At 43.1% G+C, this 143296-nt stretch overlaps 5 protein-coding genes, 2 non-coding genes and 1 pseudogene across 16 annotated transcripts in view; all 8 read right to left on the bottom strand.

The window, feature by feature from the left end:
- THEMIS2 (thymocyte selection associated family member 2) overlaps positions 1–11748 on the bottom strand; it is an 11781-nt gene extending 33 nt beyond the window's left edge. Inside the window, exons 1-7 of one of the 4 annotated variants that reach the window (XM_057747372.1) lie at positions 11655–11748; positions 9196–9336; positions 6559–6969; positions 4760–4913; positions 3841–4372; positions 1444–1597; positions 1–1014 (exon numbers count right to left, since the gene is read on the bottom strand). The exon at positions 1–1014 is cut by the window's left edge and continues 33 nt beyond it. In XM_057747372.1, the coding sequence (XP_057603355.1) occupies positions 962–1014; positions 1444–1597; positions 3841–4372; positions 4760–4913; positions 6559–6969; positions 9196–9336; positions 11655–11748 (1539 nt within the window). In that variant the 3' untranslated portion in view covers positions 1–961. Of the gene's footprint in view, positions 1015–1443; positions 1598–3840; positions 4914–6558; positions 6970–9195; positions 9337–11654 lie in introns of those variants that run through there. The other 3 variants (XM_057747364.1, XM_057747378.1, XM_057747388.1) reach the window with 3 other exon arrangements.
- Positions 11749–28760: 17012 nt separating this feature from the next.
- Positions 28761–29288, bottom strand: LOC130861709 (translationally-controlled tumor protein-like). The gene has a single exon (XM_057750839.1). It carries the CDS (start codon positions 29286–29288, stop codon positions 28770–28772), a length of 519 nt encoding a protein of 172 aa, XP_057606822.1. The 3' UTR covers positions 28761–28769.
- A 10029-nt stretch (positions 29289–39317) lies between these two features.
- Positions 39318–39424, bottom strand: LOC130842364 (U6 spliceosomal RNA). Its single transcript, XR_009050413.1, has one exon. It is a non-coding gene; the product is annotated as a U6 spliceosomal RNA (small nuclear RNA).
- A 2179-nt stretch (positions 39425–41603) lies between these two features.
- On the bottom strand, positions 41604–63146 carry PPP1R8 (protein phosphatase 1 regulatory subunit 8). Of its 4 annotated transcripts, none has more exons than XM_057702054.1 (7): positions 62987–63146; positions 61030–61090; positions 56278–56431; positions 54759–54979; positions 53013–53157; positions 44849–44913; positions 41604–43075 (listed from the first exon to the last, which is right to left on the bottom strand). In XM_057702054.1, exons 1-7 carry the CDS (start codon positions 63040–63042, stop codon positions 42722–42724), a joined length of 1056 nt encoding a protein of 351 aa, XP_057558037.1. In that variant the 5' UTR covers positions 63043–63146; the 3' UTR covers positions 41604–42721. The 4 variants fall into 4 exon arrangements, with proteins under 4 accessions (XP_057558037.1, XP_057558046.1, XP_057558055.1 ...); XM_057702063.1 differs by lacking the exon at positions 62987–63146 and adding an exon at positions 61945–62459; XM_057702072.1 differs by lacking the exons at positions 61030–61090; positions 62987–63146 and adding an exon at positions 55045–55520 and having other exon boundaries at positions 56278–56415.
- Positions 59361–59526, bottom strand: LOC130843410 (small Cajal body-specific RNA 1). Its single transcript, XR_009050939.1, has one exon. It is a non-coding gene; the product is annotated as a small Cajal body-specific RNA 1 (non-coding RNA).
- Positions 63147–68046: 4900 nt separating the features above from the next.
- Positions 68047–96466, bottom strand: STX12 (syntaxin 12). Of its 3 annotated transcripts, XM_057702102.1 has the most exons (10): positions 96228–96362; positions 95457–95520; positions 84214–84283; positions 82519–82618; positions 78266–78403; positions 76083–76126; positions 74683–74788; positions 71397–71469; positions 70603–70685; positions 68047–69284 (listed from the first exon to the last, which is right to left on the bottom strand). In XM_057702102.1, exons 2-10 carry the CDS (start codon positions 95500–95502, stop codon positions 69192–69194), a joined length of 753 nt encoding a protein of 250 aa, XP_057558085.1. In that variant the 5' UTR covers positions 95503–95520; positions 96228–96362; the 3' UTR covers positions 68047–69191. The 3 variants fall into 3 exon arrangements, with proteins under 3 accessions (XP_057558085.1, XP_057558075.1, XP_057558096.1); XM_057702092.1 differs by lacking the exon at positions 95457–95520 and having other exon boundaries at positions 96228–96466; XM_057702113.1 differs by lacking the exons at positions 70603–70685; positions 95457–95520 and having other exon boundaries at positions 96228–96448.
- Positions 96467–104886: 8420 nt separating this feature from the next.
- On the bottom strand, positions 104887–131442 carry FAM76A (family with sequence similarity 76 member A). Of its 2 annotated transcripts, XM_057702022.1 has the most exons (9): positions 131265–131442; positions 129886–129950; positions 127245–127299; positions 126356–126508; positions 121696–121853; positions 116904–116990; positions 110197–110332; positions 107686–107787; positions 104887–107171 (listed from the first exon to the last, which is right to left on the bottom strand). In XM_057702022.1, the coding sequence occupies exons 1-9, from the start codon at positions 131343–131345 to the stop codon at positions 107085–107087; spliced, it is 924 nt and encodes a 307-aa protein (XP_057558005.1). In that variant the 5' UTR covers positions 131346–131442; the 3' UTR covers positions 104887–107084. The 2 variants fall into 2 exon arrangements, with proteins under 2 accessions (XP_057558005.1, XP_057558014.1); XM_057702031.1 differs by lacking the exon at positions 116904–116990.
- LOC130832938 (40S ribosomal protein S6-like) lies at positions 117320–121683 on the bottom strand (annotated as a pseudogene).
- Positions 131443–143296: the final 11854 nt, after the last annotated feature.

Genomic DNA, 143296 nt, shown 5'->3' with positions numbered 1-143296 from the left:
TGAATGTTTATTATGTGCCAGGCACTCTGCTAAATGCCCTACAGATATTATCTCAGTCGATCATTAAAACAATCCTTTGAGGTAGATAACTTAGTTTCATTTTCCATGTGAAGAAACTGAAGCTTAGAGAGGTTAAAATCACTCAGGTGGTGAGCAGGGATCCTAACCCAGGCCCATGACCAGCCTGCCTGCTGAAGCATGCTAGACTAGCTTGTTGCCCCATCTTTAAAACCAGGCCATTGTCTACCTCAGAGAGTTCAGGATTTAGATAGAGTTGGTAAAGAGTCTGGCACACAGACAGAACTTAATAAGTGATCATCTCTTATCAGTTTTCCGGAAGCTCAGAATGTCATTTTTATTCTGTGGTTTTAAAGTGAAATAATCTTGGATAGTCACCTGCAACTACCATGTGCTGGGTGCTACAGAGATGAGGAAGGCAGTCCTGGTCCCTTGGGGGCTGAGAGCCTGGGTTGGGGAGGGGGAGCGGGAGGAGAGAGTAGAGCAGGGAGTGGCAAACATTAAAAAAGGCTCTCAGTGCAGTGTGTGATCAGGATTGAGTCCCCTTTACCAAGAGGCAGGAGGTACTGTGCCACCATCACCAAGGTGGGCAGTCTTTTGGATTCCTTTCTGCACTAACCAGTGGGACACCTGGTATTGGGGATGCAGGATTGAGTAGAACCCAGTTGGCTACTTGATACCAAAGCTCCGAGGCTGAGAGCGCCAAATGCAAGGTGCTGGATGCTGGGCCTAGAGAAGCCAGCCTTGGGTGGCAGGAACCTAGAACCGAGGGAAGCTGGTACAGAGTCCATCCTAGTTCCAGTCAGTCCCCACACAGCCATTCCTTGTCCACAGTCCGATTTCTGAGAGACCTTGTCCAAGGTCCTCTAAAGGCTCGTAACAGTTGGCTGGGGTCTCGGGCTCCCTGAGAAACAGCAGTTAGGAAGTGAGGTTCCTCCAGCACCTAGAGGGTTTTTGGAAACCGCTCAAGTACTTCTTCATAATCATGGTCGTCATCTGCAAAAGAATCCAAGTCAGTGAGGATCTCTGGCCTTAGGTTCCTTCCCCCCTGTAGAGCACTTTCCTCCCCTGAGCAGGGGAGGGCTTGGCCTGGATGCTCTAAGGTCCTTGCTAGCCCAGAAACCAGTTTGTTGTGTCTGAACATTTTCCAGACATTCTCCTGTGTGCTTTGGGGAGGGTAGTTGGGGGATGAACTCTCTTTTCTTGCCAGGGCCCTGGAGCCCCTGGGAGAAGGACAGGAGGGACCCTTCAGCCTAAGCCTGTCCCATATAGGACTGTCCATCCAACTGGGCCCACAGAAGGGTCTGCTCACGGGCAGAGCCCTGCTGAGGGATGCCCAGCAGCGTCAGAGGCAAAAGCAGCAGTAGAATAGAGTGGGGGAGGGGAGAAGCAAAGACAGGGGTGAACAGGGGCTGACGGACTCACATGCATCCTGAGTGATGGGCTTAGTGGACCTGAGGCCCTTGTAGCCAGGAATCCCACTGTATAAGTTGGAGCTGTCCTTGGTGACCTGTGGCAAGGTCTTCACCTTGCGTTTAGGCAGCAGAGATGGTTCCTGCAATTCTGAGACCTGAGAAGACTGGGAGAAAAAGCAGAAGTTAGCAGGGTCCCAAAAACTGGGGTAGCAGAGTCCGTGAAATGCAATTTCCTTCGTACGTCACTTCTCTGCTCCCCTCTGAACTTCCTTTTCAGGGTAGGGCTTTTCAGGACTCCAGGTGTTTTTGCTACTAGCACTTGAAATGTTCTTTGGCAGGGGAGAAAGGGGCCAGGGTGGGAGATGACAGGGTTGGGGGCTAAAGACAGGGTGTCTCTGTGTTTTTTCACAGGGATTTGGGCATTGTCCTACAAATCTGTTGCTGAAGGAGGGAAAAAAAGTAGTCACAAAGCCTCAGAACAAACAGTGCAAAGCTGAGAGGGGTCCCAGAAGGAAGAGGACTTTTATTGAACTCCTACCACGTGCCAGAAGCTGTATGCATATCGGTTCATTTCACCCTCACGTGACTCTGAAGAGCTGTTTGAGTTCCCAGTTTACATGTGAGGAACCAGGCTCAGAAAGTGTGCCACGTCAAGCCTCACACAGGGGATCCCTGGCTAGGCCAAGCTTCGGACCCAGAATCATGTCTGTGACCTCTAAAGCCACTGCTCTTTCCACCACACCATGCTTTTGAGAGCAGACAGCACGGCTCCCTGGTGAGCAGCGGAGAACTTACTGATGCCCAGGGAGGGAAAGTTGCTGGTTCTAGGGCGACAAGCAAGAACCAAGGCTGGGACGTAGGTCTCAACTCTTTGTACCACATTCTTTCTGTCACAAGGCCTGTGTTTCAGATGTCCCCGTCTTTCCTGGTTCTGTCAGAAAACGACTACCCTATCCCCTGCGCCATGAACGTGAGCCCCTTCCGGGGCTGAGATCGCTCAGGGTTCGTTCGTCTTTTTAACTTCCACTGCCATCCCATACCTCCCCACACAGTACAAAGTACAAGTCTCTACACATCCTGAAACAATACGCTTGTTACAGTTTACAGAGTGCTTTTTATATAGATCATTACCCCCCTATCCCCTCAACCCCCCCCCCCCCCCCATTCTTAGCAGAATGGCAATTTGGTGCTCAGGTCATGTGGTCAGACCCAGTTTCAACCCCTAGCCTGCCACTTGCTAGCTGTGTGATCTCAGGTAAACTGCTTTACCTCTCTGTGCCTCATTTTTTCCAACTGTAAAAAGAGCTATCAGTGCCCACCTCAGAGGGATGTCATGAGAGCTGGGGGGCGGGGGCAGTACATATAAGGTACTGCCCCAGAGTAAGCGCCCCACGAGGAGAGGCTAACACGACAGCACTGAGAGTTAGTGATGTTATCCCAGGCTCACTGGTGAGGAAACACGCCCAGAGGAGTACAGGTCACAGAGTGAGGAAACCAGGATGCGAACCTAGCGTTTCTGACTCGTTCTTTCCCGTCGTCATGATTCAGTTTGGTTCAGTTCTCACTCACTGGCGCTTTCTCTGCCTGCCTTGGAGTGGGAGGTCCCTGCCCCACAGAACTCTTGTTCTAGCCAGAGAGACCAAGTACGACTCATTAAAACTACATGGCCCTCTACCCACAAGCTATGTGCAGCGTGCAGTGTGAATACAGAAGAGGGAGAACTATCACTGCCTTGGAGGAAACCTGAGCTGAGCTTTGCGCATGAGCCGGAAAGAAGGAAGAATGTTCCTGGCAAAAGGATTGGCGGGAATCCTGGCCAATGGTTGAAAGCTGTGAGCGGTGGTGGGAGATGGGCCTGGGAAGGTGAGACTGAAGTCAGCTATAAAGGACCCTGGATACCACATTAAGGGGTTTGCATTACCTCCAGCAATGGGAAGCCAGGGAAGGTTTCAGAAGATGGGGCTGAGGCCCCTTGGTGACCAGGGAAGGATGTGGGGGGCCATTCTGACAGCTGTGGGGAGGGGTTGAAGAGGCTGCTGAAAGAGTTTAGGTGAAAAATGCTGTAGCTTGAACTAGGGAGTGACAGAAGGGGGAGCAGAGCAAGGTAAAGCACCTTGAACTTGGAGTCACAAAACTTCTGCTCCAGTTCAGGCCCCCATTTATTAACTGTGTCTTTGGGTGAGTCTTAAGAGTCTCTGAGACCTCATTTTCTCAACTGTAAAATATGGATAATGAAGCCAGTGTCGGGATGGTCAGGATCGAATAATAGGTACAAAGTGCGCACGTTTATAAACTACAGTTTCCGTACGACTGTAAGAGAAGCGTGATGCCAGGCAGACAAGAAACGGCAGGACCCCAGTGAGCCCGACAGGTGGCCCCTCCCTGCCCGCTTGGGTTCTGTTGATACCTTGATGCCTTTCTCCTTGCTGATCTGCTTCTGCCCACTGAGGCCCTTACTTTTCGGAGGCCTGGGCGGGGGAGCTTGACTCTCAAAGGCTGGTAACTTTCGAAGGCGATAGTAAAAGGCCTCCGTCAGCTCCTCCACTGTGGCTACGGTGAGGGACCCAGCCGGCTGGCTTGGCGGCGGCTCCTTGGCCTCCACGACAGTCAGGTCCAGCCACCGGGGAGGGATCTCGAAGCACATCCCAGGGTTGGAGTCCAGGCTGATCACCAAGAAGGGTTCTGTGATCTTTTCTTCCAGCCTCAGGCCCGGGAAGGAGGGCAGAGGGTCAGCAGGGTGGCTGGTATCCTTGGCCACCACCTTGACCTCACAAGGCAGTGAGAACTGGTCAGTCAGATCCTGCAGGCTGTAGCGCCGGCCGTCACTCAACTCCTCTACGAAGCCACCAGAGAAGTAGAGGGGCAGCAGAATCTGTTCTTGGTCCTCCACCTCTTCATTCTCTTCTTCCTCGTCCTCCCCAGTCTGGTCACTCAACCTCCGACACACCAAGACATCTATGTCCCTGTCTTGAGCCCCAAGGGCCTGGCCAGACTGCAACACCTCCAGCCTGTCACCCATCGCCAGCGAGGTGAACCCGGGGTTCTCCAATCCATCGCCCTCACAGTCCTTCATGGCCACTACCCGGAGTGGCTGGCCTGGCTGGAGCGCACCCAGGAGGTCGTAGGCCGTGGGGAACTCTCTCGGCCGCCTCCGCAGCTTGCCCTGGTAGGCCCCGGAGATCATGAAGTGTCTGGGCACCTTCCGGCCCTTGGTTGAGGCCAGGAACCGCCAGCGTGGCGAGGCCAGGCCGTAGATGTAGAGCCTCTGGCCCTTCTGTAAGGAGCTCAGCCACGGGCTGAGGAAGATGGGGGGCCCCTCCGGAACTTCCAGGATCTCCGTGGACAGGGGGAAGGGGCCTCCTCGGGCCAGGGCCTCGCTCAGCAGCAGCGGCTGTATGAAGTGAATGTGCTGAGAGGAGGCGGTGACATCCTCCACGTCCACCTCCAGGGTGGAGGGGATCTTGACGATGGTCCTGCGCACTGCCGAGGGGAGAGGTCAGTTCAGAGGCGCGCCCTCCCCCCCTCCGAGGTCCATGCCTGCTGACCTCGTTCCTGTCTTCATCTTTTCTTTCCTACCAGTGTTTTCCTATTGCACCAGATTCCTTACCCGCTCTTTCCTGCAACCTCTTTTTAAAGTTATTATAAAACGTTTTTAAAATATTTATAAAGGTAGAATAGTATAGTGAACCCCTATGTACCTGTCACCCAGCTTCGAAATTTAACCCATGGCCCGTCTTCTTTCATTTACACCCCGTTCTATCCATTCCCCCTCCACTGGGTTATTTCGAATCAGAATAATCACATCTTGCCATCTGTGAGTATTTCAGTGGGTACCGCGAAAAGGGAGAATTAAAATTTCAAAAGTAATAATAACCACTAGGCTATGATCACAGTGAAATAATAATAATTCGATGCTTCCTTAGCATCACTGAATCAGTTCACTTTTAAAATCTTAATTGAATCTTCAATGTAATCTTACAAGCTGTCTTTCCAAAACCTTTCTGGGTTTAAATAGATAAAATCAAATCAAGAAAAACACCGACTCCGTGACTCTGGACAGCTTCCTGTCCTGGCAGTGAGAGCGAGCGCCTGGTGCACAAGCTCTGTAAGAGTGGGAGGAAAGCTGGCCAACCCCCTGTGTTGTCTGAGCTGCACCACACGGAAGACAGAGCAAGGAATGTTCTCCCCGTTTTGCAGATGAGAACACAGGCTCCGAGGAGTGGTGGTGACTTCCCTCAGACCCCGTGGTTGGGATTTTGGCCCTGTGCCAGATGAGGTGATACGTGGTTCAGGCTGGGATATGGGTGCATGTGGGTTCATTATACTGTGGGTTTTTTCCTTCAGGATGCTTTATAGGTCACCTGAGCTGCCTCATTCTCCAGGGCAGCCAACTTGCTATCTTTAAAAAACCAGCACACAAAGCATAGGTTGTTTCTTAGGACAGTCCTGTCAGGCTGCAGGCAGCATGCAGAGCAGGGTTGGTGGCGCAGAGGCAGAACCTGGCCAGTCAGAGGCCAAGCCTGAGTGGAGCTAGGAGAATGCGGGTGCCCCGGGGCCCCCCTATAAGAATACATTATTCTTCTCCCTCTGCTCCAGCATGGCCTCCAACCCGCCAGACCTGGCCAGGTTCTGCTTCTGCCTCTGCCTCACCCTCTGGGTGTGGCCACCAGCTTCTCCTAAGCAGTAACCTGTGAAAGAGCTGGGGGATTCTGCCCGAAGGTGCCCTCCTGGACGGGAGGCCCTTCATAAACAACCCTGCCCTCCCCAGAAGCAGGAAAATGTATTTCTCCTGAGCAAAAGGTCAAGGCTTCACTTTGTAACACTATGTGTCTTTGTCCTAGCTGCAGGCAAGCTCACAACCCAACTTTTGCCCCATTTTTTTTTTTTGACCAATTTTATAAAGTACGTGGGACCTCCCTCAAGTTATCCCGTTTCCCTATCTCCTTTTGCACTTAACTTCCACTATTGGGGAATCCTTACTCTGTTACATTGTATACACCAGGTAAACCACCTGGAATCCCTGGACTACTCAGCGGGATAGGGGGCATCTTCCATCCGAGCAGCTCCCCAGGGCCCCCTCTGTCCCTCCCGCCCCCGCCCCCACCCACCTGCCTGGGCAACTCACTGTGCATGATGGCTTCGACCTCGTACTGAGGCATCAGGGTCAGGGGGCACCAGGGGAGGTCAGGGCAGGTGAGGAGGGTGTCCCTCAGAGCTGGGTGCTGCAGCACCTGGAGCAGAGTCTGAGGGGGCCCAGGTTCCAGCTCCCAGAAGGGCCCCTTCTGGGACAGAGGCAGGTGCAGAAGGACACGCTGGGCCCCGGCATACAGGACGCAGCGGGCACAGTGGGTCCCGTGGTGCATTTCCACAGCCTCGAGCTTCAGGGGCTGCTCCTCAGGCACCACACTGGCCGTGGTGGTGATTCTGTGGGTCGACATGAAGCAGATGGGCAGCTGCTTGGAGCTCTGGGTTGCAGCAGAGAGCAGCTCCTCCAGGGTTTCATAGCTCTGGGAGCTGGTGAAGGAGCTGAAGCGGCCTGTGGGGCACAGCAGGGGGTGTCAGGGTGGGGCAGGCCTTTGCTGGGCCCAGGGCTGCACGTCCCATGCCCAGGTCTGGCTGCAGGGGTGAGGCGGCAAGTGACCATTGCAAATGGACAGTGAGGGCAGGGATGGGGGCAGTTGCGTCTCACAGGAGGAACTGTCACCAGAGACAGAACAGAACAGACACACTGACTGCCACATTTTCCTCCCTCCTGACCCCACCTGCCTCTAACTTTGCCATCTTTGCCTCCAGATACCTCACCACTGCTCCATTCCCATAGAGTAGCGCCTGTCACCCCATTCTGGGTGGGTGAGTGCCATCCTCCCTCCCACACTAGAAACCCAGGAGCTATCAGCCAAATGACCTCTGACCACCCACTTACCCTCCCCTCATCCTGTCCGTTCTCCTGCCACCAGACTGGCCTAAAATACCGCATGTCGGGACAGAATATCGCTTCCGGGGTTTTCCTGCCCAAAACCCTCAACGCAAAGCTATACGAGGAAACACCACACAAACTCGGTCTGAGGGACATTCTGCAAAAGTACTGATCTGGACTCTTCAAAAATGTTGCTCTCATGGATACAGATAATCATTAGCGCTAAGTGGGGAGGGGCTTGAGATTCATCCACAGCTGGTCATGGTCTTCATAAATACTTCTCCATTTAAGAAAAAACAAAAATTGTTGCTCTCAAGACAAAGGAAGGCTGAGGAACTATTCCAGTCTGAAGGGGACTAAAGGAGGCCAACTGGATGTCGTGTGCGATCTGGGACTGGATTCTGGATGAAGGCAAACACTGGGTCATCAAGGACATTATTAGGGCTGCTGGTGAAATCTGAATACAGATTGTGGGTTAGACAGTAGTATCGTAATATTAAATTTCCTGAATTTAATCACTGAATTACAGTTTTGTGAGTGAATGTCCTTGTTTTTTAGGAGATACAATGAATATTAGGAGTAATATTTAGATGTAATGGCATCATGTCTGTAACTTTCAAATGGTTCAGAAAAAGATACACACACACATACATATATATGTGTGTGTGTGTGTGTACAGTATGCAGAGAGAGAGAAAGCAAATGTAACAAAATGTTTAATGACTGGTGAATCTGGATAAACAGTATACAGGAGTACTAGCAAGTCTTCTGTAAATTTGAAATTATTTCAAATTAAAAAAAAACAACCCTCAAAGTACAAAACAAAACACGTCACTTTGGCTGCTTAATGCCTTCAAAATAAAGAATAAAGACTAAAATGTGTCCGCGCCCCACACAAGCGCCCCCCACCCCCCGCCCCGCGGTCTGGCTCCCGTTTACCTCCCACCATGAGCCCCTCACCTGGACCCCGTGCCCTCACCAGTTCCCTTTGGTGATCACAGGAAACCATACTGAGAACAAGCGCTCAGAGGGCACCTGCTCGGAGCCCAGCCCTGTTCTGAGTGCGTCATACGTGGCAACTCATTGAATCCTCACATCAAGCCTGACTGCGCCATTATAGAAGAGGAAGCTGAGGCACAGAGAAGTCACAGGAACTCACCACGACCACAGCGAATAGCCGGCAGAGCTGGGATTCCCATCCAGGCTGCTGGCTTCAGCGTCCAGGCCCACGGTCCACCACACTACACGCCTCTCCTGCAGTGACTGTGCTACTAGGGGTTCCTGGAGCACCGGATGTGCACGTGCTACTCCCTCTAGCTGGGATCCTTCCTCCAGCTCAGGCGCCACCTCCTCCAGGAAGCCCGCACAGACCCCTGAGGCAGGCCGTTCCTGCCCAGAGCCCTCTCCATACTGATGCCTACTCCTACCGTTCTCCTCACTGCCATCCTGGAAGCTCCCCGCTGGAGAGGGCTGCATCTGGTTCACCCTGAGCCCCACACCCCCAGCCCCCAGCACAAGGCTTGGCACACACAACAAGTGTCAATAAATGTTTGGTGGGTGAATGTGGAAGCGAATACGAAGACAGGCGTGTGCACAAAGACATGAAACAAAAACGACCCAGCCAAGAGGCAGGTGTAATCAGAGAGGGACACGGAGAGAATGCAGCCACTCCAGCTCAGGGCACGGTCAGAGCACTCAGAGGACATCTGGGCTTGGGGCTGGGTAGTGGCGGATGTGAGAGCCATGTGTGCCAACCCAGAGGGGTGGGAGTTTGTGCTGGGGTCAATGTGTCTGAGGGTGTGCCTGGACGGTTCCAGGGAAATAGGGGTTTCCCCTGCAAACTTACCCTGGAAGCTGGCAGTGAGATCAATGGTTTGGCCTGTCCCCGGGTTCTCACAGACCACCTTCTGGAGGCGAACGTGGGTGACCTTGACCAGGTCCCCTGTGGAGAGGCAGCACTCATTCCCAGAGATCTCATAGATGGAGCCTGCAGAGACACAGTTTCGCCCGTTCAGCAAAGACCAAGCGCCGGATGGCCTGTGCCGTGTTCCCCCACCGGTGCCGCTCTGCCACACCTTTGCACACGCTGTTCCGCTGCCTGCAGTGCCCTTCCCTGTCTTCCCCGCCCATCAGCCACTGGCTCAGCTGTCCTCAGGCAGCATAAATGCTGCTCTGCCTTCTTTCAGCACTGACTCTACCCTCCGTGGTCACATTCCCCTGCCTCCTGAACTCAGCTCACAGGGCAGGACTGATCCATCTCAGCCAGCACAGGCCCAGCCTCCAAGTGTGTGTTTAAATCATGAGTGAGTGAACAACCCAGTAAATCCCAATTCCCTTAGACAGCCACAAAATCAGGCCCAGAGAGGTTCAGTGACTGCCCCGAAATCACAGAGAGCCAAACACCCACACTGGAGCTTTCTTCTTCAGATGACTTGTTCAGGGAAGCACAGGAGAGAATGGCAGGCCACTGACAGGGTGGGCCCAGTAGGCAGAGTTCTGGGCCCCCACTTTCAAGCACAGCAGCCCCACTTTCCTGGTTTAAAGTGCTTAAAGCAGCATCCAGAACATGGGAGATGCTCGATAAAGATCTCTCACACGTGGACGGTGCACAGGCCCCCCATCCTGCTAACGAGGGACAGACAGTGCAGGTGGGCACCTGACTCTACCCCACCCCCAGGGCAGCCCCAGCAGGGCCCTTCGCAACAGCCCTGAGAAACTGATGAAAATCCCACCCTTATCCCCAGGAAAATACACACAGGCTCACAAAACACACAGTTCTGTCTACAGACCCTCGGGGCTGGTAAGAGCAGCAGCCCTGGTGCTGAGCACTTACTATATGCCCGGCGCTGTGCTCAGTACTGCAGATGTGTCCCTGCACCTAAGACCCATGACTGCCCCTGAAAGGAAGGACAGTTTTTTTCTCTCCTAAGTAAGGACACTGAGCCTTGACAAGGGTGAATGGGCAGCCCAAGATTATCAGGTAATAGGAGGCAGAATTGGGACTCAGCCCAGGACATTTGCCTCCAAACTGCGGCTCCTAACTACGCAGGGACCACAGCTATCTGCCCACCCGTATCACCGTCTGCCCGCCTCCAACTCACCCCCACCCCCACACTCTCACCCTGTCAGGTTCTTCTCTTACCCTCATTTCCGCCACTTCCCACCACTTCCCACCCCCCTCACCCCACCCTCGGGGAAGGCAGAATGAGGAAATGCAAGTATTGTGACACACAATACTGAGATGGGTGGGGATGCTGCGAGGAGGGCAAACAGAGCACAGATGTCTTCAGGAAGCCCCCAGAGAGAGCGGAATTTGAACCCAGATCCCTGATTCCCAAGTGGGCCTGGCAAGACCCCACAGTGTGGTGGCCCGTCCTGCCCCCGTGGGGCCCTCCATGTGTCTCACCCTTGATCTAGGACCCCACTTGGGGCCTGGGAACACTTTAGTGCAAGCTGCTGTGGCAGAGCAAGGGAGCCGATGGAGGGAAGAGGACAGGGCAGGGCACTGGTGCATAGTTTGCTCTCTAAGGAAGGAGCCTCCCCCACCCTACCCAGACTCGCGCTTCGCCCTCTCCTCCACCTCGTCCTTTCCCACTCAGTTGCCTGCAACTCCTTCCTCACCCTCAGAGCAGCCTCTCCCTTCACTGCCAGTCAATCCCCCCCACCTCGCTCTTTCAGGCAATGACTACTGACTAAGCCCCAGGTGTGTACCACCCCTGTGAACCAGGCAGGCTGCGGCCAGGTGGGCAGATGTACGGGTATGCAAGGAGCCAGGAAGTCTTCCCGGAGGAGGAGTCATTTTACCTGAGAACTGAACAGTTGATCGGATCAAGTACTGCCCAATGCCAAGCAAAGGCAGGATGGAGGGACTGAAGGAAGGACATGTAGATAGGTGTCAAGGGGGAGGAGTGGGAGGGCACACGGACGGGAGGGCTGACCTGACGCTTCAGAATCAAGCAACAGATCGGCGTCGCGAGGGCCCGAATGCCGCGACCCCGCACAGTCGGACCTCAGGCAATGCGCACCTCGGTTCCACCCCAGCTTGGCACGGTTCCACCCAAATGAGTATCTGAGCTCAGTGACTTCCCATCACTGCACTGCGGGGCAATCAGCGATCCCGCATTCCACGGATGCAAAAGCCGTGGCCCGGAGAAGTTGGAGTGTGGCCCCAAATCCCACAGCCTGAGCGGCGGCAGCGCTGGGATTCGCACCCAGGGCGCAGTGTCCCAGGTTTCTAACGCCCTGGCAGGGAGAACCTGTCCGCCGCGGGGCCGGGGGTCGCAGGGGCCTCGGCCCTTCACTCACCCTGGAAGTAGACCCCCGAGCAGACCCGCAGCACACGCGGGAGGGAGGCGGGGTTCAGGGCGCACACGAAGTCCTGCAGCGACACGGGATCCATGGTCCGCGCAGCTCGCTGGGAGCGGACTGAATGGCGCGCCCGCCGCCGAGCCCCGCAGCCCCGCCCGGGCCGGCCCAGCGGGGCGGGGTTGGCTGGAGCGCCCCTCCCAGGGGCGTGGGGATGCGACCCTGCTTTCTGGGAAGCTCCACCTCCCTCTCCCGGCCTCAGTTCCCTTGTCTCTACGAGGGTTGCAGCACCCACCTCTCATGTTGGTGGCACGATTTGGCAAGTCAAGACCAGGACCTGACACCCGGGAGGCTCTGAGTAAATAAAAGCTGGTCCCTACGTGCCCAGTCATCAGTGATGTACCCAACAGTGGAGGGAGGACGAGGCTGAAGATCAAGGAGAAACCTCCGACTCCCACCCACCCCTGGTCATCCCCATCCCCCTACCGTCCTCTCAGAACGAGGAAACGCGGCCCTCCTGGTGCAGTTCTGAGTCTCACAGGAGGGACACAGCCCAGCCCAGCCCTTTGGGTCTGAGGAGGAAGATAGAGCATCAGGTCTCCTGAATCCCTCTCCGGGACACTCCACGGTCCTCTACCGACGGAGGACTCATTACCTTTCCAGCATGCTCATACCCTCTGGACAATTCTACTTAAAAGTTCTTCCTTGGGCTAAAGAGAAATCTGCTTAGGAGAGAGACCAACCACTTCTCCTGACTCCAGAGGGATAGATAAGGCTTTTCCAGCTCCCTGTCCTTCACGAGTCAGACCGACTGAGGTTCAAATCTCAGCTCCTCCTCTTGCTTGTTATATAATTTTAGGCAAATCACTTCTATTTTGACTTTTAACTTCCTCATCTATAAAATGGAAGAAACTTTTCTGAGCTGGTTGTGAGGATTATGTGAGATATTGTGCAAAATGCTTTATTTCATTTTTTGTCGCTATAAAAGTAACAGAAGACTTCTAGTCAGAAATAACAAAAGTTTAAAATAAAAAGAATAAACCCTAATTAAAGACCCTTGACAAATAAAAAGGACATTCTTTTCTCACCACCCAAATATAACTAACATTTTGCTGTTTCTTTCTACTCTTTATTTCTGCCTGGGTGTGTGTGTGGTGGTTTGTTTTTTAATTGTTTTTAACTTTATTTTTTAGCTGCATTTGGGTCGTCATAGCTGCGTGCAGGCTTTCTCTAGTTGCAGAGAGTGGGGGCTGCTTTTCCTTATGGTGCCCAGGCTTCTCATTGCAGTGGCTTCTCTTGTTGCGGAGCACAGACTCTAGGCATGCGGGCTTCAGTAGTTACAGCACAAAGGCTCAGTAGTTGTGGCACATGGGCTTAGTTGCTCTGCAGCATGTGGGATCTTCCCAGACCAGGGCTCAAACCCATGTCCCCTGCATTGGCAGACAGATTCTTAACCACCGCACCCCCAAGGAAGTCCCTTTAATTTTTGATTTACACTAAAGTTGAAAAGTAGTAGAGAGTTCCCATACATCCCTCAGCTAGTTTCAAATTCCCCTGTCACATTACCAGGGTGAATTTTTTCAAAACTAAGAAATCAGCATTGCTGCACTGCTGTTAACTGAACTGCAGACTTTATTTGGATTTTGTCTGTTTTTTTCACTTATGTCTTTTTCTGGTCCAGGATCTCAACCAGGATTCCATGGTACTTTTAGTCATAATGTCTCCTGGCTGTGACACTTTCTCAGTCTTTCCTTGACCTCATTCTTATAACCTTGATCATCTTGGAGGGTACTGGTCAGGTATTTTGCAGAATGTCCTTCAGTTTGTTGTTGTTGTTGTTTTCTGATGTCTTCCTCATGACTAGACTGGGGTTATGAATTTTAGGGGAGGATACTACCAAGGTGAGGTGCCCTTCTCATCACACCCTCTCGGGGACACATGACATATTCACATGACTTCTCACTGTGATGTTAACCTTGACCACTTGGTTAAGGTGGTGTTTCCAGGTTTCACCACAGTAAAGTTGCTTTTTTTCCCTCTCCATACTCTGTTCTTTGGAAAGAACCCTCAGGGGGAACTCAGCCCCAACTTCCTGGAGTGGGCAGCATCCAAATAAATTATTTGGAATTCTTCTATAAGAAAGATTTGTCTCTTCTCCCCCATTTATTTATTCAATTATTTATGTCAATATGGACTCATATATATTTATTTTATACTTTTGACTATAATCTAATACTACATTATTTATTTTGTTTCTCAAATTGTTCCAGCTTTTGGAGTTCCCCCAGTCTGGCTCCTGGAACCCTTTGCCACACACCCCCTTGTTCCCTTCTCTGAGCACTTCCTTACTGTCTGGTGCTATCAGATGCTCCAGGTCATCTTGTCTTTTCCCTGCCCTTACCCTACAATCAGCCATTTCTCCCAGAAGCCCTGGTTCCTTTTATGGAGAATGGTATTTAGAAACCATGCTCTGGTTGCTGAGGGTGCTCCTTGACACTGTGTTGCCTGTTCTTTTTGTCTTTTTCTTTCCTTGCATAGACATTTACAGACACCACTGCCTGTCCCATGACCCAGATGAAATCAGGTCTAGCCCTGACCTTCAAGAAGAAGCTCCTGTGATATAAACTTTCACTTGCAAAATAAAAGAGTCACTGGTAAGAAACATACAGTGTCAGGAATATAGTCAATAATTATGTAATATCTTAGTGTGGTGACGTCATAGATGGACTCATCATGGTGTTCATTTTGAAATGTATAGAAATACTGAATCACTGTGCTGTGTAACAGGAACTAACATAGTGTTGTAGGTCAGTTATACTTCAAAAGACAAACAAACTCATGGGAAAAGAGATCAGATTTGCCGTTACCAGAGGTAGGTGTAGGGGGGTGGGAAATCGAATGAAGACAGGCAAAAGGTACAAACTTCCTTATAAGAGAAAGAAGTACTTGGGATATAATGTAGAACATAATAAGTACTGTTAACACTGCTGTATGTTACGTATGAAAGTTAAGAGCAAATCATGAGTTCATCACAAGGAAAAACTTTTTTTCTACTTATTTACTTTTGTATCTATATGAGCTGATGGATGTTCACGAATCTTCATGATGTATGTAAGTCAAATCATTATGCTGACACAAATTTATACTGTGCTGAATGTCAATTATATCTCAAGAAAACTGGAAGGTAAATAAATCGGTAGATAAATAAATAGATAAGTAAATAAAAAATACAGCTTTGCAAGAAGAAGAGGAAGAGGGAACAAAAGTTGTTGTTCCTGGGTGATAACCCTCAACAGAAAACTTCATATCCTCCCCTTTCACTTGGCCTTTATCTTGTGAGCATTTTCCCAGATTCCTGGGCACAGAAGTGGACTTACCAAAATAAGTAGGCAAAAGCCTACTACAACCAACATATTGAAACCATTTCCTTGCTGTTACAATTTGCAGTTGTATATTTATCTGTGTAATTATTTGCTTAATTGCTCCTCAGCAATTAGACAGGTGGTTTCTGAGGGGGCAGAGACCAGGGTGCCAGTCTACTTTGCCCCCCACTCTACCCCTAGCATATTGCATAGAGCCTGGCATACAGTAGGTGATCAATGACCAGCATCATTGTTGATGACTCACTGGAGGAATGGTGGAAAGACTTCCTTGTGATAGATTCCTGAGGTGGAATTTCTGGGTCAAATGGTGTGCTTATTTTCATAGCCTCTAAGGGTGTATTTCAGTCCTGAGGACAGACTGCTGAGCCACTCTGCTGGATGAAGTAAGATAAGGAAGGAGAGAGCCTTTGCAAGGGCCGAGAGGAGCAGGACACAGAGGCACATAAGGGGCCCCAGACCCAGGAGGAGGGTCTGCTAAGCAGAGGAGATGGGATGGAGGGTACATTTCCAAATGTTTCCAGGAACATCATCAAGGGTAATTCTCCAAGCACCTACTCCAAGCAGGCCCTACACAACTATTCACTTGGTTAATCCTCCCTATGGGTAGGCAGGGCAAACGTCATTCCCACTTTGCAGATGAGGAAACTGAGACTCAGAAAAGTGTAGAGACTTGCCTAAGTTTGGGCAATGAGAAAGTGGAGATGCTTGGTTCCTAACCCAGCTCTGCTGCTCCTTCAGCAGGCCAGAGAAGGTGGCAGTTCTTCATCTCTCCCCCATGTGTTTCAGGGGACCACATGAGTCTGACAGATTTCTGCACAGCCCAATTTTGCCTAGAGTTACAGTAGAGGACAAAGAATAAAAAGACGGGCTTTGGAGACAGAACTGGGCTTGAACCCTAGCTCCATCACTTCGCTGTGTGACCTTGGGCAAGCTCCTTAACCTGTCTGAGTCTCAGTCCCCTCTGCACCATGGGGACTGGTGAGAGTGGGCTGTTGGTCAAAATGAGAGTGTAACACAGGCATCTAGGCATATGCCAAGTGCTCAACATCTGTTATCACTATTATTTAAAGGGCCTCCTGTGCCTCCGACATTTCTCAGAGATTTCAGCTCTCATTTCCTTCTCCTAGCACCTTGCTTTCTATTTTAGGAAAATGAGAGTCTGAGTGGGAAACTTCTTTGCTGTTACACAGTATGCAAATGGAGGAAATGGAATTGGAAGCCAGACCTGTGGTTACCATCACCATCCAAGCCCTTTCCACCCCCAGGCTGGAAACACCAGTCTGGGCCTCCCCTGGTTCCTTAAGAGCTGAGTGGGGTGTGGAGAGGGAAGCCTGGGCTCACAGAGAGGCTGGAGAGGTGCGTGGGAAGGAGCCGGGAGGAGGGCTGGAGTTTCCTCCACAGTCTCTGTCGGGTTTTTGGAGTCTGAAGGTGACTGGCTTGGGCCTGCGTGAGCAGCTGATGGGCAGGGCGACTCAGTGACTGGGCCGTTGCCGCTGCGTTGGCACCATCTGCTCTTGTACATGCGGTCATGTGGCCTGGGGTTTTCAGGCAACATCCAAGGGAGGGATGGACCTTTCCAGCATTAGTTCCTTTCCAGCACTAATGCTGGTGCAGTGCTGGACATGGTTGTTACAGTGTCCTTCTGTCCACTTCAATGTCCACCAGTGTGGCGTGTTGGCCCAAGGTGATGGAAAACACAGCAGCAGTCAGGAAGGTCAAGGTCAAGGAAGAGGATGCCTCTACTCAGGGGTGAGCGAGCCGGCAGAGGCTGGAAGCCCTCTGCACACTGGTTGCTAGGTTACAAGACTTCTGTCCCACAGCCTGGAGCCTTCCCCGGGCTCCTGTGGACTTCTTCTGCTGGCAGCAGCCCTGATGGCTGTGAGAAGTGTGCCCTTTCACAAGTCGAACCACAGTCCGCCATGTGATGATACCTCTGGGCATCAAGGGCGCCCCACCAGAGCAGACACACATCGAGTTGCCCATCTTGTGCAGAAAACTCACAGGAGACCAGTAATCTTCCCAGAACTGGGAACCATGGGGGCTTGAAGGGTGATCTGTTGTCTTTGCCTGTTTGCTAGATTTTCTGTAGTTTGGTTTATGAATATGAATGGCTCCCTGCCCAGGGTTCCCTGAGACAGCTGTGGAGACTGTCCTGGAGAGATGCCCCCTCGCTGGTAGATTTTCACTGGGGGAAACATCCCTTCTGGAAAAAGATATTCGGTATCTGCAGCTCCTCAAGGAGGAGTCATGTCTGGTTGTGAAGCCTCGAAGGACTGACTCTGCTCTCTCCTGCGTGGTAGAAAGTTAGCTGCAAGTCCTTTTCAAGCCCCCGGACCTCAGGGAAGACACAGGGGATGCTGGCCCTGGGGGCGGGGGTAGTGGGGGTCCCAAGACAGCTTGCAGGGGCACAGATCAGTAGGCGTGGCGGCCGAGGCAGGGTGGACAGGAGCTGCTCAGGCCTGGGAACAGGCGAGGTCCCAAGGAGGGGAGCTGGAGGCAGAGCAGAGCGGGAACACAGAAAGTCGAACCCTGGGGCTTGGGCCTGGGTGTGAGCCCAAAGAGCTTTTTGCCCCGGAACCTCCTCACTGGGACTGGATAGAAGCCGAAACTCCCTGCTCTCTGCGTCAGGTGGCTTCTCTCCAAGCAGGGACTGCAGCACCTGCATGGCTGGCGAGCAGAGGGAAGGAAGTGGGCTCAGTTCTGGGAACAGGAGTCAGGCTTTGGGCTCCAGACACTACAAAAACCTCTATGTAGTTTCTGGGCTTGGGGGGAAACTCTGGGTCTGCTATCTCCTTTCAATAGAGGTTAAAAGAAATTATCTCTTCCTTAAAAATAGAGTTATCATGGGATCAGCAATGCCATTTCTATGTATATACCCAAAAGAATTGAAAGCAGGGGCTCAAACAGATATTCGTACACCCACATGTTCATAGCAGTGTTCTTCGCAATACCCAGGAGGTGGAAGGAACCCAAGTGTTCATCAATAGATGAATGGATAAACAGAATGTGGTATATATTACATAAAATTGAATGCTATTCAGCCTCAACAAGGAAGGAAATCCTGACACAGGCTACAACATGGATGAACCTTGAGGACATTACGCTCAGTGAAATAAGCCAGTGACAAAAGGACAAATATTGTATGATTCCCCTTATGTAAAGTATCTAGAGTAGTCAAAATCATAGAGATGGAAAGTAGAAGGGCGGTTGCCAGGGCCTGGAGGGAGGGAAGTGGGGAGTTGTTACTTAACAGGGATCAAGTTTCAGTTTCATAAGATGAAAAAATTTCTGGAGGTTGATTGTACAACAATGTGAATATACTTAACACTCCTGAACCATGCACCTGAAGGCAAATTTTATGTTACGTGTGTTTTATCATGATCTTTTTTTCTTTTAAGATTTATTTTTATTTATATATTTTGGCTGCACTGGGTCTTAGTTGCGGCATGAGGTAGCTTCATTTGTGGCATGTGGGATCTTTTAGTTGCAGCATGTGGACTTCTTAGTTGTGGCATTGGTCTCTTAGTTGTGGCATGCATGCAAGATCTAGTTCCCCGACCAGGGATTGAACCCAGGCCTCCTACATACATTGGGAGCACAGAGTCTTACCCACTGGACCACGAGGGAAGTCCCTATCATGACCTTTAAAAACAAGTTCTCTCAGACTGTTTCTAAGCCTAAATCTAATGTATAGCGTTGTTTATTCTTCAACAATGATCTGGCTGGTGTTGAGGTCCAGGTTGTAAGCAATATTCCCCCAAACTTGGAACCTGGCTCCATAGTCTTGGAGTAACATGTTTACTGCTGGAAGTTCAATGTCATTCTCATCCCAGACGCCTTGTGTGTGAAGGTTGGAAGGGAGCCTTGTCACTTGTCCCTGGTGCTCTGGTTTTTCACATGCTCAGCCCTCTGCAGGTCTTTCATTCTTGCTTCTGGGCACTTGTGAGTCTTTTTAATATGGAGACTCACACCCTCAGTTCTAGAAACTTTCTTGTTTTGGTTTTTGTTGTTGTTGTTTGTTTGTTTGTTGTTTTTCCTCCCTTTGGAGAGCCCCTTTTAGTTGTATGTTTTGTCTTCTGGACCAATTCTTCATATCCTTGAGCTTCTGTTCTACTTTCCAGGAGATTCCATAGACTTCATCTTCTAACTGTTCCATCACTTTTTAAATTTTTCTGCTTTTATATTTTTAATTTCCAAAAACTTCTGTAACCAAGCAGGACCCTATGGTGCCTTCCCAGGACAGACCCTCCCCCCCCCACCCCCAAGTCCTCCACCTGCCTCTTGCTTGTGGAAAAACTTTAGCCTCCTAGGCCTTCCCCTAGTCCCAAAGGATAAATTTAGTCAGAGAAGTGAGCAAATGCAGAAACAAAGGAAAATAGTCAAACAAGACAAAATAATAGGACTTCCCTGGTGGTCCAGTGGGTAAGACTCCACGCTCCCAATGCAGGGGACCCAGGTTTGATCCTTGGTCAGGGAACTAGATCACACGGGCTGCAACTAAGACCCCCAGCACAGCCAAATAAATAAATAAATACTTTTTAAAAAAAAGCAAAACAAAAGACAAAATAATAATAGTTTTTAAAAAGTCAAGGACCTTTAGTTTCTCCTTAAGGGCTAGAGATAATATGCTGAGCCATATCCGTTGAGCTGTTTTGCAGATACTGAAACCCCCACCAGATGGAAGAAGTTAACTATATGCCGCCCACAAGAATGTAGACTCTGGATCAGTTGGAACCAAGAGGTTGATGATGTTGACTCCTGATTTTCTCACCACCAACCAATCAGAAGAATGTCCATGAGCTAATCATGCAACCTCACAACCCCCTTCCCTCAACCTGTCTTTAAAAACCTTTCCCTGAAAGCCATCAGGGAGTTTGGGCTTTTTGAGCTCTAGCCACCTGGACTCCTTGCTTGGTGCCTGCAATAAATGCTGCACTGTCCTTCACCATAACCCAGTGTCAGTAGATTGGCTTTACTGGGCAAGGGCAAGTGGACCCAAGTTTGGTTTGGTAATAGTTCTTTAAAACTCTACTTTTAATTCATCCTGTTCTTATTTCATGGGGAGAGAGGGAGTGGCCAAAAGTTATCTTCTGGTTTGATTCACTCTTCCAGAGAAAAAAAAACCTTAGAAGTAATTAAGAGATGACTGATGGAAGATGGAGGTAATGAAAAGTGCTCACCAAACTGAGAAGGTATCTGGAGACTGAAAATTGAGGCAGGCAGGTCCATGTACTCAATGGATCAGTTTATTATAGGGTAACTTACTCACCAGGTAGGATCCGGTAGACAATGATTCGGAAGCATTTGCAGCTGCACTCTGTACTGCTGAGGGGCCATCGGACAATTTTTTAGTTAACTTAGGGTATGGGGTACGTGCTTGGAAACAGGAAGTGCATTCCCAAATCAAGATTTATGAATGAGCAGCTAGACTGGTGGACACTGGGAGTACGTCATCGAAGGTCTTCATCATTGTTTGGAGACTAACAGAGTATAGAGGCTACCTGGTCCTAAGGATCATTAAACAGTATCTATTAACTGCAAAGCCCTTGACCACAGAGAAGTCATTTACTGCACAGTACAGTCCTGGGTAGGGTCAGTGGAAGAAGACAGAAGGAGCTGAATGGGCCCAAGATGGCGTCAGTTATGCCAACAGCCGTACACTCCACCCTTGACATCGTGATGGCCATACAATCTTATCCATCATTCTTCCACAGAGACACTAGGGACAGATCTTGGGAGATGACTTGCATTCTTCATTGTCAGCAACAGTATAAGAAGCAGCAAGAACAAAGGATTCCTACTAAACATAAAAGAATACTAAGAACTATGGTTCCCCATTTACCCAGGAGAGAAGTAAGCCAGTGAATAAAAACATCATATATGTTTTCATATGGGCAAGTAAATCAGTTATGTTGGATTTGGATGAAGGTATATAAATGCACAGCACTCCTGCCCAATAAAGGCACAAGCTCCTCCCTGCATGGCTGTCAACATGTCTAAAACCATATGGTTTGCAGCACCACCTTTCTCTTTTGAGCAGTTTCCTGGTTTAATGCTTTCAAGGGAGTCATTCAAAGCTTACATGGTGAACTGTGCTAACACCTGGATTTCCAGAATGGCACTTACACCTGTGTACTGGGGAAGGAAAATAGATATTGGCCATTCCCACCATGATATACTGTGATGGACTTGCCACCTGGACTTAATAGCAGGAAGGTTATGGGGAACTTCCAGTAAGAACATATATATACACATATATATATGTGCGTGTGTGTGTGTGAGTATATATGTGTGTGTATATATATGTGTGTGTGTATGTGTGTATATATATACGTGTGTGTGTTATATGGCCCAAGACGGGGGGAAACCCCAAGGTGCGTTGGCCCATCCACCCATAGGGCAGATAAGGCACAAATAGTCTCCACATATCCAGATCCCTTATCTGCGCATCATAAAGGAGGCTACTGTAGGAAGCTGCTTCTCTTCCTATTCATTCAGTATTTAATAACTTGTGAGTTACTTGGCAGACTTCATAGGGAAGTCACCCAATATGTCTATGATTTGTTTGGATATGGGTGGTCCTTTCTATGCAGGTTGGGGCTACTGACCTCAAGACTCTGTGTTCAGCTCCCAACTACCCTAAGCCATCCCAAATATGATAGGCCATGGGACTCTGGGAGTCATTTGAGCAGTTTTGCACCAGGGAAAAAAACACATTGTTTAGAGTCACTATAATCAAACATAGACTTTTTTAATTAATTAATTTATTTATTTATTTTTTTCGGGGGTACACCAGGTTCAATCATCTGTTTTTATACACATATCCCCGCATTCCCTCCCCTCCCTGGCTCCCCCCCCCGAGTCAAACATAGACTTTTAATCAGTAGGAGTCAGATCACCAAGGGGATTTTTGGTCACCAATCCATGCCATTGTTCCCATTTGGTGCGGCTGAACAGGTGAACTGTCCACCGCATCCCTGGACACTGGAGATAGGCAATGGGCTGCAAACCCAGCAGTCAAAATGACTGTGGGATGTTGGGAGACAGGGCTGTTAAGGTGGCTTTTAACATCCAATTATGGGACTTCCCTGGTGGCGCAGTAGTTAGGAATCTGCCTGCCAATGCAGGGGGACACCAGTTTGATCCCTAATCTGGGAAGATTCCCACATGCCTAAGCCCGTGCGCCACAACTACTGAGCCCACGAGCCACAACTACTGAGCCCATGTGCCACAACTACTGAAGTACCTAGCGCCCAGAGCCTGTGCTCCATAACAAGAGAAGCCACCGCAATGAGAAGCCAGCGCACCACAATGAAGAGCCAATAAATAAAAATAAAGTATAAAAAAAAATCTAATTAACCAGGCCAGCTGCAGCGGGGTTGTATGGAAAATGAAAAGTCCAAAGACTTTCTTGGACTTCTGTCCACTCTTGGATTTCCTGTTCCTTGATCACTGTCAATTTGGGCCAGTGTTCCTTACATAACTTCCAATTTTGACAGGCCTTTGATTGCAATGGCCTGATTGACTCTTAATGGCAAAGGCTTGCTCTGATCCGGTGGCTGTGTGGGCAGAGGTTAGAGCACACTGATACCCTTCCAACACCCACAGGGGCCCTATGTAGTCCACTTGCCATCTGGTAACTGGATGGTTAGAGCGTCTGTTGTGTCCTGGGGGGTTTCTCAGCGGCGGGGGCGGGGAGGGCAGGGCACCTCAAATGATCTACAGCTTGGGAGCTTGGGGATCCGTATACCTGAGGGGCAAATGGAGCCTTTTCACTTTCAGCGGAGCCATTCCGCCACGTCAGAGGGGATCTGTAATTCCTCCAGCAACAGAGCTCTTGCCCTGGCTAATGAATCAGCTGTGTGACTGCCAGGCAGAGTTAAGGGTAAGTGGACTGAAACGTGCCACACAGGCATGTTGGTACCTGGTTGCATGCAGGCAGTCCAAATATCAGCCCATAATTCAGCGCCTACAAAGGTTTTGTTTTTTGTGGGTTTTTTTTTGACATACAATAAACTGCGTATATTTAAAGTGTAAAATTTGATTTTTTTTCTTATTAGTAATGTATATATGGCAATCCCAATCTCCCAATTCATCCTACCCTAACCACCCCCTGCTTTCCCCACTTGGCCCCACAAAAGTTTATTTAATATTTTCCAATTTTCTTTTTTCTAAAAATTTTTATATTTTATTTTATTTTATTTTTGCCACGCTGCACAGCTTGTGGGATCTTAGTTCCCCAACCAGGGATCGAACCTGGGCCTGGCAGTGAAAGCACCAAGTCCCAACCACCAGACCACCAGGGAATTCCCTATATTTTCTAATTATCTTTATGTCAGTGAGACAACCACATTGTCAAGCCTTTTCATACTGCCCAGCTGTCAGTGATAAGGTTGAGGGGCGTGGACTCATCAGTAGTCACCAGCCATGCCACTTGGAGTTCTGCCTACTGACTATTTTGCCTAGTCCCTTCCTCGAACCAGGTGACATCAGAATCCAAAGAGCTGTCGAGTACAGGGGTGGAAGGCTCCTACTGCCCCCCATGTACCCTGCATCAGCAGGCAGCATCCCCGTATCTTCTCATACCTGTGCTCTACAGAGGGTGCAACAGATGATGGTCAGAGCAACTCCTGTGGTCACTGGCCCTAATAAAACATGCAACTCCTAAGAGAGGGGACCAGTGTAAGAGGTGTTTCTCTGTTGAAGGTATGCATGCTATTGTGTAAGGTACTCAGCTGTGCACAGGCACTCAAGCTTTAAAAGCATGTCCTTAATCCATCGGCCCACAGGCAGGGGTGTCCGTAAGCTGATGGGTAAGTTGGTGGACAGATCCTCAGTATATTGCAAGGCTAGGTAAACTGCTAACAATTGCTTTTCTATAGGACTAGACTGGTTCTCCGCCCCTTTCTGTAATTGAGACCAGAATCCTATTGGGACTCTTTTCCCGTTTTGTTGTTGCCACAGTTCCCATCCAAATGCTTCCGGATGTACACTTACATCTAATTTGTGACTTGTGTCTGGCATTAACACCCTCTGTCCTTAGACTTGTTTACAACCATCTTGGCCTTTTCAAAAGCTTCTTGTTGTGGGATATTCCAGGCCCAGATCGTTCTTTTCCTTTTTTTTAATAAGTTTATTTATTTATTTATTTATTGGCTGCATTGGGTCTTCATTGCTGCGGGCAGGCTTTCTCTAGTTACGGCAAACAGGGACTACTCTTAGTTGCGGTGTGCAGGCTTCTCATTGCAGTGGCTTCTCTTGTTGTGGAGCACGGGCTCTAGGTGCACAGGCTTCAGTAGTTGTGGCACACGGGCTTAGTTGTTCCTCGAGATGTAGGATCTTCCTGGACCAGGGATCGAACCCGTGTTCCCTGCACTGGGCAGGTGGATTCTTAACCACTGCACCACCAGGGAAGTCCACAGATTGTTCCCTTTTTCACTAAAGCATATAGGGGTCTTCATATCTGGGCAAGGAGGGGAATAAAAGGCTGCCGGTACCCTGGCCAACCTATAAAGGCTTGTAGTTCTTTTACATTGCAGGATGTGGATATACCTGTATTTTATCAATGACAGTCTCAGGTGTCACTTTGGTCTCACCAGACCAGAGAGCTCCCTAGAACTTTACTGACTGTCCCAGTCTTTGCACCTGGTCAGCCTTTACCTCTCATTCTCAAACTTTTAAATGTTCCTGAAGAGATGCCGTGGCTTGGGAAAGAGAGAGCAAGTCGTCACAGGTTAACATGATATCATCAATGTAATAACAGAGAATGAAAGAGGAAGAGAGAGTCCATTCCTCTAAGTCCCAGGCCAACCTGCCCATGACATATAATAGGACTATGCAGATAATCTTGGGGTAAGACAGTAAAAATCCATTGTCTCTGTTCCCACATGAAGGTACACTGGTCCTGGGACCCCCTGTCTAAGGTATGCTGAGAAAGGTATTAGACAAATCTAAGACACAATGCTATGTCTTGAGAGACTGTATCCAAGAGTCGCGCTGTGTTTGGAACTACCACATAGATAAGGAGTGTTACCTTGTTTAATCCTCTGTAGTCTACTGTCATGTGCCAGGTGCCATTTGGTTTTTACTCCAGCCACGTGGGGCTATTTAAAAAACATTTTATTTATTTATTTGGCTGCGCCGGGTCTTAGTTGCGGCACACAGGATCTTTGTTGCCCCATATGGGATTTTTTAGTTGTAGCATGCAGGATCTAGTTCCCTGACCAGGGATTTAACCCGGGCCTCCTGCATTGGGAGCACAGAGTCTTAACCACTGGACCAGCCCGGAAGTCCCCACATGGGCTATTGAATGGGCTTTGTGCCAGTCTTATAACCCCCACCTTCTCTAATTTCTTGACGGTAGCCATTGCTTCTTCCTGTCCCCCACATAGGCAATATTGTTTTATTGCCACCACTCTCCAAGGGATAGGCAACTTTACAGGGTCCCCTTTAGCTTGACCTCTGGGGTCCGTAACCAGAACTAGTGGTGATTGTGAGGTCCAGTCCTGTAGGACATCCACACCCACAGCATAATAAGGTATGGGCAAATATTAATATAAACCAGAAAGGGATGGGGAGGCAATCTTCTGATTTGTAAATACAAGCTCACTTGTTTCACCCATGCCATTTGGCCTCCATATCCACCGATGGCTCGTATTACCCCTCGGAACTGGGATGGATCCCCATGGATCAGGGTGCACTCGGCACCAGTATCCACGAAAGTCAGAACAGTCTGTTCATTGATACGGGATAAAGAAATGGTTCAACATGGCACCTCCAGTTGCCCCCGAGCCTGCACCAAGGAGCAATCTTGACCCAACCCCGATCCCTAGGAGTCGGGGTACCCACCCTGTTCTTCATCCTCCCACAGCAGTGGAGCACAGCGTTGTGCCCCTTCCTCTTTTTCTCTTGCTGTCAGGGGAGTAAACTAGTTTTGTCTGGGTATTGCTTTCTATAACGTAAAAAGGACTGAATTATGGTGCTTATTTATATTCTCCTTAGGGGTCCCGGCTAATACTGTTACTGAACAAAACTTGGGTCCACTTGCCCTGCATGCAGTAAAGCCAATCTACTGACACCAGCTTGTGGTGAAGGCAAATGCAGCGCTTATTTCAGGGCACTGAGCAAGGAGTCCAGGGAGCTAGTACTCAAAAAGACCCAAACTCCCCAGTGGCTTTCAGGGAAAGGTTTTTAAAGACAGGGTGAAGGAGGCGGTTTCACGGTGTGTGGTCAGCTTGTGGACATTCTTCTGATTGATTGGTGGTGAGGTAATTGGGAATTAACATCATCAACTTTCTGGTTCCAACCGGTCTGGGGTCTACGAGCTTGTGGGCAGCATACAGTTAACTTCTTCCACCTGGTGGGGTTTCAGTATCTGCAAAACAGCTCTAAGAATATGGCTCAGAATATTATCTATAGCCTTAGAGGAGGAACTACAGGTCCTTGACTTTGTTTAATGGCTAACCTATTATTATTTTGTCTTGCTTGACTGTTTTCCTTTGTTTCTCCATTTTCTCACTTCTCTGATTAAATGTATCCTTTGAAACTCAGGGAAGGCCTAGGAAGCTAAAGTTTTTCTGCAAACAAGAGGCAGGTGGAGTACACAGTGGGAGGGGGGGAGGCGAGGGCGGGGGGGAGGGGGGTTTGTCCTGCGAAAGCCCCATAGAATCCCGCTCCCTTACAATAAGCGAGCAGTAAGTCCCCTACATACAAATGAGTTCTGTTCCAAGAGAACGTTCGAAAGTCCAATTTGTAAGTCCAACAAATTAGCCTAGGTACCCAACTAACACAATTGGCTATGCAGTACAGTACTATACTCTAATAGGTTTGTAATACTTTTCATACAAATAATACATTAAAAAAATAAAAAATTTTTAGTCTTACAGTACAGTACCTTGTACTGTACTGAAAAGTACAGTAACGCAGTACAACAGCTAGCACACAGGAGCTGGCATTGAGCGATCAGGTAAGAAGAGTTACTGACTGGAGGAGGGAGAGGAGGTGGGATATGGTAGAGCTGAAGGATCGTCAGCAATAGGAGACAGAGGACAAGCTGCAGTGTCACTCAAGCCTGACATTGATGGAACACACGTTCACATCTTTGAAAGTTTGCAACTTGAATGTTTGTATGTAGGGGACTTACCGTACTAGGTTTTGCCATAATTGCTTGTGAGGAATTCTAGTTCAGCCCCGTTCTTAGTTTCCTCAGTTTTTGTTTTTTCTCTTTGGTCTTACCCACCTATTTCCCTGATGTCAGACCTTTTCAGATTCACTTAGATCAGCTGTCACAGTCACCACCATCTGCATGGGTTGGTCAACAATGGAGCCAAACCTGAAACTATGGTCCAGTACCAAGTTCCTGGAGCTGTCTGCAGGATACAAGCCTTCACGTCTGCTGTACATAACTCAGAAATTAGGAGTATAGATGCTCCGTTCCTAATTCCCTCACTATTTCCCTTCACTCTTCCACGGATGCCCATCTTAAGGGTGGAGGCTGCAGTCCCCCTCATTTGGCCAAGCAAGACATATACCTGCAGGTACCTATTCAATCAAGCGGGCTAGGTGCCCTTGGTTTTCTCCCAGCCCAGCCACGTTCGAACATCGCTGGAGGGCAGGCTGCCTGTAACTGAGGCCATCTTGGACATTTTTCACCCATTTAACATAAAACCTTCTTCCCCAGTATCCATCCGATAAATGGAGGCTACAACTCCTTCCCAGGCTACAACTCCTTCCCAGGCTACAACTCCTTCCCTACTCCTGTTTAAACCTGAAGTTTAAACCTACTAACTCAGTGAAGAAATACTCCCACACAGGTCTCCTCTCGATTATCCCCTTGTCCCCTAGCAGCCTGAGTTTTATTTTACTTTAATTTTTGGCCGTGCCTCACAGTTTGTGGGATCAGTTTCCCGACCAGGGATTGAACCCAAGCCGTGGCAGGGAAAGCACTGAATTCTAACCACTAGACCACCAGGGAACTCCCACCCGGGTTTTAGTTTGAATCAGAGGCTGCGCTTACGGGCCCTCTTCCTCTATAACTATGTCCTTGTCTTCTGATGAGTCAGTATCCCAACGATTCCACCTCTTGGGGTCCCAGTTCTCCTCTGAAATAACACCTTTGCATGGGGCAGCCCACAGCCCTACATTGGAGCCATCTTGCGTGCATCATTTCAATGTGCTCTTCTTGTATTTTCTTTCTTTCTTTTTTTTGCTTCCAGCTGTGTTAGTCTCTTCTTATTCTTTTGGTAATCTCTTCCAGAGTTAACTACTTCCATTTATAGGTGATGAAATCCACTTTAGATGTTGGCACTGCTATGAGCATGGTCTTTCCCTTTACTCCAACTCAATTACTTTTGATTCTTGTTTATATTCCAAGTCCTGGAAGTGGTTTTCACTGTAGAATTTATCTGAAGATGGTCTTGTGTTTTCTAGCAGTGGTCTACAACCAGGCTCTAGCTTCTCCAGGAAGGCTACACAGGATGTATTTAGATATTACATATTAAACTAAGAGGCATCTCTCAGTTGAGTTTAAATGCACTTTATTTTTAGATAACCTACATGGCATGTTTTTCTTTCTCAAGAACCATGCCTCCACTCCAAACAAACCAACATCAAAATGAAGAGCTCAAGATGACAGCAGTCCCATTTGTCTAAGTCCTAGTGTTGTGTGGATGAAAAGCAGCAACAAAGAAGTTATGATGAGCAGGTGATAGATCCAAAGTAACAGCCAAATTTGTCAACATTTTTCCATTTCTAAACCATCCTTAAAGAAAATCGTATATGGGGTCACACCATCCTCACGGCGGTCCAGCAGAGCAACCATGCCATCTGGATTTATGTTTTTACCAATAAAGTACTGATCGTTTTTGAAATTAGTAAGGATGTGTTTGATTTGTTCTGCAGCCTCCATCATAAAAGGTTTGACTCTTTCTGGTCTCTGTTCTTCAAGCTTCCCTTTGATTGACTTCATGCAATCTTTGATGTACTTTTTGTAGGCTACTTCTGTGAAGTTGGTTTCCTGCATGTGATGGTTCATGACAATATCGACACCAGTGACTACTGTGCTTTCAGTACCTTCACCCTCGGGGCCTTCAGCAGAGGCGTTTCCACCAATGAGTGAGTCATCAGTGTTACCCTCTGTCCTACTGACCATCTTCCTCTCCACCTCCAGACACAGCCCATCTGTGACCTCCCGGATCTTGTAGATGTCGGAGAACATCTCATCACAGCTGATGAGGTCCCGGTAGATGATCATGATGGGACTGGAGGGAGATGATGGTGGTGCTACCTTACTAGGAGCCCGGAGCGCAGAAAGAGCGCGGTGCAGCCGGAGTGGCACTTGGGGGGACGGGGGAGCAGGTGGAAAAACTGTATTTTCTTTACATAACCTCTGAGGTAGTGGACCACGTGGTGTCTGGACATCCCTCCCTAATGCCTGCGCCTCTTTAGACAACTCTAGTTCTAGTTCCCTGCTGAGCTGCAATTTCTTGTCTGTTCTAATCCTCAGAGCACACAACAAAGGTCATGCAACAGCCCAATAGCTTGCTCACTGTTTGTTTTCCACTTTCGCTTTCCACGGCTTGGGTCAATATATCCTGTAAGCACTTTCCTGGCATCCCCATGCTCGCACACCAGCCAGAAGCATTCCACAAACCTAGCCAGGTCACCCCAAGTGGAAGTGCCTTGCCAGCCTGGGATTCCCCCACCAATAATGGACTTCCCCGCCCAGCCCTCCCACACTGTCCCTTTACCCATTTCTGTGTCATTTTCAGCCTCCTGGCTGGTTTGCCAATTGGCTAAAGGAGGTAATGAAAACCAAACTGAGAAGGTATCTTTTCTTTTTTTTTTTTTTTTTTGGCTGCTCCACACATCATGCAGGATCTTAGTTCCCCAACCAGGGATTGAACCCAGGGCTACAGCAATGAAAGTGCCTGAGTCCTAACCACTGGACTGCCAGGGAATTCCCTGAGAAGCTATCTTGAGACCAAAAAAGGAGGCAGGCAGCTCCATATAATCAGTAGATCAGTTTATTTTAGGGTAATCACAGGGTGGGATCAGGCAGACAATGATCCAGAAACATTTGCAGCTGCACTCTGCACCACCGAGGTCCACGGGACAATTTTATAGCTAACCTAGTGAATGGGCAGCTAGGTGTTTGGAAACAGGAAGTGCATCTAGTCAAGATTTATAAATGGGTAACTAGTCTCATGGGCACTGGCAATCGTCAGCCAAGGTCTTCATCATTGTTTAGAGACTAAGAGGGCATAGAGCCACCTGGACCCAACAATCATTAAACAATATCTATTAACTACAAAGACCTTGATCACAGTATCTATTAACTACAGTGATGCACCACCACACAGTACAGACCTGGATAGGGTCAATGGAAGGAAGGACAGGAGGAGCTGAATGGGCCCAAGATGGTGTCAGTTAGGCTAACTGTCACACAGATAACCATTGTAATATAATTATCCTGGCTCAAATTATCAGTTAAGATAGCCAATTGTCATCTTAGTCTTAATCTTGGAATTTAGAAATTACTTCCACAGAGTGTTGTACAATCTGAAGTCTGGTTGTCTTTCAAGACTCTCTGTGCAAACAACCTTTCCCAGGATGGATTTGTATTAACAGAGCTAACATGTTTTTCATGCATAGCTCCACAGTCTCTACACTGGACAGGAAAACAAGATGGACAAGTTTGTGAAATTTCTTATTTTGACCCACATCATGTCTGATTTTTTTTTTTTTTTTTTTTTTTTTTTTGGCCTCACATCAGCTCTTGAGATCTTACTTCCCCAACCAGGGATCTCACCCTCGCCCTCAGCAGTGAAAGCACGGAGTCCTAACCACTGGACCGCCAAGGAATTCCCAATCACTTCTGATTCTTAAACTCAGTTTTATGATGGAGTATAGTAAGTATTTCTGTTTCTACAGCCTCAGGGGAGAAATGACAGGTCCTTCCCATCTTTCTGAGGCTTGTTTTCATAGAAGTTGTTAATTAAGATTTTCATTCTCAGGGCCAGGCGTTGGAATTTTATTAGTTAATGCAATAAGAAAGAGCAGGACTGAGGAGGCCAAGTTCTAGAACTAGAGGCAAAACTGTTTAATAATTCAACTTTTTAATTCCAGTATTGGTTCCCATACCAGAACCCAGAGTATTTGATGCTTTTCTACAATATTGTGGTTTGAGGTCAGAACTATCTGCTTAGAGGAAGGAGTCTCTGTTTCTTGTTCTCCTCAGCATGTGTGGGCGTGTATGTGTGAGAGAGAGAGAAAGAGAGAGAGAAATGGGGTAATTTTCAAGAAGAAAAGGGGAAGATGCCTCTACTCCATCTTCCTGAAAAAGCAACTTTGGAGCACGTTTCTAGAGTACGTTGTACTTCCTCTCACAACAGGAGCTTTGCATATGCCATTCCCTCTGCCTGGAATGCACTCTACCCTCTTGCCTGGGTAACTGTAAACCCCATCTTCCCAGGGAATTTCCCTTACACCAAGTAATCTCTGTGAAACCAACTAGGTGTCCTACAATTCAACTGAATTCTGACATTCTCTGCACCAGAGATATAATCAGAGTCTATAGGCGAAGGGCTCAGTCCCATAAGACTGCCCCCACCCCCACACTTCAGAGGCCAGTCACAAGCCCAGGTAATCACCTGTGCTTCTGACCAACCAGCTACAGATTGAAGGTTCCAACAACCCCCTCCTAGGGTTCGATCAATTTGTTAGAAGGGCTCAGAACTTAGGAAAACACTTACTTACATGTAGTAGTTTATTAAAGGTTATGACAAAGGATACGGATGATCAGCCAGATGAAGAGATACATAGGGTGAGGTCTGGGAAGATCCCAAGCACAGGAACCTCTGTCCCCGTGGAGCTGTGGTATCACCCTCTCAGAACGTGGATGTGTTCGTTCATCTAGAAGCTCCCTGACACCCGTTCTATTGGCATTTTTGTGTAGACATGATCAGTTACTAACTCCATTTCCAGCCCTCTCCCCTCTCTGGAGAAGTTGGTATGGGGGGTGTGTATGTGAAAATTCCAAGCTTCTAACCATGGCTTGGTCTTCCTGGTGACCAGCCCACACCCAGGAGCCATTCAGGACCCCACCCCCACCACTCCCCACCCCCCGTCAAGCAACTTCAATAAAACAAAAGATGCTCCTAGTGTTCTCATCATTCAGGAAATTACAAGGGTCATAGGAGCCCTGTGCCAGGAACCAGGGGCAGGTATAGATACAGACATATAATTATTATCTCACAGTAAACTTTTTCATCCTGAGTCTCAACTTAAGCATCGCATCCTCAAAAGATTTTCTTGATCCCCCCACACGGAGTATGGTCCCTTACTACAGCCTTTCACAGTTCCATGAACCCCTTCTCCACAGCCCTCCTCACAGTTATAATGTTACATTCATTTGTGACTTCTCAACATCTCCCCTCCAGTAGGCTATGTGCTCCCTCTGAGCGGACCGTGTCTCTTTTTCTCCTATTTCCACAGAGCCTGGCGTTTGTTGAATAGATAATGGGAAAATTCTGGAAAGTGGGATCTGCCCTCACTCCCAGCCACACACCTTCTTCCAGGTCCGGTGAGGGTGACCTCCTTGGGGTCGGGGAAAGGGTCCTGGGGGGTCGGGACTCTGGGTTCCTGGCTTGTCACAACCTCTTTCTTGTGCTCTTGAGCCAAACAATTGTCTGCATCTAATGTGTGTGCCCTCAATGCTTGCATTCAGCGCGGTAGTTTCAGGAGAGCTGCAGTAGCAAACCTGGCTCCGGGTAACACTCAGGCAGCAGCTGCAGCCACCTCTTAGCCTCAGTTTCCCCAGCCACAATGAAAAGGGGCTGAAGGAGGTCACAGGTCCCCCTCCCCCTTCCTCCTGTTAGGACTTCCTGGTCTTTTTCAGCCCCGGGGCCTTGTCCCACAGCCCCTAGTCAGCAGCTCTGCCCCGATGTCCTCTGTCCCCTCCACTAAGTCTGTCCCATCCATCCTCAGCCTGGATGTTGCACACAGTTGAATTTTCATACACAGGAAGGTGATAGGAAGCCCTGGGGACCTGGGAAAGGGAACTTGACTCCCCACCCAGCAGGCACTGTGCAAAGGGCTCTCAGTGCATTGCTTCGCTAAGCTCACCATCCCTGAGACGGGGTTATCTGGTGCTTTCCATTTTACAGGTGGGAAAGTGTAAGCACTGGGCCCAAGTTCCGCCAGAAGAGAGCAAACCAGGTCCCCAGGATCCAACAGCCCCTCTGCTGCTCGGAGCAGGAAGCCCTGAAGCAAGTTCCCTTTCTCAGGGGCCCTCTGGAGCCCTCCCCACAGAAACTTACCCTTACTTCCCCTAAGGGTTCGGGAGCCTTGATAAAATGTGACTTCAGCTGCTGGTGTCTCCACCCAACACCGCTGGGAGGTCACTGGGTTCAGGGTGGCACTGAGACCCTCTGGGTGGCACAGGTGAAGGGACGCAGCCTCTGGACTCAGCGGCCCCTTCTTGCTGAGATGCAGGCTAACACTGCCTGCTCACCCGATCCACTGGGGCAGGACCCAAGGATCTGGGGGGGTGGGGGTAGGGGAGAAGGGTGAAAGAGCTTCATGACCCATTCCAACTCAATGCTGTCCATATGGCTGGGCCACTGTGGGTTTGCTGGGAAATTGTGGTCATCACAACAGATTTTTGTGGTAAACTCAGCCCTCCGGGCACCCAGGCAGGAAAAACCAAATGAATGAGGGTTACTCAAGCAGACCTTCCTGACTTAGCCTGGGGACCAAGGAAGGCCGCCTAGAGGAAGTGGTAAGTGAGCCAAGGGTGAGTGGGAGATGAAGAGGGGCGGGCAGCAGGGAGGATGCACACTGAGGAACTAAAAGAAGTGTCAAGTGGGAGCCTTTGAGGCCCCAGGAGGGAGACTGGCCTTTGACCCAAAAGTTTTGGGGATGAGTCCCTGCTTGAGGGACATCTAATTGAGGAGTGATGTGCTGTGAATTGCATTTTAGGAAGACCCCAGAGGAGATGTGGAAGATGGTTTGGTGGGCAGGGAGGGGCACTGCAGCTGTACTCCGAGGAGGGAGGAGGGAAACCCCGCCTGGCTGTGGGCAGACAGGCGGGAGAAGCAGAATGGTGCAGGGTGGGGCCCAGGGAGTCTGGGTTAAGCCCTCCCATCTGGGCAGGGCCACCGCCAGCTCTGGTCAGAGTCTCGGGGGCAGGTGGCTGGGGCCCTCGGGACGAGGAGGGAGTGTGCCAGCCTGCGCCAGGCTTGCCCCCCAGCCCTGCTGCCTGTGAGCTGCTGCTGGTGACGTTGTGCCTGGACTTCCTCTGGTAACCCCCGACTTCAGTCCCACTTCTGAGCTCTTCCAGAATAACTGGGGCCTGAGCCCCGGGGCCAGGCTGCCATCTCCGCCTCCAGGTGGGGCTTTGGTTCCAGAGCGGCTACGGCTGCGGCCGTGGAGGCTGGGTGCAACACAGGGCCTCCTCCTCTGCTTTCTACACAAGCCTGGAGCAGTGAATTATTAGGAGAGGATTCTTCTGTCCCAGCAAGTGACTCCAGCCACTGGGGGCTCCAGGGAGCAAGGTGAGACCTAGACACCCCAGAGTGAGAGGAAGAGTATGGCAGGGGGAAGTGGGCCTGCCTCTGCCTTCCCTGAACCCCTGCCTGCCCTGAGCCCCCAGGCCTGTGGCTTCTCAGGTAGAAGTCTTCAGAATTCCCCTCTCTGCCAAGGCTTCAGTATCACTCTGTGTCCATCTTCCAAACCTATGTCTCCAGTCTGACCCTGAACTCCAGGTGTACATACAACTGCCCACTTGACATCTCCCCTAATGTTCCACAGCACAACGTGTCTCACACTCAGCACCTGCCCTGTAACCTGCTCTGCCTGCATCCCCTCCGCAGTGAATGGCACCTCTGATCACCTGGATGCCCAGGCCAGGACCCAGCAGGCACCTGGGTCTTCCTCCTCCCTGGACTCCGCCCCTTCTCTCCAGCTGCCACCATGACCCAGGTGGCATCACCTTACCTTCCTACAGTCCAGCCTCACCTCTTCCTTGGCACTGTCCCCCTCCTGCCATCTGCTCTTAAAATGCTGCCTTCTGTTTAAGCCCTTCATGGCTCCCCATGGCCCTCAGGGTGAAGGCTGAGCTCCCAATGACCCAGCCCTCCTGGCCCCTGACAACTCCCCAACCTCATCTCTTGCCCTCCCCTTCCAGAATCCCCCCTTCAGCCACCTCAAAGCAATTTCACTCCCCCAATCCTGAAATATCCCCTTGCTTCCCCAGGCCTTTTGCACATGCCGGGAACACTCCTCCCCACTGCCACGCAGGACCACCTCTATTTACCCATCAGATCCCAGTCTTCATAGCCCATTTCCAGGGAAGCCTTCCTGATGCACAAGCTGGTTAGAATGTCCTGTCCTAGGACTGGTTTGTTCATTCAACAAATATTTACCGCTTGCCTGTTACGTGCTAGACCCTGTTCTAGGCATTTTGAATGCATCCCGAGAAAATCCTGACAACGATCTGTGCCCCTAGTGGCGCTCACATTCAAATGGGGTTGGGGGGCGGGTGAGACAGACCACAAATGATATAGAGCAAACAAGCAATCCACCCAGCGTGGGAGAAGGCAATGGGGCCTATGATGAAAATGGAGCAAGGGAAGGGGGAGGCGTAAGAGAGGTGAGGCAGGCTGCAGTTTTCACTGGAGATGGTAACCTCTGGGTGAAGAATGCCAACCGCCTCCAGCCAAAGACCACCAGAAAGACAAGGCAGTTATCAAGTTGGGTTTCTGACTCAGAGGAACAGCGTACTCCATGGGGACTGTGAGGGCCACTCAGTAAGAGGGTGTGAGAAAGGACTTACTATAGGATTTGGACTTGGGTTAGATGATTTGGGAGGGCTTCAGGAAACAGGACTTTGCTCTGGACTGGATGCTATCAGGAGTGGGGGCAATTCTATGACTGGGGATCTCAATGAACTTTAGCTAGAAGGACGGAAGACCAGACCAAGGCTACCACTGTCATTAGCAAGAAGGAAGTCTCCCACATTAGCCGGCATAGGGGGACTGCCGTAACAAAGTACCACAAACCTGGTGGCTTATAACAACAGAAATTTATTCTCTCATAGTCCTGGAGGCCGGAAGTTGGATATCAAGGTGTTGGCAGGGTCGGTTCCTTCTGGAGGCTCTGAGGGTGCATCCAGCTGTCCTTTGCCTCTCTCCTGGCTTCTGGTGGCTGCTGGCAGCCCTTGGCATTCCTGGGCTTATAGACCCGTTATTCCGGTCTCTGCTGCCTTCTTCACGAGTTTCCCCTCTGTGTCTCTGTGTCTTCCCCTTTTCTGTCTCTTACAAGGACATTTATCATTGGATCCAGGGCCCACTCTTAGCCAGGATGATCACATCTCAAGATGCTTACCTTAATTACATGTGCAAAGACTCTTATGCCAAATAAGGTCACATTTTGAGGTTCCAGGTGGATGTATTTTGGGGGGCCACAAGTCAACCCACTACAGGGATGGCTGGTCCTTTTTCTGGTTTGGATGTAATGTCCTGAAAATATCAATTAAGTCTAACTGTTCTATTGCATTGTTTAGGATTTCTGTTGCCTTATTAACTTTCTGTCTGGAAGATCTGTCCATTGATGTGAGTGGGGTGTTAAAGTCTCCTACCACTTTTGTATTCCCATCAATTTCTACCTTTACGTCTGTTAGTATTAGTTTTATGTGTTTGGGTGCTTCTATATTAGGTGCACTTATGTTGACAAGTGTAAGATCCTCTTCTTGTATTGATCCTTTTATCATTATATAGTGTCCTTCTTTATCTTTTTTATAGTCTTTGCTCTAAAGTCTATTTTGTCTGATGTGAGTATTGCAACTCCCACTCTTTTCATTTCCATCTGCATGAAATATCATTTTCCATCCCTTCACTTTCAATCTATGTGTGTCCTTTGCCCTAAGGCGGGCCTCTTGTAGAAAGCATACTGTAGGCTCTAGTTTTTTTTATCCAGTCTGCCACTCTATGTCTTTGATTGGAGCATCCAGTCCACTGACATTTAAGGTAATTATTCTTTTTTGTGGTTTGGACAATATTTGCATTTTTGTCTATGTTCAGACGTGATTACAAAGTGCTCCTGTTTGCCCTGATCCATCACAGTCACTGAGTGGCCTTGTCTGACATCGATGTTCTGTGAAATTGTTTATGTTCAGCAGGAGAACACCAAGGTCCAGCTGTGAGAGCCAGGTCAGCCTCTGGAGGTCAGCACCAGCCTTCCTCTTGTTCAACTTGAAGGCAGTGAGGGAGGGAGCCATCTGGGGGAAGAGTTTCAGCCACAGGGCGGGGTGGGATGTGCCTTGAGGGTTCAAGGGCCAGCCAGGCCGTGGGGTGGCTGCCGCAGAGTGAGCAAAAGGGAGAGAGGTAGGAGGACAGAGAGGCAATGGGAGGGGGTGCAGAGCAGTGTAAAGACTGGCCCTTATATGGGGATATGTGTATAAAAACAGATGATTGAACTTCGTGTACCCACCCCCAAAAAAAACCCAAACAAACAAAAAAAAAAACTTTATAATAAAAAAAAAAAAAAGACTGGCCCTTAGGCCTGAGGAAATGAGGGGCCTCTGGACTGTTCTGAGCAGAGCAGTGACTACGACTGACTGGAGTCACCAGCCGGCATGGTTTGGATGGAGTGTTCGGACAAAAGCCTGACTGAAGGACTCACGAGCCGGTGGAGGACAGCGAAGACACAAGATCAGACAAATTCTTCCCAGAGGTTGCACTGCAAAGTGAAGCAGAGAAACAGGAAGAAGCTGAGGTAGCTGGTGAGAAAGTGGAATCGAGAAGGTTTTTGCTTTGTTTCCCTTTGAGAGCAGTGACGGTGAATTTGAACACTGCTGGGAAAGGTATGGAAGTGAGACTCTCTCGATGGCGTCAGTTGGAGAGAGCATCGCTGCAGGTGAGGGAAGACGGGCTCCAGGCCCAGGTGGCGGCCTGCCTGTGGAGGAGGACCACCGTAATGGGGGGGGAGGGGCGGTACGAGGCCGAGGGAGGCAGGCTAGGGGGATGTGGTCATCAGAGGGTCTCTCCTGAGAGCCTCCCTCCACATCTCACTTGCACTTCCTGCCAGCAACCTTGTCCCCAGGCCATGAGTGCAATGGCTCTCCAGGGGGCTCTGTCACCAGCTTGGCCCATGTGTGGAGACAGCACTTGGAGCTCCACAGACCCCACAGGGGACCAGAGATGGAGACAGAAGGGGTAGGAAATTGAGAAAAACCAGAAGGGGACCAAAACCCAGAGTCTCTCACAGACCCCGGGCACAGGTGGGGGCAGAAACCTGCCCCGCAGCTCCCCTGTGCTCTTCAGAGCCCGAAACAGCAGGGCCAGCAGGCGCTGAGAGCCTCGCATTCCCCAGATATACCCTCCTCGGGGCCGTTGGGAGAATTTAGGGGCATAAAACACATAAAGTGCCATCAGGGTGCCTGCCAAGGAGCCAGATCCCTTCCCTTCCTCCTCTCACCTCCCACCGTCAACCCTGGGTCTCCCACGGGTTCCCGCAGCGGCCGCGAGGATGGGAGCAGGGCCCCGCCTGCTGGCTGACTCTGGAACTGCACCTCTAGCCCGGTTCAGCGGTAGAAGCCTCCACCTCCAATTCCTTCCACAATTTCATTCCATGGCAACAGATACCAACCAAATTCAGCAGGTGAGCACTCTAGCCTTCCTACCACCCCCAACATCATATTCCAGGGGTTTTAATCCACCATGACCCCCCTTTTATTCCTGCAGCCGCCCCTGCTTGGAGTGTCCCGACCTCCACCATTTGGAAACATCAAAGGTCTGAAGCTTTCCATGATCCTCTTCTTTTAGTGTCCCCTCCCTCTCACAGAACCACTGGGGAACTTTCCTTTCCATATTCTCTCAACATTTGGACTTACTTCGAGGTTTGCTAAACTATGTGAGAAAGTACTAGAACACCTGTCTCCCCTACTTTGAGACTTACCTGAGGTCAGGGACTGCCTCATTCATCTGCTGCCAGAGGGATTTTCTAACATCTCAGTCCAATCAGTCACTGCCCTGCCCTGCCTGAAACCTCCCCAAGGAAGTCTCCCCACTGTGGATGAGGAAGGTGCATGCGTGTGATGTATGTGTCTCTGGGTTTTCCAGTATTTCCAAATGAGAATGTCTTTACACATTTTTTTTTTAATTCTAATATTATATACTTATTTTGTTTTTACTTTTTTTTTTTAACCTATTTACTGGAAAATAATTGCTTTACACTCTTGTACCAGCTTTTGAGGGACACCAAAGTGAATCAGCTGTATTTAAAAAATATGGAACACTTCACAAATTTGCATGTCATCCTTACACAGGGGCCATGCTAATCTTCTCTGTATCATTCCAATTTTAGCATATGTGCTGCCGAAAGGAGCACTACACTTTTTTTTTTTTTTTTTAAGGAAAAAAATCCTTCATTGGCTTCCTGCTACCTTGAAATTCCCCAGCAAAGCTTACAGTGTGGGACCTGGCCTCTGCCTTTCTGATTCCTCCCTCCTGCCACCTACCAGCCATCGTCTCATCCTCCTTCCATGCCTCTCTCTCACTGGTTCCTCTGCCTGGAGAACCGTGGCCCACACTCCTCCATGCAGCAAATCCCTACTTGACCTTCAATGCTCAGTTCAATTGTCATCTCCCTAGAAGCCTTCCTGACACCCCGGGACTTGCTCATCTCTGCTGTCTTCACCCCATCTATCTCGATTACAGCTCACAGCATCTGAGCAGCATCATAAGCGTGCCTGTCTGTTTCCCTCTAGAAGGCAGGCCTCTTGTGGGCAGGGGCAGTGCACTTCCGTATGCCCAGTGCACACATGCTCAATCCATGTTAGTGGGAAGAAGTGAGTCCCCCCTCCCATGGTTTGCTCGCAAGCAAAATGAGGGACCCAGGCAGGATCTCACAAACCTTCTGACTCTAAATTTCTGAGCTGATAACGATGAGCAGTTTTTGGCAAGAAGTCACCAAACAGCTGATCTTGAGCTGCAATCACCCATTGCTGTCAATAGGTCCTCCACGGGGTCACCACCCTCTCCCACACTGGGGAGGGGAACGTGAGTCATCCCCTCCCCCGTTAGCAGATGGCCCCTTAGGGGCACAGGCCTCTGCACCCCTCAGCAGCACTGTGCTCACCTGAGCGACAGACTATTTGCTGATCCTGGTGGTGAACAGGAGGGGCTTACCTAGAGCCCCATCTAGAGCTGTGTTAGGGGCGAGAGGCAGCTAAGCCCCTACCTGCAGTGTTCATCTTTGAGAGGCACTAAAACATGATTGGAAGAAATCAGAAAACTGGTGCCAGGGAAGCCAGGTTTCCATACACACGTGCCTCCGTAGGCTGTGTAACCACCAAATTCAGCCAGTCCTACTTCCACTAAAGTCGAATGGACCTTTGAAGAGAAAGAGTTTTGCAGGCTTGGATATTCTCTACTGAGTCTTCTCTGAGATACCAATTCAAGTTTCACTCTGCAATTCAAATTCTGAAACCGAATGATGCATGACATAATCTCTCACCAGGAGGGATCTATATCCTTTATTATACCTTCTAGTAAGTTGTCCTTCTAGTAAGTTTTTGAAAAAAACTTTTCCTAAACTTCAGAACAAGCATCCAGCTCCAGTCTACAGAGCACAATGGCAAACCACCTAGGGCTGGCACACCCTTCCCTTTAACTCATCCCGGAGGCTGCGGAAGCGTGCGCTCAGGCTGGATTCAGACTCCAGTTTCAATCGTGACTTCACTATGTGAAATCATAAGGAAGTTTATCTTTGAGCCTGTTTTCTTAGCTGTAAAATGGGGATAAAAACAGTATTCCTCTTAGGGCCATGAAAATTAAATGATATGCTGTAGATAGTTGGGACAGCAGGCAGGTGCTCAACAGGTGACTGTTCACCAGCACTAACAGTACCTTCGCTTCGATGAGAGGAAGCTATCCTCATAAGACGAGGACACTCATTGTTACAGAAGCCAGGGGAGAAGTTGACTGTGATTTTACAGACCTCGGTTCTTTAACAGGCTGCTCCTGCTGTGAGTCCACACTCTCAATCTAAGTGATTTGGAAACTAGCTGGCATTTTCACCACAAAGCCACATATATAAGTTTCACCACACACAAAGTGCACTTCCTGCACAAGGGGTTCTAGTATGCAAGGCATACCCATCCAATCCAAACTCTGGCTGAAATCCCTTCTAAAAGTACTCAATTTTAGCTTCCTTTCACTCCTGTGCCTCCTGAGCTATAGTTCAAATGCATGCAGCTGTAACCAGAGGGCAGTGGTTATATCCAGGACAAGGGCCCCAAAGCCCAGTCTCCCTCATCAGGCCTTTGGCTCTGCCTCCTGATGAAGGACAGCAGGCACTTCTTAACCCACTTTAGTTGGTGAGGCTTCAGTCTGGGGACTGGAATCTCTAATTAGAATTTCCACGTTCATCAGGGGGCATCTTTATTTGTGGTAATAAAATGGGGACAGAGCATCACTTCACAAGCCTGACAGCTGTACCTCTGACAAATATTCCCTAATGGCAGTGGAAATAGGTGATGGGGACTGAATCACAAACTGCACCCGAATGACAAAAGTTACGTTTAATTTACAATGTAATAAAGGTTACAGGTAAAAAGCTACACATAAAGCGTGAAAAGGCCTATTACACAAATGTACAAATCTCTGTACAAAGCTCATATCAACGTGTCCTACCTTCATCTCCTATGTTTGTTAGCCAGGTCTAGTCTTGGAACTCTGGACGAGAGCTAACTGTGATTTGGGGGTGGGGAAGGGCCTCCGAACCAACATCTAAAAATGTCCTCTTAGAGACATCCATTACTTCAAAGTAAAATCGTTTCCTTTTTAATTGGAATTGCTCTAACTGGTCATATCCTTTAAAAATCGCCTTCATAACACACTCGAAAAGGAAAGTAATGCCTTAAGAGAGCAGAGGACAGTACTCTGGAATCAAATGAGAAACTTCAGCAAAGTAGAGTACTCAGCTTTGACAAGAAAAACAGGTAAAGTTCAAACAATACTGTAAGTTTAAAACTATCAACCTGTGTCTATGGCACTGGTCACAGATGAAGAAAAGTCAAAATCATTCTAACAGAAAGGACAAAAGAGAAAAGCCTAACTACTGGACCACAAAACCACTGACCCAGGAAAACACTTCTGAGTTGGTTTTAAACCTTAGCTTACCTGAAGAATTCTAAACTCTCTTGTTAATGAACCTGGAATCCGTGGCAACCCTTCTGCTACCTGGGACTTGCAAGGATAGTAAATATAAACTAGGCTGCTGGACCCACAAGGCTGGTGATGCTACTGTCACCTCCACAGCTCTGGACTCAACCTGAGGGCCTGGAGTCTCTCCCTGGGGCATGTGACTTTAAAAAAAAAAAGACCCTAGAAAGAGGAAGAAAAGAAAAAAGGAGATAATGGAAAGCCTGGGAAAGAGCCAGAGCGGTCTATTTAAAAGGATGTATGAAACATTTTCTCTGCAATGAAAGTGTTCTGAAGACAGGTCTTTCTGGGATATTTCAACCCCACCCCCAGTTTTAATATTACATGGTTAGGACCCCAGGAGACATTCTGAAAGACGATACTGCACACATGGAAAGTTTTTCTCCCTAGTTCATTAGCTCCCCCATCACCCCTCCACCCTGTTCCCACCCAATCCCACCCTCCTCCATGACCAAAAATATCAAATTAGTAAGGAAGGTGTGGGCTTCTTGCCCGGCCAAGCCTCTTTTGCATATTTCTTCTTCTTGGGTTCATTGACAGCTTCGGGGTTATAGACAGCAGGGTTTGGTGCAGGGTTCATGTTCACTGCTGACGGCACGACGGGAGTCAAGTCCACATCAGGAGCAAGGTTTGGGTACGGCATGGGCAAGCCACCGATGAGTGCTGTCCCATGGATGCCATGCGGCTGGGAGCCGGCTTCACTGTGCGTGGGGGGCAGGCCCCCATAGAGTCCTCCACTGAATGCAAAGTTCTGCATGCGCCTGCTCCCTGATTCCTCCAGGCCCAGGGAGCCAGGGCCCTCCACCCGCTTCTTCTGTGGTTTAGAGAGGAGACAAGAAGTGAGACACAAGAGTGCTGTTAGCTTCTTCTACTGCAGTCCTAGAAAAACTGGGGAAGGCCCCTAAACCTCTAACATGTTTGGTTTCCCAAACAACCCATCTCACTGTCATGAAATCTCAGGGTTTGAAGAGACCTTATAGTGGTCGTCTAACATGATGGCTCCCAAACACTGCTCCACACAAGGCGTTCACCAGTCTATGTCAAACCGAGGAAAATGAGGCCAGTGTGTGAACTTTTCATAAAGTAAGACTTATCCAGTTTAAGTGACTATTCTTTACCCTAAGGTCATACCCCTCGCCCTCTCTTTTTTTAATGTTAAAAATGCCCTTTCAGCAGAAATAAAGACACAGATGTAGAGAACAAACATATGGACACCAAGTGGGGAAAGCAGGGAGGGTTGGTGGGGAATGAACTGGGAGATTGAGATTGCCATATATACATTACTAATAAGAAAAAACTATCAAATTGTACACTTTAAATATATGCAGTTTATTGTATGTCAACTGTATCTCAATAAAAGTTCTTTAAAAAAAAAAAAAAGCCCTTTCAGGAAACAGAGGTGATAACAGATGGTAGTAGGTATTTCAATTTTTCTTTTTTGGGGGGAAAATAAAAAGTTAGTATCTTCCTGTTGGGCATCTAATTTTTAAACATTAATCTGAGAGCAGAACAAATCCGTAGTGACTAAAAGCAGCTTACTGGTGGAGTGGGAGGGAACTGACAGCAAAGGGACAGAGGGGAACTTTCTGGGGTGATGGAAATCTTCTATATCTTGATTATGGTGGTGGTTACCCAGATATATCTGTCAAAATTTTTTGATATATCAAAAATTTTCGATATATCTGTCAAAATTCAAATTATACTTTAAAGACAACAGAAAATTCCAAAAGAAGATGAAAAAAGAAAGGTGCTCAAGGAGAAATGTAACACAAATACTATGGAGCTGTACAGAAAAATTTCATCTTGTACTTTTTCACAGTGGATTAAAGTTCAATGAAAGATCCTCCTTCACCCCTCTACTCCTGTTGCATGAAACAAAGACTAACCAGGAACTTGACACATTTTATCAATCTCTTCTAATATATTCTAAAGATTAAAATAAAAAATAAAACTCACTATAGCATCTCTGACCAGCATCTTCCAATCACTTTTTGAATACCTCTACTAATAGGGATCTACTTCCAGGGGTCATTTGCTCCCTTCTGGAGCCCCAGCTGTCAGATAGTTCTCCACATGTTGAGCAATCAGAACATCTCTGTAACTTCCACCTCTTGGTCCTTCAACAGAGATGATCTTTAAACGTAATTCAGTGTGGGCTGGCTTTCCTATCTGTGCCATCCCCGTTAACAAAATAAAGGTGTAGGAAAAGCCAACGGTGTGGCAAAAGCCAAAGGTGCCATGCAACAATGTCTCTTCTTCGCCTAATAGCTTACTTTGAGTCAAGAAGGGAAAGCTAAAGAAAGGTGGGTCTCTGCACCCTGCTGGGAGGTAAATTTACAGACTCGCATCACACCATAATTTACATGCAGGATCAAGCTGGCTGGTCACCTGCAGCCTCTCTATGGCACTCCAGGATCCCTACACATAGATAGAGTAAAAGTATTTCCACAGTATGAAAAATGGGAAAAGAGCAAAGTATGTATTTTAAAATTAAGCACACACTCAACATTTACCTACACATTTGAAAGAGTGGGTTTTGAAACCAGACTACATGACATTTCAAGTACTGTCACAACATGCTTCCTACCTTGACAGGGACCACTGCAGTCTGCACCATGTTCCGGAAGCGACCAACTGAGGGATCCACATCCTCTGCAAAAAAGACATGAGGGCAGGGTTAGTTCAGTAACTGACTGGGAGGATGAAGGTTATAGGGCTCAATGCAAAGAAAGCAATCACAATAATTCATATGAAAACAATAAAACACAGCTGACACTTCAAATGTTTACTGGGGAGTAAACCACATCAAGATGGCGGAGTAGCAGGACGTGGGCTCACTCCCTCTTGCAAGAGCGCTGGAATTACAACTAACTGCTGAACAATCATCAACAGAAAGACACTGGAACGCACCAAAAAAAACACCCCACATCCAGAGACAAAGAAGCCACAATAAGACAGTAGGAGGGGCACAACAACTGCGTTAAAATCAAATCCCATAAATGCTAGCTGGATGACTCACAAGCTGGAGAAAAGTTATACCACAGAAGTCCTGAGGGTTCTGAGCCCCACGCCAGGCTTCCTAACCTGGGGGTCCAGCAATAGGAGGAGGAATCCCCAGAGAATCAGACTTTGAAAGCCAGTGGGATTTGATTGCAGGACCTCCACAGGACTGGGGGAAACAGAGACTCCACTCTTGGAGGGCACACAAAAGAGTGTGTTCACCAGGACCCAGGGGGAAGGAGCAGTGACCCCATAGGAGATGGAACCAGACCTACCTGCTGGTGTTGGAGGGTTGTCTGCAGAGGTGGGGGGCAGCTGTGCCTCACCGAGGAGACAGGGGCACTGGCAGCAGGGGTTTGGAGAAGTGCTCATTGGCGTGAGCCCTCCCAGAGTCCACCATTAGCCCCACCAAAGAGCCTGTAAGCTCCAGTGCTGGGTCACCTCAGGCCAAACGACTAGCAGGGTGGGAACACAGCCCCACCCATTGGCAGACCAGCAGATTAAAGTGTCACTGAGCTCCACCCACCAAATCAGATTAAAGTTTTACTGAGCTCCACCCACCCAGCCCAACCCACCATCAGTCCCTCCCATCAGGAAGCACCCACGAGCCTCCGAGACAGCTTCCTCCACAAGAGGACAGACAGCAGAATCAAGCAGTATCAGCAGTATTTCATCTTGTGGAACTGAAAACCACAGCCACAGAAAGATAGAGAAAATGAAAAGGCAAAAGCCTGTACCAGATGAAGGGACAAGATAAAACACCAGAAAAACAACTAAATGAAGAGGAGAAAGGTACTCTTCTGGAAAAAGAATTCAGAATAATGATAGTGAAGATGATCCAGGACTTTGAAAAAAGACTGGATGCAAAGATCAAAAAGCTGCAAGAAAAGTTTACCAAAGACCTAGAAGAATTAAAGAACAAACAAACAGAGATATGCAACACAATAACTGAAACGAAAAATACACTAGAAGGAACCAATAGCAAATTAACTGAGGCAGAAGGGAGAATAAGTGACCTGGAAGACAGAATGGTGATAATCACTGATGCAGAAAAAAATAAAGAAAAAAGAATGAAAAGAACTGAAGACAGCCTAAGAGACCTCTGGGACAATGTTAAACACACCAACATTTGCATTATAGGGGTGCCAGAAGGAGAGAGAGAGAAATGATCTGAGAAAATATTGGAAAAGATTATAGTTGAAAACTTCCCTAACATGGGAAAGGAAATAGCTACCCAAGTTCAGGAAGCGCAGAGAGTCCCAGGCAGGATAAACCCAAGGAGAAACATGCCAAGCCATATAGTAGTCAAATTGACAAAAATTAAAGACAGAGAAAAGTTATTAAAAGCAACAAGGGAAACACGACAAATAACATACAAGGGAACTCCCATCAGGTTAACAGCTGATTTCTCAGCAGAAACTCTACAAGCCAGAAGGGAGTGGCATGATATATTTCAAGTGATGAAAGGAAAAACCTACAACCAAGAATACTCTACCCAGCAAGGATCTCATTCAGATTCGACGGAGAAGTCAAAAACTTTACAGACAAGCAACAGCTAAGAGAATTCAGCACCACCAAACCAGCCTTACAACAAATGCTAAAGGAACTTCTCTAAGCAGGGAACATAAGAGAAGAAAAGGACCTACAAAAACATAAACAAAACCATTAAGGAAATGGTAATAGGAACATAGATGTCAATAATTACCTTGAATGTAAATGGACTAAATGCCTCAACCAAAAGACACAGACTGGCAGAATGGATACAAAAACAAGACACATATATATGCTGTCTACAAGAAACTCACTTCAGACCTAGGGACACATACAGACTGAAAGTGAGGGGATGGAAAAAGATATTCCATGCAAATGGAAATCAAAAGAAAGCTGAAGTAGCAATACTCATATCAGATAAAATAGACTTTAAAATAAAAAATGTTACAAGAGACAAGAAAGGACACTACATGAAGATTGAGGGATCAATCCAAGAAGAGGAGATAACAATTATAAATATATATGCACCCAATATAGGAGCACCTCAATACATAAGGCCAATGCTAACAATTATGAAAGAGGAAATTGACAGTAACACAATAATAGTGGGGGACTTTAACACCCCACTTACACCAATGGACAGATGATCCACACAGAAAATTAATAAGGAAACACAAGCTTTAAATGACACAATAAATCAGCTGGATTTAATAGATATCTATAGGACATTACATCCAAAAACAGCAGATTACACATTCTTCTCAAGTACACATGGAACATTCTCCAGGACAGATCACATTCTGGGTCATAAATCAAGCCTTGGTAAATTCAAGAAAATTGAAATCGTATCAAGCATCTTTTCTGACCACAGCACTATGAGATTAGAAATCAATTACAGAAAAAAAACTGTAAAAAACACAAACACATGGAGGCTAAACAATATGCTACTAAATAACCAAGAGATCACTGAAGAAATCAAAGAGGAAATCAAAAAATACCTAGAGACAAATGACAATGAAAACAGAACAATCCAAAACCTATGGGATGCAGCAAAGGCAGTTCTAAGAGGGAAGTTTATACCAATACAATCCTACCTCAAGAAACAAGAAACATCCCAAATAAACAATCTAACCTTACACCTAAAGAAACTAGAGAAAGAAGAGCAAACAAAACCCCAAGTGAGCAGACAGAGAGAAATCATAAAGATCAGAGCAGAAATAAATGAAATAGAGACAAAGAAAACAACGGCAAAAATCAATAAAACTAAAAGCTGGTTCTTTGAGAAGATAAATAAAATCGATAAACCTCTAGCAAGACTCATCAAGAAAAAGTGGGAGAGGACTCAAATCAATAAAATCAGAAATGAAACAGGAGAAGTTACAACGGACACCACAGAAATAAAAAGCACCATAAGAGATTACTACAAGCAACTATATGCCAACAAAATGGACAACCTGGATGAAATGGACAGATTCTTAGAAAGGTATAAGCTTCCAAGAATGAATCAGGAAGACACAGAAAATATGAACAGACCAATCACAAGCAATGAAATTGAAACTGTGATTAAAAATCTCCCAACAAACAAAAGTCCAGGACCAGATGGATTCACAGGTGAATTTTATCAAACATTTAGAGAAGAGCTAACACCCATCCTTCTCAAACTCTTCCAAAACATTGCAGAGGAAGGAACACTCCCAAACTCATTTTATGAGGCCACCATCACCCTGATACCAAAACCAGACAAAGACACTACAAAAAAAGAAAACTACAGACCAATATCACTGATGAATTTAGATGCAAAAATCCTCAACAAAATACTAGCCAACAGACTCCAACAACACATTAAAAGGATCATACACTGTGATCAAGTGAGGTTTACCCCTGGAATGCAAGGATTCTTCAATATATGCAAATCAATCAACGTGATACACCATATTAACAAACAGAAGGATAAAAACCACATGATCATCTCAACAGATGCAGAAAAAGCTTTTGACAAAATTCAACACCCATTTATGATAAAAACTCTCCAGAAGGTGGGCATAGAGGGAAACTACCTCAACATAATAAAGGCCATATATGACAAACCCACAGCAAACATCATTCTCAATGGTGAAAACCTGGAAGCAGTCCCTCTAAGATCAGGAACAAGACAAGAATGTCCACTCTCGCCACTACTATTCAACATAGTTTTGGAAGTCCTTGCCACAGCAATCAGAGAAGAAAAAGAAATAAAAGGAATCCAAACTGGAAAAGAAGAAGTAAAACTGTCACTGCTCGCAGATGACATGATACTATACATAGAAAATCCTAAAGATGCCACCAGAAAACTACTTGAGTTAATCAATGAATTTGGTAAAGTTGCAGGACACAAAGTTAACACACAGAAATCTCTTGCATTTCTATACACTAACAATGAAAGATCAGAAAGAGAAATTAAGGAAACAATCCCATTCACCATTGCAACAAAAAGAATAAAATACCTAGGAATAAACCTAACCAACTAGGTAAAAGACCTATACTCAGAAAACTGTAAGACACTAATGAAAGAAATCAAAGATGACACAAACAGATGGAGGGACATACCATGTTCTTGGATTGGAAGAATCAACATTGTGAAAATGACTATCTTACCCAAGCAATTTACAGATTCAATGCAATCCCTATCAAATTACCAATGGCATTTTTCACAGAACTAGAACAAGAAATTTTACGATTTGTATGGAAATGCAAAAGACCCCGAATAGCCAAGGCAATCTTGAGAAGGATGGAGTTGGTGGAATCAGGCTTCCTGACTTCAGACTATACTATAAGGCTACAGTGATCAAGACAGTATGGTACTGGCACAAAAACAGAAATATAGATCCATGAAACAGGATAGAAAGCCCAGAGATAAACTACGGTCAACTAATCTATGACAAAGGAGGCAAGGATATACAATGGAGAAAAGGCAGCCTCTTCAATAAGTGGTGCTGGGAAAACTGGACAACTACATGTAAAAGAATGAAATTAGAACACTTCCTAACACCATACACAAAAATAAACTTAAAATGGATTAAAGACCTAAATGTAAGGCCAGACACTATAAAACTCCTAGAGGAAAACACAGGAAGAACACTCTCCGACGTAAATAACAGCAAGATCTTTTCTGATCCACCCTCTAGAATAATGGAAATAAAAACAAAAATACATAAGTGGGACCTAATGAAACTTCAAAGCTTCTGCAGAGCAAAGGAAACTATAAGCAAGACAAGAAGACAGCCCTCAGAATGGGAGAAAATATTTGCAAACAAATCAACAGACAAAGGATTAATTTCCAAAATAAACAGTTCATCCAGCTCAATATCAAAAAAACAAACAACCCAATCAAAAAATGGGCAGAAGACCTAAATAGGCATTTCTCCAAAGAAGACATACGGATGGCCAAGAGGCACATGAAAAGCTGCTCAACATCACTAATTATTAGAGAAATGCAAATCAAAGCTACAATGAGCTATCACCTCACACCGGTTATCATCAGAAAATCTACAAACAGTAAATGCTGGAGAGGCTGTAGAGAAAAGGGAACACTGTTGCACTGCTGGTGGGAATGTAAATTGATACAGCCACTATGGAGAACAGTATGGAGGTTCCTTGCAAAACTAAAAATAGAACTACCATATGACCCAGCAATCCCACTACTGGGCATATAACCAGAGAATACCATAATTCAAAAAGACACATGCACTCCAATGTTCACTGCAGCACTATTTACAACAGCCAGGACATGGAAGCAACCTAAATGTCCATCAACAGATGAATGGATAAAGAAGATGTGGTACATATACACAATGGAATATTACTTAGCTGTAAAAAGCAATGAAACTGGGACATTTGTAGAGACATGGATGGACCTAGAGACTGTCATACAGAGTGAAGTCAGTCAGAAAGAAAGAAACAAATATCGTATATTAACAAATATATGTGGACTATAGAAAAATGGTACAAATCCACCGGATTGCAAGGCAGAAATAGAGACCCAGATGTAGAGAACAAACATATGGACGCCAAGTGGGGAAAGCGGGGACGGTTGGGGGGGAATGAATTGGGATACTGGGATATCAAATTGTACACTCTAAATATATGCAGTTTATTGTAAACAATAAATAAAAAATTAAAAATAAATTAATTGAAAAAAACACATTGTAAATCAACTATACTTCAATAAAATTACAAAAAAAAAACTACAAATGTCCACGTCCAACCCCTAGAAACTCTTTATCTGTTACCCAGAAATAAACTTCCCAGATTAGTCATCCAGCTCCTGCCTGAACATTTCCCTTGGGCATTCACTACTTTGAGGAGTAATTCATTCCACTTCACACATCATCAGAAAGTGAACAAAAGTCACTAGAATGAATGCCCCAATCTCTTTCAGAGGAATTCTTTTAATTCTTCTGCTAAATATAAGGATTCGTTGTTGCTTTTTTATGCTGAGCCAAATACGTGCTACTCACAGGCTCTGGTTTCGCCTACTCCTTCCTCCCGAAGGTCAACCTTACAAACATCCACCCTCAGGGTGCCTCCCTCCAATCTACTCTCCCTCATGCACAGTTCCCAGCATTCAGGGACCACTTTCCATAGTTGGGAATCTCCTCTTCCCTCAAAACTAAATAACAATTGGGAGATTGGGATTGCCATATATATATTACTAATAAGAAAAAAAATATCAAATTGTACACTTTAAATATATGCAGTTTTTTGTATGTCAATTATATCTCAATAAAAGTTCTTAGAAAAAATAAAAGGACTGGAAAGCAAAAAAAAAAAAAAAGAGAGAGACTACATAACACATTTAGGACTTCAGGCCATGCTTGCATTTAGTAACACATTTGGGTGAGTTCTGCTCAGAACACAGGCCACCTGCTTACTGTCCCCCATTATTCTATTAATGCAGTCTTAAACTGTACTTGATTAGTTTCCACATTCCCCTGATGCCTCAGACTGCATTCTGAACTAACTAAAATCCCTAGATCTTTTTTTTTCCCCATGAGCTGTCACTGGAGCAGATTTTCTCCATTTAAATAATTGATATTTTGAAACTAAATGCAGGAATTGAAAGTTATTCTCACTGCATTTCAATTTGGGATATAAAAGCAATTTGTTAGTCTGGGATCCTTGTTTCCATCCATGAAGATTTATTTTCAAACAAGATTTTTGGAATCCCAATTTCACCTTCAGTATATACACTATACCTCCCAGCTCTATGCCATCCACCTCCCAGAGTACCTGAGATATGACATGAGCCCAATAAATGAACGCTGAATGATGGAACAAATAGGTAAACTCGGTGGCCTTCCCATAAACTGAAGCTCTCATCTTGCTGACGTTTCCATACAAACTAGCTATAAATTACGACCTTACAGAGGCAAGTCTTCGATGCAGTTAATATTGGCAGAAAGTTCTCCAATCTTAGAGTTACCAATCATACACGGAACCCCATGAAGACAAGAGTGTCTGCTCTGACCTACACTTAAAACTCCACTGTGACACAGACATACTGGATCAGCAAAGGAGAATTACAGCCTTGCTCTGTATATTGAATTATATGGGCCCCTCCTCTAGCTATCTCTTTCACATTGCAACTGGATAAAGCTTGAGTGTTCAGGGCACTCCATCAACATGCAGGCATACCTTGTTTTATTGCACTTCACAGATACTGAGTTTTCTTTATAAACTGAAGGTCTGTGGCAATCCTGCATCAAGCAAGTCTATCAGTGCCATTTTCCCAACAGCATTCATTCACTTTGTGTCTCTGTGTTGCATTCTGGTTATTTTCACAATATTTCAAACTTTTCCATTATTATTAGTTTTTATAGTGATCTGCGATCAGCGATCTTTGTTGTTACTATTGCAAAAAGATTATAACTCGCTGAAGGCTCAGATGATAGTTAGCATTTTTTAGCAATAAAGTATTTTTTAATTAAGGTACTTTGTCTTTTTAGACATAATGCTACTGCACACTTAACAGACTACAGTATAGTGTAACTTTTACATGTACTGGGAGACCAAAAAATTCGTGTGACTTGCTTTATTGTAATACTTGAACCGAACCCACAATATCTCCAAGGTATGCCTGTACTGTGCAAAATATCTCCCTTCAAAATAGCACCTGTTATCCTAAACCTTGTTGAGAAAGATTACAACTGACCTACAGATTGTGTACCCTACTCTCTGAGATCTCAGCTTTTTCATCAGAAAAAACTAGGAAGATATCTCACCTGGGTTGATGATCTCATCATCTTCACTGAATGTCACCCGTGAGTTCTTCCTCTTCCTCTTTGGTCTCTGAATGTCCAGATTCCCCTCCTCAATGGTGAGAGTGGAAATCCGCTTGTTGTGGGCAGTGTTGAACTCTGTCAGGTTCTGGGCCAGGGTTCACACAGGAAAGACAGGAATAAGTACACAAGGAATTTGAAGGAGAATAGTACCAAATAAAGGGCAGGACGGTATTGGGAGCTAACCCTGACCTCTCTGCACAGATGAAATTCTCTTCTGCATTCAGAACAGATTCATTATTGTCCCTAGACAGCAAATACCAGCAAGCCTCATTTGACAGAATGTGGAACATCTTCATTGACTAGTGGGGCAGTGATATTCAAAAGGGGGTAAAGGACCTTGAGCTGAAAACAGGTCATCTGTGTGAAAACCCTTGAGTTGAGGTTTTGGCTTTTTTGAAGAAAGGTTATCACGTCTTCACGCTGAGAATTAAAGGAATGCAACTAGGAAGAAATCCAAGAAATGTTTTTAAGTAACAAAACAGAGATGAGAAAGGACAACTGACAGCTTCTTTCCCAGTAGCTCTCTCCTTTAAAACTTGTAAGTATGTTGCCAGTGCACTGAATATTTGGCATTAATATCTTGTCACTCCCCATCCCTTCATCTGGCCCCATTTCTATCCATAACTATCCATCCAGCTCACTGATTAACTTGACCTCAGCACAGCTGCCTGCCTCTTCCAGATCCCCTGGACTTATTCCAATCTGCATTGCAGTTTGAGACATCCCAAATGTCTTGAAAATAAGGACCCAGAGATGACCTAACACTGAACTAAGAGAGAGAGGGAGGCACGGGAGCAGCCTGAAAGAGAACAGGCAAGAGTAACTGCCAACCAAGTTCCTGGCTATGAGGCTACTTCTTTAGAACAAAATAACTTCTAAGTTGTAAGATTTCAGTTGTGCTTTTCTTTCTAAGGGCTGGGAAACTGCCTCAGTATACAAGAATAGTGAATGCATGTGGGTGGTTAAGGACAGGCTGGTGTTTGATCTACCTGGATAGACCAGTCACATCAATGCAGTGATAGACATGTGAAGACAAAAGCTACATCACAAACTACTGGGGTCAGCTCTCAAAAAGGAAAACCTTAGCACATTAAAATTAAATCTTGTAAAATTCATGGCCTTCAGAGCAGCCAGGCCCAGAGCAAAAGCAGTCTAGTTCTACTCAGAAGATTCTTGGGCTGATTGGATAATTTCAAAAAGAGCTACATAAATGAATGAAAACTTCAATCTCTGTAAGCCAGTGCTGTTCAAACAAACTTTCTGGATGATGGAAATGTTTTCCATCAGTGCTATTCAGTATGGTTAATCACTAGCCACATGTGACTACTGAGTACTTGGAATGTGGTTAGTGGTTAGTGGTTATTGCACTGGACAGTGCAGCTCTAGAGAAACGTAACTCCCAGCCTTGGCTTCTAACATGCACTGAAGGTGCACAAGAAGACAACCATAAGGGTCTACTAGCAGGACACCCAGTCTCCTAGTTAGCCCTGGTTATACATAACCAAACCCACACAATGCAGCTCTCCAAGGGCCACACCACACTGCCAAAGTGGCAAAGGCTTATTGCTGGGCTCAAGAAAACCTCCAGCTGCTAAGTCACTGGCATTTCAAGCTACATAGAACAGCTACATACTGCAAAAACCAGAGTCCCAGAAGACATAACAATGACATAGACAATGGAATTACATCAAGCTCTGTTTCCTCCTCTGGAAGCCCCAGTAAGCCCTTGAGTTCATCATCCTCTCCACCCATCTTCTCATCTCCTTTCACAGCCGATGGCAATGTCTGAGGCTTCTCACGCAGAGTATATGCCCTTGTGGATGCACCAAATGAGACCGTGGAATCGATGGGAATTTGTTGAGGCTTGTGAGGCTCCAACCGAATGTGACCCAAGAAAGTGCCGTGTGCTGGGAATAACCAAATCAGAAACGTAAGAGGGGAAAAGAAAAAACAAATAAACAAAAAAACTAACCTGAGTTGTAGGAGAGTAGCTCCTGCCAGCGTATCAGTTTTGTTTTTTTAAAATGGAAATGACGCTGGGTCCACTTTGCATCCCTTGCCATGGGTCACAATGAAAAGGAAACTCCTTCACTGAATCTTGAATCTCTTCAATGGATTTCTTACACATCTTCAGACCTGCTGTTACCCCACATAACAAATACCACTGCTTGCTCTCTGCTGCCAGACAGGCTTGGCTCCATTCTGGGTCCAGCAGGTATGGCTCCAACCCAGGAACAGCCATGCCCCACAAGGCAGGAGACAGGAATTGCTATGGACTGACCTCTCCAGCCCCAAGTATAAGGAACATAGGAATTGCTGGACTGGTGGCAGTTATGCTTGGGGTTTCCCCAGGATAAGAAATGAAGTTGGCTGAAACAGGTGCAATATCAATGGCAAGGCAAGCCAAAATCCTACTGGAAAGTCTGGATATATTTCCATGTCTGCATTCTGCATATTACGAAATGGAGAGAAAAGATGAGATAAATTTGCAAGTAAGTACTTATGAGATCAGGCTCTCCAAAACCATCATATAAGCATATTCGGGTGATGTGTGCATGTGTACGGGGATGGGGGAAAGGAGTAAAACACGATCAACCCAGGAGGCAGATCCTTTACATTTCACGCTGTAATTACATATAGACAAAAATGAACAAACTTCAAGGCCCCATGCAGTCAAGTCTCAATTGCATTTCTGGGATTATCTTTGACAAACTTTAAAATCTTATTAGTTGGAGTGTGTTCATAGAATTAAAATTGACATTTAGTAGTAGTCAAAGCAAAATGTAGCTAGGATAAAGAACCCATTATAAAAAATTAACTTTTGCTCAAAACAAGTTTTTTTTAATGTCCTGTACAACAACTCTACTACATTAATGGAGCTAATCACAGCTTCTGCTTAAATTGGACCACAATCTATCACCTATAAACACATTCCCTAGTTCCTGGGAGCTTTTTTTTGGTTCTCTGTGTATACCTATTGCTCTCTCCAGGAAAGTGCTCCTCAAAACCCTCTTCTCTCTCCAGTCATCAATTATTTTAGTAGAATAGGAAATACCACAGGAATGGAGAAAGACTGATTTAAAAACCAAACATAAACTTCCTTGATGCACAATAAAACATGATTTCAAAACTGAAGAACCCAAAGAGCATTTTCACATTGCCCAAAAGGGAATGTGTGAAATAGGATGGGATGTGAGTTACTTACTACTGTTGAGATCTATTAGGAAAACTCTCTTCAGGTGCTTGTGGTAGACCAAGGCAGCGTGGACCCGAGAGCAAGACTGGTGGTCAATGGTAAAGTCACACAAATCAGGGTTTCTCCCAAATAAGTAATACTTCTTCTCATCAATAATCAGTTTCTAAGTAAACATTAAATTAAATATTACTTAAAGCTTGTTTCAACAGGGTTTAGCAAAAATTCTTCCAATAAAGTAAGTAGAGCATTTTAAGATAAAATTCCTTGTCAAAGTAAAATATATATATATATATATATTTCTGACTATTCTTCAAGATAAAGAGCTCAGAATAATTTACTAACATTGGGGGATGGATGGCAATTATCTCCCCAAAAATAGTGGTCAAATCTTTAGTGTTGATATGAAAAGAGGTTTTCCTAATCCTATTAGATGTAAATGGCCTGCAAGAGTGGTTGTCTTCTGTCCAGATAAAATTTAAGATTTCACTGAATTTTAATTTTAGGTCAAGCAAGAAGTAAGAACACAAAGCATGCCTATAAAGTAATAAGACCACTTTTCAGAAAAATATATATTCCAATGAAGATTATCATTTGGTTGGCAAAGGAAGGGAATATAAACACCTATCTATATTCTAATCACGCTGCCAGAGCCCCAAAGTATTTTTGGAACCCTCTTTAGAAACTAGAATTACATTAGCCATCATTGTATGAGCCTCTAAGTCTAACTATATTGTCCCATTTCATTTTGGTCACAAAAAAGCATTACCCAGATTTAACTCTAAGCAAGTATTTGCTGTGTCCAAATATGGAACAACCTCACTGGGCAAAGATTTTCCAGGTTTGGCGGAAGGGGATGTAGGGATTCACATTTATTGAAGGGCTATTATCGCTAGACATTTTAAGCATTATCTTATCTAATCCTCAAAACAACTCTGTGATCCAAGCATCACCTTTATTGTTAAATATAAGGAAATAGATTCAGCAAAGCCACTCATCCAAGGCAGTCCAACTGGTTAAGTAGCAGAGCTGGGATTTAAACTCAGGTGTGAATGACTGGCAATGCTAATATTCTAAACAAGAGTGCCATGGATCTGAAACAATTCTGAGAAGAGCTCCAAAATGTTTCTAGCCACTGCTGTGGCATTGAAAAAAATGAAACTATATAATGCCCCAATATAACAGCAGAAAAGAGGATTTTGCAGACCAGCAAGCTGTTATTTTAAAAATCGTAGGGGTGACATAGCACTGTTAACTTTTGCCAAATGAGAACTTTTTTTTTTTTAATTGTCACCAACCAGTATTATAATCATTTTATAAAAGAAAGGTTATGTTAAAAAATAAGTAGGAAGGACAAGGATAAAGGACCACTCTTTGAGCTGAATTTAGCTTTATGAAAAACTCACTACACTGTCTTTATTTTTCTTTTAATCCTAGATCAGTGAAGCCTTTGCCACAGATTGGTTGTAGACTGGGCCATCATAGGTGAAGAACTCTAGATAAATTTTTGCTAAAACTTCAGTTCTTGAAATCTACAATTTGAGTACTTTGAAAAATAACCCTCATTCATATACATTACGTTATTCCTTTACAGTTTTGGGATTTTTTTCTGACCATGTCACATGGCTTGCAGGATTAGTTCCCCGACTCGCACTCTCAGCAGTGAAAGCACCAAGTCCTAACCACTGGGCTGCCAGGGAATTCCCTGTTTTTCCTTTAAACACAAGGTCTCACTAAGCTCTAGTTCACTTTTCACACTATGCTCCTCCTAAAATTCCTGAGGAAAAATAAAATAAATAAATAAAATAAAATAAAATAAAATAAAATAAAATAAAATAAAATAAAATAAAATTCCTGAGAGAAGACAGCAACAAAGCTGAGTAGGGAAGTATAGTCAAATTAGGATGGTACCAGGCTAGGAATCAAGAGGCTTATATTTCATTCCTGGCTATGTCTCTAAACTCACAGTGGGCTACAATTCTCCCCTATGCTTTAGTGTTCTTACAAAAACCAGAAATACACCTCACTTACTGATAACAGATAACAACTACTGAGTACTTATGTGTCACATACTGTGCTATGAGTTTTATGCTATGTCATTTCATCCTCACAAGGTACTATTACTCCTATTTTTATAGATAGGAAAAGAGAGGCACAAAGAAATTAATATATGCAAGTTCACACAGCTAGATATTTACAAACTGGATTAGAAATTCAGGTCTGTCTGACTTCAGAGTCTAAGCTTTTTTAACCACTACATTATATACTTTCTTCACTCTTCCTGCCACTTTCCCACCATATGGCAAAAAACATTTTAAGGAGTGAACAAGTACTATGGGTCACACTCAATTTTTTTTAAACACTCACTTACCCAGGTCCTTTCCAGCTTAGCCTTTAAGGTTCAAAATAGGTATGGGAGTCACGTCTGGGAAACCCTGTCCAGCAGTGCCCATCTGCAGCTGGCAGAGCTTGTCCCAGGCCCCTAGCGCTAGGGAGCACCAAGATTCAACAAGAGCCTGCCAGCTCAATCACATAATCATCCCCATGTCTGCTTAGACCCAAGTATTAAGACTTGGGTTAAAAATAAGACAATGCTTCAGAATTGAGAGAGCCCTGAAATTTCAACATCTTATTCTCTCTAGGTAATACCTATATAGGGTGAATTTCACTACATTTCTCACTCATATTTATATGTACATAGATTATGTCCTCATAAACTTAAATTTGCTAACCACAGTGCTCACAGGCTAGACTTAAAGAAACAGTACATAAGATCACCAGCTCTTGGGTTCTAATATAAAACTGACCACATTTCTATGATTCTAAGGTGCCAATACCAGAGATTTAGGTGTTTAGAAGGGGAAAAAAAAAGAGAGAAAGGGTCTCCAAGTTAAATATACACATTCACTATTAAAAGCATCTTAATTATAGAAATGTGAAAATGTAGGGAAAAAATAGTATGCCTCAGGAGCAAGAAAATGTGTGAATTCTTGGACAACATGCTTATTCCGTCCAAGTGAATGAAATAATGTATTGGTCTTTCAATAGTCACTAAGCCACAATTTCTTAACTAGCTATGGCTAATATCATTATTCAGTTGTGCCTCTGAGTTATAACTCAGAGTGTATCTTTACACACTGGGCTTAAAAGACTCAGGGCTTTTGTTTTAATATTGCACTTCTTAAACCCAGCTATCACAACACATCACAAGCCTCTGACACAAGGCTAGGACACAGATAGCTCGGTTAGTATCAAGTGCTGCCTAAATCCTTAAAAAATAAGCCCACAACTTTGTGGCAACTCAGCACACCTAAAAGCACTGAAAGAGAACATATCCCTAAAAGCACTGAAAGAGAACATATCAGTTAATGGAAACCAGTAATCAGAAGAATATTTGACAAATTAGAGTGCTTTGAAAATACAAATTATTTTGCAAAGGAATATGACATTATCATTAAAGCTAGGCCTTCTTGTCTGTTTCTTCCTGTTGCAAACTAAAGATTTACTAAATTCTGGTTAAAAAAAAATAGATTCCTATAAGTCTATTTAGCAACAATATTTTATATGTGTGGAACAGTCTGTAGTATAAAAAAAAAAAGAAAGACATTTTAGCTAACTTAATCCCTTGAATAATCCTGATATTTTGTAACCTTTACGATAGAAGAACCCATGACAAAGGGGTTCTAAGTGACTGGCTCAGGGCTTGAAGAATTAACAACAGAATTCATCATAACCCACGACTTAATACTTTGCAAAATTTGTGGGTATCTCTACAACATCCTGAAAGTGAAAACAATGTATTTATAGAACATCCTTCAGGAGATCTCACAGATAGCTTCTCATTATGGAGTGCAATGTTTTTACTATATACACCAAAGAAAAAATAACTACACGCAGTAATAGGGCCTTGAACTTAAATTCTATCAGACAGGAGTCAGAACTCCACAGTCATAGTTGGCTTAATCTCCATTTCTTGGTAAATAAATGGTAACATAAGGATTAAAAAAAAAAAGTACACAACCTAATAGCTAATCAAAATTCACGTTCTCTTGAAGTTCTATGTGGTTTTCATTCTAGAGACTTGTAGAAAAGCTAGAATTTTGCTAACCTTGTCCTTTATATACTTATTTCGATTATAATCATATAAATTTTTGTGTAATTCTGTCTTTCCCATCAGATGATTTCTTTGAGGGCAGGAACCATATTTGTTTTGTTCACTGCTGTAGTTCCTATGCCAAGCACAATGACTGGCACATAATAAGCACTCAGTAAACGTTTTAAATGAATGAATGAATTTTGCCACCATTTCCACTCTCTTTTTTGAGCAAGTGTCTTAATTTACCACCTTCTTTGAAGGGCTTTGGCTTGAATCTCATAAAAACAACTTAAAAGTTAAATTCAATCTACATCATTCACTTTCTTCTTCAATTATTGCAGATCTTGCACCTTCCACACAACTTCATGTACTCGGAGAAAAGGAATTCACCAAGCTATAGGGCATCCGGTTTGACGGAGGCCTCAAGCCCATGATCTATTAAAACCCTTCATTTGGAAGGTGAGAGAAGTCACAAAAAACTGAGTGTCTGTGGAGATACACGGTTTGAATGTGTTATATCACCATGTGCTTTTAATAGAAAAAAAAATCAGGATGAACGAAAGTAGCATTTCTGGAAAACAAAGCACAGGAGAGGGGGTGGAAAAGTGAGTCACTGGCAAAAATCTTTAGTGTGATGGGATAAAAAGGGAAGACATGTATTACCATACCTCAATTAGCTTGTCTCCTTTGACTACATCCAGATGTAAACCAGGAGGGGGTTTACCTGCCCTGAAAAATAAGAGTGAAAAAACATTTTCTGGATGAGTTTGTACATGCCATTTACAATCATTATCCCATTCAACACTGCAGCTCTCCTACCAGCCTATAATTAGTTCATGTTCAAGCAGAAATGTCATCTACTTCACTGTTATTATAGCTCCTTTCTACATTTGACACTCACTTCCCCAGTGATTCAATTGCTCTAAAACATATTTTAGTAGATCTGTATTTAGAGCAGCACCAAAGAAACCTATATTTTAACACTGGATTATCCACTCTGGAGAGAAAGCGGCACAAAGAGTGCAAGTACTATGGCTGGGGTTGTCTGGTCACTTGGGAGTTTGAATCTAAGATTTGCTACTACCACTAATACCCTACAAAGGTAGAATAAATCAGCTGGTGTTTGGGGCTGATCAAGATGAGACTGATCACAGGATAAGCAGAGGGTACTGTCCTGAGCTCTGAGGCCAAATCAGACATACGTAATTAGGGAGCCAGGGCAATCCAAAACTATGCCCATGAGACCAGGTACCAATAAACACAAGAGATGTTTGTTAATCTTGAACAGGCCATTCTACCATGGCATGTTTAAGGCAACTTTTCTTTATACTCCTATCATCATACCATTCAAGGGAGATACATATACATCAAAGCACCTAACTCAGTGCCTGGTGCATACCAGACGCTAAGGCAATCGTAGGTGATCTTATACAGTCTCTTGTAACTCTTAAGTTTACCGTCCTGGCCCATCTTCTAAAATCAATGCAGCAAGGAACCAACATGCACACAGATTTTGTAGACTGAAGCAACTGGGTATTACAAACATGCAGAGGGACCCAGAAAATAGCCACACATTCACTTGCTTCATGTGTTTGCTCCTTTGAAGTTTGAAGGATGAACAATCTTGCCAGAGTCCCTACATCTGCACACACAAAAATGCATCCGTTTACATCTAATTTAAGATGCAACACAGTCATCTCACAATCCTGACCCAACTCCTCTATGGCTGTTGCTGGTAAGACAGTGAACTGGACAAAAGCCCATTTTGTCTGGAAAACAAGGAAAGCCAAGTTACGTCCAAAACATGCTTTCTGAACTCCTACTATGTGCCAGGCTCAGACCTAGGAACTGGGAATCTAAAGATGCACTAGGCAGCCCTCGCCCTTGAGGATCTCAATATAACGGAAGCCAGAGAGTAACACATAAACAATACACTGCCATGAGCAGAAATAGCTCTAACTCGCATGGGTCTCCTTGCAAGGCAATCCATGTGTATTCACCGTGTACTCTAGTCAAAGACTAAAATTATTCCATTATTCCCAAGAACTTGCGAAGGGAGGAAAGGGGTTCATCCTAACAAGCAAGGATGCCCTCTGGTGCCCGGCTTCGCGCTGGTCGCTGAGAGCGCAGGGGTAGGTCGGAGCCGTTCCTGCCCTCAGGGAGCTCCCATTCCGCGAGAGACAGGCAAGTACCGCACCCAGGCTGCAGCCACACCCGCGGGATGCGGGGCTCTGAGGGGGAGGCCGGGCCCGGGAAGCCAGCTCGTGCGCGCTCGGGACAGAGAGCAGGGGGGCAGGCAGGGTGCTCCACAAGAGCACCAGGCACTCAGTCAGGAGTTGGGGTAAGTTCGGGGCCAAGGCCCCGAAGCGCCCCGGCAACCAGATGATTGCCGGAGGGGCTGTCTAAGCGAGCGCCTCAGAGCCCTCAACTCTGGGTTTCCTCAGTTCCTGGGCCCGGGCTCCAGGCTCCCGGGTCCTCCACACGCCGCCCGGCCCGACGGACAGTTCTCCCTCTGTCAGTCCCAGGGTCTTTGGGCCGTTCGCCTCGCTGCGAGAAATCATCCGCCCGGCCAGCCCCGGCCAGCGCGGGCCAGGCCACTCCAGCGCTGGTCGCCCCGCCACTCACCAGGTCGGGCAGTCGAACAGCGGGAGGCTGGAGCCGGAGTTCGCGGCTGCCGCCATCTTGCGTCTCCCCCTCCCATTTGGCGGGCCCGAAGCACGCCGGGAAACTGGAAGACCCAGAGGGGAGAGGCGGCTTCCCAGCAGCCTGTGCGTATGCGCGCGCGCGCGCACACACACCCACGCACGCACGGACGCACAGAGCGCTTGTGGTAATGGTGGAAAGTGGGATCGGGTTTTGAGGTCTTTTTCGGTGTTTGAGAGTGTTGGCCTTCTTACAGAGGCCAGGGCTTTCCTTGTCCGGGAGTTGTTTGAGGAAAATGGGCTCGTAAGGAGGGGTTCGGTTTCCCTCTACGTTCGTTTTGCAAACACGCTCCCAGACTCTAAAACCTTGCCACTCCACCCTTACTCCGGGCTTGCACCGTCAGCCTTTGGACCCCAATCTGGAGAGAAGCTAGAGGGTAGAGCTCAGAGATTGAAAACCTCCAATCTGCTCTGTTTCTCCTCTTCCGGTCCTCCGCAGAGCTGCATGCGCCGTACTCACTTAACCACTCTAACCCAAATCCGGCCCATGAGGGCTTCTGTATATTATCTGCGAAGCTACCTTTGGGGGTCATCTCAACTCTGGATAAACAGGGGCTAGGGACGGATCCAACCAAATGCAGGCGTCCAGAACTTAAATGTGCATGAATGAAATGGTTATTCAAGTTGAGGCCCCTTTGGATTTTAAATTTTTGGTCATAGGGACTAGATAGGGTAAGGAGGAATTAAGGATTCAGGCCTGCTTTAGGCCAACAGCTGGGTGAAAGACCATCACCAGGGCCTCTGGTTGTAATGGTCTGTCTGTTGAGTGTTTACTTCTCTGGGCAAGTATGTAGTTTATATGGATCATCTCATTTAATCCTCACAACTCTCTTGAAATAGGTATTATTATTCCTGAGGGGAGGCTCAGAGACACTGAGCTGCCCAGCCTCATCCTAGAACAAGTGGTGAGTGGGATTCAACCCTAAATCTGTATGACGCCAAAGGCCATGCTCTTTCTTCTGTGCTATCCGTCACACTTTAATGTTGGTACGATCATATTTATTATTAGCATGCGGCTGAAGCCCAACACCTTTTTACTTTTGTGGAAAACATGGAGGGATTATCTGACCTGTTTTGTCCTCTTTTAAAGAAACCAAATGCAAAATTATTGTTCATCCATAAAGAGGCACTGCACAGCAACTTATCGCCTTCTGTGGTGAAGTTACTGCTTTTCTTGATTCCTTGCTATTTGTCCTCTCGATTTTAAATCGAACATCAGCCTGTTCAAAAGATTTTGCCCTTGGTGACATCTCCAGGCATCAAGATTTAACTACCGCAGCATACTATTAACTTAGAATTTAAAATTATCAACTCTTAGGCAGGCAAGAGAATCACATTTTCCACTGGTGTTCAAAAGCACAATAAACTCATCCAGCAAGGATGTTAACTGATCAGATCACTTTTCTTCTTTTTTGGGGGAGGCGGGGGGGGGGGGGGCTGTGCAGCACAGCTTTCAGGATCTTGGTTCCCTGACTGAGATTGAACCCAGGCGACGGCAGTGAAAGCGCTAAGTCCTAACCACTGGACTGCCAGGGGACTCCCTCAGGTCACTTATCAAATGAACTGGTTAATATCCTCCTTTCCAGCCTTGTGATTCCAAAGATAGACTAGGCCAATTTGGTTTCAGGAAAACAGGCTATAGCTCCCTCCTTTGAGCAGAAGGACTTGATTCTTAAGAAAGAATTAAATAGTTTCAAGTGTTTTGAGTGTAACAGAAAAGAGCAAGGTATTTTTATCTACAGAGATTGTGTGGGCCTTTGAGGTCTCATGCCCTTTTCAGGCATGAAGTGGTATTGAAGCCACTTATAGCTATCAGGGACCTAATAACACCTTATGTCAGCTTTGCCTTTCAATTTCTCAGCTTCTGTGGGTGGTTCATTATTTAATCCCTTATAATGCTGAATGTACACCCAAGAAACCTAAGCTATATTCTTACCCTTATAATTCTTTATTCCTTGGCCATGTTCCCTGTTTCCAGCACAGCTGATATTCACACTGACCTCTGATGTAATGGCACCTTACACTTACCTAGGCCTTAAAAAGCAAAATGCTCTTTGTTTGGGCACCAGTGATGTCAGTATAGATCAGCAAACTGGAGGACAGCAGTCTAGGATATGAACCTTTTGAAATGTAAAGACTGATGGGCTAGCTGCCTTTGGATTGTGTTATCTCAACAAAGACAGATTAATTTCTTAGACTTTGAAACTTCCGTAGAATCTAAAGACATGAGCATATTGATATCAAAAAACTTTCTCAGAACATCTTTGATATATGAGCAATCAAATGGAGACACTGAAAAAATTGAGTTTGTGTACAGATGGTACATCAGGAGACTTCATTTTGCAGGGGGGTGAATGAAAAGTTTACAAGGTGCCAACAAAAGAAAAGATGTTCATGAAAACTGAATAGAAATTGCCATTACTCCAGATTGTTAAAGAAAGCTTAAGGAAAGGGATGATAGTTTGTATCAGTGATGAATGGAGACAGTGTACAGTATCTAAAGGTGTGGTTTTGAAGTCTGTGTGCTTCAAACCCTGGCTCCATAGCTCCTAAACTGTGTGCCCTTGGCCAGGTCACTTACTTACTACCTCTCAGTTTCCTAATCCATAAAAAGAGGACAAGAAAAATACATCTGGATGGTTTTGTGGATGTAAGATGATACATATAAAGTGTAAAACATTTAGCATAGTAAATTGCTTGTAGTAAGGGCTCCAATATTACCCCACAGTAACCATTCACATACAGAGCACTTCCTCAAGCCTTTAAATTCCTGCAGTTAGACTGCCATTCCTGGCCTCAGCTTCTTCAGCTGTAAAGTGATGGGGCTAGTCTAGATGAGTGGTTCAGACATTAGAGATATCATGGACCAGGAAAAAAATATATAGGGGTGTCAACTTTTATACTGCCAACTAAGGAGATTTTAAAATGAAGACTGTCACCTAACATCACTGCATTTTCACTTTTATAATCTTTTAAAAAATGAGAGGGCCATTAGCTCAGATTCAAAGATGGTACTTTAAAAAGCCACTACATTATTTTTCTCATTTCTCCATGGATTGTAAAAACTTGGTCTTTAATCAAAGTCCCACATTAAAAATTCTATTATGTCAAGTTTATCTTGAAATATTGTTAATCAAATTTTATTTTGGTTAAGTATTAAAATGAACTATTCAGTTGGCCTAAAATCTGGATCAAGGGTTAGAATCAAAACCTTTCAAGCTGTCTGCTAGCTAAATGGAGATTCTAAAGTAGCTGTAATTCACAGTACTGAAAAACAACACTGAAAAATTCTTTGAAACCTAGGGATATGCTAAATATGCTTAGAAAAGAAGGGAGGAAGCAGGTGATAGAATGAAATCTGAGTTGGGTACTGGTCTGCATTTAGTGGCCAAAAGCAAAAGCTTCATTCCCATGCCTGAGAACTGCCTCTGAACAGAAGAAGGGGGAATAACACCCAAAAAACAAAAAAAACTGAATTGAGGAGGCTCAGGGTGTTTTACTTTGCACTGACTGAAGCATAATTTCATCTTGATATTTTTGCCCACTGGTACAAGGCAGTGTATCACCACCCCTTAACAAAACAAAACCTGCCCAGGGAGCACCAGTCCAGCAATGTTCTTGTTCTGGAACATTTGCAAAGGAAGTGGCCAGCAAGACACTTGTACTTTAATGTGTACTACAGTACTACCATTTTAATTCACTTGAAAACATTCCATAAAGAAAGGAGAAAGGAAGAAAGAGAAAAGGAAAGGAATACAGAGGAAAACATACAATTTGTATGTTCAGACCAAACCCCTGTGGTCCTTATAATCAGAGAATTTTATAGCTTTAAGAGAGCTATTGAGGAAACTAAGGGACTATGGGTTAAATAACTTGTCTGAATACCTACAGCAAGTTAATGACAGAGCTAAGGTTCTCCAGGCCTTCTGTACCCCAGTCTAGTTTTTGACCACCAAACCAATGGTTTTCAATCATGGTCATACCTGAGAATTATCTGGAACTTTTAAAAGTCTCTATACCCAGGCTGTAACCCAAACTAAATAAATTAGACTCTTGTGGCAGGGGCACCTATGCATCAGTATTTTTTTTAGGTTCTAATGTGAAGCCATGGTTAAGAACCACTGCCCTAAACCATGGTGCCCTAAAGGTGGACAAAGCACAGATAAGAAGGATTCTGTGAACAGGTCTGTTAGGACCACTTAGCAGAACCTCTTGGTAACTACCACAAATTCCAGGCCATTGAAATTCTAGGCCAAGGTCATATTTGCTATCCATGACTACTACTACCACCACCATTGGATTACATAGTATTACAGAGCAGAATTATGGTGGCTTCATTTTACCCAACTGAAAGGTTTCGGGTTTGTTTTGTTGTTGTTGTTACAATCAAGACTTTTTTTTTCTTGCCTGGAATATTACAAAAGATGTATTCAAGTCCAAATTTAGACTGTAATTTAGAGCTGAAGGGGCATTGATTGTAGATCCAGGGAATTAGCTCTGAAGCTGCTGCTTGGTTCACTGTGATGCCCCAATAGCTCTATCCTGTTCTTCAAAGAAAGGATCGACTCCACCCCGAAATCATTCCTCACCTGAACTCCAGTATTCTTGCAGGTCTCAAATTTTCTCTGGACAGCACATTACCCAATATCTACTGCATTAGGATGTTAACTCATAAAAACTTACTACAAAAGCTTTTCCAACGTTTGTTTGTATTACGTGGGTGGAATGATGTAAGAGTGCAAAGAAACTTATGTATTTAGCCCTTGTTTCCCTGCTGTTCACATTAGTTTAGTAAAAGAAGATTAAGTAACATTTAAGGGAATGGAAGAACTAAGTATATAAATATATCCAGGGTAGTCAAATCCTCTGATTCACTAAAGAATGAAGTGAAATTGTTGGCCCAATTCACATTTATGTGAGAGCCTAAAGAAATTACCTTCCCGTTAACTTCCCTAGACCTGTGGAAAAGAGGAGTGGACAACATTCATATTACAAGACAGCAATCTTTTATTGAAACATTTTTTGTCTAAAACTATGTATGGAGAGATTAATCTCCTGTTCATAAATTAGGGTAAGTCTAACATCACTATTCCAAACCAGTATTATTTACAAAAAAGAACATTTTCTTTGCTTTATCGCCAGGTTCACAAGACTAAATATTAAACCAACTTCAGTCTAGCTTTTAAAATCTTCCTGCCATCAAATGTCCAGCAAACCTTATTAGGGTAGGGACAGCCTTTTGATGGCAACATTCATCATTCACCAGGAATGTAGAACCACAACTGAGCAACAACAACAAAAGATCAAATCATTCCAAACAACTCCTATTTGCTTTCCAAAAGCATGCTTTGTCTAAACCTCCCCTTCTATACAGACAGGTGGGAGAGGAACCCCACAGAGCATCATAATGTTAACTAAATTAAACTCTTCAAAAAGTGAACAAGATGATTTAGTGTATATATGGATGAACTGCGGTCGATAACACTAGCAGATAATAAACTTAAACCCAGATTAACACGAACCCCAACAGCTGGCCAGCTCAAATAGTTACTTCTCATTTAATCTGGATCACATGTGCAATTTTTTACTCTCTAGTTAAATACATTGCCAAAATCTTTCAAAGCATATAGGGAATAGGCTTCTTAGAAATTCAAACTAAAATGTTAAATAATAAAAATTGCTGGCTTATTATACAGTTTCTGACGGACTCCAATATGCTGGGTGACAGAAAGTAATTCTATCTCGGTTGCTAGTAAAAAGGTAAATCTTCTATATACATAAAAAGACAACAGTACAAGACTGTAGTGTTACCTACCAAAACAAGGATATCTAGAATGGAATTTTCAGTAAACATTTGGGATGAAGGGCAATCAGAGTATAAGAGAAAGCAAAATCCACATAAATTAATTCTTAATTTGAGAAATCAATAAAATGTATACATAAATCGAGAAATACTGTCTCCATAGGTCACTAATTCCAAGGACTAGTTAGTAGTTAGTTTCTAACTAAATTATTACAGGACATTCCGGTGTATTCTCTCTTCTTGTGATCAGTTTGTTCTGGCAAGACTCCAACAAGCACTTGCCCTTGAAAACAGCTCAGTGGGAGAAGGCTCGGAGGCAATCACTTCATTTATTAACTTGCCACAAAATAAGTCCCAAGATTACAATAACCACTGAAAGGACAAGCACCAGGATACAGATCTTCTTGCGAGATTTCTTCTGAGGAGAGAAATATGTAAAGAAGACACTCATGAAACGAGTAAAAAATGTTCCTAAGACTCCAAGAGTGCTTCATCAATCTGCATCCTGGTAACTCAAAATTAACTCTATCCATGCATGACTATGTGGACGCCTTCTCGAAATTTCAAGTCTACCAGTGCTAGGCAGCAGTGCAAGTTCTAATTCCAGGCTCCCAAATACAGTTTTGTAAAGGAACTGTTTATACCTATGTTGCTAGGCATTATTTGCAATAAAATAAGGTTTTGTACATGTGTATTTTAATAAAGCTTTTATACCTAGTATAAAATTTTATGTTCACTGTAAAAAATTGAGATAAGCAGAAGAGAAAAATAATCACCCACAGATAAAACAGTTGATATTCTCATTGTATTTCCTTCTCCTCTTTTATCCATGCATAGTTATTTGACACAATTGGGACCATACTGTATGATGTCTGGTATTTTTCTCACATGTTTTACATAAAAATTCTGATATTATAAGCTCTTCATAAACATCTCTTTTAATTCCCACATAACACTGAGTGGATGTATGTGATTTACTTATTGTTCCTTTACTGTTGGATATTAAAGTCATCACTCAGTTTTTAAAAGGAAATACCATTATTAAATATGAATTTCTTTAAGAACAGTCCCAGGTGAAATACAGCTATCTTAGGAACATGGTAAATGACTAAATGCTATTTATTTCTACAAAGCTATGCAACACCAAACTGAGGAGAAATGAGAAGAACCTCACTCACAATAGTTGTAAATGGAAGTGAAGACCCAGATAAAAGCCATAAAACCAGAGTTTCAACTAATATGTAGACTATCACTTTACAGAAAGTGGAATAATTAACCCCTATTTATTCATAGTGAAATAACCCCCAAATGACAAGCCCCTATTAATTCATAGATAAATAGCAGTCGGAGTTGGTTCTATGTTCATCCTCTATGGCAACAGTCAACATAAAGTATCTGCAAAGTCCTACTTTGTACCTATTACTATCCTAATTGAAACAAACTTCAGCTGTTTAGGTTATAAAATTAGCCTTACACCAGATTAGGTATCATGCTAGCTTATGGGGTTAGCTTTGTTGCTAAGAGGCTTCTGTGTCAATTTACTCAAAGTGTGATGCCTTCTTGTAGATCTTTCTGCAAAGAAAAGTACTAAAAATGGAGCTGAGACTGCAATTATGACTACCTGCCTCCAGCTTAAGACTAAGCAAAAGGCTGCAGCTGTTCTCAATGTGTCAGTGTACTCTGATGGCCCATAAGGTCTACAGCACAGAGTGACTTTCTTTGGTACCTGCTTTTACCTGATAGTAAGCAGCTCGCTGTAACTGATCAGTGGCTCTTTCTACATGCACCTCTGAGCTTTCCACATTGGCTTCTATGCTGTCTGCAAAAGAGAAGGGCAGTGGATGTTTTACCACACTCAGATGTTTCAGGACTGCAAACTGAAGAGAATTCTAATGCTATGGGTCCTGGTTCACCACCATCACTCCAATTATCCAGCCATGAAATCAAAAGTTACTAACTCCATAAGAGAAGAGCCCTACTCTTCGTAAATAAATACTGAAGTATTTAGGTGTGGGGGGTTATAAAGTATACAACTCACCCACAAATGATTCAGAAAAAAAATCAGGTATATACATAGAGAAAGACTGAATGCAAACAAAAAGCAAATGGGATAGAATGTTAACAAGAAGTAAATCTGGGTAAAGTTTATAAAGGAGTTCCTTGTTATTTTCATTTTTGCAACTTTTTATAACTCAAAGTTATTTCCAAATAAAAAGTGTAAAAAAAAAAAAGGGGGGGGGGTTTCTAATCCCATAGTTGTGCAAGTTCCTGGAGATAAAAACTGTGAAACTGACAGCTAATATTTCCCTAAACAGCCAAAGACGCACCAAGAGGCTATGGCAAGTGAATGGAGCTGACTACTCACGGGAGCCTCATTTTAACTTCCACATTTGACAACGTAAGAAAATTGCTAAGGAAATGAATTTAATGATTTTTAAATGGTATTCCTAAATTCCTAAGACACATCTTACTTCTTTGCACACAAATAGTATCAACTCACCTTTATGTTAAAGGTATCAATAATACATACCAATGAGATCGCCTTGGTCATGGATCATCATGGCCAAATCTTTAAATATCTGATTGACATCCAAAATATCAGCCTAAGGAACACAAAAAAACCAGTTAAGTAACATTAAACAACAAGTTAGAAGATCCATTTCCTCTACTTACCTAAAATTTTGGCTATTAACATAACACATGGTTTTCACAGCTTATAATTCATGCTTTCTCCATAAACAGAAAATGAAAATCAAGTTCATCATTAACATTTACTAAATGACTACTATGTGCCCAGTACTATACCAGGTAGGTAATTGAAAGCACAGTCCCTTGGAGCCTGACTGTCAGCTACAGAGGACTGTTAATCCTCCAGTCTTGTTGTCCAACCTTAAATTAAGAACTTGTCTGGACCTCCCCTCTAAAATGTGGACAATGACAGTACCCATCTCGGAGGATTTTCAGAAGTACTAAATAAAAAGTTCTTAGAACTGTACAATAACCACTTCATAAGTGTTAGCTATTAGTAACTATCACCTAACTGGTCCTCATGACAACCCAATGAGACATGTATTATCCTCATTCTACGGAAGACAAAATCAAGGCTCAAAGAAAGAGGTTTGATGACTTGTCCCAAGGTCTCACAGCTACCAAGCGGCAAAACAGAATGAAAAGTTTATGATGTTTTGTTACGTGAATTAATCATTCAGTAACTATGAATTAAGTATCTTTGAGAATAATGAGGCTCAGAGCAGTTATGTAACTTGTGTAGTCACACAACTCATCAGTGAGGAAACTAAGCATTGCTGCCAGGATTATATCCCTAAAGCCCACGCTCTTTCAGTTGCAGTGCCCTGCCTCTCAGAATGCTACAATAAAAAATGATGCCTTCAAAGCAATGACTTCCTAATCATAACTTGGCAAGAACAGTTCTTGCCAGAACCTCAGTTACTTGCTAAGAGTCTACTATAGTTGGGACAGTCTGCTAGTTGCTATGAATATAAAAGGGCTTAATAATAGCTAACTGGGGGTGGGGGGATCAGGATACAATAAGTAAGAAGAAAGGGTGTTTATCTGGTAAATGACTAATAAATGGTATAGGAAGTCAAGCAGAGGAGGAAGACTGGCAGAAGAGGCAGAACTTGATTTGTGCCTTAAAGCAAAAGAGAAGCCATATACACAGAAAGGTAACTGGGTGAAAGAACAAACAGCCCAGTTTGGCTATAACATAGGTGTGATATTGTGATTCATAAGAAATATATATTTGGTCTTTGTCCCATTCCTGGCACAGAGCTCCTAAAAACCTCAGAATTTTCTAAGTGATAAAAAAAGATAAAGATGTCTTTTTTTATTCATAACAAGCCCCTTTCAACCACTCCTGAGTTTATGTTAATGACTTGACTTTTGGAAAACCCCTAAGGATGGGGGCTGGCTGTGAGGGGAACTAACCTGGTGATTAGATGGTCGGAATTTTCAGCCCCAATCCCGACCTCTGGGGAGGGGAGGAGGGCTCAAGGTTAAATCAATCATCAAGGGCCAATTATTTAATCAGTCATGCCCATGTAAACACAAGGTTCAGAGAGCTTTTTAGTTGCTGAACACATGGAGATCTGGGGAGAGCGGCGCTTCTGGAGAGGGCGTGGAAGCTCTGTGCCCCTTCCCACATACCTTGCCCTGTGCCTCTCTTCCATCTGGCTGTTCCTGCGCTGTATCCTTTTATGATAAACCGGTGATCTAGAGAGTCAACTGTTTTCTTGAGTTCTGTGAGCTGCTCTAGCCAATTAATCAAACCCAAGGAGGGGGCTGTGAGAACCTCCAATTTCCAGACTGTCAGTCAGAAGCACAGGTGACAACCCGGATCTGGGACTGGCATCTGACATCATGGGGAGGGGGTGAGTCTTGTGGGACTGAACCCTCAAGCTGTGGGATCTGAGGCTACATCCAGGGAGACAGTGTCAGAATTGAGTTAAACTGTAGGACGTCCCGATGGTGTGGCAGAATTGCTTCATGTGGAAGAAACCCACACATCTGGTGGCCAGAAGTGTCAGAAGTGCAGTGTGGGAGTAGAAGAGATACAAAGGAGTGTGATGCTTCACCATTAGAACAGGGTTCGTATGTTAGATGCAGGAAATGACTGGATATGAAAATCCAGCCCTGGCTAAGGAATCCGGCTTTAATTCTGTGGAATGTGAAGTGCTCCTTACACTCCTGATATCTGCTATGTGACATTTCTCTCCTTAGCTCCATACATCTCACCCTATTCCCTGCTGGAACAGGATTTTTCTTGTCAAAGAACAAGTCGATGATTAGTGGCAATATGTGAAAAAGAGAAGAGGCATGACATCTTTGAAGGCAATAAAATAAACTTGAGGATGAGCTGTCCCATCAAAAAACAGACATTGATGGGCTCTAGGGCAGTGGGGCTCAACCCTGACTGCACATTGTAATCACCTGGGAAGTTTGTAAGAAAAAAAATGTCCATGCCAAGGGCCTCCTGTGGATGTCTGCCCATTTCTAACCTACAAAAAAAAGGAACATCACACAGTCCAAACTAGTAATTGGTGGATGGAGGAGGAGAGCTGGGGCATTAAAAAAACAAAACAAAACAAACAAAAAACTCCAAGTGATTCTAAAGTGTAATCAGAGTTCAGAACTACTGCCATAGATGAAGATCAGGGAGGAGCTCAAAGTTTCTCCTCTCTACAACTCTCCTCTCCCCACTGCCCCCAGGAATGGCAGTCTTCTATCTCCATGCAGGAGAAAAGTATCCAGCCTCAAGGATATTTTAGTGGTCACTGTGCAAAACTAAAGTTGGAAACTCAGGTAAGAAAGGCCTCGAGACCTCTCTCTCAACCCCCACCTCAAAAACTGTTCCTATTTCTATGACCCACTGAAGCGATATCCACAACTTGGGAGTGGACTTTGGGATATACAAAAATGGAGCAAACCTTTTGGCCCGTCTTTATTCTGGTCTATTCAGATTAAGCAAAGGGCTCTCCGAAGAGCCCCACATAGCCTAGAGGTTGGCATTGAGGTTTGGGGACAAAATCTTAATAAGCAATAAAATATTTGTTTGCCTTGTTCTGTTCTCTATGCATATTCTCATGGAGACCACTTAAGATACGGTGATTGAGGAGAGGATTCGGGTACTCTCGCTCACCATCATAAGAGTAATTCAAATTCACCATAATTACCTGAAACATAATACACAAACCATACAACGACTTATTTTTTACCATAATCACTGGGAGAAAAACCAGGTGGATTAGAGATTGCAGATACATTGCGTCAAACAAGAAGCACGACCTGGCCCCCACCTCCAGCTGCCGAATTGCCGTTTCCCTCTCTTTAATAAGTTCCAGATCCTGTTCGGTGATGGCCACCTCATCCTCCTGGCTCTGCATCTGGTTCCACTCCTCATGGCTGCAGGGAGACAAGCACACTAGGTGATTCCTCCTTGCTAAGGTGTGCATAAGACATATCTGCTTCATCTCTGCTGCCAGCAGAGCCTGCCCAAAGACAGTACCAGGGCTCCAGCTCCTCTGGTATCAGTACAAGTGCCTGAGGGTCACACTCTTCACACCCAGAAACAAACCAAGACAACAAAGTCTCAGCTTTCATTGGCAAAACTAAGAGGAAGCAGAATTATGAGCGATGGGACTCCTTGCTGTTTCCCTTCAGGGGTACACTCTGCAATCTTGCCAGGGCTTGCTAGACAAGAAGTGGGCAGAGATTTGATATCAACAAAGTACACTGGCCCATCCTCTCCCAGGGCACTCTCAAAGTGCAAGCTGGGCTGGTATGTTGGGTATCAGACAGGTAGAGGAGAGCAGGCTAAGTGACCTGTTAGTGCTTCACCAATTAGTCCAACAGAATCACATCTCCTGGTTTTCAGGAATCTCTTTGAGGTTATGCTTTAGGTTAAATGTCTCTTAACAGAAAACCAAAGTAAAAAAACTAGTGAAATGTTATAACTCTTCTTTTCAGGTACCATATTTAGAAGAAAGGCTATGACATATTATACTAGACATGAGACACTTTGAAAACCCAGTTTTAAGCATTTTTCCAACACATCATCTCCACAATATTGAAAGAACTTCCTCCATGTGCTGGAGATACAAAACTAAGACAGCACCCCAGGCCTTTGAGGTGCTCATAGTATAGTGGTGGGAGACAGATACATACCTATGATAAAATATTTTATGTTCTGAACTAATACCATCAATACCTTTCTATGGAATTAGTTAATTCAGTTTGGAGAAGTTAAGAAAGGAGATGTCTTTCAGATAGAAATTGTTTGCTTTTTCTCTTAGTCCTCCTAGAAGGATGGGTGCCCCCATTTTAGGGATGAGTGAACAGAAACCCAAGAACTTTGAAGAACTTAAATCGCAATTAGAGGCAAAATTATTTAGACCTCCTAATCTGTAGATTTGGGGGTTTGTACTTATTCCTAGTGAGCCAAACGCTCTCCTCAACACACAAACATCAGAGATTTCTTGAAAGTTTTTAAATTCACCTTGAAATTATTCCTTCCATAATTCAAAGATCTTGGAAAAGCCCAAAGTTTTGACTTTTTTATTTGATGAATTATAAGCTACCTACCCCAGGGCTTCCTTTATTTTTCCTCTTTTTTTTCTCATTGATTTTTAAAATTAAAAGCTTAAGTATAAAGTATAAAGTCCCATCTCAACTATCTACCTTAGAATAATTCCTTTACCTGTCAAACGAGACGAGCTGTTCCTCTCTTTGCCTCTCCTCCGCCTAGAAAGCAGATGGCATTATTGCTGCTGTTATCCAGAAACAGGTCTCTCTCACACTCTCTCTCTCACACACACACACACACACACACACACACACACACACACACACACATGCACAATGGCTGCCTTTAGCTACATTATAAAGAAACAACATCCCTTGGCTCCAACAGGCTCTGTGAGATGACACAGGGCTCTGGCAATCTGACTGCACTAGGAAATGGGTATGTAGTAGCTGAAAGCAAATCTACATTCCAGTTTGGGTTCAGAACAGAAACCACACTAAAGAGGATGGTGAGAACATGGGTAGGAGAAAGGAATAAAAATTAACTGACTTCAAAAATCAGTCTAGTTATGTATTACTTTTGTAATTTAACAACAAACTAAGAAAAAGTGTTGAAAGAGCAATATTCCTATTTTTTAGAAGTATTCCCTTTTTATGATAACAATAATTTAAAAGACAAGCAAAATTTTAAAAAATTCAAAATTCCAAAAATTTCAAAAAATTCAACACTGTGGGGGTTTTTTTGTTTGTTTTAAATTTTTACTCTTTCCCCAGATCAAGAAACAAAACGGGGCTAGTGTCCTAAAGCCTACCTATGCACCCTTCTCGAATTACAACCACCTCCCTCTCCTTTAAAGTAACCATTATCCTGACTTTGTCATCATTTTCTTGTATTTTTAAAATCATGATATGTATCCTTATTTAATATCATTTTGCCTGATTCTGAACTTTACATGAATGGAATTATACTGTTTGTATTCTTTCGTGCTTTAACTGGCTCACATTAGATCATGCCAGATCCATCCATCACGCTGAACGTAACTGTGGTTCATTTTCTCTGTTGTAAGATACTGTAGTACCACAACGTATTTCTCTCTTCTACTATTAATCGACATTTCAATGTGTCTCATTTTTGACTACTACAAATAACGCTGCTATTCCTGTACCTGTATCCTGCTACAAACATACCATGGAGAGTCCCCTCCATTAAGTTTTTAATTTCCACATTATATTTTTCAATTCAAGAAAATCTTTTAACTCTTTACAAAGCTCTTTGTAGTTTCCTGCTTCCTGCAGATGTGTTCAATATTTTCTTCTATTTCTTTAAACACAATAAGTATAATTATCTTATAATTCTAATATTATGAAGTCTGTGTAGGTCTGTTTCACCTCACTGTTGTTTCTACTAGTTCTTGTCCAGGGTTATTTGTTTATTTGCGTACCCTGGGCCGCTCACTACACTTCAAAAATTACTTAAGGGTATTCTTTTAGGGTTAGGATAAAGGTGCCTAAACACAGAGGATTTGTATTTGCTTCTATCTGGCACGTAGCTACTCGACCAGACCAGGACTACTTGAAGCTTTGGACCATTCAGGTAGTATGAGTTTGGGTGGTAAATTTGCCTGAAGGTTACTTTGTGGTACAACTTACTGTCTGGATTTCCCCTCCCTCCTGCCACCCTCAGCGCTAATGCAATCGTTTTTGCAGTCTGCTGGGGAAAGGAGGGCTTATTTTTCATTTTTTAGGGCCCAGTTTAATTTGAGGAGCACCTTCTTTTAGATTATCCACCACGCATGGACTCCTGGCCTTGACTTTTGTCACCCTTCATGCCATGAGGACATCAAAACTGAATCTAAGTTTGCCCTCAGTAAGTGTACTCAGTGGAAAAGTAGTTCCAGTCCTCTGCTTATCTCTATGCGTTCACACCTTCTCTCAGACTCTCACCTTAATATTTTCATGGCTCTTTGATATTTTTAAGAAGTTGGGTTGTTCAAATCTAGTATTTGTTAATTCTTTTCAAAGAGAAGGCTAGTGCAAATAACCTAGCTTGCTATATTCTAGGAAACAGGTTTATTCTTTGTTCTCTTTTTAAGTTTTTAATGTAAGATCAATACGACAGGAAAAAAGAAAAAAGAAAATTACACACAATTCTACCTGTCACTTTTATAAATCTTTGTGCATATTCCTTTCTAGTCTTTGAGCATATGTACACTTTTTTTTTTAACAAAGGTGATACCAATCTGACATTTTCACAGCAGCTAATGTCTACGTTTATTATTTGGAGGGAGAGTAAACAAAGACAAATGATCAAAACATTTTTAAAAACTTGCAAAGGTCTTCTTTCGGGAATAAACTTACAGAAAGGCGAGATCCAGCTCTTGCTCGGGCAATACTCTCCTTTTCCTTTTCAGATACCCTTCTCTGCACAGCCTGGAAACTGTTTAAAGCTGCAGAGAAGTCATTCATGAGACGTTCCTTCTGAAGTTTCTGCTGGCGCTAAGGAAATTTAAAAAGAACCTGAAATTTCACATTAACCCAGAATCATTTGGTTTTAATTCCCATTAAAAGCAAAATTATACCCCCTAAAGAGTTCCAACTGGGAAAATTACTATGAAATAGGGTCTTCCTTAAATTAATAAATTTCTTCTTTTCTAACTCAAATCCCTAATTAATACTATATGCCAAGTCAGAGTTTTCCTTCTTTCATTCTGACAAACCTGGGAATTGGGTGTCATTTCCCTGCTAAAGGAATCTTAGACAGAATCACAATTCAGAATTTTAGTTCCTGGGAGAATCTAAAAGCAGAATACCCAACAGAGATTGTTTTCTTGCTAAAATGTTAAAACTGTATTCATCTATACTGAGTTCACAGCTTACCTGAAAACCACAGAATCATTTTCCTTCACACTGTAGTGAGGTTCAAAATCTTTGAGAACCTGAAAACTACTCTGCAGAGTTACAGGCTATCTTTACTAAGCTTACTGATACTATGTCTCAAAAAACACACACTGAGAGCATCTGCTGTGTGCTGAGAACACAGAAGTAAGAACTCACCCCTGACCTCAAACAGCTTATCATCTATTTGGAGATAAGGAATTTAGATATACAGACAACAAATCAATACAAATAACCACTATAATTCAATCAGTACAGAGTACTATACAGAGTACTGTACAGATTACACAGAGGCAAGTACAATCAGTAAGAATCTAAGGGACCCAAAGGCCTCAAGAGGAGGTAGACACGGAGAGTAAGGCGTGAGGAGCAGAGAGAAGGGGTGAGGCGAATCCAGGGAAGGGAACAGTGTGAACAAAGGCATGGTGGGAGAAATTTGCTGAGGAGCTACAAAAAGATAGTTTGGCTGGAACCAAAGGCTTTTTCATGAGAATAGCTAAAAGATAAAATTGGAAAAGCAGGGAAGGGGCTGGCCACTGTAGGTTTTAATTGCCAAGATAATGAGTTTGGGATTCAACCTCTAAAGAATAAAGAGCAATGAAGATTTCTGTGTGGAGAACATGATGGGCACAAATGATAACTTAGAAAAATTGGTCCATGATGGTGTACAAAATGGAATGGGAAAAACAAGTCAAAAAGATGACTGCAGTCATTTAGGTTTACGGTCAGGAAGACATGATATCAGTAATAAGAACACAAAAAAAACAAATCTAAGAAATATTATGTGACTGGCTGTGGGGGGAAGGGTGATAAAGTCAAGGGATGACTCCAACTTCACACCTGGGAGAGTGATGGTAATACTGAAAGCAAATTTAGAGGAGGGACTTTTTATCCCTTTTCTGGGATTTTAATTTTTACATAAACATAACAATGGGGGGGGAAGCATCATTCCCCAATCTCACTATCCAAAAAGACTATCTTTCAAGTATATCATAAACATTTTCCATGTTACTGTACTCTTCACAATTATGGTCTTTGTTACATAATACTCCATCAAGTTGATCTAGTAAATTTTATGTAAACATCCCTTCTAGACTGTTCCATTTTTAACTATTATAAAGCTGAAGTGAGCCCCACTGTAACAGCTAATATTTATACAGTGCTTATCATGTACCAGTACTGTTATAAGTACTTCATATAATAACTCATTTAACCCATACACCAACCTATAAATTAGGTACTATTATAGTACCTATTTTACAGATCAGAAAAATGAGGCACAGAGATGTTAAGTGATTTGCCTAGGATCACACAGTAAATGGCAGGGGTAGAATTTAAGTGCAGGAAATTTGGCTCCAGAATATATAGTTGGGTTTTTTTCTTAGAACTTAGACACATTTGCATGAGTGGGAACATAAGGTCAAAAGGCACAAACTCTTTTATGACAATAAGCATTGTCAATCAGCTTGTTAAGGCGTTTGGGTGAAACAGGAGGAATTCAGTATAAGACAACACATTAAAATTTAGATGAAGGTAGCATATTCAAGAGGAGATGTCACAGCAGGAATTGGCAATATGGGCAAATACTTAGAGGTTTAGGGGCTAGGGCTTGAAAAAGATCTGGGGATCATGTTCATAAAGGTAGCAGGAAGCTCATAAAAGTACAATAGAAAAGACTCCTGAGGGAGAAAGCATAGAGGATCAATGGCAGAACCTTGGGGCGCGCCCACTTCTAGGAAAACAGAGTCAGAGAAGGAGGCTGGGACTCAACCTAGGATAAGAGAAAATAGGCCAGAAAAGGATCACCAGAGTTGGGGGACATGAAAACTACTTTGTAGTCTTTACTAAGGAGATCATTGGAAAGAAGAAGAAAGTTTCAGTGAAGACAGGGTGGGCAGGAGGATCAAATAAAACAAAGAAAAGTGAATAAACTCAAAAAAGGCCACTGGATTTGGCAACTAGAAGATCACTGATAATAGCGCGTAAGTATGAAAAAAAATGCTGAAAGTAAGATGTATGGTTTGACAGTCCAGTAGCAAAAAGATGGGTGACAGGGCTAAGATTAATTAGATAAAGAAACAATTAAAAGGGAAAAGAATATTCAGCACAATAGGAGGAAGGGAATCAAGGATTTATATTTCACCAGAGAGAATATGGCTGTAGATTTATTTCATGTTCTTAATGATCCAAGATAATGGAAGGGAATGAGAGCTTGCATAATCCTAAAATAACTTCTATGTGATTGTGGAATGTATTAGATTTTCTTTTAAGCAGATTTAACTTTATATTTTGCTTAGGTTACTATTTAACACTTAAGCACTTTCAATATTCTGTTTACATCAGACTCTTAGACTCCCTTTTTATTACTGCTAAAACTATCTACAAGTGTGTATTCCCTAAGTGCACAGCTGGAAGGAAGAAAGGGGTGATTTGGGAACAACCTGAGGTAAGGAGTGGCAAGGGGGAACTGTCCATAGTGAAATACCAGCATGAGTAACAACTAACACAGAGCACACACAGGAAGAGGCAAAGGGTGATGACATTAAGGTTACTACTTTGTAGCAGGATGACATAGCACCCAGTTTTGGTTTTCTTTTGTGCAAGGGGAAGCCAAAATTCCAAAGGCTGAACGTATACTTCATTAAACAACTTGCCAGGAATGGGTTAAACTGATGATTTTTCCAAACTTTTTTGATGGAGACAAAGAATAACAATGTGACATCTTGACCTAGCACCACATATACACATATGTATGAAACAAAAGTTTCATGTAATAGTATTTACATTTATTACATGGTTACACACTCTGATATTTCTACTTTGCTTCATTTTTATAAATGATGATCACAACACACTAAAATTGTTTTATGTTCCAACAGTCACATCTCACAGACACCAGGAGAGGGAAGTGGTAGGCTTCATCTTTAGAGCCATCGGAGATAGAATACCATCATTTAAAAAATTCAGTAAGAAAAAGAAATGTAAGTTAAGTGCTCCCATGAACGGTACAGAAACTAAAGGTGAAATAAAATCACAACAGGCTACAATAGATGGAGAAGGCTTTTGTCCTGGAAGAGAGAGGATTTGAGGCAGACCATGAATAATAGGTTAAAAAGTCAAGCTACGAAAAAAAAAGAGTCAAGCCACAATGGAGGTGGGCACATCTGACTTCAGGAATGTGTATTTTTAAAGGATTTAAATGGCCACTAATGGAAATGACTTGAATAGAGGAATCTATTTCCCTGAGCATTTCCTCAACCTGAGACCTATGAATGACTCATGATGCAACATGCAAGAGTCTGAAAAATATAAAAGGCGTTTGCTTGAAATTTATAGATGCTGGATTCAAGCAAACTAGGATCAAGCTTGAAAGCACAAAGCTGCTAGCCAAACCGCAACAAGATGCAAACATTGAGATTCTTCTTCAATTAAACCCATTTTACTAATATATTAATATATTATTACTAATAACAGCAGCAGCTACCCATATTGAGTACCTACTAAATGCTAGGTATTTTGCAAGACCTGGTGCATACATTCCTTCTGCTGTCACAAAAGACACTTATCCATTTTATGAACAAGGAAACTGAGGTTCAGAGAAGGTCTATCTAGAACCAAAGGCCAAGTAATTTTTGTTTCACACGCTGCCTCTCCACAAAAACAAAGCCCTTTCTTATTAAAAAAAGAAATAAGCCAAAACCCCACAAAATACCAACCTGTTCTGAAGTAGACAAAGGAAGGGGCAAGGACCCTAATTCCTTCAGTAATTCATTTGTTTCCTTGGCAAGCTGATTTGTAGAGTGTTGTAACTGTTGCCTAAGAGAGAAAAGATAGGTTTTAGGAGATTCTCATTTCTTGAGAGCTGTTAGTATCAGTTTGTTCTCAGAGTGTCTCACAATGCAGGGAATGAAAGGGCACTTGAAGAAATGGGTTCCTAGATGCCTAGGTTCACAAGAAAATTCCAGAAATACTACCATTCATACTCACTTCACGTCATCTTCATATTACTGAATAGAAAGAACCTGCCTCAGTGAAACCTGCTGATTAGGTATTTTAACTCTTCGGGGAGAAAAGCAAAAGAAAAAGTTCTGATAGGCAACTGCCCTCACACTGCAATCTAATAGTTTTAACACACTGAACTCTCTCCCAAACTCTCATACTGATTCGCGCAAGAGTTCTACATGGCTACTATCTGTCACAGTCCACTGATGAGTGATATAATCCAGGCACTGGGGGTTGAATAAAAAGTGCATTAGAAGCATAGCTTCTACCCTAGGAAATGACCTCCAAAACTCCCACATTCTTGCTTAAAGCTGATGCTTTCTCAGCTTTATCCTTGGCTCCCTACCTGTCCAGGTAGGCTCCCTCCCTACCTGGCCTGACTTTCTGGCTCTTTCCTCCAAAACAAAAAAAGCCCTATACTGTGTAAAAAAAACTGTAAGGAGCAGAGGGGGAAAGAAATTAAAGAGTCAAGAATATGTGCTATAGTAAGTGGGATCGAAAGGTAGTGGAAATACAAAAAGGGCTCCTTTCAATCATGGTTTCCTCTACTATCTGGCCATTTCTAAAAGGTTTTATGGGAGGACAGGGAAACCACACCATTAATTACTAGTTTTTCACAGCAAAGGGTCTCCAAGATAAAACAAAAACAAACAAACAAACAAAAACAAACCAGAACAAAACAAAAAACCAAAAGACAATATAAAACAAGGGAGTCAAAACCAAGAGGAGATAAAACAAACAAACAAACAAAAAACCCTAAGAGGGAGTCAATCAGAAGCCTGAACATCGCAGACAGTACTAACATACCCAGAGCTATCTCACATCTCCCTGGAAAAAGCTCAAAGTATTAAGTCATTCTCTCACTTCACAATGTGTAGGACAGGAAACAAAGAATATTGTTCAGCATGTTTTAAAACTGAAAACTAGAACATCTAAAAGCAGAAATGGAGTCAAGAAGGACATGATAAAAAGATCCATCCCACTATTCTCTCCCTCAGACTCTCCTCGGGTCATTCTGAATACATTTTTCTAATATGATATATAGCTGGAAATCCAACCAGATTAGACAAGCACTGTAGATCATCAGGAGGCCTCTGCCAACAAGGAAGCTCATTTAGGCAGAATGTAGTTTAAGAGTGGTAAGGATTCCCTCTCTACTTCCCTAAACTGTTCTGCTAAACTGCCCAAGGGAGGAAAGAAGCAGAGTTCAAGGACTTTGAGAGGCAATGGAGATCACAACCCATTAACATATTTTGTTGCTCCTCTCCTAGATCCAGCTATGACCTCATACCCCACTGCCTCTCATTCTGATTTCACAGGCCTGAGACCTAAGCTGCCAGGCAGCAAGGGCATTAAGTGTGTCCCCAATAGGCCCTCACAAATCCCAACCTTGTCAGGAAGCTACTCACAGATTTTCCTGCAGCTTGCTTGAATCCTGCTTAGTTCCTAGTTGGCTCATCAAATTCTTTATCTGAGCAGCTGGGAAGAAAAGAAAAAAAGACTTATTAGAAAGAAAAATACATTCATCACAAGCACCCTAATTCTCAGATCACTGGTCTCTCTCTATATCCTGAATATGTACATAAAGCATGCTATCAAGACCCTGGCATATGCATTCCCTTCTAAAGCTACTTATAAGGTCTGCCTTCCTCCTACAGAGTATGCTACCAAGTGGAGGGTGGTGGTTTTGTTTGTCACTCTCAAAGAACTCCCACATTTTGCCAGATTTCCCATGACACTGGTTAAAACGTTCGTCACTTTTGGAATGGCCTTGATACCAAATATCAATTCACAATAATAAAAATTTAAATTCACTAATACACAATATTTTATATAGCAAACATTTCTGGGAAGACAATGTACATTTATTATTAATAGTAAGTTACCACTAAATGAGCACCTCTATGTGCCAAGTACTATATTAGGAGCTTTGTATACATAATCTTATTAATTTTCATAGCAACAGTCTGAAGTAGATGTATCATCATTTTGCAGATGAGGAAATATATTTAGAGGAGTTAAATATCTTATATAAGGGCACACAAAAAGTAGCAGGGCAAAAAATTCAATCCCAGCTACATCGGATTCCAATGCCTATGTTCTTTTAACTATGCTGTCTATAGACAAAAAGCATATCGTTTTGTTCAGATTACTCTACCTAGATATTGTGCTAAGATTAGAAATGGTCATGTTTGAATCCTAGATGTTTAAGCCCCTAGCTCTGGACGAGGAAAGCAGAAATCCAGAGGAACTGATTATCTATTAATAAGGAGAAATACCAGCCTGCCTGGGAATCTGAACACCCCTGTCCCTCACTGATTTCTGCAACAGGAATAGAGCCCCTGATTTCCTGTCTCCTGCTTTCTACTTTTTTTTTTCTGGTTGGCAGGGAGGTTGAGGAAGATTCATTCATTCATTCATTCATTCATTCATTTGTAGAGCTTGAAATTTTATTGTATGATTTTTGTGTTTGCACGCTTGCATTTTAAGAGCATTCACTGTCTTCTATTGCAAGTAGCTGGAATACAGAACACAATAATTGAGTACTTTTTGCACAGGGGAGACACAATTATCTTCAAGTTTCACTAGAACTTCAAGAGATAACATAACATAATAGGTATATGGCTCCTCCAGCCAAAAGACAGTTTCCTTTGTGAGGACCTCCCTATCCTCTCAGGATTAAGGCCAAAGTTTCACTTGTGAAACACCAGTCCGCTAAATGACTGGCTTTGTGGAAGAAGATGAGTAAACCAATGTATACTACATAAAAATTTGTATATATCAAAGGAACAATATATATACAAGGCTTCAATGTCCAATGATAATGAAACTTCACTTATGAGAATGTTAAATTTTAAAAATTCATTGTTCTTTATGATAGGGTACTTCTTAAATAACAAAATTTGGGGGTTACAGTCATAACCTTGCCCCTAATTTAGCCACCGAGAGTAGTAAAAAGGCAAGCTAAAGGTTATTAAGTACCAGTTGCCTTACAAAAACACAAATGTGTTAACAGCTTCCAAGTCTGTTAAGAAACAATAATTAAGCAAAATCTTCTGGGTGACTCTCCTCCTAAGTGGAAACTGAACAGCCCAGTCCTTACCAGCATGTACAAGTTATTTCTCCTATAGAAAAACTAATAAACAGAACCCTCAGTTAAACAAAGCTGGGAGACCAGAAGAGAGAGCTCTCACAACAGCAGAGCCCAACAGGAAGAAGACTCTTCTCCGCCAATGAAAAGCCACAGAGTCTGTTTGCTATTCCCCTCCCAATTTCTTTTTCCCTCTTCCCTTGCCAGGAGGGGGTTTGCACTTGGCGAGCCAGGATTGCAGACCCCAAACTGCAACTCTCTGCTGATCCTGAATAAACCCGTCTTTGCTGGAGAAATATCTGGCAGTCTCTGTTTTAGGTCAACACTCCCTAGCCCAAATCACTGTGATATCATGGGTGTTAAACAAAGCAAAATTTTCCAAAGTCAAGAATATACAGGTTTGTAACACTTCAAAGTATGATTTTATCTTATCTTGAGACCATTTTTAAGTAAAAACATTAACTCCAATTTTACAATAGAAATACAGAAATCATTTGACTAAAAAGTAGTCTTTTGACAAATTTTCCTCAAATATATCTATTCTATTATATAAGGGTTTTTAGTTTATTGGTTCCATCGGAAAATGTAAGCACCCATAAAATACTGCTTTCTGCTAAAAAACATTATGTAAGATATAAATAACCATTTTTCATCACTAAGATGTATAGTGTCCTTCTTACCTAAGTCAAACAGGAATCAGAATTAAAGCTATTAACTGGCTGACCAAACATATAATTACTGAGCATTCACCACTGCCAGATGCTGGGCTGCGTACTGGGCTGATGTGGTATAATAAAAAATACATTTGGGACTTCCTAGGTGGCGCAGTGGGTAAGAATCCGCCTGCCAATGCAGGGGACACAGGTTCGATCCCTGCCCCAGGAAGATACCACATGCCGCAGAGCAACTAAGCCCGTGTGCCACAACTATTGAGCCTGTGCTCTAGAGCCTGTGAGCCACAACTACTGAGCCCATGTGCCGCAACTACTGAAGCCCACGTGCCTAGAGCCTGTGCTCTGTGACAAGAGAGGCCACCGCAATGAGAAGCCTGTGCACCACAATGAAGAGTAGCCCCCGCTCGCCACAACTAGAGAAAGCCCGTGTGCAGCAAAGAAGACCCAACACAGCCAATAAAATAAATTAATTAATAATAAAAAAAAAAAACACACATTTGGTCTTTGTCCCCAGTTCTTGGCACAAAGCTCCTAAAACCCTTGGAATTTCCTGAGTGGTAGGAGTGTCTTTTGTTATTCATAAAGGCCTCCTTTGGAGCATACTGAGTTTACCTATTGAGGTGACTTAGGGTGGGGCCCCTGATAGCCTTAGGTTGGGTGGGGTTAATCACCAGAAAGACCAAGTGATTATCAGGCTGGAACTTTCAGTCCCACCCACCAACCTCTGGAAAGGGGAACTAGGGGGTGGGCGGAAGGAAGCACAGATTAAATTCTATAAATTCTTGAACCAGATTTCATGAGCTTCTGGATTGGCGATGCGGGGAGGGTGTCAGCACCCAGAGAGAGCATGGAAGTTCTGAGCTCTTCCAGCATACCTTGCCCTAGGCATCTCTCCTATCTGGCTGCTCTGGAATTATATCCTTTTATAATAAACCAGTAATCTAGTAAGTGAATGTTTTCCCCAGTTATGTGAGCTGGACTAGCAAACTAGCTGAACCTGAAGAGGGGCTCATGGGAAACTCCTATATAGCTTACTGGTCAGAAGCACAGATAAGAACTTGGACTTACAATTGACATCTGAGGGGGGTGGGGTGGGGGGAGTCTTGTGGGACTGAGCCCTCAATTCACGGAATCTGATACTAACTCCAGGTAGTGTCAAAATTAAGTTAAACTACAGGACACCCAATTGAAGTCCAGAGAATCTAACAACTGCTTGGTGTGTGGTAAACCCACACATCTGGTGTCAGAAGTATTGAGAGTGGATGAAACACAAAAGTGTTTTTCCTTCACACTTGATAAGCATTATCTTATTAGATAAGCATTATTAGAGATGGGCACACTGAGGCTCACACTGAGTGTTACAAAACTCATTCACTCATTCATTTAGAATACCTACTCTGCACTGTTACATGCTCTAGAAGATTTTGCTCTCAAGAAGCTTTCATTTTAAGGAAAAGAGATAATAAGCATATGTCAGGTAGTGATAAGTGCTATAAAGAAAAATAAACTCCGGTAAGGGCCGGTAGGGAGAGTTTACACAGGGTGGTCAGAGAAGACTTCTCTGATAAGGTGACACAGAGCAGAGACCTAAAGGGAGTGAAAGATCAAGCCATGCAAAATATCTGGGGGCGCTTTCTAGCAGACAGCATTAAGCACAAAGTCCCCAAGGCAAGAGCACTTGTGATGGAGGAACAGGAGGCCAGGGTGGCTAGAGTGAGCAAGAGAGGGGAGAGAGAGAGGGGAGCCAGACGTCCCAGAGCAAGGACTTCGAACTTTAATGAAATGAGAGGCCCTGATGGTTTTGAGCAGAGTGTCATAAAAACCAGAATTCAAACCCAGGGCTAATTCCAATAACTACAGTTTTTATGCAGCATTAGGTTCTCTCAAAAGGCTGATGCTTAAAGGAAATCCACAGGATGTGGTGTCTTAGGGCTGGCCTCCATTTCCCAGCGTTCCACTTCACCCCACCCTGCTTATCTGATCGCTCCCTAACTTTACAGCTCTCTGCTCCAGATAGGCTGATGCCCTTGCTCTAAGCTGCTCCCTTCCACCTTTGGGAAGGTTCCTGTGCACTCACCAGAGTCCGGCAGAGTGCCAGCACCCAGTGGGTAATAAATAATTGCTGATTAACTGAGTTGGCCTCTGTTTTATGTCATGCCACTTTCAAGGCAGAAGATGTGAATGAACGTGAGCTAGGAATAATGAAATCTAAACTCTAAGCCAGATTCGACCATGAACTAAGATGCATGGCACCAGACAAGTCATTTCATGCTGCTGGGTCTCTTTCACCAACTGTATATGATATTCAGGCTTAACTAACATATATTGAGTGCATACTATTTGTCACAGGACTTACTTTTTGTGTGGGGCTTGTTCCTCATTAAATTATTACAACTATGTAAGGACTAAATGATCTCTAAGTACTCCCACCGCTGCTCAATGCTAAAATTCGACAATAATGAAGAAGCTCTAGTCCCAGAATGATGCTGTGTAACAAAGCAGTGTTTTTGCAAGCCAGAGTTTGGCTTAGAGAGCCTCCGCCTGTGTACAAATGGGACTGGACTGACTATACGCCTCTGGATGGCAGTGACCACAGTCTACTCATTTTTGTATTTGCATAACCACACACACATACACACCCCTCCTGAAAATAGTCAGTTACAGGGTGACATGTAAAGGTAAATGTTACTGGTATGGCAGTTCAAGGAAACAGAGCTCATCTTATTGACTGGCTCTATTAAGAGCATTCTGCTTAGAAACTCTACAGATATGTCAAAGTTTCAAGTTGTTAATCATCTATCAAAACGTATTAAGTGGCCTAGAGAGTAAAGGGGATTTTATAGACTATGGGGGAAAAAATCAATTAAAATTCAGTTGTTCTTTGTGTATTCTCAGCTGAGAACTTTTTTTCACCTACACTTTTCTGACTTCTTTTGTTTGCTGAGATGACCTGAATTGGGATGGGGGTGTGGGGGAAGGAGGACTTTACAGGGTCACTTGCTAGCTAAGCACCAGAATGAATCCAAGCCTCCATCAATTCTAACTAAATTCCTGAATATTGATATTTTCCTGAAAGTTTCCAGCAAGACTCAGGTATCAGATGCCTCAAAACTCAAATGATAAGGACAGTGGTGTCTTCATTTACTGGAAGTAAAATTCTTTGTATACTGCCCTCCATAACCACAACATCAGAGGTTTATTTGAAAATACTCAATGACCCATCTGTTTTACAACTAAGAACTGTATCCCTTAAACCTAAAGCACAAAAAGAAACAGAATGTTTACATGCACACTTATTTTCACTTGAATGTACTTCAAATGTCAAAAAGTACAGTGATACTTTTTGGAATAACTGTCATCAAAATGGGTTAAATCTAAAAGGATTTTCTGTTCAGTTTGGTTAATGAGAAAACTCCTTTTCTAAGCATTTTAGTAAGTAAAAGTTTTACTTTAGATTGATTTGTTACAACATTTTGGATGAAAACCGGGTATCTATCCTCTATGAAATGCTACATAATCCTGGAAACCAGATGACTAGGCCAAATGTAAAGAAAAGTCTTTCAGTTCCATGCAAGCAATTTTGTTATTTTTAAAACTAGGCCTCAATTTCTCCTATCACTGATCTCTCATTTTTAAAAGCATGCCCTGGCTAAAACTTTTAAAAGACTGTGAAGCAAATCAACTTATTGCACAGTACAGCTAACATCCATACTAGGAGCTGCTCTGAACTGAACACTCTTCATATGCTTTTAGCTGATACCAGCTTTAAGCAGAATCTGAATCTCCAAATGAACCTTAATCCAAATCAAAGTCTAGTCATATCGAAAGCAACTACCATACAATACCTTCATCTGACAGACTCAAATGCTATAACTCAGTATAATAAACAAGCAAATATAAATTCAAAGAAAGAACATTATTTGCATCAAATGAGAAAATGACAGCCTATGTGGTCATTATGGCAATGAAGTCATCTCAGTGTCTTACTTTGAAAATTAGGTTTGCATTGTTTTTGCAAAGCTACAATGAAAATGACCTGACCCTTTAAAAGTAGCCACTATATCATAATAGTAAAGCTCTAAACTAAACTGAACACGAGTACTAAATACCAAAGGTACAATCTTCTATTTACCATACCCATGACAGAACATGTATGGTTAAGAGCACAGACTCTGAATTACGACTGCCTGTGTGTTATTCCTGGTTTCACCACTTCCTAGCAAAAGTTTCCACTCCTCTGTGCCTCAGTTTCTTTACCTAAAAAGTGGGAATAACAAGAGAACCCTGATATGGTTGTTGTGAGGATGACCTAAGATAATATGAAGCTAAATTTAGAATAGTCTGGCACCTGAAATCAATTAAAGATAGCTGTTACTATCAAACTCGAGACCAAGAAAAATGTACTTAGCGATGATAAAATCAATTAAGTACATATCAAATGCCAACTACATATCTACTGCTGTGCCAGGCACTGTAGCTCAAGAGGGCTGTACAACGGTCGCTATCCCCACAAAACTAATAGTGATCTCTCAGTTGGAAAAACAAGGTCAAAAAGCATGAATTAAAGAATACAGAATAAAGTAAGTGCTAAGCTTGTGAATTCAAAGAAAAAAAAACAAAACGATAGCTAATATTTCTTAATGTTGCAGGTACTGCTTTAAGCACTTTACATAAATTACCTCACAATTCTCACAATCCTATGAAGCAGAGACTATTATTAACTTCATCTTATAGATGAGGAAACTGTGAAATAGAGAGGTACAGCAATACATTTACATAGGTAGTAAGAAGCAGATCTAGGACTCAAACCCAGGCAGTCTGACTCCTGACCCTGCTCACTTAACTACTAAACTATAATGGAACAGGAGACTCAACCAATAATAACACCTGCACGTCTACTATGTGCCAGGCACTACACTAGGCACTTTAAAACATCCCACTTTAACAATGCCATTCATTTTACAGATGGGGTAACAGGCAGAAAGGGGAACTAGCCTGCCCAAGGTTAACAGTACAACATAGAAGAGCAAGGGCTCAGTCACAGATTTGCTGAGCCTAAAGCCAGGCTCTTTCTGACTTCAGTCTTTCAAAAGCAAAGGAAGCCTTAGTTACAAAGGGGAGGATTTAAGCACAACTCAAAGGATTTTTATAATTTAGGTAGCTAGTGAGGTAGGGAAAGATTAAAGAAAGGAGGAACAGAAAGAGCAAAAGCTTGCAGCAAAAACCAGTGTTTAGGGATGTTAAGAAAAACAGCCTGCCTGTAGCAAAGAGAAGTAGAAAATATGGCTAACTTGGGTTAAGATGACAGAGACAGTGAAAGCAAGGTGGATCTGATGCATCAGACAACAAAGAGCCACTGCAGACTCTGAGGAGGTGAGTGGTATAATGAAAACAGGATTTTAGACGTACTGCTGATAGCATTATCAGGATGAACCAGAGTGGGAACAGAGACACTGAGACCATGCTGCAGGATTACAGAGGCTGAGATCATGAAGACTTACGAGGGGGGCAATGAAATAAAGAGCAAGGGGCCAATATGAAAATAACTTTGAAAGAATAACCCACAGGATTGCACACAATAATCAGTTTTAAAAGTTCAACTGGGGGACTTTCCTGGTGGCATAGTAGTTAAGAATCTGCCTGCTAATGCAGGGGACACGGGTTCAAGCCCTGGTCCAGAAAGATCCCACATGCCGCGGAGCAACTAAGCCCATGCACCACAACTACCGAGCCTGCGCTCTATAGCCCATGAGCCACTACTGAGCCCATGTGCCACAACTACTGGAGCCCGCGCACCTAGAGCCCGTGTTCCACAACAAAGAGAAGCCACTGCAATAGGCCCGCCCACCACAATGAAGAGTAGCCCCCGCTCGCCACAACTGGAGAAGGCCCGTGCACAGCAACAAAGATCCAATGCAGCCAAAAATAATAATAATAATAAAATAAATAAAATTAAATTAAAAAAACTTTATAAAGTTCAACTGTTTATTTTTTTAGTAAACAAAATCATATCAATAAATTAGCAACATTAAAGAACATAAATGATGTTCTTTAATCTCTTCAGATATAACGTGGAGCCTGTCAGGTTATTTCCTTATATCTGCCTCAGCAATACTTGCCCAGGCCCTTCGTTCCACAACAGGCAGAGTCAAGCATTTTTCTTCTGTAGCCCACACATACTGGTAACAACTCTTTGTACCAGGCAGTCAACCTTAGCTGTACCTATAAACAACCCACGCAATGGCCTGCCGTATTTCAGGCTGAGATGCTCAGTAATTCCAAACCCACGTATGTGACTGAACAGTTGAGAAAAAAGAATAACCATTCTCTCATATTTTCAATAGATACAGGTCCTTGCAGGACTATATGGATGTGGGCATATGTCTGGGAGGTCACATTCAGACTGTGTACTTAGGTACGTTGGCCACGTGTGGGGATGGGCACCAGCCTGATAAATGGGTAGAAGCAATGCCACCCTACCAATAGCAAATTCCCAGTGCCTCACTAAACAATCCCAAGGGGAGAATTCCAATTCACACTGCCTAGGGTCATAAGATGTGGTAGGAACCACAGAGCACAAGATAAATGAGACAGAAAGAGTTCCAAGAGGGTAGAAAAACCTCATTCATTCAAATCTACTAAATACTAAGCGTCAAGACCCTAAATAATATGATTCCTGGCTACCTCGCTGGCCTCTTTTCCTACTATACTCCCCTCTCTAACTGCAGCCTAGCCACACTAGTCTCCTCGCTATCCTCGAAAACATTGAGGTCTTTGCTCTTGCTATTCCCTCTGCCTAAGAACACCTTCCCCCCGCTACTCGTGTGGCTCTCTCCCTCATTTCATTCAGGTGTCTACTCAAACATCACCTCCTCAGAGAGGCCTTCCTTGACCAACTGATGTAAAAATATAAAATAGCACACCCACTCTCTTTCTCTCTCCTCACTCTCGGTCCCCTTACCCTGCTGTATTTTTTCTTCATAGCACTTATGATTTCTAAGTATTGTTTATATATGTGTATGTATGCATACGTGTGTATATATACACATACACAAACACACACCTATACACACACTATCAGGGCAGGGTTTTGTCTGTCTTACTCATCACTCCACCCCCAGTGCACAGCCTGTGCTCAAAGAATATTTGTTGAACAGTGAATGAATGAGTCTAACATACACTGGGTCTGAGATAAGTACTAGAAATATAAAGATGAATAAGTCATGTCCCATTTCTTCAAAGGAACTAACAATCTAGCAGGAGAGGCAGACACACCACAAGAAGAGAAAGTTCCACAGCCTCAGGTATTCCCCAGAGCTTCCTATGAAGAATGGAAAAAAAAAGAAAAAGAAAAAGAGAAAGAAAAAAAAATTCACTTGTAACTTGCTGAAATGTTAACTGCTATAAAACTGTAATATTAATTTAAAATTATAAAAAGGCTAAATGCTGGTCCTAAGAGACAGATCTGGTTTCAAATTTAGGTATTGCCATTTGCTAGCTGGGTAATTATTCAAACTTTCTCAGCCTGTTTCCTAACCCATAAAAAGAAATAATATTGGTAATTACTTCACAAGGTTGTTACAAAATTAAGATATTTCATGCAATGCACTTACATTACCTGGCACACACTATGTACCCACATGTTAGCTACTAATGTCATTAACAGAATGAATCCAACTATCCCTTGAGCCTAATACCTAATCAACAGTTAATTTATCAATTCTATCACCAAAGACACCTCTCCTATCCTTGCCTCCTTTTCATTTTCAGTTGGTAACTGGTGTCTCTGATTCCGTCTTTCTCCCTTCCAACTCAATTTACACATTCCTAAAGAATTAAATCCAAACTCCCTTAGTTTAGCACTTAAAGCTCTTCATATTTGAGCCCTGACTTACCTTTCCAATCCTATTTTCCACTACTTTCTGGAATCCACCAGTTTAGCCAAAATAAATCACTCTACTTTTCTATACACACCCCATGCTCTCCCACTACCATGCCTTGTTCATTTTATTCCCTCCTGGAATGCTCTTCCCTTCTTTACTATTATTTACTATTCAAATCCTTTCCACCACCTTTCCAGACCTAGCTCAAATGCCAATAATGCCTTCCCTGGGTCTTCCAAGTGAAAAAGGTGTCTTTCCCTACTGAATACCTATAATTTTATTATATCTCTTCTACAGTACTGATCCCTTTCAGTCGTTACGTACACCACAAGCTCCCTGCTGAAGGAAGCCATGCGAGTTCCGATACATACTACATGCCCGATACTCAAATAAGTTCATGTAGAATGAAAATTGCACAAATAGACATTAAAATTATATTCAGCCTCAATAAGAAACTTTCAGTCTTGAACCAGAATATTCTGATCTAACCTGTATTACAGCTCTCTCACAAAAGGCAACTGGAACACAAAGTACTACACTTGCTAACCAGTGGTCATATTAATTTTTGTTTTAAATTTCTGGATTTAACAGAACACATATTCTTCTTTCCACTTCCAAAGTGCCCAGATTCAAATGCTTTCCATAAGAAACTTTCCCTCTCTCAAATTCTACATTATATAGTTAAATTTAAAAGCTAAGTGATAGATTTTTCTTTAAAATATAGAACACAATTGTAATTCAGGACCAACTAGTTCTACCTATTAACAGGGTACTGCCATGCTCACAAACACACAATAATAAACAAGGATGATGATACAATTCCTTCCAAGTAGTTGCTGCTGCTGACCTCCTGTTGATGACTCTGAGCTAATTTTCAGGCACAAGAAAATAGCCTGTATTTGACTCATTCAACTATAGTCTCATTCAGAACTTAATGGTGGGGAGGGATTTTTAAGACAAGCAACGACATTCTGAAATCCACCATCAACTCCATCATGTCTTACTTGCTATTTGATTGTGGCCTTGTCCCTGAGCTTCTCTGTGGATCATGCTTGTTCAAAAGAGTAACTAAATGGGGAAGGAAAACAAAAGCCTCGTTGGCTTGAAATCCAAAAATATGTGCAAATCTTTTGCCACAGAAGACAAAATAATGTCAATTGAAATGCTTTTTGGTGAATGTTCTCTATTAAAGTAGACGTCATCTCACCCCTCGAGTACAAGTCATTGTATCTGATTTCCAAATTCCTTAGAGGAAGAACTGTATTAAAGTCACCAAAACACATGCACTCTCCACTTCCCTTAACTGAAAGCTTCTGACTTCCAAAAGCCAGAAGCTCAGCAGAATGTAAGGTCTAAACCAGTAAACAACTACCTATCCAAACCGGCCAAAGAGGAAAGAGAGGTGGGTGGAGGGAGGCAGATGACAGGAAAAACTCGGCTGACCACTGCAGCAGGTCGACTCACTCACTGCTCTGGAGGGGACACACACACCCCCTCCCACCCTGGGGCTGTTAGGACTGCTGTCTTGGCCCCGACACCGTAAGCGCAGAACTCCTGAGAAGAAACTCGAGCTTCAGCTGGGGCTCCGGACCCTCGGGATGCCTGGGCCTGGCAGACTCGGGGATGGCAGCCCGCCGCATCCAGAGTGGAGCGCCCGAGACGGCCTCAGGTGTGGCCTTGGCCGTGGCCCTGGCCGGGCTCCGCGTCCCGACAGCCTCACCCAGGCTTGTCCCTGGGACGGCCCCCCGCTCCCCCAGCCCGGTACCCCGGCTCACTGGCTTGGCTGATTCTCTGGATGTTGCCGCTGCACGTCTGGATGATGCTGTTGAAGTCCCGGAGCGGGGGCCCCGAGGCCCCCGGGTTCCGGTACATGTCTAAGGGACCGTAGGACATGACCAGACCGACTCGCCCTACACCGCGCTCCTACCGGAAGCAGCCGCCAGACCCGACCCGCAGGCTGACAGGGAAACCGGGAAGAGAAAGGGCGGGGAAGGGGAATGAAGCTGCGTGCGCATTAGCCCCGCCCCCTCGCAGCGCGCACGCGTCGGCCCCGCTCGACCCGCCCCACATTGCGCAGGCGCCGCTGGAACTGGTATCTGGATGGTAGTTTAGAGACTTGACGCGGCGGAGTTTAGGGATGCGGGGCGGGGCGATGACATCATACCGTTGGGGCTCGGATTGGAGTATCTGAGGTGGGGGTGTTGTTTATCGCCAGGGCACGGTGACAGAAGGCAAGAATTTTTCAATTAGCATAAAATTGTACCAGGTGATCTCAGCCCTAACATCCTATTCTGTTCTATTCTGAGAATTCAGGCCCAAATATGGAGAATTCGACAACCTTGAAACCCAGATCCGTAACCAAACTCCTGAAATTCCTCACTGTACTTCCATCCTCTAGGGCTTTGGTAGGATTTGTGGAGCACTTTTATGGTTTTCAAATCACTTTCATTTCTCCCTGCACCCGTCTTCTAGTCTAAACAATAAAATGGTGATAATAATGATAAGATTTCTTGGGCAAGTTTTATGTATGACCCCCTCACTGCAATTCAGTTGTTCATAAGCTCTTGCACAGCAAGGGACGATGTTCTAACTATATTTTTACCTTCAGACTTGATAACGGACAATCGACTTTTAAAATGTTGATGTAAAGTAACTCGACAGAGCAAGCGTTATTATTTTCCGTTTTACAGTTGAGAAAGTTAAGACCACAGAGGTTAATTTGCTTTCCCAAGATTTGACTGCAAAACCCGAACACTAAGCTAATTGTATTGTCATCTTGCTATGTCCCTAGAACGCATTCACATATTACCAAATTCGTTCTCCATCTAAATCCCTCCCAAATAGCTTCTTCATCTACATCCCAAACCAGGATTTCTTGGAGAACTAGGCTCTCAAATTTTTTAAATCATTCCCTTAAGTAATTTGGAGTGTATGACCTCAACGTTCACATAGAAGGCTGCATTTTGTAAGCGTGTGGTAAATGGAAAGACAAGGGTAGGATTTTGCTTTGGGAGGAGATCAAGATAGAGAGAGAAGTGAAGGGGAACCGGCAGTGTTTGTTTCCTGTGTTCTCCACCCCACTTCACCCCAGTCTGCTTTGCAATCTCTGGGGAATGGCCAAGAGAGGAAGCTGCTTGCCTGTGTGGGAGGGGACCCTAAATGGGTGAGTGTGCCTGCATTCGCCTTAGAGCTTTCGCAAGCAAGGCTATCTCTATTTTTCGTAGGAGCATTTATAAGAGCATTTTTTTTTCTCTTTAGAAAAGGACAGATGACATTTGGAGGCTCTCATTCTGGTTATTAAAACATATAATTTCTTAGAATCCGTAGTTTTATGTAAATCATGTAAATTGTGCTTTTTTACCTGTAAAATAGTCTTGAGAATGTTTTCATTTACATTTGACTCTATTTAAAGTGAAGTTCAGTAAAGATATTTTTCTCCTAGGATTGAAGACAAATAGTGGTGGTTGTTACTGCTGGTCTCTTCCTCCTGCTAAAATGAAAAGTGGTTTTCCATCTGTGTCATGGCTATCTGGTGCTCTCTCATAGCAATACATTTGTGCCTTGCAAATACTAGATGTCAAATGAACATATATTGAATTTACACATGAATAATAAAAAATAACTATCATTTCTTAAATGCCCATCCAGGCAATGTGAATACATTTTACAAAGTTATTGGTAATCCCCAAGATAAAGCCCATCTGATAAAGACCACCTGTGGTCTGACAAAGTTAGGTTTTTTAACTTAATGTTGCAAGGGGACTACACACCATAGGAATCATGGGGCATCTCACCAAGCACAGGAAGAGATAGAATTATTCTAGGATTTGGAAAGATGGAGTGTAGGTAAAATTTAAAAGAAGCAGTGTTTTTGATAGTCTCAAAGCCCACCAGGCTCTGTGTAAAGGGATTATCATCAGGCCTGAGCTAACAAGAGGACTCAGAATCCTGTTTCCTTGGAAACTACAACGTGAAGATAAATGTGGAATGCTGTATCTGGAAACCCCTTATCTGAAGCTCTGCACCTGGGTTGGAAATTGAGGCTGCTTCTCCATGTCAAAGTAACTCAGATCCTCCAGGCAAGAGTGGAATATTCCATTCTTACTGATATTTCAAATAGCAAATTTTTTGAAAAAGCAGTGCTTTTAGAAAACGAAGTTTCTCAACATTATGTCTTTTTGCTAATTGACAAAAACAGTTTTCATGGTTCTAACCCATCAAGGTGAGATTAGCTCCTTGGTAACAGATAAGGAAACTGGTGTTCTCTAGAGGTTCTGGGCACTTGCCCAGTGTCATCCAGCTATTAAATTGCAGAGCCATGATTCATACATATTCTGTGACCCAACAATTCTACTCCTAACTATATACTCAACAGATGTGCATCCGTGTGTTCCAAACACCAAGTATAAGAAGGTTCATAACAGCATTTTTTACAACTAAGCAGCATTTGTCTGTATTAATTTTTATTGCATTATAATTAATATATAATAGAATGCACAGATATTAAGTGTTCATTTCAATCAATTTTGACATTTGTACATACCCATGTAACCACCACCCAAATCGAGAAACGGAATATTTTCATTGTTACCCAAGAAAGTTTCTTCAGAATGTGCTCCTTTCTAATTAATTCCCCTCATTCCCAGAAATCACTATCTGATTTTTATCATTACAGATTAGTTTTGCCTATTCTCAGGCTTCATCAAGAAGGGATCATACCTTATGTATTCTTTAGTGTTGGTTTATTTCAATTAACAATATTTTTGAGATTTATCCATGATGTTGCATATATCAGTGGTTGGGTCTTTTTTATTGCTGAGTAGTATTTTATCATATGATTTTACTACAATTTGATTATCCATTCTCTTATCGATTGGCGTTTGGGTTGTTTCCAGTTTGAAACTATTATGAAGAAGGGTGGAGCAGCATTTATTCTTACAAGTTCCAAGCTGGAAACAACCCAAATGTCCATCAACAGTAGGATGGATAAATTGCATTATCATAGAGCATGAAAATTAATGGCTACATGAACAATGTGGGTGATCCTGTCCAAACATAATGTCTAGCAAAACAAGCAGAGCAAAAAAAGAATACATTCTGTGTTATCCCATATTTATTAGATTCAAAATCAGCAAAATGAATCTATATTATTAAAATTCAGAATAGCATGTCATTGGTTTTTTGGTTTTGTTTTGTTTTATGCCTTGCTGTGCAGCTTATGGGATCTCAGTTCCCCGACCTGGGATTGAACCCTGGCCATGGCAATGAAAACCTGGAGTCCTAACCACTAGGCAACCTTGGAACTCCCAGTTTTGAGGAAGAGAGAGGGTGACTAGGAACGGGCACTAGAGATGGGCTAGGGTGCTGGTAGCAGTCTTTCTTGATCTGGGTGGTGATTATATAGCTGTGTTTACTTTGTGAAAATTCATCAAGTCATACATTTGTGGTGTGTGTCCTCTTCTGTATATATGCTACACTTCAGTAAATCAGTTTCATATTTTAAAAATAAAGTATCATTATTACCAATACGACAAGCTTTCTGGGAAATGTAGAGAAGGGTCAGTGGAGAAATTCAAAGAAGTTTGCCAAGAAGACTGCATTAAAAGTAGCACTCGGGCTTCCTAGGTGGCGCAGTGGTTAAGAATCCGCCTGCCAATGCAGAGGTCACGGGTTCGATCCCAGCTCCAGGAAGATCCCACATGCTGCGGAGCAACTAAGCCCGTGTGCCACAAAAAAAAAAAAAAAAAGTAGCACTCATCATACACTGCCAGTGGGAATGCAAAGTTGTACAGCCACTTTGGAAAAGTCTGTCAGTTTCTTAGAAAATTAAACATAGGGACTTCCCTGGTGGCACAGTGGTTAAGAATCCACCTGCCAATGCAGGGGACACAGGTTCGATCCCTGGGCCAGGAAGATCCCACATGCTGCGGAGCAAATAAGCCTGTGTGCCACAACTACTGAATCTGTGCTCTAGAGCCCGCAAGCCACAACTATTGAGCCCATGTGCCACAACTACTGAAGCCCATGCACCTAGAGCCCCTGCTCCGCAGCAAGAGAACCTGCCGCAATGAGAAGCCTGTGCACCACAATGAAGAGTAGCCTCTGCTCACCGCAACTAAAGAAAGCCCGCGTGCAGCAACGAAAACCCAACACAGCCAATAAATAAATAAATTTATTAAAAAAAAAACAAAAAATCCACCTGCCAATCCAGGGGACACCGGCTCGATCCCTGTTCCAGGAAGATCCCACATGCCGTGGAGCAATTAAGCACATGTGCTACAACTACTGAGCCTGTACTCTGCAGCCCACAAGCCACAACTCCTGAGCTTGAGTGCTGCAACTACTGAAGTCCACATGCCTAGAGCCCGGGCTCAGTAACAAGAGGAGCCACTGCACTGAGAAGCCTGCGCACCGCAGCGAAGAGTAGCCCCCGCTCACCACAACTAAAGAAAGCCAATGCACAGCAACAAAGACCCAACACAGCCAATAAATAAATTAATTAATTAAAAAAAAGAAAATTAAACATAAATTATCATGCAATCCAGCAATCCCACTCCCAGGTATTTACCCAAGAGAAATGAAAGCACATGTTCAGATAAGGATGTGTATGCAAATGTGGGTCAGCTTTATTCATAGTAACCAAAGACTAGAAATAATTCAAACATCTATCAGCTGCTGAATAGATAAACAAATTGTGGTACATCTGTACAATGGAAAACTATTCAGCTATAAGAAGGAACAAACTACTGAAACATGGAATAAATTTACTGAGACGTCCAACAACGTGGATGAATCTCAAATGCATATGCTAAATGAAAGAAGTCAGACACAAAAGTTTACATACTGTTTGTTTCCATTCATGTGACATTCTCGAAAAGGCAAGGCTATGGGTATAGAAATCAGAGTAATGGTTGCCAGGGGGTAGAGCTGGGGGAGGGAATTGACTGCCAAGGGGCACAAGGGATGTTTTGGGGCTGATGGAAATGTTCCTTGTCTTGACTGTGGTGATGACACAACTGTGTACGTCCACCAAAATTCTTTAATCTGGGACTTCCCTGGTGGCGCAGTGGTTAAGAATCCACCCACCAATGCAGGGGACACGGGTTCGAGCCCTGGTCCGGGAAGACTCCACATGCTGCGGAGCAACTAAGCCCATGAGCCACAACTACTGAGCCCCTGTGCCACAACTACTGAAGCCCGTGCACCTAGAGCCCATGCTCCGCAACAAGAGAGGCCACCCCAGTGAGAAGCCCGCACACTGCAACGCAGAGTAGCCCCGGCTAGCCGCAACTAGAGAAAGCCCGCATGCAGCAACAAAGACCCAATGCAGCCAAAAATAAATTTATAAAAAAAGAACTGAAAAATAAAAATCCTTTGATCTATACACTAAGCAGGATAAAATTTACCATATGCAAATTATATCGTATTAAACTTAAAAAAAAATGGCACGCTAAGAATCAGTGCAATGAAGTGGCATGCATGAGGTGGGGAGCGTGAATGTTCTGGTGACCTAAAAGTGATCTTGGGATAAAGCAACTTTGGTAGCAAAAAATAAGTGAATGTACATGTTCACTCTATTTTGTCACTATTGTTTTCCCTCTCAAGAAACAGAAAATGGAGATTCTCTGAAGTCTTGCATAATAATAGCTTACAAAATCGAGTACCTACTATGTGCCAAGCACTATTCTGGAGACTTTGACATGCATTATTTAATCCTCACAACAATCCTAAGTGGAGATAGGACTCAAACATAAGCAGAATGACTCCAGAGCTAACCACAGCCTGACACAGTCTCACTTTTCAAGTAGAGTTGATAATCTGCTTCAAGGACAGCCTGACAAGCACTGGCAGGCAAAGCAATTATTGATTCCGTCATAACTAAGAAATATGTACTCCTTTCCCCCAAACGGCAACTTTCATTCCTGCCTTCAAAATCCAGAGATTCACAGTTGTTACTCAATCTTACAGGTCAAAGGTCAATGTGGTAGCCAGCCCCCACGATGGACTCCAGTGGTTCTGCCTCCTGATATGAACGTACCTGGGTAGTCCCATTCCACACTGAATAGTGTTAGTAATTTGTCCTCTGTAACCAATAGGGTATTGCAGAAATGATGCAGTGTGCCAGCTGAAGAGAGGCCGTGAAAGACATTGCAGCTTCTGCCTTGTTCTCTTGAATTCGGTTTGGTTCCAAAATCCATTCCCTGTATGGCAGATTATGTTTTTTAAAATAGCTACCACAGTACTTCCATCCCACATGCTCTTCTACTTTGTCGCCCTCTCATCAAGAGAAGGGATCTATGTTGCCCCCCCCTTGAGTCTGGATGGACTTCTGACTGCTTTGACCAATAGAATTCTGCAGAAGTGAGTAACGTGACCTCTGAGGACAGGTCAGAAGATGAAACACAGCTTCAGATTTGTTGACTGGATCACTTGTGCTTGGAGTCTGGAGCCACCATGGAAGAAGTCTGATTACCTTGAGGCCACCATGCTGGGGAAGGCCAAGCTATATATGGAGAGGCCCTACATCGGTGCTTCAGTCAGCATTGCTAGACTGTCATCTCAGTCCAGGCACCACGTACACAAGTAAATAGAGCCTTTAGAGAGATGATTCCAGCTCCAATAAGTGTCCTTCAGCTTTTGACTCTTCCCAGCTGAGGACCCAGACATGAAGGAACAAAGACCAGTCATCCCCACGGTGCCCTGCCCAAATTCTTGATCAACAGGGTCTGTGGGCTTATCAAAATGGTTGTTTTAAAACACTAAATTTGGGGGAGTTCCCTGGTGGTTCAGTGGTTAGGATTTGGTGCTTTCACTGCTGTGCCCCAGGTTCCATCCCTAGCTGGGAAATTAAGATCCCACAAGCCCCACGGTGCAGCCAAAAAAAAAAAAAAAAAACACCAACCAACCAACCAAGCAAACAAACAAAACACCTAAACTTGGGGGTACTGTGTTATGCAGGAAAGATAACCACAGCACCCTGTAGCTCCTGACAGTTTGGTCCTTCCCCAAAATGGACCCTCCTCCAAGATCCTCAAACTGACTGTCAGTTGAGGATAGCTATACTGCAGGTAGCACATGGTCTTAAATCGCAAAGGATAGAACCAAAAGCCTGCTAAGTTACTTTGACGGTTATGTAGAGTGGTTGAAGACCTCCCTGAAGAACTAGTTGATGTTTCTCTCTGTTTATACTATATTCTTCCCCTACAGTGGTTATTAAGGCTGAGTAAATGGGTAAATTAAGGTAATTCACACAATAAAGGTAGTCATAAACATAGCCTACTGTCAGTCTGTTTGGGCTGCTGTAACAAAATATCACAGACTGGGTAGCTTATAAATAACACAAACTTATTTTTCACATTTCTGGTGGCTGTTAAGTCCAACATCAAGAGGCCAGCATGGTTGCATTCTAGAGAGGGCTCTCTTCTAGATTCATAGCCGGTACCTTCTGGCTCTGTCCTCATATGGTGGAAGGGGCAAGAGATTTCTTTGAGCCTCCTTTATGAGGGCACTAATCCCATCCATGAGGGCAGAACCTAAGTACCTCCCAAAGGCCCCACCTCCTGATACAACCATCTCTAGGCGTTAGGATCTCAACATATGAATTTTGCAGTGGGGAGATGAGTAATAAACATTCACACCATAGCACCTATAAAACTATCTTTTTACTTACTGATGTACTTATTTTGGCTGAGCTGGGTCTTAGTTGCAGCATGAGAGATCTTTAGTTGCGGCTCACAGGCTTAGTTGTGGCATGTGGACTCTTAGTTGCAGCCTGCTTGTGGGATCTAGTTCCCTGACCAGGGATTGAACCCAGGCCCCCTGTACTGGGAGCACTGTCTCACCCACTGGACCACAAGGGAAGTCCCCTAAAACTATATTTAGAGAAAATAAGTTGTCATTGAGCCTATAGGAAGAGAATGACCAGATGTGACAGTGATAATGTCTGAAAGGCACGTGTTAATTTAGAAACCTACTAGCACCAAGGTTTCAAACCAATACATTCCTCTCCTTGAGATGGCATTTCAAAAACCTTTCACTCATACCTTATGAAGATTCATCCTGTATTAATTTTGAATAATGGCAAATATAAATTCAAGGAATAATGGTGTTGTCCAATATTCCATTACATGGGAGCCTCATGAGAAGAATAACTTTGTCAGTTGTCTTCACTGCTGTATCCTCATTGCCTACCAGTGCTTATAACAAAGCAAGGACTTAAACTGAATAAATCAAATCACACACAAAAGGAAAAGAATGAATTTATTCTCTGATGGACACAAAACTCCCTGTTAGCACTGTTAGGCTTTTAATTGTTTAAAGTTTACAAGCAAGACAAACTGACTCTTTTCTAGGTTGAAGGGGATTATGGGGTATGTCTATTGGTGAACCAGCAAGAAATAAATGAAAAAAAGAAAACCACCAAAACATTTATACTTGAGTCAATATGAATTTTTATTAACACACATTTTTCAAAGTCTGTACAAACCAAAACATTCCTGTGTTTTAAAATGTCCATTATTACAAACATACAAATAAACAAAAGGTGTTACCAAAAGTTAGCTACTCAATTTCATGGTAAAACAGTGTCATGATTTTTAAAAACCAAAATTTCAAGACTGAGGTTTCTTCCTTCCCTCTTTGGAACTTGTGGCAAGTTAGAAAATGTGTGGATTTGCTTTATATTAAATGCCAAGACCTTAAAAAAAGATTTAGTATAAAACTAAATATGTGTTTTTACATTGTCACTTCATGTAACACAATTTCTCGTCTTTAAAATTAAAAAAACAAAACCATGACTAACTTTTTTCACAATCTTTTCTCCACAGTCAATGTAAATGCATCTGAAAAATATTATCTGACAGTTTATCTTTACCTAAAAGTTTCTCATTCAAAAAGTTACAAAACTATTTAGCACTGCCGTTTCCCTTGCTTAGAAGGGAAAATTACATCCCCTGCTAGAGTGATATATAAGCAACATGGTCCATTGTTCCTCTTATCAGAAGGAAGTCACTCATTTCCACATCTCTGTCCAATTATGTGCATGGCTCCACATGTAAGAATGCTCACAAATTAGAAGCATTTGCTCCTAGAAAATGCCTAGCAAGGTAAACTTACTGCTACACTTTTCATAGACTGAGGTACAAATGTCATCTGCCTGTATGATCACCTCTAACTGTAGTACCACCCCCTGCATTTACGATTCCAAGGCAGCTGGTTTTACTGTTTCATGGCACGCTACACATCTCTAACTCCTTTCACAAACATCATATAGAGGACCTGAGAGTATGGTTAGAAATGCAAATCTATTCTCTCACCTGGAAAAGTAAATCCATGTGCCTGCTGGGTCAAGAAGGGCAAACAGGACACAAGGCTAGGGCCAAGCTGCTTTTGAGAAGCACCTGTTTTCAACACATTTCCATTAAATGCAGGGAGTGTACAGGCTGGGGTGGGTGAGGAGGAGTGGGGAGAAGGTACGGGGATATCATTCTCCCAGTCAGACTCAGAGTCCATACTTGAGCAGCTCATACTAACCTCCAAAATGCTCTGTAGTCCAAATATTATCCCATTTTGCATCATGTAAAAAGAAAGTTACCTGACAATGGCCCAGTATGACAACTGATATAAGTAAAGGGTACTTTTTAAAAAAGAGGTGGCAGTGTGAGAATTTAAAATCAGTCACATAAAACAATCAAGAAAGGTGTGGGGGAGGGAAGTGTCCAGTACAACCTGGACAACCTTTCTTTCTGCCCTTAGAAAGACAGACTGTCCAAATCTTTGCTACCTCCCTTAAGTATCTTCTTACATGCTCTTCCAAGAAATCCTCCAAAAGGCACTTAACTCCATTCCTACATATTGAATTGTTTCACCTTAGCAATCAGTTTTTAAGACTCCAAGGTAACAAGAAAGAAAAGATCTGATGCTTTTACTAAAAGCTAGAGAGTAGGACTTTTTTTTTTAAGAGGCATCACTTTTACAAGAACAACAAGCTAGGCTACCATTATTCCTTTATCAAGAAAAAGTTTCTTTTTTTTAAAAAATAAATAAAACTCTGGCTATACATAGTACAAAGTTCATACATAATATACCTGGAAAAAAACCCAAGAGTATACCCTGAAGCAAAAGGTTTACTGGAGAGAAAAAGTCTCTTCCATTGTACCAAGTCTTAAGGTGGCAGTTTTCAAAGTTCAGAAGGTGGCAGTGATATGTAATTAATGCCGAACTCTTTGCTCACGGGTATGGCAGGATGCAATGATGGGCTAAAAAGAAAAAAAAAAAATCATTCTGCACATAACACTGAGCAGTGACCACCACAAAAAGAAAAGAAAAAAAAACAAGTAACAAAAGAGAGACAGAGAGACAGTAGTACTGACAGAAGGGTTGAGGGTAGAGGGGAGTGAGAGTGTGAGACAGTAAGAGAGCGAGAGAGAGCCTGAAACCCCAAACATTCAAGCATGCAGTCATAATACAGCACAAACAAGGTGTTTCCATTCAGCCCACTGCAATCGTACAAAGAAGGATAACTGTAATAAAATAGAGATTTCTTAAGAAAGCTTGCAATTCCCAGAGAACAGCCAGGTTGCCACCCTAACCCAGAAATTCACTGCTGTTGCCGGGGGCGTCCTTGTGGTCTCTCATGGAGAGGTTATAGCTCCTGACTTCTCTGATTTCTTGCTCTTGGACAAGGCAGCTGCCTGCTTCAGGAGCTCTCGGTTTTTGGCCTTAAAGAAAAAAAAAAAAAAAAAAAAACCCAGTGCACAAAGGATGTTTTAGCAGGATAGGATATGTTTTCCATGCAGATGCTAAGGGAGACAATGTAGAGGTCAGGTAGAGGCGAACAAATTCTAGAGGTAGAAAACAACATTTCTCTAGGGTTTGGTTCAAATGGAAGAAAGTATTTGCTGGAGGTTAATCGGTGTACTTCAATCTCCTGGGATCCACTGTTACAAAAGGATGCTTTATGCAGCACAAACATGGAGTGCCTTACTGTGCTGGATAAACAGAATTTACAATTCAGACATCTGGAATTACATCTGGTTTATCCAAAAATCAAAGAACACACTTACTAATTCTACTGTTTTTGAGGGAAAAAGATCAGAATACATCCAAGAGAAAACAATAAAAGACATGAATGTGATTTGTCAATTCTCTGAGAAAAAAAGAAATCTAAGAGATGATCACTTAAAATACCATCAGCTAAATACCATCACCAGAGTTACCATATTAGTGAGTCACCTGCAATTGTTCTGTGACTTCTTTGTGGGTTTTCTCCATCTGGTTCATTTTGGCTCTCATCTGAGATTCTTGGTATTGAAAATCAGCCTTCAACTCTGTGATCTAAGGGAAAAAAGGCACAGTGACCAGAAGAAACTTCTGTGCAATGAGAAATTGCACCAGTACCAAAGAACTAAATGGTCCCCCAAATTAATGAAATCCAGGGCTCTCTATAACTAAATCAAAGCCAGGGAACTGTGTATTCTATTTTTTCTAATGATTTCCTGAAAATTACACAAAATCCTGAAATAGCATGTTTGCTACTTAACCATTTACTAGAAGGTTTTAGATATTTCATGTATTTAATACTTAATATATTAATATTATTTAATATATGCAATAATCTTTCAAATACTTCTACATAAATCAGTGATTACAACAAATATGACTGATGGTTTAAGAGAAGTCATGAGAAAACAGCTGCTGCCATTTACTGAATTTTCACCCTGTTCCAGGCAAACTGTTTGATTATACTATTTCATCCAATCCTATGATAACCCTGTGAGGGAGCAATATTATTCTTCCCATTGTATAGATGGGAACATCAAGGCTTAGAAAGGGTTAAGTGGCCGAGATCACACATGCTAGCAAGTAGCAGAGCTAGAATTCAAACTGCAGGCCTTCTTCTATTGAGTATTCTATTCAAGGAGCACAGGGAAGAGGTATCTAAATCAGAGAAGTGATGTGTGAGCTGAGTTTTGAGATACAAGCAGCAACTGGCACATGAGGTAAGGAAAAGGACATCCAAGCAAAGGGAACAGTATGGGCACAGGCAGAGTGTGAGATAATTGAAAGTTTGTTCAAATGACTGATGAGAGTGTCAAGAGATGAGGCTACAGATAGGCAGGCATGATGTGGAAGAGCCTATGTTCCAAGCCAAGGAGTGTGACCTCGATCCTGAAAGTTATGGGAAACAATCTACTATTTATTTTTGCTCCTTCTAGCCCTAACTTTGCAGGAATTCCCTGCCGGTCCAGTGGTTAGGACTTGGCGCTTTCACTGCCATGGTTCAGGTTCAATCCCTGGTCGGGCAACTAAGATCCTGCAATTGCAAAGCACTAGAAACAAGTGTTCATTCTGTCTCTATTTTGCAAAAATCCTTGTATGTGCCATTCTGATCTAGTTCATGAAGAAAATATACTTGGGTCTGCTTTCATCTGATAGTCATGTAGAAAACTGGAAAGAATATTGGTCTCTTGCCATGAATCTCCACCTTACTGGCAGAGTAGAAATAAAGCACAGTAGAAAGAACGGCAGGGTCAGAAAGATCTGGGTTCATTCCTTTGTTCTACCATTTACCAGCTGTGTGATTTTGACGTGTCAGTTAATCTCTTTGGGTCCATTTCCTCATCTGTAAGATGAGGTAGAAATCAGATGGAAAGAATGCACGTAAAGATTTTAACATTATAAATGTCTCTGTGAGCCATTCAGAATGAATCACACAGCATTCTGAACACAGTGCAAAACAACATACAGCCTCAGGGAGAAAACAGCGCTAGAGGAAGGGACTGCAGCCCTACGGGGAAAAACAGTGAAGGCACTGTTCATCTATGAAATGATGAGAATAATTCCTACTTCAAAGTGTTGTTATGGGTTAAATGAGTCAATACATACAAAGCACTCTGAATGGGGTCAGGCACAAAGTAAGCATCCAATAAAAGTTAGCTATTTTTATTATCATTGTTATTAAAATATTAAGGCAAAAATGAGATATTCTCTAAGAATTTGAAAATAAACATGAATCAGAACAAGGACATAAACAATTCCTCTGCAGAGGGGAGGATGACTCTTAGACCAGAATAAGACTTCACTGAAGATATGAACGAGCTTAAAGAGTAGGTCACTGAGGAAGGGAGTTGTCAGCAATGGTAACAAAGTGATGTGGTCACAGAGGAAGGCCTACCTGAACATTGTCCAGGGAGGAGAGAGACCTGGCCCACATATTTTGAGTGTTACTGTGCTCTGGATACATCCCTCCCAATAATAGAGATGGAAGCATCAGGTTCCCCTTGGCCAAGAGCATTAAAAATTCCAATTATGTAACTACTTAGTCTTGTCCCAACTCGGTGCTCGTTCAGCACCCTCTGATTACAAGCTTCCTAGACAGCTTATGCTGAGAAAAGCGGTACTCTGCTATATGCCCCACTATGAATTAAGAGGCAGACACCTCATCTCTGTAAGCTTGGTCAACATCAGTCCTCCCTGATGGAAGCTTCCTCCAAATGAAAGCAAGAAAAATCAACTTTCTAAACCCATTTGACAGAAGCAGATTCACGACGGTAACACCATGGCAGGATCCACCCTGGCAGACAGCAAGCTTCTCCCCAGGACATCCCAACCTTGCCATGGGATCTCTCTCTCTCTCAAAGCATCAACGGTAAGTACCCAACAAACATCTGTTAAACAGGGTTAGTACCACATATCTTACCCGCCTGCCTCATTCTGACCTGAGAAGCTCAAACTAAACAGTACCTTCTTTTCTTTCTCTAAAATCATTTGATCCTTTTGATGCAGCATCTTCTTCAGAGTGGCTACTTCTTCCTTCAGTTGGGCAATGATGACAAAGTGGTCAGTGCCTGGTGAGTCCAGAGCCAGGTCTGGGGAAAAACTGAGTGGAAAAATGGAGGGGGAAAAATCACTTGGCTTGATAAACTTTCTCCTACCTGAGTTCACACTGTAGGCCACTTGACTGCAAGTGCAAGAGCAGAAGCAACTACTTGAATTCCCAGCATCAAGCACAATACATGCCTAACTCGAGAGTATTTGCTAAGCTGCACAGGCAAGGTGGCCGTCAGATAACTACACCACCCAAAGCCACAACCTGCAGCATTCCTGCAGCATCTCTGCTCACATTCAGGACTAAAATAAATGCCATCTCACAAGAGCCAAGGATATTCTGTTTCAGGTTCACTGAAGAGCCCCAATTATTTGTGGGTGAGAGTCATAATTTTTTTGTGATTAGATAATTTCCCTAGAATCTGGATAAATTATCAACTGTAAGCTCCTGCATTTTTCTTTAAAGCTCCCCATAGAGTTTTTGATGCTTTGTTTTCTGCTCCAAAGTACATGATGTGAAGCTGCTGCATTCCATCCTAGGAGCAGTCAGTATTTTTAAAAAGTGATAAAAAGAAGGTGAAATTAATAAGAAAGAAGCCAACTTCCCCCACTACAACTGGCCTGTTCACTGTCACTTTGAATAGCAAGAATTCTGTGATATTTAGTTAGGAAAAGAACAAAGAGGTAGCAAACTGCAAAGTCACATCACAATCTGGGTTTTCAACCCATTCCTCCCAATAATGGTCTCTAAGCACTATGTTTTGTCAAAGTGCCAGGTGAATCCTGTCCTTTTAGTAAAGTCTATTAACCAGGACAAGTTTCAGGGAATCTGTAAAGCCCTGAAATTGTATGTACAATGCTATGTATATATACAATGGGTGGTTTCTAGGGTGAGGATCCATAGCTTTCTTAGGCTGGTCAGAGATGTCTCAGACCCAAACAAGTTACAGAATCACTGCCAAGAGAGTCAAATCCTGCCCTTCTCTAGAGACATCGTGCAGGAAGCTCTTTACTTTTCCCAGGGCAACTCTTAAAGTAAAACACAAACCTGTTTTTATTAACAGATACACAATACTGATTCCCAACTCCCTATATCAATACAGCAACTACTTTACATACCCCTTGCTGTTGGTTCTTTCCTACATCTTATCAACATCTAATAACCAGCAATTCTCTACACAGGTAGAAACTCCAAATAAGATGAACCACTGGACAAGCTTCCTCATAGTTACCAAGTCAAACATTTCTATGGCTAGAATGAGAAGACACAGTCCGTTGATAAGAATATTCCCCCTTAGTCTACACGAAGCATATGAGAAGAATGTCAGAGGAAGAATGGATCACTATTTTTCAAACTGATAAATATGCAGAATTACTGCATAACAAAAAGTAAATGTAAAATAATAAAACAAGGCATGCAGGAGAAAATATTGAAAGGACCCATCACAATTTCCACCGTTTTTCATACTCACCAAGGGACTGTCTTCCCTCAACCCAACAGAATCTATGTAAACCCATAACCAGAGCAACAAATGAAGTGGAGTAATCGGCTAGTATAAATAACTTCTTTTTGTCCCCAAAGCTCCTAATACTCTGCTCTACCTTTTTCTTTTTTTTTTCATTGAAACATAGCTGACGTACAATATTATGTTAGTTTCACACCTAATGATTTGACATTTGCATATATCATGATCACCATAAGTCTAGTAAAATCTGTCCCCACGGAAAATTATTATTGACCACATTCTTTATGCTGTATATTACAGCCCTGTGACTTATCGATTATATAACTTGAGGTCTATATCTCAATCTCCTTCACCTATTTCTCCCATCCCCCCACCCCTACCCTTCCGACAACTACCTGTTTGTTCTCTGTACCTACGCATATTTTTTCATTTTGCTTTGTTTTGTTTTTTAGATTCACATATACGTAAGATCATGCAGTATTGGTCTTTCTCCAACTTATCTCACTTAGCATAATACCCTCTAGATCTATCCATGTTGTTGTAAATAGCAAGATTTCATTTTTTATGTCTGAGTAATATTCCACTGTGTGTGTGTGTGTGGGTGTGTGTGTGTGTGTACACACACGATAGCTTCTTTATCCATCTGTCTATCAATGGCCACTTAGGTTGCTTTCATTATCTTGGCTATTGTAACTAATGCTACAAGGAACATTGGGGTTTATATACCTTTTTGAATTAGTATTTTTGTTTTCTTTGGATAAATACCTAGAAGTGAAGTTGCTGGAGCATATGGCAGTACAATTTTTAATTTTTTGAGGAACCTCCATACTAGTGACTGCACCAACTTATAATCCCACCATCAGTGCACAAGGGTTCTGTTTTTATTCTCTGTTGTCCTTTTGATGGCCATTCTGACAGGTGTGAGGCAGTATCTCGTGGTTTTGATTTGCATTTCCCTGATGATTAGTGATGTTGAACATCTTTTCATGTGACTGTAGGCCATCTGTATGTCTTCTTTAGAAAATGTCTATTCAGGCCCCCTGTCCACTTTTAAATAGAATTGTTTGCTTTTTTGATGTTGAGATATATGACTTTTTTGTATATTTTGGATATTAACCCCTTACCGGATATATCTTCTGCAAATATCTTCTCCCATTCAGTGGGTTGCCTTTTCATCTTGTGGATAGTTTCCTTCATTCTGCAAAGGCTTTTTAGTTTGATGTAGTCCTATTTGTTTACTTTTCCTTTTGTTTCCCTTGCCTGAGGATACATATCCAAAAAAAACTGCTAACACCAATGTGAAAGGGCATACTGTCTATGCTTTCTTCTAAGAGTTTAATGCTTTCAGCTCTTACACTTAAGTCTTTATGTTGAGTTATTTTTCTAAGTAGTGTGAGAAGGCAGTCCAGTTTGATTCTTTTGCATCTAGCTGTCTAGTTTTCTCAACAACATTTAGTGAAGAGGCTGTCTTTTCCTCACTGTATATTCTTGCCTCTTTTGTTGTAGTTAATTGCCCATTATTTCTGGGCTCTCTATTCTGTTCCATCAACCTATATGTCTGTTTTTGTGCCAATACCATACTGTTTTGATTACTGCAGCTTTGTAATACAGTTTGAAATCGGAAAGTGTGACACCTCCAGCTTTGTTCTTCGTTCTCAAGATTGCTTTGGCTCTACCTGCTTCTTTTTTTTCTAATTAATTAATTAATTATTATTTTTGGCTGCATTGGGTCTTTGTTGTTGCATGCAGGCTTTCTCCAGTTGTGGCGAGTAGGGCTTCTCTTGTTGTGGAACACAGGCCCTAGGCACGCGGGCTTCAGTAGTTGTGGCGCATGGGCTCAGTTGTTCTGCATCATGTGGGATCTTCCCAGATTAGGGATTGAACCCATGTCCCCTGAATTGGCAGGCAGATTGTTAACCACTGCGCCACCAGGGAAGTCCCTCTACCTGCTTCTTGAGGGAGGATTCTTCCCATACCAATAATTCACAAAACCAGTTGTGTCTTTCCTGTGTTAGGGCCTGACCTCTCTAACTCTAACTCCTGATTAATAAGAACTGCTGGGAATCAAAATGAAAAAAGATGGCTACATTACCAAGGCAGAAAATCAGATCCAGTCTCTTTCTAAATACCTCCAAAGATAGGGAACTCACTATTTCTCCAGGAAGCTTCTTGTCTTTTCCAAAAGCTTAAGAGAACATCTTTCCTCAGGTTAGGCCAAAACCTTCCTCCCTATCAGTCCCATCCATTGGTCCTGTGTCTGTCCTCAAAGGTCACACAGAGTAAGTCTAATCTTTCAGACATATTTCAGAGGCAGAATAAAATAAAACTATAAGGAAAGGAAAAGAATGTCCCTTAGACACAATAAACCACAAGATGTGCCTGGATGTCACCCACTGCTTTTATTGCCCATAGAGCAATAAACAAATATGATAAAAAAGTGCATTCCTCAGGGAAGGAAAGCTAGAAATGAACTCCGATTTTCTTCAAATTGAAGAGTTTTTGTTATAATTTCAACAAACTATAAAATATTGAGGTAGAGGCTTTGAATTTTATAGGATACTAAAAAATAAAAAGACTAAGATATTTTATAAGTATAAAACCATGAGAAAAATGATTAAAAAAAAAAACTCGAAAGTAAGGCATTCTCTCTCTACAATACGGAAGGCTAATAATTTAAGAAAAAGAGGAGAAAAAAAATAATTAAATATGCTTCGATATTTAAAAAATAAATAAGAGGATTTCCCTGGAGGTCCAGTCGTTAAGACTCCGAGCTTCCACTGCAGGGGACATGGGTTCGAGCCCTGGTTGGGGAACTAAAATCCCACATGCTGCACAGTGCAGCCAAAAGAAAAAAAAAAAGAGAGAGGAGAATATGGTAGTATAGAAAGGTCAATGGAAAACCATTAGAGAGCAACCTGCAGAAGACACGAGGGGATAAAAATGAAGCATAAATTTAAAAGTATGTGGATATTACATGTGGCTAATTCTGATTACATAGTTTCTGCTGTACAGCAGAAACTAACACAACATTGTAAAGTAACTATACTCCAAAAAGAAAAAAAAAGTATATGGATATTTTAAGGGTGGGACCAGGAAAGTGGATTGTGATTAATTAAAAACTGGGAGGCAGTCACAATAGATAGTTAAGAAACAAAACTGGCGACATTTACTACAGAACTGAATTCAAAATAGACTACAAAAATTTTTGGTTTGCGTGACATTAAAAAAGAGGACTGTTAAAAAAAAGTCTTGTCAGAATGTTTTCAAAGTGAAGAAAAAACAAGAAAAAAAACACAAAAAATAAAAAGAATGGGAAAAATGTAATTCACCTTGTATATGAACTTTTAAAAGACAGAAATGCAAACAAGTAGCATAGGGATTGTTAAGACTGCTAATGCAGGAACATTCAAATGGAACTTGTATATGTATGAAAATAATTTTTGTGGCAGCAGAAAAAAGTTTTCCAAATGTTCAAGTTATTAGAGTAAGTTATTTTTTTAATTACCATATACATTTGAAGAAAAAATTATTTTTAAAGATCTTTCCTAGAGGACCTTATGAAAGAAAGACCATGCACCCAAGTTAAGGATCAGCATCCTACTTAAGGAAAACAATCATCACTGGTAATCGAAGCAATAAAACACTCTGAATGGAAAGTTTACGTCTTTGGCTTAGCGTATCCACGGCAATAGTCAGCAAGAATAGTGGCAGTATCTCAAGAACAAAATGAACTAATAGAAGGCAAACTTTAAGGACTGTTGGTTAAACTAAAGACTATGAATGAGCTTTTTCCAGGTCATTCAAACACAGCCTACGTCATAAATAACACAAAACAGAAATGATGAACCTAAAGGCTGTAGGTCTTGGCTTAGGCCTTTATAAAGCAGGGCACTCAGAATGGTTCACTCCTTGAAGTAGTTTTTACAGGATCATGCATCTTGGCAGAGGTGATGGGACCATCAGTGCCACACCTATTTTCTTCAGAATGGTCAAACTAGCTGCTCAGAGAACAAACAGTAAAGCTGACCAGAAAGATGGTCTTTATGGTTCCTTTCCTATGTAATTGGAATATCTAAATTAAGCATTTCTAGAAGGATCAATTCAAGAAGTTTAAAGTCAATGATACTAGCATTAAAAAGACAGCTTGAAGAATCTCAAATCAAGTTAATGAAAAAGCCAACTTCATAGACGCTGTGTATCCCCCCTAAATAAACAAAATTCAGCCCTGGTAAGCCTATATGCTGGTCTGCTCCCATATGTGCCACTGCCTGGAAGGAGAACCGAGAATGGGAATTTTCAGAATAGAGAAGATCCCTAGGATTTTAGGGAAGGGTGTGCCAGGTGGTCTCACTTCAGGATGTCCAGGCCTGGAGAAACAGGAAAATTGATGGCCCCAAGACTCTGCTGAGAAAGCAGCCCACTGCACCAACATGGATGGGGCACTTTGGATATGAGGAGAAAGTAGCTCGTAAGTGGAAGAAGCATCACTGAGGAGAGGGGAAAGTGAGGACTAAAAATGCATTTAGAAAGGCTTAAAATGAAACAAAAATATTTAAATGCATCTCCTTCTCTCCTGATCCAGCATCTGCACTGAGCTGTCTCTCCTAACACTAAGGAAGCATGGATTATCCCTCACAGACTAAACAATACTGCCTTAATTCCAACCTGCTGGGAATTCCCTGGCGGTCCAGTGGTGAAGACTCAGCGCTTTCACTGCCATACCCCGGGTTCAATCCCTGGTGGGGGAACTAAGATCCTACAAGCTGTGCAGTGCAGCCAAAAAAAAAAAAAAAATTCTAACTTGTCTTTGCTTTGCCTCTGGAGAGCAAACTCCTGCCCAGCCTGCAGGAGGCTACAGGCACAGATCACAAAAAGCATCTAGCTGTTGACTTCTCTGAATTCACGTGAGGAAGTGATTTGTGGACTACAGAATTCAATTGCTATTAAATCCGGTTATATGTTCTGGACAAGATTCGATTTACAAATAAATATCAGTACTGTTTATTTATAATTTATCAAATGGCTACTGTAGTGACCCTGAGAAGTTCATTGACAACCACAGACTAGCTCCATGACACACCCTAAAATGTATTCCTGTTCCAGGAACTGTGTATGCATTTCAAACAGAAGCATGCACACACACTCAAATTGGCTTACCTATCTCCATTGGTTGTGATCGACTCAAACTTGGATTTTTTCTTTGGAATTTCATTTTGAATTGAAGATGTAGAAAGTGTTTTCTGACTTTTAATGGCAAAAGAAAAAAAGAGATACACACACTTTAGAAATCAAAGATTAATAAAACATCACAATGAAAGTCTTGTCAAATGGGACCAATGTAATATCGTACCCATTCTATGCAAGAGCTAGTTATTTCCGATCATCAAAATCCACCAGTCTTGATTTCATAGGTTTTGGATGCATAGGTAGCTTGTTTCTATAGTCCTCCCCAAAATTCTTGGCTTTGATTAAATATTATCTGCTTTATTAATAACTATGAAAACAGAGTCGATAAAACCTCAATTAAAAGTATAATCTATTTTACAATTTAAAAAGTACTTTCACATTCATTGTCTCACATGCATCTTATAATACTATGAGGTATATACAAGGGATTGCTTCTATTTTGCAGAAACTGAGGCTCATCAAGGTTAACTGACCTACCCAGGGATATACAGCTAGTTAGTAGTGAAGCTGGGACTAGACACCTGGTTGACATATTGGAACTCCAAGTCCAGTTCTTCCTCACTCTAATTCTGTGAATCTTCTGGTATCTGAGTACCACAACAACACTAAAGATCAGTTTTAGCTCTAACAAGTTCACCCCCTAAAACTAGTCTGCAACCCTTTTACTTTGATGGATGTCCAATAGTCAAGCCCAAAGGATGTTTCAGACCTTTTCTTACTTGGCTTCTTTTCAATATTGATACCACTGACCATGCCATCCTCTTCCCCCATTAAGTTTATTGAGGAATAACTGACAAATATAACTGTACATATATAAAGTGTACAAACTGACAATTTGATATACATATACATTATAGAATGACTACCAAGATCAAGATAATTAATACACCTATCACCTCGCATACTTAATTCTTCTATTTCATTTTTTGGCTGCGCCACACGGCTTGTGGGATCTTAGTTCCCCAACCAAGGATCGAAACTGTGCCCCCTACAATGCAAGCATAGAGTCCTAACCACTAGACCACCAGGGAATTCCCTCTTTTATTTTTTTTTTAATGGTGAGAATGCTTAAAATCTACTCTCAGCAACTTTCAAGCATATAATATGGTATTATTAACTATAGTCACTAAGCTGTGCATTAGATCCTCAGAACTACTTCTTATAAAGTCTGCACCCTTTGACTCACACCTCCCCATTTCCTTCTCCCCCTGCTCCTGGCAACCACCATTCTATTCTATATTTCTATGAAATCAGCTTTTTTTTTTTTTTTTTTAACATTCCACATAAAGGTGATATCACATGGTGTTTGTCTTTCTCTCTCTGGCTCAATTCACTTAGCATATGCCTTCAAGGTTTATCTATGTTATAGCAAATAGCAGGATTTCCTTCTTTTTTTATGGCTGGATATTCCATTGTATGTATATACCACATTTTCTTTAACCATTCATCCCTCGAAGGACATTTAGATTGATTCCATATCTTAGGTATTGTGAATAAAGTTATAATGACTATGAGATACTGATTTCAATTCCTTCAGGTATATACTCAGGAGTGACTGCCGGATCATATGAGAGTTTTATTTTTAATTTTGAGGAAATACCATGCTCTTGAGTTCTTTATATATTTTGGATATTAACCCTGATCAGATATTTGGCTTTCAAATATTCGCTCCATCCTTCTTGAGTGCTTCTAGAATCTGTTCTCAGCCTCCAACCTGAGTTGTATCATTCAAGAGCATAGTTTTAACAACTATCTATCATAGTGGTTGGAAATGATGTTTCCCAGATCACCTGCATCAGAATCATCTGAGATGTTTACAAAAACAAAGCAGATTCCTGGACTTTTTCCTAGATCCTACTGAATTAAACTCTGGGGTAGGGCCACAGAAATCCACGTTTTAAAATAATCTCTGCTACCACTGACTCTCATGTGCTACCAATGGCTCGTGTTCAAACCTCTCTTCTGAGTTCTAGTGGCTAAGTTTAGTGGCTGAGTCTAGTGGCTAAGCTTCCACCAAATAATAATTCTTTCTCTCTCTTTTTTTTTTGGATGTTGGATCTTATTTATTTGCCACTCTTAGAACATCTTATTTTTGACTGGGCTCAGACATAAAGGACAAAGTTCTCAGAGGACGGCTTCTGTTTCTTGACAATCTGTTCCTTGTATTTTTATTTGGCCTCCTTCATTCTCTTGGCCAAAAAGTGTAACATATTCTGCAGCCTCTTCCTTATTTTTCTTAGTACGCTGTTTCTTCAGAGCAATATGCCGACGTCTGTGTTGCAGAACATGTGAAGTAACAAGACACTGAATTTTTGTGCTTCGGTCCTAGACTGCTTACCTTTCTTATTTAAGGGCTTTCTCACAACATACTGGTGGACATAATCTGTTTTTTCTTTTAATCTATTTATTTATTTATTTATTTATTGGCTGTGTTGGGTCTTCATTGCTGGCGGGCGGACTTTCTCTAGTTGCGGTGAGCGGGGGCTGCTCTTCATTGAAGTGCTAGGGCTTCTCATTGCAGTGGCTTCTCTCGTTGTGGAGCATGGGCTCTAGGGGTGAGGGCTTCATTACTTGTGGCACAAGGACTCAGTGGTTGTGGCTCATGGGCTTCGGTGCTCTGCGGCATGTGGGATCTTCCTGGACCAGGGATCGAACCTGTGTCCCCTGCACTGGCAGGCGGATTCTTAACCACTGTGCCACCAGGGAAGTCCCAGGACATCATCTTCCTTAGAGAGGTTAAAAAGTTTGCGGATTCTAGCTCTTGGGCCCCAGGCGATGAGGCACAGCAGTATCAGTAAATCTAGGAATATCTTTCTCCCCATTTTTTATAATGACCAAATTGAGGACACTCAGATTGGCATCCACAATGAAACCCCGTACAGATCTACACTTTCTCCAGTCCTCCTTGGCCTGTAACAGGAATGCTCTTTACTCAGTAGCAGGCAGTCACGGCCGTGGGTCAACACCCTGCTTCATGGTCCCTTGTCTGTCATTCCCACCACTGATCTGGACCACATAATCCCTCCATTCTTCATCTGGAACATCAGCAGCAACTTCTATGGCCGTAAACCTCTCAAAGATGGTACGAAGTTTGTGTTCTTCGTCCACTGCAGTGAGTTTCTGGCAGTCAGGGGCTGGGAAAGAGATGTTCATCTTCATCCTGAAGCAGCCATTCGCCTCCAAGGTGCCACGGAAAAGAGCTAAATAATTCTTCCTAATGCTTCAAACTCAACTTTGCAAAACCGAACTTCTTTTTACCCCCTTCCTATAGTCTCTCTCAGATAAGGATCTAGCCATTCACCCAAGTAAGAAACCTGAATTATCCTTTACTCAACCCAGCTCCTGCCCATCTATCTGTTCATCAGATTATCTAATTTACTTATTATTTTCCTTCTAAAGTATCTTCCTCAATCTGCCTCTTTGATCTTCAGTGCCACTGTCTCAGCTGAGGTTCTCTATTAACATCTCTTATCTGGACTCTTACCAAAAAAGTTTCTTAACTAGTCCCCAGCCTCTTTTTCCTCCAATGCATTCCCCACAATAGTCTGGGTTAATTTTTTTTTTTTTAATGCAGATTTGGTCCCTCCCTTGCATAGATCCTTTCAGTGGATCACTAAGATCAAATTCATGCTCCTTACCAGGTCTGCTGGCTTTCTCTTCCTCCCATTTTCCAGCTCCCAATCATAAGCTCCAGCAAACTAAAAGGACTTACTGTTCCCAAATTCTGTATGGTCTCATGCCCTCCATGTCTTTGCAAATGCTATTCTCTCAGCCTAGAATGTCTCTGCCCATTCCTTATCTGATGATTCTGACTCATCCTAAGATCTAGCTCCAATGCCAGCTCTTCTCTGATCGTTCGTTGCCTGACCTCCCAAGGCAGTTAATTACCACTGCCTCTGATGCCTGTATCTTGACGTGTTTCCACTGTGATGCCCGTTGAATTATCCTGCAATGATCTGATTACAGCTCTGTCTTCCCTACCAGACTGCATACTCTTGATAGCAGCGTGATGCTTCTACATATCTCTGCATTCCTTGCAGAGAACCTGGCTCATGAAAGTATTTAACAGTGAACAAAGAAATTCATAATAGTAATAACAACAACGAATAACTAAAATGTACTGAAGCTTCCTATATGCCAGTTACAAAACTAATCACTATGCACATAGTATATAATTTATTTTTGCAACAACTCCATGAGGTAATATTATTATTTCCCTCATTTTACAGATGAAAAAACTTGCCTAAGATCCCATACAGAGAACTTGGAAGACTCAGGATTCAATCCAAAGCCAGAATTCTTAAAAACACTACAGATCCTCTGAAAGGACGTTTAAGACAGCAATGAAAACACATCATTTTGACTGGATCTCACAAGGACAAACCTAGAATATCTATCAATCTCCTAGCCAATATGCATAAAAAAGCTGCATCCCTCAGACTGTGAAATGTCCAATCTTCTAGGGAGATAACCCACTCTAACAGTGGGGAGAACATTACATGTTAAAGTGGAGTAAGTTCCACAAACCTTTAAGACACAACACAAACCAAGTCAGAAAATCCTGATGCCTTATGGAAGTCTCTCTGGCCCTTGGATGATACATGAATTATAAAATACAACAAAGGCGATTCCCTCTATAGCCTAGTAACTAGAGAGAAAATAGGAAAATTTAGAAAAAATGGTATCTTCCATGGCTAATTGTGTAAGTATTACGTCTGGCCTCCCAGCTCCTCTAGTCCTATCTCATGCATCTTGGGGTTACCTGTTATAATGGCTGCCACCACTCAGTCGACTGTACTGCTCCTTCTCCTGGTGGCTGGTACGAGAAGAGCTGCTCAGGTGCTTCCTCTGCTCTTTGGTCTTCTGAAGGACCCGTTTGTATGAAAGTGTGCACAGCCAGCATAGCAATTTCCCATCTACCTGAAAGATGAGGAGACAAAGATAAAGAAGGAATGTGCTAGTGCAGTGGCTGAGAACATGAGCACTAGGGGCTAGAACCTCTGGTTAAGTCCAAATCTGTCACTTACAAGCTGTGTGACCTTATGCAAGTCACCTGGGCACTCTTCGGGTCAATTTCTTCATCTATAAAATGAAGGATAATAGTACCTACTTCAGAGGGCTGGCACAAGGATTTAGTGACATAAAGTAGGTTAAGCACGGTGCAAGGTACATAAAAATTGCTTAATAAAATATGAGCTGGGGACTTCCCTGGAGGTCCAGTGGTTAAGGCACAGGTTTGATCCCTGGTTGGGGAACTAAGATCCCACATGCTGTGTGGCGCAGCCAAAAAATATAAAAAATATATGAGCTGCTAATTTTATATATATTTTTATTTTGTTTTTCTTCAACTTAACACAGACCAGAGCAAAGAATTTCCAAAGACACAAATATCTCCATGGTGCACATCAAGGAAGATACAGCAGGTAGAAGAAAAGACAGAAGATGAAACACAAAATTTATACTTTAGTTTTAATAGCTTATAAATGGCTTATAAAATGGTATGCTGGATATCTTTTCTCAGATGGAAAGAATGTCTCCAGGGACTTCCTTGGTGGCGCAGTGGTTAAGAATCCACCTGCCAGTGCAGGAGACACAGGTTTGAGCCCTGGATCAGGAAGATCCCACATGCTGCAGAGTAACTACGCCCATGTGCCACAACTACTGAGCCTGTGCTCTAAGACCTGTGAGCCACAACTACCGAGCCCATATGCCACAACTACTGAAGGCTGCGCACCTACAGCCCGTGCTCCACAACAAGAGAAGCCACTCCAATGAGAAGCCCGTGCACTGCAACAAAGACCCAACGCAGCCAAATAAATTAATTAATTAGGAAAAAAAAAAAAAAAAAGACTGTCTCCAGAAAAAGACTGGGCGAGTAACTTTCAGGGCCCCAGTCCCTGGTGGTGGCCTTTCATTGACTTTTTCTAGTTCAAAGCGCTTATCATGTATCAGACACTGTATTTCCAATACCCAGCACTCTGAACTAGAAAAAGTTGATCACTTTGGGCAGAAACAGCTCCGCACCAGGGTGCAGGGCACAGGGCTAGGAAAACAGAATGGGGCTTCCACAATCCTCAGAAGCTGGGGCACCTCTGCACAGCACTAGATTGCAAAACTGAGTTTGTATGATGGCCTGGTACAAGTGGCAGGGCAGCAGAGTTGGTTGGAATTACTCAGGTTGGGGAGGGAGTGTGATGATATTTTACGGAATCTTAGTTTTCATGTCTTACCTCTAAATTAGATCTTCTGCCCTATCTTGAACATGGGTAAACCAGACTATCATTTACCTGAAGTATTTTTTATCTTGTTAGCAAAAGCCTCTTTGCAACTCACTCTCCTAACCTATTAGGAAGTCATCAGTCTGAATCTATTCACTTCTTTCTAACTCTACAGCTTCCACCCAAGCAAAGCCATTCTTACCTGTCACAACTGTATGACCCACCCAAATGATCTCCCTATTCCTCTCCGGATCAAGCATTTCCACATAGTGGCCAAAGAGGGCTTCTTAAACATAAATTTGATCATATCTCTTCTCACCTTAAAACCCATCATTATTGAATATAAAAAATCTAAACTTTTTACCATGGCCTATGTTGACATAAAGGCAGCCCCTGCCTGCCTTCATAATCTCATTCTCTGTTCACTTTGCCTTCTTTCTGTTCTTCCCATCTGCCAAGCTCATTCTAGCCTCAGGGTCTTTTCATAGCTGGTCTCTCTTCCAGGATCTTTGCCCTCCAGAGCTTTCCATGGCTGCTTTCTTCTCATCTTTTCAGTTTCAGCTCAGATTTTATCTCCATGCAGGTCCTCCTGACTGCCCAATCTAAACTTGCCTCCCCAGTCACTCTCTACCATATACACTATTTCCTTATACCACTTACACCTAAAATCTGTGTTCATTTATTTCCTTGTTTGTTCTCATCCATCTCTTATACACATAAATAAAAACTCTGAGAGAATAAGATCTCCTCTGCTTAGTTCACTACTGTATTTCCAATACCCAGAACAATGTCTGATACATGATAAGCATCTAATTATTTGTTAATGAAAGTATAAATGAATTTTGAAACCCAACTTCAATTTGGTGCATTTCATGGTTATGGGATATGGCCTGAAGGCCTGATTTTAAAATACTCTAGGAGACCTTGCCCAGGAAAGAGCTTTCACTGAAGAAGGATTTGAAAGCAAAGCAACTGCACTGAGAGAGGGCCAGCATTAAACATGAAAATCTCACACTGAACCACATGACACTTTATTTCAGATCTCTCCTTCACAAAAAAAACTTTAAAAATATAAAATCACCCTCTGAGAATTAAACTATCATAAAAAAATAATAGTAGATAACACTGAGTACTTATCATGTGCCAGATTCCTTCTGAAGGGGGTTACACGTGATAACTCAACCTTCGTAACACTGATGAGGTCTGATCAGCCTCATTTGCAAATGAGGAAACTGAGGAACGGCCAGATTAACTTGTCCAAAGTCACACAACAAATAAGTGACAGAACAAAGATTTCAACCCAGGCACTCTGAGTCTAGATCATCCACCTTCAATTACTAAGCTTAGTCCTCCTAAAGTTTATAAATAGGGTTTCCCTGGTGGCGCAGTGGTTAAGAATTTGCCTGCCAATGCAAGGGACACGGGTTCGAGCCCTGGTCCAGGAAGATCCCACATGCCGAGCAGCAACTAAGCCCATGAGCCACAACTATTGAGCCTGCACTGTAGAGCCTGTGAGCCACAACTACTGAGCCTGCGTGCCGCAACTACTGAAGCCCATAAACCTAGAGTCCATGCTCCACAACAAGAGAAGCGACCACAGTGAGAAGCACACGCACCACAACAAAGAGCCCCCACTCTCCACAACTAGGGAAAGCCTGTGTGCAGCAACAAAGACTCAACGCAGCCAATAAATAAATACACAAATTTAAAAAAAAATAATAAAGTTTATAAATATGTGGTTGAGGATGCCTATAAATACACAAACTCTTATGACAGGATTTGTAACTAGAAAGTAGAAACTTAATGAATTCTAGTGTAATCCAATTAATAATAATATAGGCACCATTTGTTGAAGTATAGTATGTGCTAGGCTCAAAATTAAGTGTTTTATATATGTATCTCATTTAAATTTCCCTATGCCATTGTGAAGTAGCTACTATCATTCCCAATGAAAAGATGACAAAACTGATGCATAACGGGAGTAAGTAATTCACCCAGGATCATTTAGCTAAGCGAGGAGTGGGCTGGAACCCAGATACATGGGACTGAAAAGTTTGTGCTCCAAATATTATGATACGTTACCTTCTGATTACTAATTCAGCTTCTCCAGTATCCTGATTCAGGGAAGAGGTGCCCTGATCGGCAGGCAGGAGTATTCTGGTCACTGGAAAGTTACTTCCTCCCATTGTAAATTAATGAATTTGGTTACCAAGAGTCAGCTTTGGAGAGCCTAAGCATCTCTGAAAAGCACCTCTAGACACTGAGAGTTTCTGTACTACATTCTTTTATTCAAAAATTATTTATCGGGTACCTACTATGTGCCACACTGCTGGTAATACAACATGAAAACAAGATAGACAAAGAGCTCATACTCTAGTGGGGGTGGACAAACATGTAAACAAATAAACAAGATAATTTCTCATAATGTTACATGCTAAGAAGACAATACACAGGGTACTATGATAGAGTGACTGAGGGAGTCAGTAAAGAAGGTCTCTGTGAGAAGGTGACAACTGAGCTGAGACCTGACATAAGGAACCAGTTATGATACTCTGGAGAAGGCTGTGTATCAGGCCAATCCAGCCAGCACAAGGGTGGAAATGAGACCGGCATATGTGAAGGACTGAAAGATGGCCAGTGTGGCTGGACCAAGGGAAAAGGAGGGAAGTGTGATGGAAGATGAGACTGAGAGCCAGGTATGGCCCTGCAGGCTTTTCAGTTTTATTCTAAGTGCAACTGGGAGCCACTGGAGGGTTTTAAATAGACTAAATCTAAACCATTTTAATTCCACCATCATTCCACATAGAGGTTTACCTGTATCATCTTTTCGTGATCTTTAACTTCAACAGATAGAAACATTTAAAAAGCCAGATAGTAAAACTGGTAGTAGACTATATCCTGCCTAAGTCACAATCTCTCCTTTAAAAAGTTTTATAGAATTCTGCCAATCACCACTTCACTTACAAGGGATGTTGATCACTGTAATTCATATTCTCAAGAAATACTAACCTATGAAATGTGAGAATATAATGGTCTACATTCGATAAATGAAATAAACAAAGGCTGAATATCTTCTTCAAGGTCAAAAACAGAATTTGGAGAGAAACTGAGAAATGGATCTCTGTTATATGTATTTTTAACACAATTGGCCCACCTTAATTTCTCTGAAAGAAAAAAAATCTTAAGAAAAACACAGAGATTTACCTTCTTTCTATCATCTTTCCTGTCAAATGCACACTGCTGCTTGCACTGTTCACAAGAATATGGTGGTCCATACTTCTTCTCTGAATTTGTGCAACGCTGACATTTGTTGCCAATAAATGCTGCAATTATGTTGCAATACTGACAAGGTTTGGGCTTAAAGAGAAAAAAAAGTGTCAAGTAAGTATATTATAAAATACCAGTGCAAATTTTAAAGCAATGATTTCTATTATACACAGTTCATTAGTCATGGTAAAAATGCATTCCCAACTTCATAAATTTCCTTTTACACTGATCAAATAAAGCCCAATTCCTAATACCATGTAAAGTGTTTTTCTGCACAGCAGTACTGATTTTAAATAAACAAATAACAAAAACCCATTAGCATATATGTTGGGACCTCTCTAACAAATTCAACAGAACCAGCTCTTTACAGAAATGAGCAAGTGCTTCCAAATTTCTGAAAAGGCCTCTCTGCCATTATCAGTGTATAAACATGTTGGGAGAATGCCTGTAAGGACACAGTATGCTGAACCCTAACACTGAAAGGAAAAAAAAAAAATCATCCATCAAAATGAATAGTCAACTGTTACCAAACAAAGAAGTCATGTCATAGGATTCATCATTCCCCTTCTCTTTACATGCTGGTTACTGAAGCTTCTCAAGGAAAATCAATCAAAATCCTGCCATTGTGACTACAAACACAGGACTCCTTAACACTAAGTATTAGCTAAGACTGAAAGCTCAAACACTAGATAAATTTTTCTGAGAACATTTTTACACATAACCAGGTCTTCTAACAAAAATGTTGTAATTATATTAACAGTCCACAGAATGTAAGGTCCCAAGAGACCTGACTACTCACTGTTAGATACAGAAAAACTCTACTTACCGTTCCATACAACTGTACATTCTGAGCACATTTCTTGCATATTGTATTGGTCTTACTGTTAAGGAAGAGACACAAGACTTTATAAGAAAAAAGTCATTTTACTTAGAACATCTGAAAACTGATTCTTCCTTAAGTCCAAGGAATTTGTTCATTACTAAGTGCCAATGTGAAATATGGTTTGGACATTTGATTAACTGAAGGTTGAGTATCTGGCCAGTAATTCTTTTTAATTATTTTGTAATTATAAATTTTATTAGCTCAAGTACAAGGGGGCTTTGATTAAAATATAGAGTTATTTCTGATTATGACATCTCCAAGTACCACTATGTAAAATTATCAGGTATGGAAAGGACTCGCAAAAGAATATTATGTTAGACCAAAATGGACTAGCAGGAAACAAATTAATTCTCGTCAATTCAGATGACCAGCTAAGAAATTTGAGATGAGAAATTAAGCATTTGTGTTTGCGAAACAAACCCAGAGACTCTCTGCATGTTGACCTTACTCTGTCTACGTTCTCCTCTGTAAGTAAAAGTATACGAAAATCCCAGATGTGGGGAAATAGATGCTAACACCAAATATTTTTTCAATATTTCCAGTTTCTCTAAGGGCTAAATACTGACAAAAATAAACACGTCCTTTCCCTTGTGAAGATCCAGGTCATAATATTACCTATACTCCTAAACTGATAAACAGCCTTGGGGAAAAAAATTATCTTCAAATAAAGTTTAACCCTTCATGAAGGGAGGTACAAACAAATGCTTGATGTTTATGAATAGTTTAAACAATATTTGGGGGCTAAAAACAAAATCACATAAAAATCCAGTATATTCACTACTTCGTGATTTTTCCCATACAATTCCTATCAAAGTGCTATAAAGTTAGAAGAAAAAAGAAAAAACTCAAAGTAGAAAACATTAAATTAAAATGAGATATTCAAACAAAATATTTCCCAGGGCAATTTTCTGCCATTTTAAAAAAGGCAATTCAGGGACCTCCCTGGTGGTCCAGTGGGGTCCAGTGGTTAGGACTCGGCACTTTCACTGCTGTGGCCTGGGTTCAATCCCTAGTTGGGGAACTAAGACCCAGCAAGCCATGGGTCGGCCAAAGGGGAAAAAAAAAAACAGAAAGGCAGTTCAGGAAGTGAAGTACATTGAAAGAGACCTCTAGAAAGAGGATTAGCATCAGTGATTCTGTGATGTTGAACATTTGAGCTTATCTCAGATTTATTACTCAAGGAGTGAGTAATACACAAATGCTCCTGACATCTTAGAAAAAAGTGCAAAAACTCTCCTATTTCTATAATCCATCTTGAATTAACTTTTTTATATGGTGTGAATTAAGGATTAAACTTCATATCTCACCCTACACACAAAAATTAATTTGAAAGGGATCATAGGCCTAAATGTAAAAGCTAAAATAGAAAGCTTCCAGAGTATATTCTGCATGTCTCCATTTACATGACATTCTAGAACAGGTAAAACTAATCTATGGTGGAAAGGAAAATTAGAACAGCAGTTGCTTGGAAAAAGCAAGTAGGGTGGGGATTGACTGGGTTGGGGTTAGAATCTCTGGGGTGATGGTAATCTTTCATATTTTGATGGGGTTTGGGGTTACACGGAAGTACACTGTTTGTAAAACTCATCGAACGATGCACTGAAGATTTAAGTATTTCAACGTGTGCAAACTGTACCTCTAAAAAAATTTAAAAACCATAAACAAATATTGAACTCTAGTTAATGATTTCCACACTAAAGTGTTTATAGTCAAGGACACTGATGTCCATAACTTTAAACTGCATCACAAATAAAAGGGATTAACATAGTGATGGATAGAGAGATGGACACATGCAAATGTAAATTGTAGAATCTTAGTAGGTAGATGAGTGTTCACTATCTAGTTTTTTTAGCTTTTTTTGCTTGTTTGTTTGAAAACATACATAACAAAATGTCAGGGAAAATATTCCTAGAATTGAAATGAGGCTCATTAAAACTAGGCTTCTAGGTTCACGTGTGAGCTTGCAAACAGACCCCATCCTGCTGAAGGCAGTATTACCTACAGCCACAGTTCCACAAAAGTTGAACTTACTATACCAATAAACCACTTTGCTGCTATTAGAAGTCCCCAAAGATGTATGTTCATTCACACCTAAATATTTTTCACACTTTTCAAAATGAGATTCACACAAGGCAAGAGTAAAGGCAAGTGGGTTTTTTCAAATGTGACTAGGGCTAACAAACTCTTTATCGGGATTGTCACATTTCCAAAAGTATCTTCTTTTGGCTTATAAATTCTTCACACCCTGCATAGAAACATACTAGAACATAAGGCTCATGTTTTACTGTTGTGGGATTGGTTACTTAGGGTCAAAAATATCAAAACCACAATAGGAAATGATCAAGGATGTGAAAAATAAGTATCTAATGATTTCAGTAATTAATGAATAACTAGGGAACAATATGTGTATTTTACATCCATTGTGTCATAACAGGAAATGACAGAATCTGTATATAACGCAATTGATTACAGATGTGTATATTACAATGCAACTGATTACAGATCTGTATCTTGAAATGCAATCAATTACAGATTTTAAGAGGAAAAGCCTATTAGCATCTTTCATGGTCAACGAAAACTGTACCTCTCCTGCTGGTACTCAGTCCTACAGTAGGTGCACTTCACAACAGGGTGTGCAATCCGACATTCCTGAAATGAAATGAGGATATAATTTTAAAAGGCAGTCAGAAATGGAAACAGTCTTCAGTAGGAGGCAGAAGACCTGGGTACTATTCCAAGCACAGCCACTGTGCCTGAGTGAGTCACTGAAACTTTCTGGGACTAATTTTTTTTGTCTGTAATACTGGCATCACCACCCTGCATTGATGTGGGAGTTAAGTAAGAATTTACATGGAACTAGTCATAAATTGTAAAACAAAGGTATGAATAAGCATCAGACCCAGGGAATGAGAAGCCCTGGATTCTAGTCCGGTTCTGCCTCTGCCACTGTGTGATTTCTGAGCAGGTTGGCTTGTGAAATCAAAGTACTGGATTAACATCATTATTGCTTACATGTATAAAACTCCCTTAAAGACAAATACACACATATATATACACACACACACAAACATATAATCAAATATATGCTTGTGCATATATCAAATCAAAAAGGCACTCAAACATTTGCGTTCTGGGGTTCTCTCATATCTAGTAAACAAAAAGTGACAAAGTCATGGCCATTTGAGACAATAAGGACACACAATTCTGAGTGAGCCATACCAGGGACACAAACTCTGACTTATCTGGAGATATCTCAACATCATTCTCCAGCCGGCTTGGTGATTTTTAACTGTCGCCTCACAGGACCTCTATTCATTTAAATAGGCAAAGCAAGATGAAGCAACTTAAACGAAAAAGAGAACTTGGACCTTCAGGGGTAAAAACAGATCAGCAGCTCGTTAGGGCGAGGACCGAAGGTCACTAACTAGAAGCTGAAAAATCATCCTTCTGCTTCGTGCGCTTGATTGTGGGGGCTTTATTATAAAGCCTGGCCACCTCCGACTCTGAGACTGGCTGAAAAGTGCCCGTGAGGCGCCCGAGCTCGACACGCTCCTCCCAGGCGGCACCCGGCTCTGGAGCTCAGTCCCAGGCGGGGCAGGAGGTCCCTAAGTCTGAAACCCGGCAGACCCCGGCGCGGGGGGAAGCCAGCCCAAGAGGGATCTCTGGCGCGGCTGGTCGAGGGCGAGCGGGGGACCAGCTGTCCCCTCCCCCGACTGCACGGGGTCCGAGAACAATCCCTAGCGGTTGCTAAGCACCCCGACACGCCGGCCGCGGGGGGCCTGGACAGGGCCCGGGTCTCCCCCACGCGCCGTGCCGGCCCCCGACGGAGCGGGTACGGCGCCTCAGCTAGGCGGGCCTGCCACGCCCTGCTCGGGGTACCCCGCCGGGCGTCCCCGCAGAACCGGGAGCTCCGGGCCGCGCCTCCAGCGTCCCAGTTCCCGGCCGCCGCCCCAGCCCGCGCACCTTGCACAGCTGCTGCCCCTGAGACAGCGCCTCGAAGGGGAAGCGCTGGTGGCACTTGGTGCAGGCGTAGAGCGCCGCCATGTCCGGCCCGGGCAGTGCTCACCGCCCCGCCGGCCCGGCCCGCCGCTTTATCTGACAGTCTGAGGCACAACCTGGCGGCGGCAGGCTGCGGGCTGCGGCAGGCTGGCGGGCGGGTCCTCGGGTGCGGGCGGACCAGGGCGGGCACGGCGGTGCTGGCCGCCCGTTCACTGGTTCATTTCGACGTCTATCAAGGAGGAAGGGGCGGAACACGGAGCTTGTTACGACTCTGATTCGGTCTGAACTGGAGTACGCCACTTATGACGCGCGCGGCCTCGATTATGTAAAGCGCAGTCACGCGGGGGCGCCGCTGGGAGAGAAGGTCTCCCGCCCGGGACCTCGGAAGCGCCTAGACTCCTCCCACTTCGCTCTCTGTTCCCGCCCTCGGCTCCGCCTCTCTCTGCCACTGGCGCAACCTCGCTTCTCGCGATACCTGCAGTGAGTTGTGATGCTTTGGTTTCCATGGAGTTGCCCTCTGGGAGCGGGTTGAGTAGAGGGAGGTGCATTGTTGAACTAGAACTCGGCCACCTCCCCGAGGCTGAAAAAGATGGGGGGCTTATGAGAAAACGCCTCCAACATCGGGGTAGGAGGGGCCCACCCAACCCTCTCACTCGAGGGAGGTGAGGAAACATGAGAAGCAACTTGGATGCCCTCTGTCTGAGATCCCTAAAAAAAGAGGGACCTCTAGGGTCCCTGACCTCCAGAGAGAAAGAGAGAAGCCCCAGAGAGAGCACCCATATTTTGTGGAAGAGGGCTGCTGGAGTGATGACAGCCCCACCAGGAAGGAGAAGACGAATACTAAGTCAAGGCTCTCCACCCCTGAGAGTCCTCGTGCCCTGGAGGCCCCCCCTCCGAGTAGGATGCAGTTGGCCTGAGTCCTGCTTCCTACTGTGTCTAATCCAGTTGCACCCTCAGCTTCTCTCTCAAACAACCTCCTAGTTTTCCTGGGTAGGTCTGGCCACCGGAAGGCAAGCCACACCCTCCCAGCTACTCTCCCTCTTTTCAGCTCCCATCCTGGTGCATCTAAGCGCTGTCCAAGGAAATACAAACTTCTTGTTCTTGAGGCTTTGGCAAAGCTTCCTGCAGTGCTGACCTTTTCAGGTCTCTGCCCTATAACTGCTCTTGGGCTTACATTACTTTTGACTCTGCCAACTGCCAGAGTGTTACTAATTGCAGTTTTACCTCAACGTGCGTTTTTTAACAACTGAGGGCGCATTTATGCCTTGTAAATCCGTTCCCCCCCCCAATTTACTCTCTTTGATACCTAAATCCAGCCCCCTACTTGTGAGTTTGCCCAAAGATGTGTATTAATCAAAGATTTAGACTCTGGAGTCAGAAAACTAAGATTCAAAATCACTGCTCCACATCTACTAGCTATGAAACCTTGAACTTCTGAACTTCTCACTATAGCTGAATTTCTCAGAGCCTCACTTTCCTCAGTTGTACAATTGGGTCGTTGTGGGGATCAAAAACAGTACATAGAGGGTAATGGAAAACTGCTTCATGGCTAAGGGGTTTTACTTTGGAATGATGGGAATGTTTCAGAACTAGGTAGAGGTGGTGGCTGCACAACATTGTGAATGTACTAACTGCTACTGAATTGTTCACTTTAAAATGATTAATTTTATATTATGTGAATTTCACCTCAAGTTATTTTTTTTTAAAAAAAGGATGCAGGGAATTCCCTGGAGGTCCAGTGGTTTGGACTCTGTGCTTCCACTGCACAGGGCATGGATTTGATCCCTGGTTGGGGAACCAACATCTTGCAAGCCGCTACGTGGTTCAGCCAAAAATAAATGAATAAATAAAATTTAATTTAATTTAATTTTTTAAAAAATGTAAAAGGATGCAGGTTTGAGAGCCAGACTGGCTGGCTTTGAATCCCAGCTCAGCCAATTAGAAGCTGTATGACTTTGGGCATATTAAAAGCAAACAAACAAGAAACAGTACGTGGAACTTGGTACTCCAGGTAAATGTTATTAGAAGAAACTGAATTTCTTCTAGGCAGATGCTGGTGCCATGGATCATATAAACACAGCCTCCTCTCTGCTCATACACGTACTCCACACTGGGGTATGGGCCTCTCTATGTTTCTACCGCCACCAGTTCTGGTCTCCACTATATTATTTACCAGTTTTGCAATTACCTATTTACTTGTTTTTCATCCATCAGATTATGGCATTATGGAACAGAAAAACCGTATCTGGGTCCTCTGTATCCTATTTACCCACACAGGGCTAATTAACCCATTCCTTCAACAAATATTTACGTATTTACTATGTGCCAGGCTCTGGGGGCTACATTGGTGTGTAAAACAGATGTGATCCCTGCCCTTCTGAAACCAACAGTCTAGTGGCAAAGACAGGTAAATAGCAAGGACTATGAATGAAAAAACATGCTGCAGGAATAAAGAACAAAGTTGGGATGGGGAGAAGGTAGGGGGAGTCACTTGGGTAGAGAGAAGGTCAGGGAAAATTTTTCTGAGGAGATGCCAAGGCCTGAAGGTTGAGAAGGACTTAGACATGTGATTTAGCAAAAAATGTTCTGGGCAGAGAGAAAGGTGATGACCTTGAGGTGGAATTTTGCTTGGCATTTTCAAGAAATGGAGGAGAGGCCAGAATAGCTGGGGCTTGGTTGGACAGAGGGCAAGTAGAGAGGGCGGCAGGAGTCAGCAGGGACCAGATGTGTAAAGCCTGTAGACCCTGGTAACAGATATGATTTTTTTCAAAGTACAACATATGAAGTATAACGGGAAAGAAGCCATAGGCACCTTTTAAGCAGACAAGTGACAGATTTATATTTTTTAAAGATTTACCTGGCTGCTGTGAGAAGCATAGACTGTAGGGGGCCAGTGTAAATGCACAGAAATCACTGAGGAGGCTACCGCAGTCATCTAGGTAAGAGGTGATGATGACAGGTTTGCAGTAGAGAGAAGTGAAGAGGGTCAGGATATATTTTGAAGACAGAGTCAACAGAACTTAGGAGTGGATTGGATTTAGGAGGTGGTGAGGGGAAGGAAGAAATTATGGTCTATGTGCCCAGCTGTGTGTGGATGATGGTATTTTCAGCAAAAGGGAAGACTATAAGGACAGAAACAAAACCAAGAGTTTTGTTTTATTTCAGAGACAAAACCAGGAGTCTTGTTTTTCTTTTTTGCGGCTGCGCCATGTGGCTTGTGGAATCTTCGTTCCCTGACCAGGGATCGAACCGAGGCCCCTGACAGTGGAAGCTCGAAGTCCTAACCACTGGACCACCAGGGAATTCCCAGGAGTTTTACTTTTGACAGTAAATTCTAAACGCCCGTGGGACCTCCAGAGGGAGACCTTATGTAGGCAGCGGCTATAGTCTGTATATTTTTTAGAGGAGAGGTCTCGGATAAAGAGAGTTTGGGGGGAAATGATCAGCGTATATGCCCTGAGACTGGATGATATTACCTTGGAAGCCCAGAGAGAGAAAATAGCAGTGCCCCTTCCTGAGTCAAGAGAAAGTGCATCCAACAGAGGTCTGGTCAGGAGGAGATGCCTGCAAAGGAGCCATTAGCAAGAGAGTTCAGAGAGGAGAGTGGTTTCACAGAAGCGAAGACATCAGTCAGCAGTATCATTGGCTATTGGGAGACTAAAGTGAGGACAGTGACTGATGTTTCCTGAGCTGATCTGGACACACACCTGTGTTTGCTGAATGTCTAGCCTGTCAAACCTTATCCTTTCTTCCCTTTATCGAGTCCCCCTCCATGTGTCTCTGGCAGCAGCATTTGGGTGTGTCCCTGTGGGAACAGTGGGAAAAGAGAATATTTCTAGCACAATTGTTCATAGTAGCAAAAGAAAAGGTGGGGGGGGGGGCAGGGGATAACCATGGACAGAATAATGGGTGACTGTGCTGTGCTTAGAGTATCGTGGAAGTACAGAGAGAGGACACTTAGCTTCAACGGGGTCAGCTCTCCCAGGGTGTCACTGCTTGCCTCCTATTCACAATCTCCAGAAAAATCTTCATATTGTGGAGGATGGTGTGGGTCCAGGACAGAAGAGGGGAAGTTGATAAAAAATTGAAACTAGCTTCTATTGGCAGGTGTAAATTCTTTATCCACAAACTCAGAAATAAAACTTTTTTAAAACGTGAATTTAATTTTTTTTTTTTTGTCTGCGTTGGGTCTTAGTTGCTACGCCCTGGCTTTCTCTAGTTATGGTGAATAGGGGCTACTCTTTGTTGTGGAGCATGGGCTCTAGGCACAAGGGCTTCATTATTGCAGCACAAGGGGTCCGAGAGCACGTAGGCTCAGTAGTTGTGGCGCACAGGCTTAGTTGCACATGGGATCTTCCCAGAGCAGGGATCAAACCTATGTTCCCTGCACTGGCAGGTGGATTCTTAACCACTGCACCACCAGGGAAGGCCTGAATTTAATTTCTTTTTTATGTATTTATTTTTTAAATAAATTTATCTATCTATCTATCTATCTATCTATCTATTGGCTGTGTTGGGTCTTCACTGCTGCACACGGGCTTTCTCTAGTTGCAGTGAGCGGGGGCTACTCTTTGTTGTGATGGCTTCTTGCGGTGGCTTCACTTGTGGAGCACGGGCTCTAGGAATGCAGGCTTCAGTAATTGTGGCATGTAGGATCAACAGTTGTGGCTCACGGGCTCTAGAGCACAGGCTCAGTAGTTTTGGAGCACAGGCTTCGTTGCTCTGCGGCATGTGGGATCTTCCCAGCCCAGGGCTTGAACCCGTGTCCCCTGCATTGGCAGGCGGATTCTTAACCACTGCGCCAGCAAGGAAGCCCTAATTTCTTTTTTAAAAAGTTAATTATTTCCCCAGCTTTATTGAGATGTAATTGACACATAATTGAATTTAATTTCTATATTATTTATCCAATAAACAGGCATTGCACATCTAGTTATCTAGTGTCTAGTGCTAGACCTTGGAAGGACAGCAACGAATATGACCAAGTCCCTGCTCTCGTGAAGCTTCCATTCCAGAGATGGGAGAAACAGACAATATACAAGTAAACAAATGTATAATATAATTCCAAATGAAGAGAAGTGCTCAGATTAAAAACAAAGCAGAGGAAAGGGACGGAGAATGATGGGAGGGGCTCTATTTTAGATAGAATGGTCAGGAAGGCTTCCCTGAGGAGGTGGCACATGAGCAGGCACCTACATGAAGCGAAGGTGTCAACCGTGTGAAGATCTGGGGGAAAGAAATCCAGGAGAGAACAGCGAGTGCAAAGGGCTTGAGGCTAGGAGCGCTGTGCATGTCCGAGTAACAATAAGACCAGTGAAAGGGCGAACGGTAGAAGACAGAGAGGCAGCTGGCAGCCAAATCCTCTAGGGTTCTATGGGCCATGGTAAGGCCTTTGGATGTTGTCCAAGGGTTATGGGAAGTCATTGGAAGGTTTTGAACTGCAGAGGGTGGAATCTGATTTACATTTTAAAAGATCACTCTAGCTAATCTGAGATGAGAATGGCAGCAGAGAGACCAGTTAGATGACCAGAGGTGATGATGACTGGGACTCAGGAGAAAAAGGTAGAGATGGTGAAAGATGGCCAGATTTGGGGTAAGTTTTTTTTCATTTCTTTTATTGTGGTAAAATATGTATAATTTGCCAGTTTAACCAGTTTTAGATCTGTAATTCAGTGGTATTAAGTACATTCACAATGTTATGCAATTGTCATGACTATTTATATTCACCCATCTATATATTTATACCCAAAACATTTTCATCATCCCAAACAGAAACTCTGTAGCCATTAAGCAATAATTCCCCAATTCCCCCTCTCACTAGCCCCCAGTAACCTTTATTCTGCTCTCTGTCTGCATGAATTTGCCTATGCCAGATATCTCACATAAGTTGAATCATACAAATTTGTCCTTTTGTGTCTGGCTTATTTTCAAGGTTCATCCATATTGCAGAATGCTTCAGAACCTCATTACTTTTTATGGCTGAGTAATATTCCATAGTATATATCACATTTTGTTTATCCTTTCATCTATCGTTGGGCATTTGGGTTTCGTCCACCTTTTGGCTACTGTGAGTAATGCTGCTATGAATATGAACGTTCCAGTATCTGTTTGAGTCCTTGCTTTCAGTTTTTGGGGGTATATACCTAGGAGTAGAATTGCTGGATCATATGGCAATTCTATGTTTAACTTTTTGAGGAAGCTCCAAACTGTTTTCCAAATGTACAACTACACCATTGCACGTTCCCACTAGCAATGAATAAGGGTTCCAACTTCCCCACATCCTTGCCAACACTTATTTCCTATTATTTTTCTTTATGATAGTCATTCTGGTGGGTCTGAAGAGGTCTTTTCATTGTGGTTTTGATTTGTATTTCCCTAATGATTAATGATGGGCATCTTTTCATGTGCTTATTTGTCATTGGTACATCTTCTTTGGAAAAATGTCTGTTCAGATCCTTTGCCCAGTTTTAAATTGGGTTTTTTGTTGTTGAGTTGTAGCAGTTCTTTGTATATTCTGGATATTAATCCCTTACTGTATGTATAATCTGCAAATATTTTCTCCCATTCTGTGGTTTGTCTTTTCACTCTCTGGATAGTGTCTTTTTTTTTTTTTTTTTTTGAGGTATACCAAAGTGAATCAGCTGTAATTTATACATATATCCCCATGTCCCCTCCCTCCCGCAACTCCCTCCCACCCTCCCTGTCCTGGCCCTCTAAGGCATCACTCATCTTTGAATTGATCTCCCTTTGTTATACAGCAACTTCCCACTAGCTATCTATTTTACAGTTGGTAGTGTATATATGTCTATGCTACTCTCTCACTCGTCCCAGCTTCCCCTTCGCACCCACCCCAACCCTGTGTCCTCCAGTCCATTCTCTGCATCTGCATCTTTATTCTTAACCTGTCACTGGGTTCATCAGTACCATTTTTTAAGATTCCATATATATGAGTTAGCATATGGTATTTGTTTTTCTCTTTCTGGCTTACTTCACTCTGTATGACAGTCTCTAGGTCAATCCACCTCATGGCATATAGCTCCATTTGATTCCTTTTTATGGCTGAGTAATATTCCATTGTATATATGTGCCACATCTTCTTTATCCATTCATCTGTTGATGGGCATTTAGGTTGCTCTCTGGAGAGTGTCTTTTTAAGAAAATTTTAAAAATTGAAGTATTGTTAATTTATAATGTTCTGTTAGTTTCAAGTGTACAGCAAAGTTATTCAGTTATACATGTATAATATATGTATATATATATTCTTTTTCAGATTTTTTCCATTATAAGTTATTACAAGATATTGAGTATAGTCCCTTGTGTGATACAGTAGGTCATTGTTGTTTATTTTACATATAGTAGTGTGTATATGTTAATCCCAAACTCCTAATTTATCCCTCCCACCAGCTTTCCCCTTTGGTAACCATAAGTTTGTTTTCTATGTCTGTGAGTCTATTTCTGTTTTGTAAATAAGTTCATTTGTACCATTTTTTTTAGATTCCACATATAAGTGATATATGATATTTGTCTCTCTCTCTGACTTACTTCACTTAATATGATAATCTCTAGGTCCATCCATGTTGCTGCAAATGGCATTATTTTGTTCTTTTTTATGGCTAATAGGATAACGTTTTTTGATGCATAAAAATTTTTAATTTTGGTGACACCCAATTTATCTACTCTTTTTCTCTTGTTGCCCATGCTTTTGTTGTGACACTAAAGAAACTATTACCAAATTCAAGATCGTGAAGATGGGATAAGTTCTGAGACTAGAACTTAAATGCCCAGCCAAGGGCCTGGACACTGGTGTGAGCGATAGAGAGGCATGAGGGATATGTGTCCTATGTCTTTGGCTTGAGCAACTGGGCGAAATTGACGGCATTTACTGAGATGGGAAGAGTAGTGGAGGTGCTAATTTGGAAGGGAAAATCAAAGTTTCCGTTTTGGCTATGATAATTTTGAGATGATTGTAAGATGAAGAGGCAGCTAGAAATACAAACCTGGGTTGCAGCGTATCAGCCAGGGCTGCACATGTAAGTTGGAAGTCATGAACATGTAGCTGGTTTCAAACGCTGTGAGATCATCTGGGAAGAGTGAAGAAAAAGTTCCAAAGACAGGCCTGATGCTCCAAACCATAGGAGATTGGGAACTGAGGATGGGGTGAAGGGAGGAGGGAGTGGTAATAAGCAAATGAGACTGGAAGGTACAGCCAGTGAGGGAGGAAGAAAACCAGGAGAGTTTTGAGTCTCAGAAGCCAAGCATAGAAGAGGCTGCCAGAAAGAAGTGATCACCTGTGGTAAAGGGTGTTTGGTGACCCTGACATGACCAGGTTTCACTGGGTTGGCAGGAAGAAAAGATTGCTTGGAATGGGTTAAAGACAATAGGGGGAGAAAAGGAGAAAGAGAGAGAATGGAAAGTGAGGCAGTGGAGTCAGGGAGTATAGAGAAGTATGTAGACAAAGTGGAAAACAAAAATAGGATAATAATTGAAGGGGGGGACTTCCCTGATGGCACAGTGGTTAAGAATCCACCTGCCAATGCAGGAGACACAGGTTCGATCCCTGGTCCGGGAAGATCCCATGTGCCGCGGAGCAACTAGGCCTGTGAGCACAACTACTGAGCCTGCGCTCTAGAGCCTTCAAGCCACAGCTACTGAGCGCATGTACTGCAAGTACTGAAGCCCTCGAGCTCTAGGGCCCATGCTCTGCAACAAGAGAAGCTACCGCACTGAGAAGCCTGTGCACCGCAAAGAAGAATAACCTCCGCTTGCCACAACTAGAGAAAGCCCACATGCAGCTATGAAGACCCAATGCAGCCAAAAATGAAAAATAAAAAAAAATTTTTTTTAATAATTGAAGGGAGACCAGAGGGTCAAGGGAAGTTTTGCCTTTTTTCTCAAATGGGCAGTAATTACAGTAAAGGGGCAATGATATAGGAGAAGGAGGGGAAATTTGCAGGAACAAAGTCTCTGAGTAGGTAAGTAGGGGGTGGGACCCAGTATAGAAGTTGAAAGTTGCCCATGGGCATAGCAGGAGGAATAATTTAGAATTTTCCTCATACATTCCCCAGGGTCTGCATCTAAGTTCTAGGACTCTGCTGAACCCCAAACACAGGTGGAAAGAATCACGGTAGGAGAATCTAGTCTTTGTCTTCTGTCCTTACTGACATCTTCCTTCCTACCTGGTGTGAAGTCATCTGGCCATGTGGCTTGCTGCTGTGTCCCGCTCTTCATGTCTGCCAGCAATATGTGCCACATCTACTCTGCTCAAGGCCACTGGAGAAATGTTCTACTGCTCCCTGTGCCACCCTCAAGCGTGAGGAGTCATATCTTTCAACCATCCCTTCTCTACGGCTCCCAGACTGGACTGGGTGTGGGGACCTAGGGTAAGGCTAGGCTGCTGTTACAAAGAGAATGAACAATTACTTAGTGGCCTGAACAGAATAGAAGTTTCCTTTTCTCTTATATAATTGCAATGGGCTGAATATATCCTCCCAAAATTCATATGTTGAAACCTCATCCAGAATGTGATAATGTTTGGAAGTGGAGCCTTTGAGAGGTGATTAGGTCAAGAGGGCTAAGCCCTCACGAATGGGATTAGTGCCCTTACAAAAGAGGCCCTTGAGAGCTCCCTGCACCATGAGAGGACACAGAAGACAGCAACCAGGAAACAGGTGTTTTCATCAGACACTGACTCCAGCAGCACCTTGCTCTTGGACTTCCCAGTCTACAGAACTGTGAGAAATAAATGTCTGGGTTTTTTTTTTTTAATACTTATTTAGGCTGCACCGGGTCTTAGTTACAGCATGCGGACTCTTCATTGCGGCATGCATGCAGGATCTAGCTCCTCGACCAGGGATCGAACCTGGGCCCCCTGTATTGGGAGCACGGAGTCTTACCCATTAGAGCACCAGGGAAGTCCTCATAAATTTCCCTTGTTGATTAGCCACGCAGTCTACGGTCTTCTGCTGTAGCAGCCTGAACTGACTAAGACCATCATGGCCTAAGGACTATGTCATCTGGTGGCTGTGCCCCCTGTTATCATCCAGGCACCCAGATTTTTTCCACTGTCTGCATGATTGGGGCTAGTTCTTGTGAAGTTTAACTGGCAGGAAAAGTGTAAAGTCCTTGGAGTCCTCCCCCTTTCAGTTAACAACAGTTCCATTTTTCTAATTGTTTGGGTCAAAAATCTTGGTGTTATCCTTGACTCCTCTCTCTCTCATATCTCACATCTGGTCTGTCAGCAAAGGCTAGGTACCCCTCACAATCTGAACTCCTGTTATCCAAACACAGAAACCAAAAAGACAGATAATTACTTTGGAAATGTCCCTCAGTATCTGAGCCTTCACTGCTACAACCATCCTTACACCTAGGCCCTGTGTTTTAGGGGACCCTGCATGTCACAAACACACAACAAATAAAGAACACAAGAGTGCCTCTGACTCTCAGGATCTGAAGCTCAGCACTGGCACAGGTCAGAGAAACAACAAACTGGTTAACTTGCCAAATCCTTCCTCTCTGATAGCATGAAAGTAGTAATAAATCCTTGCATGAGGGCTTCCCTGGTGGCGCAGTGGTGAAGAACCTGCCTGCCGATGCAGGGGAGACAGGTTCAACCTCTGGGCCAGGAAGATCCCACATGCCTCGGAGCAACTAAACCCCTGTGCCAAAACTACTGAGACTGTGCTCTAGAGCTCTCAAGCCACAACCTCTGAGCCCACGTGCTGCAACTACTGAAGCCTGCGAGCCTAGAGCCTGTGCTCTGCAATGAGAGAAGCCACCGCAATGAGAAGCGCACGCACCCCAACAAAGAGTAGCCCAAAGCAGCCAATAAATAAATTAATTAATTTTAAAAAAACTTTAAAAAATAGCCTTGCATGACGAAGCTTCATTTGCCAGTAGCGCCCAGTGTCCATTTTCTTGCTTCTCTTCCAGTTTCAACCCCAAATGAGAGGTACTCATAAATTACCTTAGTACTCACAACTGCACGTGGCAGCAAAGGGATGTTTTCCAATTAAACAATTTTTACTCATCTGGGTATGTATGTGAAGCATACATCATATGTGAAGCGTAGTACAAATCTTTCTATAGCATTTAGATAGATATTGAACACTAAAATGACAGAAAGTTTTATTTAAAAAAATAAGATTTGATAAAATTTACCAAAACAAAATATATCAGCTCTAAATTTTGATTTAAAATTTTATATTAATATGTATAGCTTGCTTTTTTACTTGTAACAGATGATTTAAATCTTTTGGAGTTATTTTTTAAATTTTTAAATATATAATTTTTAATTTTCATATTTATTTCTAATTAATTTTTTGATGAAAATATATTAAAATTTTGTGGATTCTGAAAACAATTATATTTTATTTTTAATTCTTTAGATCAGAGGTTGGTAAACTTTTCTGTAAATGGAGAGATACTAAATATTTTAGGCTTTGTTGGTCCCCGTTTTGGTCTCTGTCATAACTACTCTGGCATTGTAGCATGAAAACATGAAAGCAGCCATAGACAACACATAAATGAATTAATGCGGCTGTGTTCCAATAAAACTTTATTTACAAAAAGGCACCAGGCCTGATTTGGCCCACAGCTTATAGCTTTCCAGTGCTGTCAAAAGAATACAAATTATGCGGGAAAAAAAAAATTTTTTTTTGGCTGCTCTGGGTCTTCATTCCTGTGTGTGGGCTTTCTCTAGTTGTGTTGAGCAGGCTTCTCAGTGTGGCAGCTTCTCTTATTGTGGAGCACGGGCTCTAGGCACACGGGCTCAGTAGTTGTGGCTCTTGGGCTCTAGAGCGCAGGCTTAGTAGTTGTGCCACACATGCTTAGTTGCTCCACAGCATGTGGGATCTTCCCTGACCAGGAATCCAACCCATCGCCTGCATTGGCAGGCAGATTCTTAACCCCTGCACCACCAGGGAAGTCCCTGAAATTTTTGATTATGAAAAAATATTAGTAATTTTGCTGAAACAAAATTAAGAAAAATACATTGTAGGTGC

The sequence above is a fragment of the Hippopotamus amphibius genome, chromosome 1 (genome assembly GCF_030028045.1).
Source record: "Hippopotamus amphibius kiboko isolate mHipAmp2 chromosome 1, mHipAmp2.hap2, whole genome shotgun sequence".
Classification (NCBI taxonomy): domain Eukaryota; kingdom Metazoa; phylum Chordata; class Mammalia; order Artiodactyla; family Hippopotamidae; genus Hippopotamus; species Hippopotamus amphibius.
This window is presented reverse-complemented; position numbering and strand designations above follow the sequence as displayed.

What these genes read in the sequence shown, in the direction of transcription:
- FAM76A (XM_057702022.1), bottom strand. Translation starts at nt 131,345, where the DNA reads ATGGCGGCGCTCTACGCCTGCACCAAGTGCCACCAGCGCTTCCCCTTC. An exon ending in GGAAAGATGATAGAAAGAAG is followed by an intron (nt 121,854 to 126,355) that starts GTAAATCTCTGT and finishes CTCATCTTTCAG; the next exon opens with GTAGATGGGAAATTGCTATG. An exon ending in AAGTCACAGAACAATTGCAG is followed by an intron (nt 107,172 to 107,685) that starts GTGACTCACTAA and finishes TTTTTCTTTAAG; the next exon opens with GCCAAAAACCGAGAGCTCCT.
- STX12 (XM_057702092.1), bottom strand. Translation starts at nt 96,345, where the DNA reads ATGTCCTACGGTCCCTTAGACATGTACCGGAACCCGGGGGCCTCGGGG. An exon ending in AGCAAGCTGCAGGAAAATCT is followed by an intron (nt 82,619 to 84,213) that starts GTGAGTAGCTTC and finishes TTTCTCTCTTAG; the next exon opens with GCAACAGTTACAACACTCTA. An exon ending in CTTTGTCTACTTCAGAACAG is followed by an intron (nt 78,404 to 82,518) that starts GTTGGTATTTTG and finishes AAATTTCCTTAG; the next exon opens with CGCCAGCAGAAACTTCAGAA.
- PPP1R8 (XM_057702054.1), bottom strand. Translation starts at nt 63,042, where the DNA reads ATGGCGGCAGCCGCGAACTCCGGCTCCAGCCTCCCGCTGTTCGACTGC. An exon ending in CTGTTCGACTGCCCGACCTG is followed by an intron (nt 61,091 to 62,986) that starts GTGAGTGGCGGG and finishes CTTATTTTTCAG; the next exon opens with GGCAGGTAAACCCCCTCCTG. An exon ending in AGGAGGAAACAGAGCTTGAT is followed by an intron (nt 53,158 to 54,758) that starts GTAATTCCATTG and finishes ACCCTGGCCCAG; the next exon opens with AACCTGACAGAGTTCAACAC.
- LOC130861709 (XM_057750839.1), bottom strand. Translation starts at nt 29,288, where the DNA reads ATGATCATCTACCGGGACCTCATCAGCTGTGATGAGATGTTCTCCGAC.